The 104,595-nt window shown below is 35.3% G+C and overlaps 1 protein-coding gene and 2 long non-coding RNA genes across 6 annotated transcripts; 1 reads left to right on the top strand and 2 right to left on the bottom strand.

Moving 5' to 3' along the window:
• Window positions 1-1,004: 1,004 nt before the first annotated feature.
• LOC118681509 (uncharacterized) lies at window positions 1,005-28,367 on the bottom strand. The gene is made up of 4 exons (XR_011395285.1): window positions 24,978-28,367; window positions 20,783-21,014; window positions 16,317-16,556; window positions 1,005-1,281 (listed from the first exon to the last, which is right to left on the bottom strand). It is a non-coding gene; the product is annotated as an uncharacterized lncRNA (long non-coding RNA).
• LOC138856198 (uncharacterized) lies at window positions 23,400-46,990 on the top strand. The gene is made up of 2 exons (XR_011395289.1): window positions 23,400-23,718; window positions 46,544-46,990. It is a non-coding gene; the product is annotated as an uncharacterized lncRNA (long non-coding RNA).
• hgo (homogentisate 1,2-dioxygenase) lies at window positions 36,736-77,833 on the bottom strand. Of its 4 annotated transcripts, none has more exons than XR_004978614.2 (9): window positions 77,697-77,833; window positions 74,412-74,681; window positions 73,797-73,974; window positions 65,722-65,842; window positions 46,862-46,989; window positions 44,511-44,792; window positions 41,987-42,168; window positions 37,375-37,582; window positions 36,898-37,007 (listed from the first exon to the last, which is right to left on the bottom strand). XR_004978614.2 is itself a non-coding variant. In XM_036372655.2 (8 exons), the coding sequence occupies exons 1-8, from the start codon at window positions 77,709-77,711 to the stop codon at window positions 36,879-36,881; spliced, it is 1,305 nt and encodes a 434-aa protein (XP_036228548.1). In that variant the 5' UTR covers window positions 77,712-77,833; the 3' UTR covers window positions 36,736-36,878. The 4 variants fall into 4 exon arrangements, 2 of the variants coding, with proteins under 2 accessions (XP_036228548.1, XP_036228549.1); XR_004978613.2 differs by having other exon boundaries at window positions 37,375-37,588; XM_036372655.2 differs by lacking the exon at window positions 37,375-37,582 and having other exon boundaries at window positions 36,736-37,007.
• Between the last annotated feature and the right edge of the window lie 26,762 nt (window positions 77,834-104,595).

Genomic DNA, 104,595 nt, shown 5'->3' on the forward strand with positions numbered 1-104,595 from the left:
GTGCTGTGTTCGAATACTTTAATTAACGCTCCAATTATTTCTGAAGAAGACGTCCTACCTAATTTAAATAAGTTAAAACCATCTTTTAGTTACGGCCCAGACAGTGCCAAATATATTCACTTGCCTTGGATAAGGATATTTAATTCCTCTCTTAAACACGGTATATTTCCTTCAATATGGAAACAGTCATGTATAATTCCTTTGCATAAAAGTGGATTTAAATCCAACATTGAAAACTATCAGTTATACCGAACATTTTTGAAGCTATAATCACTGACTATATAACCTTTCGATTTCTCCGTTAATTTCCTCATCTCAGCATGGATTTTGTAAAGGGAAATCGACTCTAACAAACTTTCTTGAACTTGTAAACCATGTATCATTGGGTTTAAAGGAACATAAGCATACGGATGTTATATACACAGACCTTAGCAAAGCTTTCGATATAGTAAACCTTTCGATTTTCATACATAAACTAGATCTCGACGTTTAATTGCGAAATTTTAACGCCTGACAATAATTGCATGTTTTGTCCATCGCTCCAATAGTAACCTTTAAATCAGCCGAGTAATTGATGTCTGGTTCATAATTAAATGCAAGACTAACAAATGATCCACGTGTTACAGAGCGGTTGGTCCGATGGCTTTCTCGGCTTTGTTCTCTAAATAAATCTATGTGTTGTTGACGTGCCACCCTGATTCTCAATGCATTTTCTTGTCGCCGATTATCACGCTGTGCTCGTGATTCTCGGGCACGAATTTCAGCTGTGCGAATTCTTTGAGCTACATTTCTTTCTGCTCAAGTTTGTTTTATATGTCTTTATTGGTTTGTGATATACATATGTACTTTAAACCTATTAAGAGGACAGAGCCACGCCCTTAATACAACATTTTAATAACAGCTATAGTCAAAGGCTTTATAGTTTTTCGACTAAATGCAATTTGTAGGCGTGACAACATTCCGTAGTTGCCAAGTTTCGGCAAGTTTAAGTAAAAGAAAATAATGCTATACCAATAGTTAAGCCATAACATCGTATATTAGACACTTACACATCTATTTTTTTATTTTGAAAATTTGCCTTTTTAACTTAATTTTAAATTTAAAGCATAATTCTGGTTCAGTGGTTTCTATCATTCAAAGTTCACTTCCAACGTACAAATATCAAGAATAATTCTTAAGTCAGTCCTTTCCAGCATTCAAAATACTGCTCATCCAATTTTTGACAAGTTTTTTCTGCCCACTTTGTTATTCTCAGATTCAGCGATGATTCGAACATAAAGCCTGTAAATCAAAGAAAGATAATCAAGTCATGTTAGGTAAAACTGAATTTCGATTACATAAATTTTAGGATCAAACTTATTTCTTGAAGTAATGATTATTTTTGTATAGAAATAATATTAGTATAGTACGAGGTGTGTTCAAAGGAAAAGGGAATTTTGATTTTTCGCGGGCTGCGTACATTCGATTATCGATATTTTTGAGTGATAATCGGACACATATGTTTATCATGTGCGTGCAGTAGGAGCCAATTTCGATTAGTAGTTTGTTTTTTGACAAAAGTCACGTTTTTGTGTGCCCTTCGATTTCTGACATTTATAAGAAATGGATCAAAGAATATGTCTTAAATTTTGCGCTAAAAATGAAATAAAGTGCTCCAAGGCACTTGAAATATTGACTGTGGAATTCGGTGAGTCCACTTTGTCTTAGTGAGTCCACTAAATGTGTATAAGTGATACAAGCGCTTTACAGAAGGTCGAGAAGATGTTGATAACGCTGACGTCGACTAAGACCCAATCATCTCAATGGAAACTGCCAGATGAGAATATGTGGACCCCAGTGCCTATAATTTACTTTTTATCGAAAATATCGGTGAACATAGAACAACGCGGCAAGATCCACAAAAAAATCTAAAATGAGTATACCATTTGACTTTGCGAGAGTATAAAACGTTCAGTTACATCCGAACTTAGCCCTTCCTTACTTGTTTGATGTTACTGAGTATATAATGGTAGCTTGAAAGCAGAATGGGTTGTCTGCCCACCATCCAACAAAGTAGCAGCTATGCCTGATGATGCAACTGCTAATGCAATTCCGAACTTAGCCTTTCCTTACTTGTTTGATGTTACACATTGCATTTGGATTGTTATGAATATCTAATGGTAGCTTGAAAGCAGAATTGGCTGTCCGCCCACCATTCAACAAAGTAGCAGCTATGCCCGATGATGATGATCAGTTGATGAAAGATATCAAATATGTTTTACCGGTCCCACCTGGTGCATCTAAATAGAAAAAAACCGCCTTGTTTGACATCAACAGCCAACATGATTCGATGGCATATGTTCTTCTGCTCGTCAGTTAATAATGGTTTTTTGTTAATAACAAATGTAATTAAGTCACGATTATTCAATTTTTCTTCTCGCTGCAAATCACTATTCGCTAAGTCTGTAGCTTTGCGATTGAGGGATGGAATACCATAATGACTAAGTGATGAGTTTGAGATCATAATATTGTACATAAATCTTCAATCATTATTAATGTTTCGTTATACATATCTTGTGTGAAGTCTAAGTTTGGAGAGTGGTTTATTTGTTTGTCGGTATATTATATCTTCTGTCGTGTAGTTCTTATATTTTTCCCACAATGTAGATGACTGCGTTGGAAAACATGTCGTCAAAATAATGGCAAATAGTTGATGAATATTACTCGGCGAGGACGATAAAGCAGCATCAGCAAGTGTCAGATCCCAATGGTTGCCATCTTCCAAAAGTTGTAAAGCGTGACTCGCATCTTTATATTATACGTACTGAACACTTGGCTATTAACTGTTGGTAAAAATTGACAAGAGATAGGTCCAGGAACATTCACCAACAATAAACGCAGAAAAAAGCATTTACGTTGTTTCGGATGTACAGCATAAAGTTGACCCAGTGTCTTAGCTTAAAATATGAATGCAATTGAAGGACGTGTTTCTCCCTTTTAACGTGGTTCCCATTTTTTAGCTGACGTGTTCCATGTAAAATAGCATGGAATATCGGTGTATAATAATGTTTTTGCGAATTGACCATACACATCATTTTTGTGACAAAGAGTGAAAAATTCTGTTATTGTCTTTTTTGGTGGTTCAAATGCTCTTTGAAGGATATTTTCTGCAGTGAAATACACACGTTGTCCATTTTCAAGATGAACTGCAAGATGTTGGATAGCAGGTTCCCTATGGTGTATGGGAAAGCTAAGTATGCGCCAGATAGCTTCATTGCTGCTAATGTATCTACCCATTTGGTAGCGTGTTATTTCATCAGTTTCGTTTATATTTTGTACTCCAAATACGGCTAAATCACTGCCCTTATTATCATACACGTAAATATACTTAATGGATTTGACAGAACTGCAAAGCTCAACATTAATATTAGCCTTGTACGTTTTGGAGAGTAGTGGTGAGTATGGTACCACCCATTGATTGGCTTTAGATTTGACGTTCTCATTTTGTATGTGTCCACCATTATCAGCGTTTCTACGGCAATACAATCAGTAATGGTAACGTTTGAGAATTTCTTAAGAAAATTTTTCTTACATTTTCCATGCATGGTGATGTCATGTTAAAAGCTCCATACGGCCCATGAATCATATGACTTGTAGCAATATTTCAATAATTCTTGATCAATTACAATTTCCTCTTGAAGAATTTTATCTTCAAGCCAAATTAAAATGTGGGCATGAGGTAAGCCTGGTTTCTGACACTCAATTAAATACAGCCAACAACACATTTGGCCGAAAACTGAATTTAAAATACAATAAAATCAATCAAACATTTCAACTTTTGTTTAAACACTCGTGCAGTAATATCGTGACGATGTATTGATTGTTGACCTGGTAATAGTAAAGATAGGATTTCTTCCCAATTAGGATTACACGTAAATGTTATAAACAAATCTGGTCGACCGTAGTGACTTTTTTTTTACATTTGGTTTTACATACTCTTTTATTTGATCTTCATTTTTGTTGTTTGTTATGTCTTGCAACTTCCCCAATTGTAACATTAAAGGCGAGTCTGAGGGTAGAATCTCAGATTCTATTCTCGACTGTAAGGGATTGCGTTGGTCCTATTTAAATTGTAGATCTATTGAAATCGATCGATTTAAAGTTTATAGGGAGACACGCAATGGCTTTACCGAAATCGGTCGAGATCTTGTAACCCTCACTGAAAAATTTAGGCACAACGAAAAATTGTTCAAATCTTTTAAGTGCCTGAATGATTTTCATGAATCCTCCAAACCTGCTCCTAAGCGTGAACGTCCTTCCGATGAAGTAACACTTAGTTCTTCTGTACAGAAAAGAACTTTGTCATCAAGGTGATAAGCCGTCAACTTCCAAAGAGCTTAATTCCCCAAAAGCTCTTTCTAATAGTAATAAGTGTCTCACAATTCCAGAGGCTCTTCCTAATAACTTAGTAACATCTATTAAAAATTTGGTAGATATTCCACCTAAAAAGTCTACATTTCTTTCTAGACTTGCCAAAGATACCTTGGTGAAGGACATTAAGTCTTACATTTCGTCGCGTTTAAAAATTGATGATATCAATATCCGTAAATTTAACTTCAATGATAGAAGTATGTCATCGTTTAAAATAAACGTATCTCTTGAAGCATTCAAAAAGATCTTAGATAGTTCGTTCTGGCCACCTGGGGTTTTGTACGCGAATTTAAACCTAAACTTAGAAGTCAAACTGAGGAAAACATTGCTAAATTACCAAAAGCAACCACTGATATAAAAACTATATTTAAACAGTTCCAATTTTAATTTCCATATAACTGGATTTACAGAAACATGGTTAAAACCTCACATTTTTGATAACGAGATTTTAAACAGCGAATTTCAAATATTTAGATGTGATCGACTGAACAGAATCGGTGGAGGTGTTCTATTTGCCTGAATCATCTGAAGATGTTTTGTTCCAGGAACCGACTAATTTGAATTTAAATGTATTAGAGTATATGTTAATAGTTGCTTTATTTATTTAACCCTGTCTTATATACAACCCCATTCGGACTTATTTGTATATATGCAGCATGCTTCTTTAATAAATAGTGCTACTTCGATGGCAAATAATGCAGATTCAATAATCGTATTAGGAGATTTCAATTTACCGTGTGCTTCGTGGAAAGCTTGCGATGACTATATCGTACCGATTTGCAATCGGTCATGTTTTCATGAGTTGTTCGAAAAAATGTCCGAGTTGGGTCTGAACCAAATTAATTTGATTCCGAATAAATTTGGTAAATGCTTAGATTTAGTATACGTTGATACCTCTTCAAAGTGTTCCGTTATTCAGAGTAATCCTCTTGTTCTACCAGAGGACCCATATCATCCTGCTTTGGAAATATCTGTCGAAATCATAAGCAACGTACGTGATAATAATTAGCAAACTTCGTCCTTCCGTACTCGGTTCAACTTTGCAAAAGCTAATTTTAAAAAGTTAAATATAGAACTTTCTGCAATATCATGGCCTAATTATAATGGTGATATTGAATTGAGTGTCTCTCATTTTAATAACATTATTACGAAATTATTTAAAAAGTATGTTCCAATAGTAATTGTTAATAAAAGTAAAAGTAGAAGTCCGTGGTTTTCGAAAGAGTTACATAAATTGATAAACAAAAAAACTCGAGCCTTTAAAAAATTTTAAAAAGCCGGTTGACTTGTCGACTATTCTAAATATTCTGTATTGCGTCGACAATGTTTTGACCTAAACAAAAAATGTTATAATAATTACTTAAATAAAGTATAAAATTTTCTTATCAGCACGTGCAGTGTTCGAATACTTTAATTAACGCTCCAATTATTTCTGAAGAAGACGTCCTACCTAATTTAAATAGTTAAAACCATCTTTTAGCTACGGCCCAGACATGATACCCTCATTCTTCCTAAAAAATAGTGCCAAATATATTTACTTGCCTTTGACAAGCATATTTAATTCCTCTCTTAAACACGGTATATTTCCTTCAATATGGAAACAGTCATTTATAATTCCTTTGCATAAATGTGGATTTAGATCTAGATTTAGTTTCAGGCGTGTTCTGTTCCAGACTTATGGAACCTACGATTATGATCCGTTTGTTATTAGTTATTAATTATTATGACTATTAATTTAAATAATAACTATCATATCATATAAGTTGGACCAAATTACATGTATATGCCAACTTGCATGACTATCAGTTGACTCGTTTTTGAATTCATTCGGAACATACACACTATTTCAATAACTAATAAGTTAATTTTAACTTCACTCACCGTTAGCAAATAATAATTAAAAAGGAAAGAGAGTCGATTTAGGCGGGTGCTCAAAGAACTGATCGCTAGCGAGTCGATGCAAAAAAGGGAAGCGGGATCCTTCTTTTGGTCCCTTATATATCTGTTGATGTCTTCATGGTGGTGTGAGCGGTGTTAAGTTGTATTTGTGTGCGTGTTGGTGCATGGTGTAGTGATGTGGAATGTATGGTAAGTAGGTGTGGTGATGTGGATGTGAATTGGTGTAGTGTGACAGTGTCTTACGGTGAGGGGGATTGAGTGGTCATTTAGCCATTCCGGCCCCCCTAGGCAAATTTTTAGCCTAGTAGTCGTTGCAGCTGTTGTAACGTTTCCACAACGCTGCTCAGTCCAATGGAACGACGTGGTTGCGGTCTAGACTGTCGACGCCGTGGTGTTACATTCCGCGGGTGTACCGCACGAGTTGAGGGTCGAGGTCCTGTTGCGCGGCTTCGCATAGTAGGTGGCCGACCAACGTCGCGCCTCGAGGTGCGATGAAGTAGTGTGTGATGTGGTCTGCTGCAAATTTGGCACAGACCCGTGGACACACACTCTTGAATCCCATGCGTGTGCGATAGGCAGTTTAGACAGTGCTCGTGGGCCTGGGCAACTTGTTGTCGTTGCAACGGTCGCATACTTCTGAAAATCCCACAATGTTGCAGGCGATGTGGGTGCCGACAAATGGGACATCGTATACGATGTGCCTCTGAAGACGGCGATGATAGCGTCGATGAAGGTCGCGTGCCACCGCGAGGAACTGATGCGGACATCGGTGTCGTTGCAGGGGCAGTTGCAGCTGCAGATCGGGGCGTTGGGGTAGGCCCCATGCGTGGCACGTTGGTAGCCGACCGCACAGTTGGCGTGGGAGTAGTTGGCGTATCCACATTCATGTTAATCTGTATGAAAGAGTTGTTTAATTATGCAGACTTGTCATATAAAGGATATGGATGATCGTGCCACGTTATGTGGCATGAATGGGTCATCGTATTGATCGACCATTTTTTTATTAGTTATTTGTTATTTTTAACGGTTATTAGCGAGTTTTTCGGTTTTTTGCTTATTGATTTGATTATTTTATTGGATTGCGGTAGTATCGGTTGATTGTTTGCGATTTGCTGTGTCACAATTATCGGCGGTTGGGAGAAAGCATAGTTTCCGTCGGAGCCGTAATGTAGCTTTTCTATGCGCCCAAGACGCCATTCGGTAGGAGGTAGACAATCATCATGGATGATGACACAATCTCCAAGTTTTGGTGCTTGTTCAGGAGTCTTCCAACAGTATCGTTTATGGAGATCCCTTATGTATTCTTCTTTCCATCGACGGCTGAAATCGTGATGGGGAATTTTAATTCTTTCCCAGCGATTTAATAAGGATAGCGACTCCACGCCTGGCTCAGGTATGGCCAGAATGGGTGTTCCTTTGAGAAAGTGCCCTGGAGTTAAGGCTGTGAAATCGGAGGGATCTTGCGAAAGGATTGTAAGAGGCCGTGATTTGAGAACGGCTTCAATTCGAATTAATAATGTCGTGAATTCTTCGTAATTGAATTTGTAATTTCCAGCTACTTTTTTGAAGTGAGATTTGAAGCATTTTACAACTGATTCCCAGAAACCACCCATATGAGGAGCACTTGGGGGGATGAATTGCCAATTAATGCCTTGGGGCGCGTACTTTTGTACAATCTCAGGTGAGACTTGTTTGATAAAGTCCACAAATTGTTTTCGGTGGCTCGTTGAGAGCCGATAAATGTTTTACCATTATCGCTCATGATCTTCGATGGAAAGCCGAGTCGACCGACGAAGCGAGCAAATGCCGCAAGAAAAGCCTCCTTCGTCAGATTAGTACAAAGCTCGAGGTGCACTGCTTTTGTCGTAAAACAGACAAAGACAGCCACATAGCCTTTCATTATGGTGGGCGACCTTAGCATGGACGCCTTTATTTGAAAAGGCTCAGCAAAGTCGACACCTGTGATGGAGAAAGGCAGAGCGAAGTTGCAGCGTTCCTGGGGAAGTGCTGCCATAATCTGTGTTCTCATCTTTTCCTTGTGTGTGGTACAGATTTTGCACAAGAAAATGCACTTCTTTATTTGGGGCTTAAGTCGGGGAATGTAAAATTCCTGGCGGACCATATGTTGCATGAGGCGATGTTCGGCATGAAGCATTAATATGTGGATATAATTGATGAGTAGTGTGGCAAGTCGAGACTTTTCTGGAACAATTATGGGATAGCGTTCGTTATACGTTAGGCTTGAATTGGCAAGCCGACCATTCACACGAAGAAGACCTTTCGTGTCGAGGAATGGGTTTAGAACTAAGAGGGGACTTCTCTTGTCAATAGGTTTTGATTCTCTCAAAAGTGATATATCGCGGCTGAAGTAGCGCGCTTGCGTAGATGCGACAAGAGCGACCTTTGCTTTTTGTAAGTCTAGGTGCGTCACTGTATCGCATTGGGAGTGTAATGAAGTTACTCCCTTAAGTTTAATTTTGAGTCGCTCTATGAACTTGAGCATGTAAGCGATTACCCTGAGTGCTCGGGGATACGATGAAAATCGTTCGAGGATGTCAGTATCATCCACTGTTGTGTGAAAAGAATCGATTTTTCGACTTTCTGGGGTAATTATATCGCGCATGGGCGATTGTGGCCAAGAGTCGGGAGATTCTCTTAACCATCGGGGGCCATTCCACCAGAGGGTGGTGTTGGCAAGATGCAGGGGTTTGCATCCTCTTGTACCTAGATCAGCAGGATTGTCAGCACTGGCTACATGTCGCCAAGTGGCTGATCCTACTAGGTCAAGTATTTGAGACGTTCGGTTTGAAATATAAGTCTTCCATGCATGTGGTGGTTTTTCTAACCAGGCGAGTACGATTTCAGAATCGGACCACAGATATAGTTTGTATTTTGCCATGTTTAAATGCATTCACACCATGGATACTAGTTTGGCTAGTAGTAGCGCTCCACACAGTTCAAGTCGTGGCAGACTTATTGTTTTTAACGGAGCTACTTTTGCTTTTGCTACTAGTAGGTGGCTTGTGGTCGCAATGTCGCTTTGTGTGCGAACATATATAGTTGCGCAATATGCCTTTTCAGAAGCGTCACAGAAGCCGTGTAGTTCGACTTTGTGCTCTGGGGCATAATTTACCCATCGTGGGATTTGTATCTGTGAGATATCATTTAGATTGCTCGCAAACTGGGACCACTTTTCTAAACGAAGTGGTTTTACTTGTTCGTCCCAGTCGGTTCCATCTAACCATAATTCTTGTATTAGGATTTTGGCTTGTATCATAACTGGCGAAAGCCATCCTGCGGGGTCGAAAAGTTTCGCCACAGAGGATAGAATTTGTCGCTTTGTTATGGCGGATAACGCAGATATTGACTCTGTAGTGTATGAAAACTGGTCAGATATCGCATTCCATTGGATTCCCAGAGTTTTTGTTGTACTTTCCTTTTCGAATTTAAGGAAATTAGTATCTAACAAATTTTCATGTGGTATATTTTTTAAAATATTAGGGTGGTTCGCCGTTATCTTTTTCAACGGAAACCCTGCGGTTTTGAGGGCTTTTACCACTTGTGCTAGTGATTCGTATGCTTGTGGAAGACTGTGACTTCCAGACAGGATATCGTCTACATACGTTTGTGTTTTTAACACCTGGGTTGCCAGAGGAAATTCCGACTAGGTGTTTTCTGCCAATGCGTGCAATGTTCGAATGGCTAAATAAGGAGCACAGTTGACGCCAAAGGTAACTGTTTTTAATTTATAGTCGCGGAGTGGACTATTGGGGGATTTTCGGAAAATAATTCGCTGAAAATCCTGATCGTTTTATGTACGATTATTTGTCTATACATTTTTTCGAAGTCTCCGTTGAATACGTATTTGAATATACGCCAATTTAAAATGGGTAGCATTAAATCTGGTTGGAGCGTGGGTCCCGTAAATAGGATATCATTTAGGGAGTTCCCCGAGCTAGTAGATCTTGATGCCTTAAAAACAACTCTTACTTTAGTTGTTTTTTTGTCTGGCTTTACTACTGCGTGATGAGGCAAGTAAAATGAGTGATATTTGCCATTTGTGATTTTTTCGCATGGGCTTACTTCCTCCATGTGGTTTAAATGGAGGTATTCTTCCAACACACCATCATATACTGGTTTGAGTTCGCCTTTTTTAAGTAGGTTTTTTTCCATACTTTGAAACTGCTGTATTGCAGAGGTGCGAGAGTGACCTAAGGCGATGGCGTTGGGAAATTGTTGTTTTAGTGGTAGTCGTACGACGTACGTTTGTAAAAGTCTTCACAATACTGATCTTCAGGGGTTGTGATTGATATGGGGGGGAGTTCTTCTAACTCCCAAAATTTTTTCAATTGTGAATTGAGGTATTCGTTTGAGATTTCCCCAACCTGAGTGGTCATGGTGGTAACTGGTTCCGAAACTAGTCCACTTAGGATCCACCCAAAAATAGTATTTTGTGCCAGAAGTGTATTTGAAATTTTCTCAATACCTTCGAGTATTATCTGTGGTATGAGATCGCTGCCTAATAGAAGGTCTATTTGAGCGGGAGTGTTGCAGTTGGGATCTGCTAGCTTTAGGTGTGAAACCTTTTGCCAATGCTTGCTATTTATGTGATAGCTTGGAAGCATATTTGTAAGTTGCGGTAAGACTATAGCTTCTGCTTGTATGTGCTTATCCGCTTGGGGGGAAATTAGGGTAATGGGGAAGATTTTATTTGAGTTTTGGACTACTCTCCCGCCCATTCTCGTGATTTCAAAATTGGCTAGTTTTGTTGCCAGTTGTAGCCTAATTTGAGCCCTAGACGCTATAAAAGATCGTTGTGATCCTTGGTCTATTAAGGCCCTAAGTTTAAACAGTTCTCCTCGGTGTTCGATGGAGACGACTGCTGTGGGTAGTAGTACTCTACTTTGATTTTCGCTGTGTAGCGTTTGGGTTTTTAATGCCTTTGAGCAGCATGGTGCTTCTTGGCAATTTTCGGGATTTTCTGTTGCAACTAAACCCGTGGCTCTTTTCATATTTGCGCTGTTTGGGGGTGAGCTGGAAAATGTGCTGTAATGCAGCATTGAATGATGTCGTTTATGACAATAAACGCAATTAAATTTGCTTTCGCACTCTTTAAGTGTATGTGCCTGTGATAGGCAATTTGTACAAAGTCTTTTTGTTCTCACCAAATTGTTCCTATCCACAATATTTAATTTTTTGAATTTATCGCAAGATTTAAGTTTATGCCCTCCTGTACACAGTTCGCATGACGTTTGTTTATACTGTTCGGACGTGAACGATTGATTTTTAAAAAAAACTTCTATTTAAATGGTTGTTGCTACTGGTTTAAGGTCTATTAAAGCTTCTATTGAGGTCGTTTTGAATGTTTTTAGTTCTAACTAGTTTTTTGTCTACCCTTTCTGCTATTTCATATTGGGTAGTTAGAAATTCTTTCATTTGCTGCTACGTTGGGCATTTTTTCCGAGATGAGAGCGATTGCTCCCACAACAGCAACGATTTTTCTGGTAGTGCCGCGGTGCATATATTTACCAGAATAGGGTCCCAGCTGTCTGTGGGAATATTTTGTGTCGATAAAACCGACAAACAATTAGAAACAGTGGATTGTAGTCTAATGAATTCATCACTTGTTTCTTTCTGAATTTTAGGCAAGTTCATTAGTATCGTTACTTGCTTATCGACCAATATTCTTTCATTTTCGTATCTTGCTTTTAGAGCTTCCCAAGCCAGATTGAAATTATCGTCATTTAGTGCGAACTGTTTGCCTATGACGCCTGCTTGACCTTTTGTTTTGTATCGGAGGTGATACAATTTTTGTGCATTTGTTAATTTTGGGTGGTTTATGTAAACGGCTGTAAACATGTCCCGGAAGGACGGCCATTGTTCATAACCACCATGAAAGACTTCGGTATCACATGTGGGCACCTTGAGATGGATGCCAGAATTTGACTCTTGACATTGAATTTGTGGCAGCTCTACTCTCGGATGTGGAGCAGGTGCTATGGCTTTAATTAATTTTAATTGATCCGAAATTATTGCTTTTGTTTCTTGAAACTGGTCTAAGCAGTTTTCGTACTTGGCGTAAGCCGAGGATTTAAAATTTTCAGGTAAATCTGAGTCGTCAGATTCTACTATTGCAATTGAGATGTTTTTGATTCTTTTGAGTCTGAGCTCATTTAAAAATTGTATGAAATAAATTCAAAATTCCTCAGTGTCGACTGATGGATAATTCAGGAAATTTCTTCGTATATAGAAATGTGTGAACGAAAGCTCTTTTTAGTGAATAGAGTTTTCCACTTTGAACAAAATTAAGATTGATTTTCGTATATATGTACTATAACCGTAAAAAATTTTTTTTTGTTAATTAGCGTTCTTAATTTGAAATAAATAACTGAAATACCCGGATTCAGTTGTTATAAATACCGGTTTGTATTTATTATACTCTCGCAACCTGTTGCTACAGAGTATAATAGTTTTGTTCACCTAACGGTTGTTTGTATCACCTAAAACTAATCGAGTTAGATATAGGGTTATATATATATAAATGATCAGGATGAAGAGACGAGTGAAATCCGGGTGACTGCCTGTCCGTCCGTCCGTCCGTGCAAGCTCTAACTTGAGTAAAAATTGAGATATCTTTATGAAACTTGGTAGACATGTTTCTTGGTACCGTGAGACGGTTGGTATTGCAGATGGGCGTAATCGGACCACTGCCACGCCTACAAAACGCCATTAATCAAAAACAAATAACTTGCCATAACTAAGCTCCGCAATAAGATACAAGACTGTTATACGGTACACAGGATCACATTAGGGAGGGGCATCTGCAGTTAAAACTTATTTTTTAAAAAGTGGGCGTGGTCCCGCCTCTAATAGGTTTAATGTGCATATCTCCTAAACCGCTAATGCTATAATAACAAAATTCACTAGAAGCAAATGTTTTTAGCAGGTGTGAAAATAGTTGAAATCGGGTGGCAACTCCGCCCACTCCCCATATAACGGTACTGTGAAAAACTACTAAAAGCGCGATAAATCAAGCACTAAACACGCCAGAGACATTAAATTTTAGCTCTGAGATGGTATAAATTGGCTTTATAGGAACCGCGTTCAAAATTAGTCAGTGGGCGTGGCACAGCCCACTTTTAGGTGAAAACCCATATCTTGAGATCTGCTCAACCGATTTCAACCAAATTCGGTGCATAACGTTCTTTTCATGTTTCTATGTCATAGTGCGAAAATTGGTGAAATCGGACTACAACCACGCTTACTTCCCATGTAATACCATTTTAAATTCCATCTGATTCTTTCACTTTCCTCTATGCAAATCAGGTAACAATGATTATATCGGGGTAAAACTTTGCGTGAATAATGAAATTAAAGTACCTTGCGGCCAAAAATTGTCTAAATCGAACCAAAACTGTTCAAACCCCTAAGTACTAAATATGTGGACCCCAGTGCCTATAGTTGACCTTCTACCGAAAATATCAATCAATCCACAAAGAAATCTCAAACGAGTATACCATTTGACTTTGCGGGAGTATAAAATGTTCGGTTACATCCGAACATAGCCCTTCCTTACTTGTTTTCGTTTAACTTCGTTTATTGTATATATGTATGTATATTTATTTTGCCTTTTATGCTTTAAGTTTGACTTTTCCTTTGCTCACATATATTTCGCAATCCTGCTTACTGCTTAATTAAGCGTAAGGGGAATTGCCGGAAAAATTTGTAAGTATGGAAATACTTAAATTTGGTTTTTTTGTTTTTTGTATATTGTGTTTTAATACACGAAGATAAGCAGGTAGTCAATTATTATATATTATATACATATATATGTCTGTCGTATATATGTATGTGTATGAATGTACATATATAATACAATAAACGGTTTTTCGTTATTTTAACCCGCAATTTAAAACCGGTAAGTTAGACCAAATTGGCACCCGTTACCAAGATATTGAACGGTTTTTAATGTTTTATTACAGTTTTTTGTTCAAAATATAATCTGTAGTTCGCAATGAATATACATATGTATGTGCATAAATATAAGAAAAGGAATCGAATGGACTCACTTTGATTTCCTCCAAGGGCTTTTGGGGAATATATGTACTTGCGAGTGTGTAATTAGTTACGTGTATGTACGTCTATGTGTTCTTCTGTGTTTCTTTCCGATTCCTTTGTCCTCTGTTGTTTCTGAGTTTGTATGCTAGGTTTTGCCTTTGTGTATTTGTTTTTGTTAATTCGCGCCCGTATGTGTTGTTTGTATAAACTTGTAAGATTAAATTTCGTTTTAGGATCGCGCCCGCAATTGCTTTGTGATTATTTTCGCGCCCGTTTTGTGTTTATTGTTGTTATTTGTATGTAAATTTATATGTATTTTGACACTTTTATCTCTCTGTTTTTTATGATTTTGTCACACCACTTTTTAGACACTGTTTATTTTATGTTGTTAATATGCACATAAGGGGGTTTTTTAGTTTTGATATACATGTATAGGTATATATATATATATATTTTTTTTTTTTTTTCGGAAAACACTGTGCATATATGTATGTATAAATAACTTTTTATATAATGTGTTTAATACACTTCACCGCACTTTGGATGTTTTTGGTTTTCACTGTCCACTGCACTTTGCGTTCTGTTCAAACAATACACAATTCTATGTACATACAATATAGATATATATTTTTTTTGTTTTGTTCACTTTGTCACTGCACTTGTTTTTTGTTTAAATGCACCGGTTCTTTTTTTTGCACTGTTTGTTAATTTTTATGTTTTTTTCCACGTTATTTAAAATTTTTTTTTTTTTTTATGTTTTGTACCCCATAGTGCCGTCCACTGGGCCTCGAAGGACCATATTTCAATAACTAATAAGTTAATTTTAACTTCACTCACCGTTAGCAAATAATAATTAAAAAGGAAAGAGAGTCGATTTAGGCGGGTGTTCAAAGAACTGATCGCTAGCGAGTCGATGAAAAAAAGGGAAGCGGGATCCTTCTTTTGGTCCCTTATATATCTGTTGATGTCTTCATGGTGGTGTGATCGGTGTTAAGTTGTATTTGTGTGCGTGTTGGTGCATGGTGTAGTGATGTGGAATGTATGGTATGTAGGTGTGGAATGTATGGTAAGTAGGTGTGGTGATGTAGATGTGAATTGGTGTAGTGTGACAGTGTCTTACGGTGAGGGGGGATTGAGTGGTCATTTAGCCACACACGGACACTGAATTTTTATATATTAAGATATATAGAGGCTGATGTAAAAAACGAATTGGCGTGCAGGATCGTTGATGTATAGTGTCGCATTTTGATGTGTTTAAAGAAGCGCTTTTGTATTTGAAGGAGGTAGTTAGTGTTCTCAGGTGAGGTGTGTTTTATTAAGATGTGCCAGTTTATACCCGGCAGTGTAGTAAGTATGTGTACTGAGCGTTAGGTGGCGGCGTCTATGTAGAGTTTATATTAGATCTCCGGGCCTCTACACTTAGTGATCCGATTTCGACAATTTTCCGATGTAAGATATCTTCATTGGTGTTCGATTTACATATTGTAAAATAAAAAAAATCAAATGGAATTTAATATTGTGTTATAAAGAAATGTAAATTCTGTAGAAGTATACCTGGTTTAAATCTAATTTCGTTTTTATACCGTAAGATAAAGAGATTGAGACACAGGAATTCACTTAAAAGTGGACGCACATGGTTTGGACCATGTTTGTTTTATATGTCTTTATTGGTTTGTGATATACATATGTACCTTAAACCCATTAGGAGGACATAAGTCTTTAGCGGTTTGTGATATACATATGTACTTTAAACCTATTAGGAGAACAGAGCCAGGCCCTTAATACAACATTTTAATAACAGCTATAGTCATAGGCTTTATAGTTTTTCGACTAAAAGCAATTTGTAAGCGTGACAACATTCCGTAGTTGCCAAGTTTCGGTAAGTTGAAGTAACAGAAAATAATGCTATACCAATAGTTAAGCCATAACATCGCATATTAGACACTTACACATCTATTTTTTTATTTTGAAAATTTGCCTTTTTAACTTAATTTTAAATTTAAAGCATAATTCTGGTTCAGTGGTTTCAATAATTCAAAGTTCACTTCCAACGTACAAATATCAAGAATAAGTATTCAAATTTTTCCTCAGTCCTTTCCAGCATTCAAAATACTGCTCATCCAATTTTTGAAAAACTTTTTCTGGACACTTTGTTATTCTTAGGTTCAGCGATGATTCGAACATAAAGCCTGTAAATCAAAGAAAGATAATCAAGTCATGTTAGGTAAAACTGAATTTCGAATATATAAATATAAAGAGTAGAATTTTAGGATCAAACTTATTTCTTGATGTAATGATTATTTTTGTATAGAAATAATATTAGTATAGAACGAGGTGTGTTCAAAAGAAAAGGGGAATTTTGATTATTCGCGGATTGCGTACATTCGATTATCGATATTTTGTGAGTGATAATTGGACACATATGTTTATCATGTGCGTGCAGTAGGAGCCAATTTTGATAAGTACTTTGTTTTTGACAAGAGGTTAGTCACGGTTTTGTGTGCTTTTCGATTTCTGACTTTATCTTATGAAATAAAGTGCTCCAAGGCACTTAAAATATTGACTGTGGAATTCGGTGAGTCCACTTTGTCTTAGTGAGTCCACTAAATGTGTATAAGTGATACAAGCGCTTTACAGAAGGTCGAGAAGATGTTGATAACGCTGACGTCGACTAAGACCCAATCATCTCAATGGAAACTGCCAGATGAGAATATGTGGACCCCAGTGCCTATAATTTACTTTTTATCGAAAATATCGGTGAACATAGAACAACGCGGCGAGATCCACAAAAAAATCTAAAATGAGTATACCATTTGACTTTGCGAGAGTATAAAACGTTCAGTTACATCCGAACTTAGCCCTTCCTTACTTGTTTGATGTTACTGAGTATATAATGGTAGCTTGAAAGCAGAATGGGTTGTCTGCCCACCATCCAACAAAGTAGCAGCTATGCCTGATGATGCAACTGCTAATGCAATTTTTTGTTGTGACCGTAGTTTAGCAAGAAGGAAAGATATCAAATATGTTTTACCGGTCCCACCTGGCGCATCTAAATAGAAAAAACCGCCTTGTTTGACATCAACAGCCAATATAATTCGATGGCATATGTTCTTCTGCTCGTCAGTTAATAATGGTTCTTTGTTAATAACAAATGTATTTAAGTCAGTATTATTCAACTGTTCTTCTCGCTGCAAATCACTATGCGCTAAGTCTGTAGCTTTGCGATTAAGGGATGGAATACCATAATGACTAAGTGATGAATTTGAGATCATAATATTGTACATAAATCTTCAATCATTATTAATGTTTCGTTATACATATCTTGTGTGAAGTCTAAGATTGGAGAGTGGTTTATTTGTTTATGTCGGTATAGTATATCTGCAGTCATGTAGTTCTTATATTTTTCCCACAATGTATTTGACTGCGTTCGAAAACATGTCGTCTAAATAATGGCAAATAGTTGACGAATATTACTCGGCGAGGACGATAAAGCAGCATCAGCAAGTGTCAGATCCCAATGGTTGTCATCTTCCAAAAGTTGCAAAGCGTGACTCGCATCTTTATACGTACTGAACACTTGGCTATTAACTGTTGGTAAAAATTGAAAAGAGATAGGTCCAGGAACATTCACCAACAATAAACGCAGAAAAAAGCATTTACGTTGTATAGGATGTACAGCATAAAGTTGACCCAGTGTCTTAGCTTAAAATATGCCTACAATTGAAGAATGTGGTTCTCCCTTTTTACGTGGTTCCTATTTTTTAGCTGACGTGTTCCATGTGACAAAAAGCGAAAAATTATGTTATTATTTTTTGGATGGTTCAAATGCTCTTTGGAGGATATTTTTTGCAGTGAAATACACACGTTGTCCATTTTCAAGATGCACTGCAAGATGTTGGATAGCAGGTACCCTATGATGTATGAGAAAGCTAAGTAAAGCTGCTGCTAATGTATCTACCCATTTAGTAGCGCGTTATTTCATCATTTTCGTTTATATTTTGTACTCCAAAAACATTAAAAATCACTGCCCTTTTTAACGTACTCGCAAATATACTTGATGGATTTGACAGAACTGCAAAGCTCAACATTAATATGAGCCTTGTACGTTTTGGAGAGTAGTGGTGAGTATGGTACCATCCATTGATTGTCAATTTCTAATTGGATAAAATTTGACGTTCTCATTTTATATGAATGTCGCCCATTGTCAGCGTTTCTGCGGCAATACAATGGATAACCATCAATATCAGTAATGGTATCGTTTGTGAATTTCTTAGGAAAATTTTTCTTACATTTTCCATGCACTGTGATGTCATGTTAAAAGCTCCACACGGTCCATGAATCATATGACTTGTAGGAATCGTTAGCGTCATCAACATCTCCTCGACCTTCTGTAAAACGCTTGTATCACTTATACACATTTAGTAAACTTGTAGCAATATTTCAATAATTCTTGATCAATTACAATTTCCTCTTGTGAATTTTATCTTCAAGCCAAATTAAAATGTGACCATGAGGTAAGCCTCGTTTCTGCCACTCAATTAAATACAGCCAACAACACATTTGGCCGAAAACTGAATTTAAAATACAATAAAATCAATCAAACATTTCAACTTTTGTTTAAACACTCGTGCAATAATATCGTGACGATGTATTGATTGTTGACCTGGTAATAGTAAAGATAGGATTTCTTCCCAATTAGGATTACACGTAAATGTTATAAACAAATCTGGACGACCGTAATGTCGTACATAAGTCATTGCATCCTCTATGTATTCTTGCATGTTTCGTGGGCTACCTATGTAGCTGGAAGGTAAAATAGCAGCACTGCCGATTTCATTGGTGTTTAAATTTCCATCGAACTTTCCAACAATAGCCTAACGTAAGTGAATGAATGAAATGAAATGAAATCCTCTGATCGTAGTTTAGCTTGGTTGAATCGAATGAATCGCAAACGTTTGCTTTTAATCTTAGCAAATATATCCACAACGTATTGATGATACAATTGACGATATCGAAGGATATAGTTGTCCTAGTTATGTCTAGTCATTAATCGATACGTATATTAGTTCATTGAACTAACTTTTTTATTTAATTCATTACCATTGACTGGATCACACTGTTTAATGTTGATATGATATCCATCCTGTCCTTGCCAGAATATCAGTGGGTACTGGAGTGCATCGTACGAACGGTGTAAATATGAAATTCTACTCACTGAATTATCTCGGCGTGTAATTTTTATGAATCTGTTGTCAACTGGATCACTGACCATAATAATAGAAACTTCATCAACGGTTGATGCGTTGAATCTTCCGGCGTGTTCGCCGAAAGGTACTTTGTCCGCTTTGATGACAATTTGATAATTGTCAGTTTTTAATTGTGGTGACACTCTTTTAAACAATTGAACCAATTGATTACTGTTCTCTAAAAATAATTTTAATGATAATAATACAATTGCTCTCTCTTCTGCTTGTTCAATGAAATTATACTGGCATCGAGTTGTAACACGTTCTTCACAATTGCATATAAAATTAAGTTGGCCCAAATTACATGTATATGCCAACTTGCATGAATATCAGTTGACTCGTTTTTGAGTTCATTCGAAACATATACACGGACACTGAATTTTTATATATTAAGATATATAGAGGCCGATGTAAAAAACGAATTGTCGTGCAGGATCGTTGATGTATAGTGTCGAATTGTGATGTGTTTAAAGAAGCGCTTTTGTATTTGAAGGAGGTAGAAGCAATTTTCCAATTCCGTTTTGATAGTTGGTTATGTGTGTTATCTTGTTGAATGTGTTGTCTTCGTGCATGGTGTAATCCTGTTAGTGTTCTCAGGTGAGGTGTGTTTACCGGGCAGTGTAGTGAGTATGTGTACTGAGGCTTAGGTGGGGGCGTCTATGTAGAGTTTATATTAGATCTCCGGGCCTCTAAGCTTTGTGATACGATTTCGACAATTTTCCGATGTAAGATATCTTCATTGGTGTTCGATTTACATATTGTAAAATAAAAAAAATCAGATGGAATTTAATATTGTGTTATAAAGAAATGTAAATTCTGTAGAAGTATACCTGGTTTAAATCTAATTTCGTTTTTATACCGTAAGATAAAGAGATTGAGACACAGGAATTCACTTAAAAGTGGACGCACATTGTCCAAACAAGTTTGTTTTATATGTCTTTATCGGTTTGTGATATACATATGTACTTTAAACCTATTAGGAGGACAGAGCCACGCCCTTAATACAACATTTTAATAACAGCTATAGTCATAGGCTTTATAGTTTTTCGACTAAAGGCAATTTGTAGGCGTGACAACATTCCGTAGTTGCCAAGTTTCGGTAAGTTTAAGTAAAAGAAAATAATGCTAAACCAATAGTTAAGCAATAACATCGCATATTAGACACTTACACATCTATTTTTTTATTTTGAAAATTTGCCTTTTTAACTTAATTTTAAATTTAAAGCATAATTCTGGTTCAGTGGTTTCTATCATTCAAAGTTCACTTCCAACATACAAATAATAATAATAATTATTAAGTCAGTCCTTCCCAGCATTCAAAATACTGCTCATCCAATTTTTGACAAGTTTTTTCTGCCCACTTTGTTATCCTTAGCTTCAGCGATGATTCGAACATAAAGCCTGTAAATCAAAGAAAGATAATCAAGTCATGTTAGGTAAAACTGAATTTCGAATACATAAATTTTAGGATCAAACTTATTTCTTGATGTAATGATTATTTTTGTATAGAAATAATATTAGTATAATACGAGGTGTGTTCAAAGGAAAAGGGGAATTTTGATTTTTCGCGGGCTGCGTACATCCGATTATCGATATTTTGTGAATGATAATCGGACACATATGTATATCATGTGCGTGCAGTAGGAGCCAATTTCGATTAGTAGTTTGTTTTTGACAAAACGTTAGTCACGTTTTTGTGTGCTCTTCGATTTCTGACTTTTATAAGAAATGGATCAAAAAATATGTATTAAATTTTGCGCTAAAAATTAAATAAAGTGCTCCAAGGCACTTGAAATATTGACTGTGGAGTTCGGTGAGTCCACTTTGTCTTAGTGAGTCCACTAAATGTGTAAAAGTGATACAAGCGTTTTACAGAAGGTCGAGAAGATGGTGATGACGCTAACGTCGACTAAGTCCCAATCATCTCAATGGAAGCTGCCAGATGAGAATATGTGGACCCCAGTGCCTATAATTGACTTTTTATCGAAAATATCGGTCAACATAGAACAACGTGGCAAGATCCACAAAAAAATCTAAAACGAGTATACCATTTGACTTTGCGAGAGTATAAAACGTTCAGTTACATCCGAACATAGCCCTTCCTTACTTGTTTGATGTTACACATTGCATTTGGATTGTTATGAATATCTAATGGTAGCTTGAAAGCAGAATGGGCTGTCTGCCCACCATCCAACAAAGTAGCAGCTATGCCTGATGATGCAACTGCTAATGCAATTTTTTGTTGTGACCGTAGTTTAGCAAGAAGGAAAGATATCAAATATGTTTTACCGGTCCCACCTGGTGCATCTAAATAGAAAAAACCGCCTTGTTTGACATCAACAGACAATATAATTCGATGGCATATGTTCTTCTGCTCGTCGGTTAATTATGGTTCTTTGTTAATAACAAATGTATTTAAGTCACTATTATTCAATTGTTCTTCTCGCTGCAAATCACTATGCGCTAAGTCTGTAGCTTTGCGATTAAAGGATGGAATACCATAATGACTAAGTGATGAATTTGAGATCATAATATTGTACATAAATCTTCAATCATTATTAATGTTTCGTTATACATATCTTGTGTGAAGTCTAAGATTGGAGAGTGGTTTATTTGTTTATGTCGGTATAGTATATCTGCAGTCATGTAGTTCTTATATTTTTCCCACAATGTATTTGACTGCGTTGGAAAACATGTCGTCAAAATAATGGCAAATAGTTGACGAATATTACTCGGCGAGGACGATAAAGCAGCATCAGCAAGTGTCAGATCCCAATGGTTGTCATCTTCCAAAAGTTGTAAAGCGTGACTCGCATCTTTATACGTACTGAACACTTGGCTATTAACTGTTGGTAAAAATTGATAAGAGATAGGTCCAGGAACATTTACCAACAATAAACACAGAAAAAAGCATTTACGTTGTTTCGGATGTACAGCATAAAGTCGACCCAGTGTCTTAGCTTAAAATAGGCCTGCAATTGAAGGACGTGTTTCTCCCTTTTAACGTGGTTCCCATTTTTTAGCTGACGAGTTCCATGTAAAGTCGCATGGAATATCGGTGTATAATAATGTTTTTGCGAATTGACCATACACATCATTTTTGTGACAAAGAGTGAAAAATTCTGTTATTGTCTTTTTTGGTGGTTCAAATGCTCTTTGGAGGATATTTTCTGCAGTGAAATACACACGTTGTCCATTTTCAAGATGAACTGCAAGATGTTGCATAGCAGGTTCCCTATGGTGTATCGGAAAGCTAAGTATGCGCCAGATTGCTTCATTGCTGCTAATGTATCTACCCATTTGGTAGCATGTTATTTCATCAGTTTCATTTATATTTTGTACTCCAAATACGGCTAAATCACTGCCCTTATTATCATACACGTAAATATACTAAATGGATTTGACAGAACTGCAAAGCTCAACATTAATATTAGCCTTGTACGTTTTGGAGAGTAGTGGTGAGTATGGTACCACCCATTGATTGGCTAAAATTTGACGTTCTCATTTTGTATGTGTCCACCATTATCAGCGTTTCTACGGCAATACAATCAGTAATGGTAACGTTTGTGAATTTCTTAAAAAAATTTTTCTTACATTTTCCATGCATGGTGATGTCATGTTAAAAGCTCCATACGGTCCATGAATCATATGACTTGTAGCAATATTTCAATAATTCTTGATCAATTACAATTTCCTCTTGAAGAATTTTATCTTCAAGCCAAATTAAAATGTGGGCATGAGGTAAGCCTGGTTTCTGACACTCAATTAAATACAGCCAACAACACATTTGGCCGAAAACTGAATTTAAAATACAATAAATCAATCAAACATTTCAACTTTTGTTTAAACACTCGTGCAGTAATAACGTGACGATGTATTGATTGTTGACCTGGTAATAGTAAAGATAGGATTTCTTCCCAATTTGGATTACACGTAAATGTTATAAACAAATCTGGACGACCGTAATGACGTACATAAGTCATTGCATCCTGTATGTATTCTTTCATGTTTCGTGGGCTACCTATGTAGCTGGAAGGTAAAATAGCAGCACTGCCGATTTCATTGGTGTTTAAATTTCCGTCGACCTTTCCAACAATAGCCTAACGTAAGTGAATGAATAAAATGAAATGAAATCCTCTGATGAATCGCAAACGTTTGCTTTCAATCTTAGCAAACATATCCACAACGTATTGATGATACAATTGACGATATCGAAGGATATAGTTGTCCCAATTATGTCTAGTCATTAACCGATATGCATATTAGTTCATTGAACTAACTATTTTGTTTAATGCATTACCATTGACTGGATCACACTGTTTCATGTTGATATGATATCCGTCTTGTCCTTGCCAGAATATCAGTGGGTAATGGAGTGCATCGTACGAACGGTGTAAATATGAAATTCTACTCACTGAATTATCTCGGCGTGTAATTTTTATGGATCTGTTGTAAACTGGATCACCGAACATAATAATAGCAACTTCATCAACGGTTGATGCATTGAATCTTCCGGCGTGTTCTCCGAAACGTACTTTGTCCGCTTTGATGACAATTTCATAATTGTCACTTTTTAATTGTGGTGACACTCTTTCAAACAATTGAAGCAATTGATTACTGTTCTCAAAAACTAATTGTAATGACAATACAATTGCTCTCTCTTCTGCTTGTTCAATGAAATTATACTGGCATCGAGTTGTAACACGTTCTTCACAATTGCATATAAAATAGATCTGAAGAAATTTTGGATCTCCATTCGGGATTGGCATCAGGCCGAGTAATTGATATCTGGTTCATAATTAAATGCGAAACGAACAAATGATCCACGTGTCACAGTGCGGTTGGTCCGATGGGTTTCTCGGTTTTGTTCTCTAAATAAATCTAGGTGTTGTTGACGTGCCACCCTGATTCTCAATGCATTTTCTTGTCGCCGATTATCACGCTGTGCTCGTGGTTCTCGGGCACGAATTTCAGCTGTGCAAATTCTTTGAGCTACATTTCTTTCTTCTCTCTGTTCTATTGATTTATGACCTCTTTCAACACGTATACATCGAGTGTTTTGTTATCTTGTTGAGTTACAGGAATTCACTTAAAATTGGACGCACATTGTCCAAACAAGTTCTTTTTATATGTCTTTAGTGGTTTGTGATATACATATGTATTTTAAACCTATTAGAAAACAGAGCTACGCCCTTAATACAACATTTTAATAACAGCTATAGTCATAGGCTTTATAGTTTTTCGACTAAAGGCAATTTGTAGGCGTGACAACATTCCGTAGTTGCCAAGTTTCGGTAAGTTGAAGTAACAGAAAATAATGCTATACCAATAGTTAAGCCATAACATCCTATATTAGACACTTACACATCTATTTTTTTATTTTGAAAATTTGCCTTTTTAACTTAATTTTAAATTTAAAGCACAATTCTGGTTCAGTGGTTTCAATCATTCAAAGTTCACTTCCAACGTACAAATATCAAGAATAAGTATTCGAATTTTCCTCAGTCCTTTCCAGCATTCAAAATAATGCTCATCCAATTTTTGACAAACTTTTTCTGGACACTTTATTATTCTTAGGTTCAGCGATGATTCGAACATAAAGCCTGTAAATCAAAGAAAGATAATCAAGTCATGTAAAACTGAATTTCGAATATATAAATATATAAAGAGTAGAATTTTAGGATCAAACTTATTTCTTGAAGTAATGATTATTTTAGTATAGAAATAATATTAGTATAGTACGAGGTGTGTTCAAAAGAAAAGGGGAATTTTGATTATTCGCGGATTGCGTACATTCGATTATCGATATTTTGTGAGTAATGGTTAGTTATACATATCTTGTGTGAAGTCTAAGTTTGGACAGTGGTTTGCTTATGTCGGTATAGTATATCTTCAGTCATGTAGTTCTTATATTTTTCCCACAATGTAGATGACTGCGTTGGAAAATCTCTTCTTCCAAAAGTTGCAAAGCGTGACTCGCATCTTTATACGTACTGAACACTTGGCTATTAACTGTTGGTAAAAATTGTAAAGAGATAGGTCCAGGAACATTCACCAACAATAAACGCAGAAAAAAGCATTTACGTTGTTTCGGATGTACAGCATAAAGTTGACCCAGTGTCTTAGCTAAAAATATGCCTGCAATTGAAGGACGTGTTTCTCCCTTTTAACGTGGTTCCCATTTTTTAGCTGACGTGTTCCATGTAAAATAGCATGGAATATCGGTGTATATATGTTTTTGCGAATTGACCATACACATAATTTTTGTGACAAAGAGTGAAAAATTCTGTTATTGTCTTTTTTGGTGGTTCAAATGCTCTTTGGAAGATATTTTCTGCAGTGAAATACACACGTTGTCCATTTTCGAGATGAACTGCAAGACCCTATAGTGTATGGGAAAGCTAAGTATACGCCAGATAGCTTCATTGTTGCTACTGTATCTACCCATTTGGTAGCGTGTTATTTCATCATTTTCGTTTATATTTTGTACTTCAAATACGGCCAAATCACTGACCTTATTAAAGTTTTTTCTGATTGATTTGACAGAACTGCAAAGCTCAACATTAAAATGACCCTTGTACGTTTTGAAGAGTAGTGGTGAGTATGGTACCATTGATTGTCAATTTTAAATTGGCTAGAATTTGACGTTCTCATTTTATATGTATGTCCACCATTATCAGCGTTTCTGCGGCAATACAACGGATAACCATCAATATCAGTAATGGTATCGTTTGTGGATTGCTTAGGAAAATTTTTCTTACATTTTCCATGCATGGTGATGTCATGTTAAAAGCTCCACACGGTCCATGAATCATATGACTTGTAGCAATATTTCAATAATTCTTGATCAATTACAATTTCCTCTTGAAGAATTTTATCTTCAAGCTAAATTAAAATGTGAGCATGAGGTAAGCGTCGTTTCTGCCACTCAATTAAATACAGCCAACAACACATTTGGCCGAAAACTGAATTTAAAATACAATAAAATCAATCAGACATTTCAACTTTTGTTTAAACACTCGTGCAGTAATAACGTGACGATGTATTGATTGTTGACCTGGTAATAGTAAAGATAGGATTTCTTCCCAATTTGGATTACACATAAATGTTATAAACAAATCTGGACGACCGTAATGACGTACATAAGTCATTGCATCCTCTATGTATTCTTGCATGTTTCGTGGGCTACCTATGTAGCTGGAAGCTAAAATAACAGCACTGCCGATTTCATTGGTGTTTAAATTTCCATCGACATTTCCAGCAATAGCATAACGTAAGTGAATGAATGAAATGAAATAAAATCCTCTGATCGTAGTTTAGGTTGGTTGAACCGAATGAATCGCAAACGTTTGCTTTCAATCTTAGCAAACATATCCACAACGTATTGATGATACAATTGACGATATCGAAGGATATAGTTGTCCTAATTATGTCTAGTCATTAATCGATATGCATATTAGTTCATTGAACTAACTTTTTTATTTAATTCATTACCATTGACTGGATCACACTGTTTAATGTTGATATGATATCCGTCTTGTCCTTGCCAGAATATCAGTGGGTACTGGAGTGCATCGTACGAACGGTGTAAATATGAACTTCTACTCACTGAATTATCTCAGCGTGTAATTTTTATGGATCTGTTGTCAACTGGATCACCGACCATAATAATAGCAATTCATCAACGATGCATTGAATCTTCCGGCGTGTTCTCCGAAAGGTACTTTGTCCGCTTTGATGACAATTTCATAATTGTCAATTTATAATTGTGGTGACACTCTTTCAAACAATTGAACCAATTGATTACTAATTGTAATGACAATACAATTGCTCTTTCTTCTGCTTGTTCAATGAAATTATACTGGCATCGAGTTGTAAAACGTTCTTCACAATTGCATATAAAATAGATCTGAAGAAATTTTGGATCTCCATTAGGCATTGGCATCAGGCCGAGTAATTGATATCTGTTTTGTTCTCGGTTTCTCTGTTTTGTTCTCTAAATAAATCTATGTGTTGTTGACGTGCCACGCTGATTCTCAATGCATTTTCTTGTCGACGATTATCACGCTGTGCTCGTGATTCTCGGGCACGAATTTCAGCTGTGCGAATTCTTTGAGCTACAATTCTTTCTGCTCTCTGTTCAATTGATTTATGAGCTCTTTCAACACGTGTACATCGAGTCTTTTTGAAAAAATTTAAAAATAGTCATTGAAGTTTTCTCTGTACGGAAATTCCTTTAAGGCGTCATCTGTTCCAGACTTATGTACTACTACCTATCATTTAAGTTGGACCAAATTACATGTATATTCCAACTTGCATGAATATCAGTTGACTCGTTTTTGAGTTCGTTCGGAACATACACACGGACACTGAATTTTTATATATTAAGATATATAGAGGCTGATGTAAAAAACGAATTGTTGCACAGGATCCCTAATGTATAGTGTCGAATCGTGTTGTGTTTAAAGAAGCGGTTTTGTATTTGAAGGAGGTAGAAGCAATTTTCCAATTCCGTTTTGATAGTTGGTTATGTGTGTTGTTATCTTGTTGTGTGTGATGTCTTCGTCATTGGTGTAATCCTGTTAGTGTTCTCAGGTGAGGTGTGTTTTATTAAGGTGTGCCCGTTTTTACCGGGCAGTGTAGTGAGTATGTGTACTGAGGCTTAGGTGGGGTCGTCTATGTAGAGTTTATATTAGATCTCCGGGCCTCTAAACTTAGTGATCCGATTTCGACAATTTTCCGATGTAAGATATCTTCATTGATGTTTGATTTATATATGGTAAAATAAAAAAAATTAGATGGAATTTAAAATTGTGTTATAAAGAAATGTAAATTGTGTAGAAGTATACCTGGCTTAAATCTAAATTCGTTTTTATACCGTAAGATAAAGAGATTGAGATACAGGAATTCACTTAAAAGTGCACGCACATTGTCCAAACAAGTATGTTTTATATTTCTTTAGTGATTTGTGATATATATATGTACTTAAGCCACATATGTTTATCCTGCGCGTGCAGGAACCAATTTCGATTAGTAGTTTGTTTTTGAGAAGAGCTTAGTCACGTTTTAAAAATGAATTAAAGTGCTCCAAAGTACTTGAAATATTGACTGTGGAGTTCGGTGAGCCCACTTTGTCTTAGTGAGTCCACTAAATGTGTATAAGGATACAAACGCTTTACAGAAGGTCGAGAAGATGTTGATGACGCTGACGTCGACTAAGACCCAATCATCTCAATGGAAACTGCCAGATGAGCCAAGACCGTAAAAGGCACGCCAAGTTCGATCTAATGTGAAAGTTTTGCTCACTGTTTTCTTTGATTACATTGGTGTGGTGCGCAATGAGTTGCTGCCAAAAGGTCGTACAGTTATAAGGAATACGACAAGGCAGTTATGCAACGTTTCCAAATTGACATTTACCTCTGAGCACACGTCGTTAATTTTATTATAATATTAGGTAAAGTAAAAAGTTCGTTCTTTTTTTTATTGATTTTTCTAAAGAGGATAACTTTGTGTGCCCGATTTAAGTCAAATATGTGCCGTTTTGTTCATAAACTTGTTGCCAACGAGATGCCAACTTCATTATATCCCTCTCGTAGAAGGCTGCGTCCCTATTGGCAAAAAACTCGGAGAACAAATTTTCACAGGCCTCTCTTGAGGCTAACTTCTCACCATTAAGCGCGTTCGCCATGGACAGGAAAAGATGGTAATCACTTGGTGCCAGGTCCGGCCTATAAGGTGGGTGCATTAGGACCTCCCATCCGAGCTCCCGGAGCTTCTGACGCGTCACCAAAGACGTGTGTGACCTGGCGTTGTCCTGATGGAACACAATTCGGCCTCTGTTGATCAAAGATGGCCTCTTCTGGATGAGTGCGGCCTTCAAGCGGTCCAGCTGTTGGCAGTAGAGGGCCAAATTGAGCGTTTGGCCATAGGGGAGCAGCTCGTAGTAGATGATTCCTTGCCAATCCCACCAAACACACAGCGAAACCTTCCTGGCCGTCAATCCGGTCTTGGCCACCGTCTGGACCGCTTCCCAGAGCTGTGACCACGACCGCTTGCGCTCGATGTTGTCATAAGTGACCCATTTTTCATCGCCAGTTGCAATCCGCTTCAGAAGCGGGTCGATTTTGTTGCGATTCAGCAGCGATTCGCAGATTGGAATTCGGTCCATCATGTTTTTTTGAGTTAGTTCGTGTGGCACCCAAACATCGAGCTTCTTTTTGAATCCAAGGTTATGCAAATGGTTCCAAACGGTTTTCTGGCTTACCTTTAGTTCCTCCAATTAAATAAGTGCTCATGTGATGGTCTGTTTCCACTATTTTCATGATTTTATCGCAATCTTCGACGACAGGCCTCCCGACGTCCGGAACGGAACCTAGCAAACCACTTTTATACTACACATTCGTTTACACTATCGGGCCCATAAACTAAATTAATTTTTTCAGCCGCTTTGGCTCCTTTTTCGCCTTGATCGAAGAAAAATTGTAAAATATAGCGAATTTTCTCTTTTCTGGTGTCCATCTTTGACGAGCGCTCACAACGTACTGAGTCAATCAATCGAAAAACTGTCAAAGACAAACTTTTAGCGCGAATAAACACGTTTTCAGCGCCGTATAGTATGACATGATGCGACACGTAACACTAATACTATGGACAATAATGCCATCTCTTAGATAAAAACCGAACGAACTTTTTACTTTACCTAATATTAAAGTCATCGTCATATTAATATTTTTATAAAAATCGTCTTCATTACTGCAATTAAAATTTAAACAATTGTTTAATAGTCCTGAATGCACATATTATATATACCGTAAGGTAACAAGCTGACCAAAATTTACTACTTTATTCAACTCTGTCACCAGGGAATCCAAAACTGCGAAGCATCAGGTCACCCTAAAACTTAAAAAATATATATAATATGTATGTATCACAAACCACTAAAGATGTATTAGCAAAATTCGTTCAGCACAAGTCTTCTTGGTGTCTCCTTCGACAGTTTGAAAATGGGTGAAATTGAATGATAAGCCCGCCCACTTCCCATGTAATGGTTGTCTTGGAAGCCGCAATATTTTACTAAATAAATAAGTCAAAAGTATTAAATTTCACAGCCAGAAAATACGGAAGGGTTTTATAGGAGCCGGTATCAAATTGGATAATGGGCGTGTCACAGCTCACCTTTAGGTGAATCTCATATCTCAAGAACGGATCGACTAATTTCAACCAAATTCCATGTATAACATTGTCCTGAGATTCCTATACCACTGCGTACTAAACGGGCGAAATCGGGCCCCATCCATGCCTACTTCTAATGTAACAGGATCTGATTCTTTCAGGTTCCAGTACACAATTCAAGAATCAAGGAATACCATATAACGGGATAAAATGAAATTAATGTAATCAGTCCATGCATCGCATAGATTTTTATATAATATTGTGCAACTTCTAAAATTATATCCTCGCATTTGATCTATGCAAATTATGATAGTATAAAATCTTCGGTTACACACGAACTAAACACTATTTTACTTGTTTAATTCATCGTTTCGGTAAACAAGTTCGTGTTTCTTTATTTATTTTATTTTACTATAAAGTTAAATGCGTTTAGTTTAAAAATATACCCATTTTCTTTAAATATCTTATAACACAAAATGCAGGACATATTTCCATTAGCCGTACTAATGTATAAAAGTTATTCGATTACTGTTTCGACAACAACAACAACAATAAATATACGTTGAAGTTCAGCCAGATCGTAATATGAGAGTGGCGATAAAAAAAGTTAAATTTTTTCGAAGCCAATCCTAGACATATATTTTATGAAATGACTTAAGTCTGAAATTGTCATAATCTGTATATACTATAGTATATACATATAGTATAGTAATCAATTCAATGTTTGCCTCCGCTTATTAACAATGGAGTGGGGAGCTAAAGAAAATCGTATTACAGTGATTACTTTACATAAGCGTGGGAAAACTTAATAAATACTATAAAACGTCTACAGTTGATGTCATTTGAAGAGTGGTCGTCCTCGTGTGTGATATACTAATATATATACCGGATGAATGCCAAGTCTTATTCCAAATGATATCCACATGAAAGCTTTCTCAGTCATCTGGTCATCTTCTGACAACGTCATTGGCCATAAAAGTATTCTTTTCAGAAATGAAAAAAATACTCACTAATGAAGAAGTTTTTAATAAGCAAAACCGCAAAAACTTCCACAAACGCAAAATATGTTATTTTGTTAGCTACGGAAATAGTTTCTTTCCAAAATTTCAATATATAACTATAGATTGACTGATATTTTCAGTAAAAGTTTGCCATATGCACTGGAATCTACGTATTCGTCTGATTTCGACAATTGGAGTGGATGGAGTTATCTTTCGATTTCACCCGTTCTCGGTGGCGAAAAGGTTTGGCTTGAGCAAATTTGGTTGATAAATAGTTAGCGGCTTGTGAGATATGTACATTAAACCTATTAGATGGAGAAAACCCTCTCTTTATAACATTTTCAAAGCATCTTTGTTATGGCTTACTTCGATAAATGGCGGTTTGTTGTCGCGGCAGTGGTCCGATTCCACCAATCTGCAATACCAACACTCTGATGGTGCCAAGAAATCTGTACACAAAGTTTCATAAAAATATCTTAATTTTTACTCAAACTATCGGTTGCACGTTAACACTCTATCAGCATGTTGCGAGAGTATAAAACGGTGGTCAAAGAAGTAATTTCGTCGTCTAAAAATGTCTATTTATCGGTAACGCGACGACTTCAAATTTTGACAATATTTTCTTGACCATGTATTCATTTAAGACAAATCAATAGAAAAACCAAAACCCTCAAACAATAATATAAATAAAAAGTAAGGAAGGGCTAAGTTCGGATGTAACCGAACCGAGGATTTTATACTCTCGCAAAGTCAAATGGTATACTCGTTTGAGATTTCTTTGTGGATTGACTGATATTTTCGGTAGAAGGTCAACTTTAAACACTGGGGTCCACATATTTAGTACTTAGGGGCTTGAACAGTTTTGGTTCGATCTAGAAAATTTTTGGTAACAAGGTCGCATACTCTAAACGTATTATTCACGCAAAGTTTTACCCCGATATAATCATTGTTGCTTGATATGCATAATGGAAAGTGAAAGAATCAGATGGAATTGGAAATGGTGTTATATGGGAAATAGGCGTGGTTGTAGTCCGATTTCGCCCATTCGCGCAATGGCATAGAAATATAACAAGAACATTACACACCGAATTTGGTTAAAATCGGTTAAGCAGATCCCAAGATATGGGTTTTCACCTAAAAGTGGGTGGTGCAACGTCTAATTTTGAACGAGGTTCCTCTAAAGTTATCTCCTACCATCCCAAAGACAAAATTTAACGTCTCTGGCTTGTTTAGTGCTTGATATATCGCGCTTTTAGTACTTTTTAACAATACCGTTATATGAGGAGTGGGCAGGGTTGTTACCCGATTTCACCACACCGATAGAGATGCTAAAAACATTTCTTCCCAGTTTGCTATTATAGCTTCAGTGGTATAGGAGATCTGCACATTAAACTTATTAGGGGTCGAGACCACGCCCACTTTGAAATAAAATTTTACTGCAGATGCCCCTCCCTAATGTGATCCTGTATACCAAATAAGAGTCTTGTATCTTGTTCTGGAGCTTAGTTATGGAAATTTATTTGTTTTTGATTAATTGCGTTTTGTGGGCGTGGCAGTGGTCCGATTACCCCCATTTTCTATACTAACCGTCTTACGGTACCAAGAAACATGTGTACCAAGTTTCATAAAGATTTCTCAATTTTTACTCAAGTTACAGCTTGCACGGACGGACAGACAGTCACCCGGATTTCAACTCGTCTCTTCATCCTGATCATTTATATATATATAACCCTATATCTAACTCGATTAATTTTAGGTGATACAAACAACCGTTAAGTGAACAAAACTATTATACTCTGTAGCAACAGGTTGCGAGAGTATAAAAATAAAAGAAATATATAAAAAGAGCACAGTAATCCACTTGCTGCACCAGGGGAGTCGCATGTGAAATTTGGCTTGCATTTACTTGTATGTTTGTATACATGCTTACTTTAAAGATTTATATCACATAATAAAGACTCATTTGGGTGTTAAATTACGTTTGTTTTGTAAATTCTCTTAAAATATAATATCTTGATTTTTTCCATAAACTCGATAATTATGGAATTTTTCTAATTAGTCATTGTTCTTTACTAGAATTTGTTACAATTTAAATAATAAAAATAAAATAAATAAAAATTTGGATTTGCTTGTGTGGTTTTATTTTTATGGGTGATGAAAGTCAGTTTTGTAAACATGCACTCAATTCTGCTCGCCACTGTATATAAATGATCAGGATGAAGAGACGAGTTGAAATCCGGGTGACTGTCTGTCCGTTCGTCCGTGCAAGCTCTAATTTGAGTAAAAATTGAGATATATTTGTGAAACTTGGTAGACATGTTTCATTGTACCGTGGGACGGTTGGTATTGCAGATGGACGTAATCGCACCGCTGCCACTCCCACAAAACGCCATTATTCAAAAACAAATAATTTGCCACAACTAAACTTTACAACAAGATACAACTTATTTGGTATACAGGATCACAATAGGGAGGGGCATCTGTAGTTAACATTTTTTTAGAGTGGGCGTGGTCCCGCCCCTAATAGGTTTAATGTGCATATCTTCTATACCGCTAATGTTATAATAATTTTATCTCTGGGTGGTATGAGATGACTTTATAGGAACCGCGTTCAAAATTAGTCAGTGGGCGTAGCACCGCCCACTTTTAGGTGAAAACTCATATCTTGGGATCTGCTTAACCGATTTCAACCAAATTCGGTGCATAACGTTCTTTTCATGTTTTTTATGTTATAGTGCGACAATGGGCGATATCGGATTACAACCACATCTATTTCCCATATAACACCATTTTCAATTCCATCTGATTCTTTCACTTTCCAGTATGCATATCAAGCAACAATGATTATATCGGGGTAAAACTTTGCGTGAATAATACGTTTAAAGTATGCCACCTTGTGACCAAAAATTGTCTAAATCGAATTAAAACTGTTCAAGCCCCTAAGTACTAAATATGTGGACCCCAATGCCTATAATTGACCTTCTACCGAAAAAATCAGTCAATCCACAGAGAAATCTCAAACGAGTATACCATTTGACTTTGCGAGAGTATAAAATGTTCGGTTACATCCGAACTTAGCCCTTCCTTACTTGTTTATTCTCATGTTTTCCCCTATAGAAATAACGATAAAATAAAATGTAACAATAATATAAATTATTTTCTTAACTTACATTTCAAAAATCAGTCAGGAAAAATCCTCTTGCTTTGTTTCTGATAATAAAACCGATAAAATTGGTTTCCGTGACACCCAAAACTTCTGTTTCGAACGTCAAACCAATAATATCTGAATTGATGACACCTGCTACATTTTTTTATCGGTTTCAATTCTGATTCCGACAACTATACGATTCTATAACATACCTGATTAATATTATGTTGAAAATTCACCTAAAAATTGTTTTTATTTTCTTGCAACACTTTTAACTTATTCGGGCTCTTTAATACTGTTAAGCTATTGCTAAATTATTTCGAGTAAAATATCAAAACTCTTATTTATTTATATAACTTCTTATAATCTAACAATCAAGGGTGGTGTGAAATCGTATAGTTGTCGGAATCAGAATTGAAACCAATAAAAAAAATTTAATAGGTGTCATGAATTCAGATATAGTATTATTGGTTTGATGTTCGATACAGGGCTGAAATAGATTTTGGGGAAACCCCCAAATGCTAGAATTGAAAGTGTACGGATATTGCCTTTTAAGTTATCTATTGTGTTATTTTGAAGCTTTCAAAGGTTTCAGAACCTTTAATAAGGTCAAAACTCGGTCGAATGAGATGCTGACCCCTAATGATGAGAAATGGATAATATACCAAGTGAAGGAAAACCCAAGAATATCCGCCCCAAAAATTAACACCGAGCTTAAATTTACTTGGAAACGGAATTCAGTGATTCAAAAGTAACGAGAGTTCTTTATTAAAACAAACTTCATGAATGAACCGCTCGCTTGAATAGCTTGTTATCAGTCAAACAGGGAGGAGGATACATGATGGTATGAGGCTGTATATCAACACACGCAGTCGGTTATTTCATACCAAGTGTTGAGAAAATGTGAATTTAAGTTTTACGCGGATGTGTGCACCCTATAACTGCCCAAAAGTATTAAAAAGTGTTGTTATGAATGTTATCGAGCAACTGTGGTATCAACTTGAAAGAAAAGTGTTTTATAAAACATGCATCGATTTGATGCCAAAAAGTTCATTGTAAACTATAATAGAATTGCTACCAAATTAATTAATTTGCAAGTCTTTTCACATTAGTATACTGATTCGAATATTGGTTTTGCGTATGTTCGAAAAGAAAATCCAATCAGATTCTGTGACACCGTTGAAAATCAGAATTGGTATGCGAAAAGTCAGCCATAGAAACTGACGTCTTTATATTAGGTATCTGGGCCTCCAAAACTAGTGATCCGATTTCGACAATTTTCCGATGTAAGATATCTTCATAGGTGTTTTATTTAGATATTGTAAATAAAAAAATTAGATGGAATTTAAAATTGTGTTATAAAGAAATGTAAATTATGTGCAAGTATACATGGTTTAAGTCTAATTTCGTTTTTATACCGTAAGATAAAGATGCCAATACATTGATATGCACCAAGGTTGGTTAAAATTGGTTGAATTGTCCTTGAGACACAGAAACTCACTTAAAAGTGGACGGACATTGTCCAAACAAGTTTGTTTTAAATGTCTTTAGTCGTTTGTGAAATACATATGTACTTTAAACCTATTAGGGGAAGAGAGACAGAGCCACGCCTACTTAACAAAAAAATTTTAAACAACAGTTATATTCATAGGCTTAACAGTTTTTCGACTAAAGGCAATTTGTGGACGTGACAACATTCCGACTTCGCTCATTTCCAATAGCTACCTACCCAAAGTGCCACGCAACTCGTGTGCCAAGTTTCAGTAAGTTTAAGTAAAAGAAAATAATGCTAAAGCAATAGTTAAGCCATAACATCGTATATTAGTCAGTTAAGATCTATTTTTTTATTTTGAAATTTAGCCTTTTTAACTTAATTTTAAATTTAAAGCATAATTCTGGTTCAGTGGTTTCTATCATTCAAAGTTCACTTCCAACGTAAAAATATCAAGAATAATTATTAAAATTTTTCTTCAATCCTTTCCAGCATTCAAAATACTGCTCATCCAATTTTTGACAAGTTTTTTCTGCCCACTTTGTTATTCTTAGGTTCAGCGATGATTCGAACATAAAAGCCTGTAAATCAAAGAAAAATAATCAATTCATGTTAGATAAAACTGAATTTCGAATATATAAATATAAAGAGTAGAATTTTAGGATCAAACTTATTTCTTGTTGTAATGACTATTTTTGTATAGAAATGATATTAGTATAGTACGAGGTGTGTTCAAAGGAAAAAGGGAATTTTGATTTTTCGCGGACTGCGCACATTCAATTATCGATATTTTGTTATAATCGGACACGTATGTTTATCATGTGCGTGCAGTAGAAGCCAATTTCGATTAGTAGTTTGTTTTTGACAAGAGGTTAGTCACGATTTTGTGTGCTCTTCGATTTCTGACTTTTGAAATAATTGGATCAAAGAATATGTATTAAATTTTACGTTAGAAATGGAATAAAGTACTCCAAGGCACTCGAAATATTGTCTGCGGCATTCGGTGAGTCCACTTTGTCTAAAAAAAGTGTTTATAAGTAGTACAAGCGCTTTACAGAAGGTACAATTGTTTAATAGTCCTGAAAGCTGACCAAAATTTACTACTTTATTCAACTCTGTCACCAGCGAATCCAAAACTGCGAAACATCAGGTCAATCTGAAACTTAAAAAATATATATAATATGTATGTATCACAAACCACTAAAGATGTATTAGCAAAATTCGTCCAGCACAAGTCTTCTTGGCGTCTCCTTCGACAGTGTGAAAATGGGTAAAATTGAATGATAAGCCCGCCCACTTCCCATGTAATGGTTGTCTTGGAAGCCGCAATATTTTACTAAATAAATAAGTCAAAAGTATTAAATTTCACAGCCAGAAGATACGGAAGGGTTTTATAGGAGCCGGTATCAAATTGGATAATGGGCGTGTCACAGCTCACCTTTAGGTGAATCTCATATCTCAAGAACGGATCGACTAATTTCAACCAAATTCCATGTATAACATTGTCCTGAGATTCCTATACCACTGTGTACTAAATGGGCGAAATCGGACCCCACCCATGCCTACTTCTCATGCAACAGGATCTGATTCTTTCAGGTTCCAGTATACAGTTCAAGAATCAAAGAATACCATATAACGGGATAGAAGTGTTTACAAATAATGCCTTTAAAATATGTCATGTCAGTCAAAACTTTTTGGAAATATATCGACCCCAGTTCCTACGGCTAAATTTTTACCGAAATATTGGTTAATCTGTGAGATCTAGTATTCAAATTGGAAGATAATATTTTTATATAGCATACCTATACCTAAAATAATACACCATAGATCTAATATAAAAAATACAAAGTTCGGGTTGGTTTATACATTATATAGCGGACAACAAGTAAGATAACTTAGTAAAATTAAGAACAAGTTAATATGGGATATTCTTTAGTTTAATGCTTAAAATTCGTGAAATTGGTCGCCAGCTCCCATTTTATACCTAAAACGATTATCGTTATAAAATTGCGTGGAAACATGTTTTTGGGTATATTTTAGTAATGCCAAAAATTTATGTAATCAGTCCACGCATCGCTTAGATTTTTATATAATATTTTGCAACTTCTAAAATTATTTCCTCGCCTTTGATCTATGCAAATTATGATAGTATAAAATCTTCGGTTACACACGAACTAAACACTATTTTACTTGTTTAATTCATCGTTTCGGTAAACAAGTTCGTGTTTCTTTATTAATTTTATTTTACTATAAAGTTAAATGCGTTTAGTTTAAAAATATATTCATTTTATTTAAATATCTTATAACACAAAATGCAGGACATATTTCCATTAGCCGTACTAATGTATAAAAATTATTCGATTACTGTTTCGACAACAACAACAACAATAAATATACGTTGAAGTTCAGCCATATCGTAATATGAGAGTGGCGATAAAAAAAGTTAAATTTTTTCGAAGCCAATCCTAGACATATATTTTATGAAATGACTTAAGTCTGAAATTGTCATAATCTGTATATACTATAGTATATATTGTACATATAGTATAATAATCAATTCTTATATACATATAGTATAGTAATCAATTCAATGTTTGCCTCCGCTTATTAACAATGGAGTGGGGAGCTAAAGAAAATCGTATTACAGTGATTACCTTACATAAGCGTGGGAAAACTTAATAAATATTATAAAACGTCTACAGTTGATGTCATTTGAAGAGTGGTCGTCCTCGAGTGGTTCGAACCAATTCAGAAATCCCTTAGAAAACAGAAATTTATGTAGAGTTAAATAGATATACTAATATATATACCGGATCAATGCCAAGTCTTATTCCAAATGATCTCCACATGAAAGCTTTCTCAGTCATCTGGTCATCTTCTGACAACGTCATTGGCCATAAAATATTCTTTTCAGAAATGAAAAAAATACTCACTAATGAAGAAGTTTTTAATAAGCAAAACCGCAAAAACTTCAACAAACGCAAAATATGTTATTCTGTTAGCTACGGAAATAGTTTCTTTCCAAAATTTCAATATATAACTATAGATTGACTGATATTTTCAGTAAAAGTTTGCCATATGCACTGGAATCTACGTATTCGTCTGATTTCGACAATTGGAGTGGATGGAGTTATCTTTCTATTTCACCCGTTCTCGGTGGCGAAAAGGTTTGGCTTGAGCAAATTTGGTTGATAAATAGTTAGCGGATTGTGAGATATGTACATTAAACCTATTAGATGGAGAAAACCGCCTCTTTATAACATTTTCAAAGCATCTTTGTTATGGCTTGTTTCGATAAATGGCGGTTTGTTGTCGCGGCAGTGGTCCGATTCCACCAATCTGCAATACCAACACTCTGATGGTGCCAAGAAACCTGTACACAAAGTTTCATAAAAATATCTTAATTTTTACTCAAATTATCGGTTGCACGTTAACACTCTATCAGCATGTTGCGAGAGTATAAAACAGTGGTCAAAGAAGTAATTTCGTCGTCTAAAAATGTCTATTTATCGGTAACGCGCCGACTTCTTTTTGACAATATTTTCTTGACCATGTATTCATTTAAGACAAAAGAATAGAAAAACCAAAACCCCCAAACAATAATATAAATAAAAACAAATACTCAGTAAAAAATAATACGCCAAGTAATAAAAGCCGAAGTTCAGTTGCTTAAGCCCACTGTTCGAGTTTTAATAACATGAATACTAGTAAGGCGAAAATTTACAAGTTATTGTAAAATACCTAATGAAATAAATTTGTTCCTAAAGTCACATAACATTTACAAATGGTTAATTTATGAAACTCACTTTACCAAAAACTCATAACTACGTAACGGTATGATGTATTTATAGCCGCAATGTACCTACTTCCAAAGTACTATAAAACATTCCCCCAAAGTCTTGGTAAGCACCTTTTTGCTGATGGGGACTATTACGTTAGGTATCCTCGGTGAGGATCTAGACTAACTAACCCAAAAGGAATTTAGCTATTTAAATGTTGAACAAAGTTCAATTATTCAACTATCTCTCCTGGGAGAACTATATACTGACGGAGTGACCCTCGAAAAATACCTTACTTGCTAAATTTTATCGAGCCTTAAGGTCTGGCGATAGAATTGGTTCAGAAGAGAAAAATTTAAAAATAATATCCATGAAGTGGGGTTGTTTACTTCACATTTAACCGCAAATCAAGACAAAAATTTTTTTCTGTTCCTGTGTTTAGTTTAATTTAGTTTAATCTCTCTATGTCAATAAGTATGTGTTTAGCAGCTCTCGCGAAAATTTTGTCATTTTGCTTCAATGAAGGTAGTGAAGTCATCGAAACCTTGCCTCATGCGAGTCGTCCATCTCTGTTAATGACGATAACATCGTAACGTTAAAAAGACAGTGCTTATTCGTATTGGCATCAGATCGATAGAAAATTACCTCAACACCTTTTATGACGATATACTATCGGATCAAATTTGATTCGATGTGGACTGGACGATTTAAACTTTTCGTGCAAACCAAATCAATAACAAGTTGGGAAGGTGTGTAATTGAACATTTTATACTCTCGCTACTTGCAAGGGTCAAAGCCAGGGAAATACCTTCAGATGTTGGACAAACTCTATGTTGGAAAATACTGTGAAAGAGTTCAGCTTTCGTTATTCGACGAAATCGTGAATGGATTAAGATAACTTTTTTTTAAGTTATATTATTGGTCACACAAACACTTAGTTTTATTGCTATATTTTCCTTCGCGTCAGTTTTAAAATCAACAGAATAGCCTAAATTTAATATATTGAGTTGATGTCGGAAGCGTCATCCAGAGAATCGGAAATCGGGAAATCCGTGGTTTAGATTAACTCCATTTATATTCAGCGTTAAACCATTATTATAAGTTTATAATTTCATTAAAATATTACACATTTTGACAAACCTAAACGGTGGCTTTAGACTGGAATCTATACTATATTGGGTATATTGGGACAGATAAAGGTATGAAATTCTTGCATTACATTTTGATATTCTCTAGCTTTCCGTATCATCTCGTCTGTAAACTTTAATGATTCTGATCCATTAATTTAGTGAGTTATGGTCTTTTTTGTAGTTTCTAACATAACCGCTATGTTGAGTGGGTGAGTTCAGCCATTTTAAAACCATCGGCGGAAGTGGCGGAAAGATTTGCCTTGAGCAAATTTGGTTGATATAATTTTATTGGTTTGGGAGATGTATGTATACTAAACCTATTAGTGTGCCATGCCCACTTTTCAAAAAATTTTTAAACCACAGAGGGACTGACAGACACCCGGATTTCAACTCGTCCTGTTATCCTGATCATTTATATCTGCATACCAGTTTATCTAACTCGATTAGTTGTAGGTGAAACAAACAACCGTAAGGTGAACAGAACTAGTAACAAATCGAATTATACTTTGGACAAAATACAAATGATTATGTATGCTTCCTGGGATCCCAATTTCATACAAAATTCAGACTCGATAAGTCAACAGTCCTTTAGCAGTATTGAAAAAGGACTAGAAAATTACTCACACGCGTTACCATTTAGTATCATATTACCTGTGTGTTTTCAGCAACCCTTTCAGGTGCTAACTCTGCACGAGATGCATTCTCGAAGCATTGATAATCTGGACCATGTGGTGTCATAATGGAATGAAGAGTAGCTCCTCCAGGCAAAAAACCGTTATCCTTTGCTTCGTATTTACCAATAATTAACCCCATAAATTCTGACATGCAGTTTCCTAAAAGTATAAATAAAATTGTATGTTCTAAAAAATAGAATAACTTCATCCGATTTAAATTCAATTCTTAACAAGTCATAATAATTTTTAAGTTGTAATTTTGCAATTCGGGGAAAAATATTTATATTAAAATATTTTGTTCAAAATGTGATTGAATTACAATTATATTTGGTATTTACTTATAATATAGGTCAAGAACTCACTCAGCTTTAAAACACATTTGTGTGAATTTTTATTCCGAGAACTTCATTAATTTAAATTAAGTATTGTTAATTGAAATAATCTGATAGTATTTAATGTGGTGTTATATGAGAGATAGGAGTGGTTGAAGCCGTATAAATTTTGTGTGGATGCGAAATTCGGACATAGCGGCATAGAGACAGCTCCTTTTCGTGCTGTCGATCTTCTTTTCACAGGTATTTTCCAAGATGGTGAATATCCTGTGAATAGTAGACTTTTCAGGTCTAAAACCACACTGTTTCTTTCGTTAATTGCCTTCAAATGCGTCTGGCTCCCGTCTTCAACTTTCGGTATCTATCCCACTCCGCTCGTGTTGTGCTCGATCGCAACATTGCGGGGTAGACTATCTGTCTGTTTTTTCTGTCTTTTTGAAAACTAATAGTTTCATTTGCTGTCCTACAGTTCCTTTATACCGAGTTGCTGATGTGTGCTCTCAGAGAGCAGGAGTGCAAGTTGAGTAGAAAACCGTCCGGCTATCGGTTGGGATTGCAGCTTGTTGACGTCGAACCATCCTTGAGTTTGTAGATAAATGGGTGCATATCTCTGCTGCTTCAAGACTGTTGGCCGAGTCAAAGCGGTCGCACATCAAAAATACATGAGACATATAGTCCATCTATCATAACATGATCGATCTAGTTTTGAGGTTTTCGATCCGAAAACAATAGTACTACAGACGACCTCATTTCGGACCTCAGCGTAGTCGATCAGCTTGAACCCATTTGGAGATGTTTCGTCATGGAGGCTGAATTTACCAACGTTGTGCCGAAGATCCCGTCCTTGCCTTTCCTGGCGTTAAAGCACAATTTTGATATCGTAGATTATCAGCTCCCAAACAAACAACAAAGCGGAGTTATTAATATTATGTTGAAATTTAACCTAAGGATTGTTTTTTTCTTGCAACTCTTTTGACTTACTAGGGCTCTTTAATACAGTAAAGCTTTTGCAAAATTATCTCGAATATCATTACTCTTATTTGTTTATCTTACTTCGTATTATCTAACAATCAAGCGTGGTGTGAAATCGTATAGTTGTCGGAATCAGAATTGAAACCAATAAACAAAGTTTAATAGGTGTCATGAATTCAGATATAGTATTATTGGTTTGATGTTCCATATAGGGTGTCAATTTTATGGGTTTTGTTATCAGAAACAAGACAAGAAAATAGTTGCTGACATATGTTAAAAAAGGTGGTCTTCCTGTTTTGCTTAAACCTAGAGGGCGTCACTTAAAATCTTACAGTGGAATATTTAAAATAGATTTTGGGGAAACCCCCAAATTCTAGAATTGAAAGTGTACAGATTTTGCCTTTTAAGTTATGTACTGTGTTATTTTGAAGCTTTCAAAGGTGTCAGAACATTTAATAAAGTCAAAACCCGGTCGAATAGGAAGCTGACCCCTAATGATGAGAAATGGATAATACACAAAGTGAAGGAAAACCCAAGAATATCCGCCCCAAAAATCAACACCGAGCTTAAAATTTACTTGGAAACGGAATTCAGTGATTCAAAAGTAACAAGAGTTCTTTGTAAAAACAAACTTCATGAATGAACCGCTCGCTTGAATAGCTTGTTATCAGTCAAACAGGGAGAAGGATACGTAAAGGTATGGGGCTGTATATCAACAGACCCAGTCGGTAATTTGGTTTTTACCACAAAATACGAACCAGTATGGCCACATAGATATTCTCAAAGAAAATTTCATACCAAGTGTTGAGAAAATGTGAATTTAAGTTTTACGCGAACAACGACCCTAAATACTGTGTATTTAATGCACGGTCATGTGCACCCTATAATTGCCCAAAAGTATTAAAAAGTGTTGTTATGAATGTTATCGAGCATCTGTGGTAACAACTTGAAAGAAAAATTCTAAAGTGTTTTAAAAAGATAGTCGATTTGATGGCAAAAACTATTAATACTTTTAGATTTTTGTTCTTATTTTCCAATTTGTTCCAATAAAACATCCTGTACGATTTTAAGCGACAAGCAAATTTGGCTTGCAATTCTGACAAGTAAGCAAATCTGTTTTGGACTCCACAACAACGCTGAATATCTCTTTTGTCATTACATTACTTTTACGTACTGCAAAATTTGAAACTAACTTACTGTGATAATATGGCGGCCGGAAAGTATGCTCTTGTACAGCCCATCTTGGTGGAAATATTACAAAGTCCGCAATAGCAGTGCCTGGGCTAAAGCTTGGGCAAGTGAGAACCGTAAAGATGCTTGGATCGCAATGGTCATAGCTGACAGAATTTATGACCATAAATTTTGATAAATCATACTTGAAAGGGACATAATTTCCATGCCATGCTACAACATCAAATGGTGAATGAGATTGTTTAGCAGAAAAAAGCTGTCCTTGGTACTTGCAGATAACCTGGAAATCTAAAAAAATTGTCATGCATTTTTTTTAGTGTTGGAATTTATTAGTATGTAATATACTTAAGATTGCGTTTGAAATGTCTCGCGAAGATGAAATATTTTATTATTAAAATTATCAGTACCTCGAAAAACATCTCAGAAGTATTTTATTTGAACTGTTCAATATTTTTTATAACTTTTAATTTATTTAGAAAGGTTATGAAAATATTAATTTTTTAAAGTTGCTACATTTAAAAATTGTTAGTGTAAAGTCATTTCTACAATTTGGTTCGGAAATCATTATAAAAGGGCATTGTGGTTTAAAAATCTTGTACACTTCAGTTCATTAAAACATCACATATGTTAACCCACATAAACGTTTTAAAGTCGGGTGTAGGAAGGTCAGGACTCAATTTATAAATGTTTAGCATTGCTAAGGTATATTCGAGGACATGTTTTCCCGCAATTTTGTGAAAATAATTCACACATTCATAGAGCATTAAGGCATAAAGTCTGCTAGACTAACGAAAATCATTATATTTACTATATAGGCTAGGGAGTAATTCGCGGACTTATTTCACTCATTTTCGGCATTAAAGTATAGTATATCAAGTGATATACATACTTGTACATTCACTTAATTTTGCTAAGATATCTTACATATTGACCGATACATGCGGAATAGAGCCAACATGAAAAAATTCTTATATAGGGTATATGGGGGTAGAGAATATATTGATTATATTTTACCCCGTTCTTGTAATACGAAATATCATTATCAAAAGAAAATACTCTCTGAGTTTCATTAAGATACCTACCAGATTAACCATTATATATAAGGTAAAAAGATAAAAGAGTAGGTTTTCGATTAAGCTCGTTTTTGGGCGTGTCAAGCAGCACGTGTTTCATCAAAAAATCTCAATTTATTCTGAAGTAATCGCTTGCACAGACGAACGGACTGACGGACACCCTGGTTTCAACTCATTCTGATCATTCAATATCTCGATTAGTTTTTGGTGTTACAAACAACTGGATAGCTAATCCAGGAGCCGTGGTTAAGCAGCAGCGGCATCTATGGAATACGGACAAGGTTCCACAGACTCTTGTCGGCCAGTAATACAGGTAGAACGAGACCTTGTTTTTTTGGCCAGAAATAAACTTACTGTGTTCTTTTACCTTACTCTGCCTTGTCCTTGCATCCCTGAAAACTTTGACCACTGCGTCTTACAGGCTACTCCTGGTGACTTTTTCCCTGCTCACGTATGGGTCAAAGCTAGAAGGGTGATTGGGGAAGGGTCTTCTGTAAGGAGCTTTCTGTCATGCTTAAATTTAAGTAACTGGATTGTTGAAGTTTCTTCAGACAGAAGTTTTCGCTATTAGGGTACGAGTAGTACGTACTGCCCCAAAGTACAGCTTCTTTCATTTTCTCCTACAACTCCTTATCTTCCCGCAATAAATTTACTCGAGCTCAAAGGTGACAAACCTTCACAAAACAGACTACCGTTTTTTAATATTTTTCATAGCTCTCAGGAAACAAGTATTCAGAAATTTTTAGAGATAATTTTATGATAAAACTTGTTATTAAAATCAAAACTAAATTTTCATGTTTTTCTCCTATGCAAGGTATTAATTGGCAAACTATGTCTGAGGGAGCGCTCTAAGTGCAACTAGGAGAGAATATTTCGATTAGCAATATGTGATTCAGTTATAAAAATTAATGATTTCAATATATACTTTGCTATATGTATCGTGTTATAACTATACACTTATTTCAGCATTGATATTTCTGAAAACAGAAGAGGAATATAATTCAGATCTTGAATGCTACAAGCAAAGTCAGTATCAATCACAAATGGCGCTGCTAGAAGATATTATGTTCTATATATGATAAAGATGACGCTATATAAGAAAGTGTGTGATATAATGTAACTGATTAATTATAAAAAATATATATACATATGTATTAATAATTAGTTATAAAATTGAAGATGTTTCTAAATTCAAGTTCAACTTGCAAATCATAACAAAAGAACATGTAACTTATTTCAAAAAATATATGAATTCAAGCTGTAAGTACATATTTTCGTACAAACCTTCATCGTTATCTTCAAACAACGCAACAGGAGTTTGAAAATCGCGCGAATTAGCCAATCCATTTGCTCCTATTGGTCCTAGTTCCGGGAGTTGGAAGTGATTGTTATAAACCTCAAGAATGTATCCCCTTAAAACAGCGGTATAAAAAATATGAATTATTTATTTTATTATTATATTTTTATAATGTTTCACGATTTGAGGGTAAATTTAATAAATACGATGACTTAAAATATATTTTATATCCATAAATAATTCGTCAATTATATTTTAATAAATTAAAGAAGTGTTGCTGTGCCCAGGTATAAATTACGATATATTTATACTCTCGCAACTTGTTGCTACAGAGTATAATAGTTTTGTTCACCTAACGGTTGTTTGTATCACCTAAAGCTAATCGAGTTAGATATAGGGTTATGTATATATAAATTCAGGATGAAGAGACGAGTTGAAATTCCGGTGACTGTCTGTCCGTCCGTCCGCGCAAGCTGTAACTTGAGTAAAAATTGAGATATCTTTATGAAACTTGGTACACATGTTTCTTGGTACCGTAATACGATATTGAAAATGGGGGTAATCGGACCACTGCCACGCCCACAAAACGTCATTAATCAAAAACAAATAAATTGCTATAACTAAGCTCCACAACAAGATACAAGACTCTTATCTCCTATACCACTGAAGCTATAATAACAAACTGGGAACAAATGTTTTTAGCATCTCTATCGACGGTGTGGTGAAATCGGGTGACAACCCTGCCCACTCCCCATATAATGGTACTGTTAAAAAGTACCATATAAGATGATTTTATAGGAACCACGTTCAAAATTTTGTAGTGGGCGTGGCACCGCCCACTTTTAGGTGAAAATCCATATCTTGGGATCTGCTTAACCGATTTCAACCAAATTCGGTACATAATATTCGGGCGAAATCGGATTACAACCACGCCTATTTCCCATATAACATCATTTTAAATTTTATCTGATTTTTTCAGTTTCCAGTATCCAAATCAAGCAACAATGATTATATCGGCGTAAAACTTTGCGTGAATAATAAGTTTAAATTATGCCACCTTGTGGCCGAAAATTATCGAAATTGAACCAAAACTGTTCAAGCCCCTAAGTACTGAATATGTGGACCCCGTGCCTATAGTTGACTTTTTACCGAAAGTATCGGTCAACATAGAACAAGGCGGCTAGATTCACAAAGAAATCTATAACAAGTATCCCTTTTGACTTTGCGAGAGTATAAAATGTTCGGTTACATCCGAACTTAGCCCTTCCGTACTTGTTTAATATACTATTCAATGTAGAAAAATTTTATTTATGGATAACGAAAACTTTATAGGAGATTTAAAAATGCACAGGGATTATACTTTGAACATTCCTTCAACATTTGAAAGCGATTGCTACAATTTTCTTTTAGTTGATATTAAGCCCAAATAAACATAATATAAGTAGATATTAGGGAAAGCGTGCGCAGTGGTGAAGTGTGTGCACCCTGTTTATCTCCAAAAGGCAAAGGGGAAAGTCGTGAATACGTTAGAAATGGAACAATAACCAATATCTAATTTATATACATGATTGCGACATTGTGTTGTCCACTTCTTTTTAAATAAAAATATATAAAATTCTAACTCATCTCATCTGAACAAAAATTTTCATATTGCTGTGAAGTTATGTTCACACCACGGCAAACTAAGTTTTTTATAATAAAATATAAGAAAAGTTCCATGGGTATCTATCAAAAAGCTCGGTCAAGTGTGCGCTAGTGAATGTGCGCATTCGCTCAGATACAATATAAAGATCCTCAGAAGAATGAATACAATATATCAAATACATGAATTCGTGGAATGAACAAAGTGCCTCAAGGAAGAAATTTTGAAAGTGTTTGTTGTCACAAATATTCTTCATCAAATTAACAACTAATTTTAAAGTTTCTTTTAAAGATCTTACTTTTTTTTTTAGTTCAATTTAGTTATCGGATTTTATGTGGTTTTATAGTGATAAGTCGGTCCCTCATTACTGAATTATGTAGCCTTTTAGATTATTCTTTATTAAAAATGTATAATTATTAAAAAACAATGCTCACTCTTACCCGCAAACCGATTAGTGATTTACATAAAGTTACGTGAAAATACATCAGAACACCTAGCAACAACGTTGTATCTGGAAATTAATTTCGTTAACATCTTCATTGTGGCCGATTACTGCGCCAATTATGATCTAAGTAATTAATTTTTATTTCCGGAATAATACTCAATTAATACATATTTTGCTTCATGAACAGCAGTTTAATGCATGGCGTATTTTGTTGCATTTCTATTCTATTATTCACAATATCTAGCAATTGCTCGGAATATATTTGTACTGATAATCAATTTGCAATTTTACTCACATATCATCGATCGACTCGCGGCCGTCACGGGCACTTTGATCCGTCCGGCGGTCAATTAAGTGTCCAGACCTTTGGTTGTTGTTGTGGGCTGTACCCAGTGCTTGGGTCGTCGCTGCTATAGAGCGGGTCTGCGCTAGAGACACCTTTTCCAGCGCGTTCAGTTGCACGAACCTGGCGAGCAGTTGTTTCGGCATTTGTTCAAACAAACACCTGCGTCAGTGATAAGTTCGGCGGATCAGCCTACCAAAGGGTGTCCGAAGGCAAAAATGCCTCCACCACGGAAGAGGAGGGTTAAGTCCCTCGCTCGGGGCTACCGGAAAGGTCCCCGACACGGCGGAAGGCGCGTTTGGGGTCGCCGGGAAAAACTTGCGGTGAAGAGGGTTCGAGCGGGTGCGGTAGTGTACGCGGCAAAGGTGACACCGCTGAAAAAGCGGCTGTTCGCCCCGCAAAGTCGGGATAGGGTGAAAAGAGTTTTGCGAGCGTTGATGTGGGCGCTAAGGAATCGAGCGCTAACAAGGCGAGTTCGAGCAAGGGTGGCGCGAGCAACCGACAAGCTCCTAAGAGGGTATCGTTGTCGAGGACGGTACGGTTAGCTATGTTGCGGCCGTAAAGCGTATGACGTATTACTAAGTGGCTTAGTTTTCGGGGGGATAGTTTTGCGATAGGGACCGCAAAGGGCCTGAAGCTTGCTTCGAAATATGAAGCACTCGTAATGACGGCAATTACCGAGAATGCCCATCTTCCCGGCCGGGTTGATGCCCTGAGAGGAAGCTGTGGGAGACACCCCTCGCCGCCGGGCAGGTCAATGCCGGCTCCATCGGCACCGATGCCTGCGCTCCAGCCCTTGTACTGGAGGCGATTGCACCGGTGACGTCGAGGCCTGTTGAGACCTGTTGTGGTCAGGAGTAAGGGGCCTGCAACTTCCTCTAAGGAAGTTATTAAGAAAGTCGTGTAGGAGATGGGACCTTCCCTCGGTTGGAAGATCCACGAGGTTAAGCCGATTAAGAGCGGTGGGGCGGTTAACCAAACTCCCTCATAATGGGCCTAGGGGCGTGGGTGACATTGACGTATCGCTTATGAATCAGGCAGCAGCTAGGGCCTTTGTAGCTAAATGGGAGGTTATGGGAGGGTGGGGATTGAATGATCATAATTTGATACAAATTATGGTTATAGTATCTGCTTGGGTCTCTTCTATGTTGTCAACGTGGAGAGAGTGTGCGGGGGCTCCATTATAGGGAAGTTGGGGTACACGTGGTCTAAACAGTCCCCAGGTTTTGATGGTTTGAACGGAGAGATGTGGAAGTTCATTCCGGAATACTTGGAGGCCATTTATGATAAGTGAGTGTGGGCGGGTTATTTTCGAGGCGAGTGGAAAATTTCTAGGGGTGTTCCTCTCCTGAAGTCCCCTGATAAGATCAGAACCAATCTTCGTCCTTATCGGGACATCAGACTTCTTCCAGTACTTTAAAAAGTGCTGGAAAGAGTTATGATGGAACGGCTTCAGGAGCAATCGCGTGTATGTGGTCGAATAGGCAGTATGGGTTCAGGAAAGGACGCAGCTTAGAGGATGCTTGGTTCTACGTTCAGAGTGTTGTTAGAGAGAATATTAACAAATATGTCCTTGGCATATGTGGAGATCGGAGTGGCTCGTGGCTGCCTCAGGGCAGATTGTAGCCGGTTCGTCCACTTGGCGAATCTGAAGAAGCAACTGCAGGCAATCGTAGGTAAAGTGTGATGCATCTTGAGGAGCGATTGGGGCCTTGGACGCCGTGCTGTTTGCACCATATATCGTAGTTTATTTGTGGCTTATGCCACTTAAGGAGCCGCAATATGGTGGGAATCAGCGATAACGTTCTTGGGTCGCCGAAAACTGCTCTCGGTGCACCGTGAGCTTGCATGTTTGCTCGTATGTCACACCGTTTCTACGGATGTGCTGCAGGTTTTATTAGGTGCACCCCCTCTAGAACTGATTGTCATACAGCGAGCTGTTGCATTCTGGTTAAGAAGGGGCTTGAGTGTGTCATTGCTGCGGAATGACTGGATTTCCGATGGTGAGGTGGAGAAGGAGGAATATCTTGGGAATAAGAAACTTCTAGATGATAGGATCAGGAGTAGGTGGCAAGACCGTTGGGACTATTGTCGGCGTTTAACTGGGAATTAGGGTCAGCTTCTTGCTTGAAAGGTGTGTGGGTGCAATATGCGTATGGGGTCCAACACTGGTAACTAGTCCAGAGCAGTATAGAAGCTCAACTGGTAGTTGGCTACGAGGTCTGACCGGAGGCTTAATTCTGGTAGCATGGGGAAAAGGTCCCTTTGAGTTTGCTCCAACCTGCTCATGCGGACTGACCCTTCGGGAGTATCGTGGTGGTTGTGGTTGATACCTTAATGCGGGAAGAACTGAAGTTTTGTCAGTTGAATGTGGAGTTGCATTGCAACCGGGTGCCGGACCCAAAGTACGGAAGAGGTTTTAGATAGGCCTCTAACCCAACCAAGGGGGTTAGTGTGTCCATTCCACACTACCAATCGGTACTGAAAAATGCCTGGAATTTTGGAGGCGCTGAATAACGCATTGATTTGATCCGCTGTGCTTTTGAGCACCGTGGGATAAGGCTGTCGAGAGCAGGTACCCACGTTAAACACACCGGACGTTGTACTCACATACAAGGTGCGTTCCAAAGTGAACAGGACTTTAAAAAAAAAAGACAGAAAAAATGGTTTTCTCGGCAAAATCAATTACTTTATTCAAAAAAGTCTCCTTATGCTTTAATACAGCTTTTTGCACGGTCCAAAAGCATGTCGAACGAGTGTTTTAGCTCGTTGTCCGGTATGGCCGCCAGTATGCCGGTCTAAGCCTTTTGAATAGCCTCCACGTCTGCTCAACGCTTTCCTTTCATCGGCAAATGTATTCTTCCGAAAAGGTAGAAGTCGCACGGTGTCATATAGATTGAATACGGGGAGTGGTTGATTGTTAAAATGTGATTTTTGGTCAAATAATCGGCCACAAGCGTCGATCGATGACGCATTATCGTGCAACAAACGCCAACTTCCATCTTCGCGATATTCGGGCCGAACACGTCGAATACGGCGCACCAAACTCTTTAAAACTCCAAGGTAGAATACCGCATTAACGTTTTGGCCGGGTGGAAAAAATTCTTTGTGGACAATACCCTTGGAATCATAAAAATAAATCAGCATTATCTTCACTTTTGACTTCTCTAGGCGCGATTGTTTTGGTTTAGACTCATTTTTCATTTATGTCCTCACGACCACTTTAAAAACGTTGAAACCACTTGTGCACTGCAACGTTTCGGTAAAAGTTTTACCAATTTTATAACAAAATTTAATGTTGGCTCTTTGTTCGAAGCTCATTTTCGCACCGATGACAAAAACGTACTGACACTTAAAACGCAATAACTTCACTGCCAATAGATGAAATGTCATGAAATGTTTACTGGAAGTCGATAAAGGATAGCAGATTCTAACGGACGACATATAGATGGCGCCACTAGAGTTTACTTTTTTACTGTTTACTTAGGAACGCACCTTGTATATGTATATAGTCAATCGAAATGTTTCAACACTTCACCTTCTCCATAAGAACGATTGTTTAAAAATTCTTTATTCTTACTGGCTAAAGTATAGCGAAGATTGAGCAGTCTGGTGGAAATCACCAGACAGTAGTAAGACAACCATGCTTATAGAATATTTGTGAGTCATTATGCACTCAATACAAATTGTGAATGAATACTCCAGCTATTTTGCTATTTTTTATGTCTAATTTTTTTTTATGGAAGCCTTTGCGTTGTTTGCCCATCATCTAGCAAAGTAGTCGCAGTGTCCTATGTCCGTCTCCTGGTTTTAAGCCCAATAAGTTCAGCCGTTCTTGGGCTATAAATAGAGTAATAAATGTCTTTATACTGATACTATTTATCAAAGTTTAGGCACTTCAATTAGTAGGTTTTGAATTTCAAAGGTTTCTTCCGCGTTCCGCTCAACGCTTTTATTTAGATATGCCAGCTAGTTGCCGAAAACATGTAAAAAACTTTACTGTGTACTCTATTAATTCTATTGGTAAAATCTGCTTTCGAAGTCTGAAATTAATAATTGTAAGTTGCTCAGGCAATACTTGAAGAAATGAACATTCACAACACCTCTTCTTTTTTTAGAATCAAGTGTAATGTCTGAAATTCTCTATATAGTTGAATCGGAGTCAACGACCCTCCGTTGGCTAAGTTGATCTGCACCGTCTGGCTCGACCCTACTCGAAACAAACGGGGAAGGTAATAATGGGTAAGTGCAAAGGCGCTAATAATTTTTATCATTGCTTTGTTGTGAGTTCTTAAGTAAAATTGTCATAACTAAAAATATATAGTTTCGGGTCAATGTATTTTTTCTCACTCTGAGAACTATTATTGTTATAATAATTTCTTAATTTATTGATCATCATCTTGTAGATTACTTTTTGATAGTTGTTTTATTTAATAATATCTTTGCCTGCTTGATTTATTACGTACTTTTAATGTTGAATGGTTTTTAAAGATAGTTGGTTTTCCGCCTATTAAATTAGTTTCTGTTTAAACCTTGTAATAAAATAAAATATGAACGAAATTGGTCTAGACAGTGGTCTAAACGCCTTATTCCCATTATATTGATATCACTTTCACTGTCTTCATATACACAACATATTAACTTTAGGCTCTATGGTTGAGTTTATATCACATGTACCTCATTTGAGTTAACTAGGTTGAGTTTAATACCAATAGCACGGATATGAAGCAAAGTATATTAATGAGGCTAATACCTCTATTCTGTGCACTTGACAAATTGATAAAAATCCTCAAGTTTTTTATCAAGGAAAACATTTTTTGGTATTTCGTGGCAATCTTGATAAAATATAAAGCTTCAGAATCCAGAGCTTTTCCCGTACACGTGTGGTGTACAAAATACAAGGTGCGTTCCAAAGTAAAAAAGTAACAAAATAAACTCTAGTGGCGCCATCTATATGTCGACTAGTGCTATCCTTTATCGACTTCCAGTAAAAATTTCATGACATTTCATTTATTGTATTCACGTTTTAAGTGTCAATACGTTTTTGTCATCGGTTCGGAAATGAGTTTCGAACAAAGAGCCAACATTAAATTTTGTTTTAAAATTGGTAAAACTTTTACCGAAACGTTTCAATTGATGAAACAAGTTTATGGCGATGATTTCCTATCCCGTAGCAGAGTGCACGAGTGGTTTCAACGTTTTCAAAGTGGTCGTGAGGACATAAATGAAAAATGAGTCTAAACCAAAACAATCGCGCCTGGAGAAGTCAAAAGTGAAGATAATGCTGATTTATTTTTATGATTCCAAGGGTATTGTCCACAAAGAATTTTTTCCACCCGGCCAAAACGTTAATGCGGTATTCTCCCTTGGAGTTTTAAAGAGTTTGGTGCGCCGTATTCGACGTGTTCGGCCCGAATATCGCGAAGATGGAAGTTGGCGTTTGTTGCACGATAATGCGCCGTCTTATCGATCGACGCTTGTGGCCGATTATTTGACCAAAAATCACATTTTAACAATCAACCACTCCCCGTATTCAATCTATATGACACCGTGCGACTTCTACCTTTTCGGAAGAATACATTTGCCGATGAAAGGAAAGCGTTGAGCAGACGTGGAGGCTATTCAAAAGGCTTAGACCGGCATACTGGCGGCCATACCGGACAACGAGCTAAAACACTCGTTCGACATGCTTTTGGACCGTGCAAAAAGCTGTATTAAAGCATAAGGAGACTATTTTGAATAAAATTAATTGATTTTGCCGATAAAATCATTTTTTCTGTCTTTTTTTTATAGTCCTGTTTACTTTGGAACGCACCTTGTAATGTAAACAGAAACAGCTGGTTTCTGAAATTATATTATTGTATATCGTGGGGAAATGGATACATCTATATCTTAAGTATTCACATATATTTCAGTATTTAATTTTAAATAATTTTTAATTTAACTTTAATTTCATGGTAAGTCGAAGCATGCGCGAGCTACTTATGAGCAGCTAGAGGCATGTTTTCAGGCCCACCCAGAAATGGGAACGGGGAAAAATTCCCCAAAGGCGCCTCAACAACACCACCAAAGGCGTTCAACATTATTTGATATAATAGGAATATGCGTGCAGATAATTGCTCCTATTGTGCTCTTTATTCCGAATTTTCAAAAAAATCTGGAATACCTTTCAAATCAGCTTTAATCTACGCATTTTTGGTATAATTTTTGGATAAATTAGCACGATGTTGAATTTGTCAAGTGCACAGAATAGGGGTGTAAGTAAGTCTACGACCAATAATTATAATAACTTAAAAAGATACCGAACATTTTTAATTATAAAGTTTTGTTAACAGAAGAAAATATTTCGGTTACACTCGAGCCGTGCACCCGCTTACTTGTTTTTATTTACTTGTATGTTATGTGCTCTTCAGAAAAATATTTTTAAGTTACTGCCAAAAGTATCAAATTAAAAAAAAATTGTCAAACAGTAGTGTTTTTAAATACTTTTCAATCCTTGTCAAGTGAAATTTTTAATGCCACCTTGATATTTGGTACCTTATAGACCGTAAGCTATAATATAATTTTTCCCGTTTTGTCTTCACTTTTAGATCTCACGTGATTCTCTATCTACGCTTGCAGTTTCTCCGTATTGGTCAGACCAACTCTTCACAAATATATAATTCGTATTTAAATACTTTGCAATTTTGTTTAATAGTCCATTTAGGGCCTTTAGGATAATTCGTTAGAAATGTTAAAACGTTTATTGTATTGAGCACTCGTTTTTCTTATATCACGACACGACGTGACACATGAAGAAGATCGAAAATAACTGACCCAATTGTACAAGTCAGTGATTGCAAATGAACATGTGTTAATTTATACCAAAAAAAAAATAGTTGCGCGAATTGGTTGCGCAAATGAAAAACGTTATTGATTTAACACACTCCTCGTCTTTTTTTATTTTATTATTAATAACCCTTTCATCTTATAAAGCATGTATATATGTATCTCTCTATATATTTATTCTTTTTATATTGTTTTTTTTTTTTGTTTTACAATACCAGTTTTAAGTTTAACTTCACTTACTTAACCGAAAGCCGAAGATAAAGTAGGCACAGGCAATGTTTTGCTGCGAAGAATAATTACTAACTTTTTATACTCTCGCAACCTGTTGCTACAAAGTATAATAGTTTTGTTCACCTAACGGTTGTTTGTATCACCTAAAACTAATCGAGTTAGATATAGGGTTATATATATATAAATGATCAGGATGAAGAGACAAGTTGAAATCCGGGTGACTGTCTGTCCGTCCGTCCGTCCGTCCGTCCGTCCGTGCAAGCTCTAACTTGAGTAAAAATTGAGATATCTTTATGAAACTTGGTATACATGTTTCCTGGTACCGTGAGACAGTTGGTATTGCAGATGGGCGTAATCGGACCACTGCCACGCCCACAAAACGCCATTAATCAAAAACAAATAACTTGCCATAACTAAGCTCCGCAATAAGATACAAGAATGTTATTTGGTACACAGGATCACATTAGGGAAGGGCATCTGCAGCTAAACCTTTTTTTTTAAAAGTAGGCGTGGTCCCGCCTCTAAGAGGTTTAATGTGCATATCTCCTAAACCGCTAATGCTATAATAACAAAATGTTTTTAGTACTTCTATTGACGGTGTGAAAATAGTTGAAATCGGGTGGCAACTCCGCCCACTCCCCATATAACGGTACTGTTAAAAACTACTAAAAGCGCGATAAATCAAGCACTAAACACGCCAGAGACATTAAATTTTATCTCTGGGATGGTGTAAGATGACATTATAGGAACCGCGTTCAAAATTAGACAGTGGGCGTGGCACAGCCCACTTTTAGGTGAAAACCCATATCTTGGGATCTGCTAAACCGATTTCAACCAAATTCGGTGCATAACGTTCCTTTCATATTTCTATGTTATATTCCGAAAATGGGCGAAATCGGACTACAACCACGCCTATTTCCCATATAACACCATTTTCAATTCCATCTGATTCTTTCACTTTCCACTATGCATATCAAGCAACAATGATTATATCGGGGTAAAACCTTGCGTAAATAATACGTTTAAAGTATGCCACCTTGTGACCAAAAATTGTCTAAATCGATCCAAAACTGTTCAAGCCCCTAAGTACTAAATATGTGGACCCCAGTGCCTATAGTTGACCTTCTACCGAAAATATCAGCCAATCCATCAGCCAAAGAAATCCTAAACGAGTATACCATTTAACTTTGCGAAAGTATAAAATGTTCGGTTACATCCGAACTTAGCCCTTCCTTACTTGTTACATGATTATTTGTTCAAGGCGGTTTTAAACGACGTCAAGCTGCTGGAACTGCTGCACGAATATTTACTGATGTTATTAATTTTTACAAAAGGCCCAGAAGGAGAGTTATCCCGATGAAAATTATATAACAGTAAATGAAACTGAAATTAATCTCAAACTTCAAGGTCTGTTAGATCACAAAGCATTGCGCCTTTGCTTATATTTATAGAAAATCATCAATGAATTATCTTAATATTGTCAATCTACTTGTGTAATTAACTGCAAAGTGTTTTATTAAACTCAAGCAAACCACTCAGGTATATTACAAAGTTTTGGAAGTTTGGAAGGTTTCTTCGAGCTCCTATTGCATTCATCGTATAAGATACCAATAAAAAAAGTGGCAGGAGCGATCAAAATAAATTCAAAGACAAAATTCAAATTCAGTAGCCAAAGTCTCCTACACTTCATAAATTTTTAATGAGGGGTGGCACAATAATCACCTATTTCATTTTATCAATGGGAGAAGTATCTGAGAAAGCAGCTGAGGCAAGAAATAAATAGTTTCAAAGATATCACCTTGATTTTAACAGAAAATTTCCTACAGTAGAGTGTAACAGACCTAAGTTGACATTTATTAACATCTTAAAGTAGAGGCCGAAGAAGGAGGATTGTGGCTGATATCCGTCAACATATTGCACGAGAATGAGGTGGAAACCCCTTCCATGCTGCTAAGATAGGCCCTAGAGAAGGTGTGGCAAAAAAAAACAAGTGTCATCATTACTGCAAAAAATACGATCTGAAGAAGCTTGGATACAAACCAAAGAGTCCAGTCACTTTTCGAATTCATTGCTTAGATGCAGCGCGTCCTTTTAAGAAAATCTATTGGAACTTTAGAATAACGAACTTGGACCTATACTCTGAGCAGTCAGGACACCCTTAACCTACTCCTAGACGCTCACTTTCCCAGCAATCCCGCCCCTAAGATAATACCTCTCGGAGTGCCTGAGACGGACTGCGCATGGGCGATCAAATCATTTAACCATTCAAATCCCTTGTCGTAGCTGCAGCGAGCTCTCATGCTTTCATGCAATCTGCTGATACATGTCTATGCGAACTGCATTAGAATGGGATATATTTCTGGGGCTTGACGGCAGGTTAGGTTTGCGATCATCCCGAAGGCCGGTAAGTAATCTCATGTCACGGCCAAGGATTTAAGACCAATCAGTCTCTCTTATTGAAAATAATAGAGATATTGATTGATCTGCCCTTAAGGGGTAGTTTTCTAAGGAGTATTCGACTTTCAAGGGCATAGCATGTCTATTACCATGGTAGGTCAGAGGACACTGGCTTGAGTACCCTTGTCTCCGGGCCCGAGAGGACCAAACGGAAGAAGAAGTTTACAGTGGACATCTTTCTCGGATTTCTGAATACCATGTATGATCTAACTCAGGGGTACCTTAGCATCGTAAGAAAAGCTGCTGAAAACGGCCTCTCCATAATTTCTATCAAGACCGAACTGGTTTTATTTACTAGGAAGTAGCAAATCCCGGAGGCGCATGTACCCTTCTCACAGGGCGCGAGAGGGACTCGCTGGAGGAGAAGTGCGGTGAGCTTTTTATCCGTATTTTGTTTGGTTGGATCAAAGCTTGCGGGGAGGTTTGGTAGAGAAGTACACTGTCGGGAACTTTCCATCAATTCCAGTTTTAAGCTTCCTGACCACTGCAGCGTCTTTCAAGTGGATGTGACTGTCATAAAGGTAGTAGTAGATCTACTGTTCCGGAGGCAATATCTTTCAGAGTGGTAACTATCCACTCCAATAGTAGAGCAGCTATATTAGCCTTGAGTTCCCTGGCTGTACGCTCAAGACTAGTAAACGGATGGTGTTGAGGTAGCTCAAAACCAAGGGACGGACTTGGGATAATTGTTATCCCGTTCCGGTGTTCAGTTTAATCTAACATAAAAGATAGGTTGGTTTATATCTTAATTATATTAAAAGTCAATTCAATCAGGTGTAACCGAATATTTTATACTTTCGCAAGAACCAAAGAAAAGAAGCACCTTCAGGTGTTCGCAAAACTTTTTATAAAAAAAATTTTACGAAGGAATTCAACATTCATTATTTGACGAAATCCTGAAAGAATTACAATCATATTTGGTATCTTATTAATTTATATGCATATATTATAGGTCGATGAGTCACTTAGTTTTATTATTTAGATAAATATATTAAAATCAACTTTATTAACTCCAGTGATATACATATATGTTATACAAACTCAACCAAAGAGGCTAAATTTTATATTTTGGGTGAATTAAGAAAAAATCAACCAAATAATCGGAAGTCATTATATTCGGGATATAAGTTTTAAACTAAAGTCTGGACTTTCATTCATATTCATTGCTAAACAACGTTATGGTTAAAAAATTCATTTAATTACATTAAAGTATTATTTACACAAAACCAAAAAAGTACCATAACCTCACTCCCCAAAGAGATAGAAATTAGGCACAACGAATAGCAGTGGGAAGGTCATGTGTGGTTTAGAAACTATCAAAAAGTGAGCGTGGTCCCGGCCCCTATGAGATTTAATATACATATCTCCCAAACCACTTAAGCTAAATTAACCGAATTTGGTCAGAACGAATTTCTTTGTTATACCCTCCGTCAGTGTAAAATAAGAGAAATCGGATTATAACGCCGCCTGCTCCCTATATAACGGTTATGTTGAAAACTCCTTAAAGTTCTTTACCTCAATAAGTAAATGCGTCATAGAAATTAAATTTTACACCCTAGATCGTACGAAAGGGCTTCATTGAAGCCGATGTCAAAAATGGACATTATCCGTGACACCACCCCTTTTTACGTGAAGTCCTATATTTAAGAAACTAATTGACCACTTTCTACCAGATGGCGCACAACATCATTCGTATGTTACCTTGCGAAAATGGGCGTAATCGATTTACATTACTATTTCTCTTATATAACAATTTTATATCCAATGTGATTTTTTCACGTTGTAGTATACAAATTAAGCACTAATAAAGATTTCTGGATGAAACTTCGCACAAGAAGTCCTTTTGAAGTATGCCATCTTTACCAAGAAATTGTCTAAATTGGATCATAACTTTTAAATATATATCTGATATTTTACTGATATGTAGGTATATGTTTGAAGGTCTTTATCTGAAGATATCATGCCCTTGTGACAAAAAGAATTAGGACAACGCTTACGCAAGCCCTCGAACACCTCACATACAGACTTTCGAACTTCGAGTTGATTATATAACTACTTTATCTATATGAGTTATCTTAATGAAATTCAGAGACAATCTCTTGCTAACATCAGTGTATCATTTTTCCTACAATGGATAAATTGGTTGAATACTCCTTCTAGCCCCCATATACCTAATGTAAAGTTGTTCAAACATTCAGTTGACTTTATATCTTATATATTGGTTAATATATTAGGAATTTTATACACAGTAAGCGAACATCTTTTTATGGCAATAGTATGTGGTGATTCAAAAAATCAATAAAAGTAGGTCAATACTACCCTAACACCCATACACGAGTATCCAATTTAAGAATTTCAAACTTGTCGTTGACGTTATACTGTATACATCGATCAATATGTATATATAAAATTAAGTGAGGGTATAATATTGCGACTTTAAACTTTATGCCGAACATGTCGGTCAGTGTGTGAAATGTATTCATAAAACTGTATGGAAACATATTTCTCCGTATACTTGAGTGATGTCAGAAGTTCAAATTCACCTGATATAAGGATTTATCACTGTCTAGATGAGTTACGCCTCCCCTCAACGCCAACACATCACATCAACATATTCCACTTATGAAGACACCACACAAAAACATGCACCACCCATTCAAACATCGCACAGACAGTCCACACACACATACACACCACATTACACCACAACTCTGCCCGGAATGGGACTGCCCAAAAGGTGACGGTGTCTGTTCAAATATTAGTGACTAAGATTTCTGTGCGGACCAATGGTCGTAGTAGCAAACTGTTAACGGAACGATTCGGTGCAGCACTACATCGGTTGACATAAGATCATTACGGGGACATTGCTCCGTCCGGCGGCCAATAGAGTAACCTTTTCCAGTCATTTTGCTGGAGTTGTGGGTTGTGCCCCTGGGATACCGCTTTAATCGACCGCTTGGCTGGTTGTTGCTTCCAACCTGCCTGCGCGCGAGTCGTATCCTTCAGTGCATTCAGACACACGCACCCAGAGAGCACCTGCTCCGAACGAAGTGGTGTGTGCTACTGAATTTGGTCGGTCCAGCTGGGCGATTGGTCGCGGATAGCCAAACGCCCTGTAGTAGCAGGTCAGCTGCGAAATAAGATAAAACGAACGAAGCAATCCCCGACCATGAGCAGCAGGAGTGAGGATGCGGTATAAAAGCTAGCAGATCCGCTGAAGCTCCTGTGACTCTGGCGAATAAACACCGCCCACGATGAGCAGTAGGAGTGGAGGATGCAGTATAAAAGCAGGGTGAATAATATTTCATACACCAAATTTATTTCCGTGAGTGACAGCCTGTACTAGCTACTCATCTTCGCCGATTCAGGACATTTCTGTCAATTGAATTTGAAATAAAAGAAGTGAAGAGTTTATCAAACTTTAATAAACTGTTTCAAATTGTTTGTCGGTTTTATCGACAGAGAATATTACCACAGACAGCTGGGACCCTATACTGGTAAACATATGCACCGCCGCATAACCAGAAAATTCATTACTTCTATGGGAGCAATCGCTCTCATCACGAAGACAATGCCCTACGTGGGCATAAACTACCCAGTAAAAAATCGCAGAAAGGGTAGGCAAAAAAATAGTTAGAACGAGAAGCGTTCAACACGACCTAAATATAGGCTTCCACAGGCCCCAAGCCAGTAGCAACAACAATTTAAATAAAAGCTTGTTCAAAAATCAAACGTTCAGTACAAAGAAACCTCATGCGAACTATGTAAATCGGGGCATAAGGTCAAATATTGCGGGAAATTCCAAACAATGAATAATACCTATCGAAACAATTTTGTAAGAACGAAAAGACTTTGTACAAACTGTTTGTCATATGCGCATACACATAAAGAGTGCGAAAGCAAGTTTAATTGCGCTTACTGTCATAAACGACATCATTCTATGTGTGTGTCCAAAGGTGCGAAATCCCGAAAATTGCCAAGAAGCCATGCCATGCTGCTCAAAGGCATTAAAAACCCAAACGCTACACAGCGAAAGTCAAAGTAGAGTACTACTACCCACAGCAGTCGTCTCCATCGAATACCGAGGAGAACTGTTTAAGCTTAGGGCCTTAATAGACCAAGGATCACAATGATCATTTATAGCGTCTTAAGCACAAAGAATAAGCGCATTTAAGGAGAAGCTATTTTCTTACCGCAACTAACAAATATGATTCCAAGCTATCAGATAAATAGCAAGCACTGGTAAAGCTTTCACACTTAAAGCTGGCAGAGCCCAACTGCAACACCCCTGCTCGAATATTCCTTCTATTAGGCAGCGATCTCATACCACAGAAAATACTCGAAGTATTAAGGCAATTTCAAACACATTTCTGCCTCAAAATACTATTTTTGGTTGGATCCTAAGTGGAAATCTCAAATGAATACATCAATTCACAATTAAAGAAATTTTGGGAGTTAGAAAAACTTTCCTCCTTATAATCACAACCCCAGAAGATCAGTATTGTGAAGACTTTTACAAAGCCGCAACTACTTGATCAGATAAAGGTCGGTACGTCGTAAGACCACCACTAAAACAAAAATTTCCTAACACGCTCACCTTAGATCACTTACTTAAAAAAGGTGAGCTTAGAAGAATACCTCCATTTAGATCACATGGAAGAAGTAAATTCAGCCGAAAAAATCATAAACGGCATATACTACTTATTTTACTTGCCACATCACGCAATAGTAAAGCCAGCTCTTCATATTAAATTCAAATACGAATTTAACGGGGATGTTGAAAAAATTATCGACAAATAGTCGTATATAAAGACGACCAAAATTTTCAGCGAATCACCCAAATATACCAAAAGAAAATTTGAAAAGGACAGTATAACAAAAAACTGTGGAGATGCTATGGAAGGCAAGTGTTCATACACTGCAGAGTCAATAGCAGCATTATCCGCGACAAATTTTATCCGTTGAAGCAAACCTTTTCGACCCCTACTTCGGTTTGAAAAGTAGTCCCAATTCGCGGGTAATCTGAATGATATTTCACAGATACAAGCCCCACAATTGGTAAATTATGCCCCAGAGAACCAAGTCGAACTCCACGGTTTCTGTGACGCCTCTGAAAAGGCATATTGCGCCACTATATATGTTCGCACACAAAGCGACACTGCGACCACAAGCCACTTACTAGTAGCAAAAGCCAAAACGGCTCCTTTAAAAACAATAAGCCTACCCTGACTTGAACTATGTGGAGCGCTCCTACTAGCCAAACCAGTGTCCATCGTACAAACGCATTTAAACAAAGCTCAATATAAATTATATCTATGGTCCGATGCATGGAAGACGTATATTTCCAATGGATCTAGTAGGATCCACCCCTTTTGGACACGTAGCCAGTGCTGACAATCCTTCCGATCTAGGTACAAGAAGGAGCAAGCCGCTGCAATTTACCACCACCACCCTCTGGTTGGATCTCTCTGGTGGAATCTACCGATTCTTTGCCATATTCGCCCATGCGCAATATAATTGCCCCAGAAAGTCGAAAAATCTACTTCATTCACAACACATTGGATGATACCGACATCCTTGAGTGATTTTCATCGTTCCCCCAGAATACTCCCTGAAGCACCCCTGCTCTTGTGGTACCAGAATTAAGCCTCCGGTCAGACCTCGTAGCCGAAGCTACTACCAGTTGAGCTCGCATACTGCTCCGGACTGGTAACCAGGAGTTTGGACCCCATACGCACATTACACGCACATACTTTTCACAAAAAAGTCCAACCTTAATTCCAGTTAAACGCCTTCGCCGCCTAACCAACTCACTAGCAAACGAGCCTAACTGTTCGGCATTCCAACAAGTGAAGATCACACCGCTAACATTTAAACGTCCGTCAGTCCAGCTTATCCCCATACCCCCGAGATCCCTATATATATACATACATATGCGCAGATGTTCTTTGGTATGCGCATGAACAAAATTTAAAGTAATAAAAAGGGAAATAATTGACTTATATATATATAAAAAATTATGTATATAAAAATATTTGATAAGATTTGAACTTAGGCAAAACATTTCACTTTGCAATAAAGAAGCGTGCTACAAAAGCAGCAAAAATATTTATATGTCTATATGTAAATGTTCTTGAAATTGCCTTCCTTCATTCGCATGTCCAAATATATTTGCATATATGTACACATATGTACATGTAAAATTGAATTTGAATGGTTTCAGTAAAACGAGAAAAATATCAATTTTACAATTTGACCACAGCAAATCCTACCATCCCCCTGCGTTTGCATGTTGCCCACAAGCTGCTTCCCCACGGCAGTTCTAAAAATGGAATATTCGTTGTGTCTATTTATAGCATTTCGCATATTCTGTGGTGTATTTTTCTTTTTCGAAGTTATATTTTTCGATGTTCCCTCATCTGGAATTACAAATTAGTACACAAAAAGATTTGATTTAACATTTGCGGCTTCTCTATTCATTAACATTCTCTGGTGTCACTAAGCTCTGCTATGCCGAGTAATTGGACTAATTTGATTCTGAATTACAGAAATGGCGGCCACATTTGGCGGAAAAAAGAGCTCTCCCACCGTGACAACGCATCCGCTGACGTCACCGTCGTCATATCGTCAAATTGGTCAAACTAAGCTACGAACTGCTGCCGCATCCATAAAATTGGCTCAATATGATATCTATTTTTCAGACGGTTTAAAGAAGTTGGAGAATCGCTGGGTCAAGTGAATCGAAATATAGGAGACTATGTTAACAAATAAAGTATTCAATATTTTTGTACCGCTTTCTTCAAATATTACCAGATGAACAAAATTGTTATGATATGAATGATACAATTTCCAGATTTAAATAGATATATGGTATACTCACAATTTTAATGGGGTTACATACCTTGATGGTTCCATTACTTTAACTGAATAGCGAATACCTTGTGGTATGACGCATATTTCATTTGGCCTTAGAACTAATTTACCATATTCAGTAGTTACTTCCAAACTTCCCTTCTGAGGCACTAAAAAATAAGAAAACATAATAGCAACAGTAGAAAAGCATAGTAGGACGAAACTCTTTCGATATCACATATAATATAACATAAATGATAGAAAAAAATAATTTACGGTCGGCCTGAGGTGGGTAAGAGGAAGAGGAGAGGCGTGATTGAATTTTAAAAACTATTTATCTCGATTTCTGGCAAAACATCTACTTACATCTTTTGTATTAAAACATTTTTCGCATTACCTCCAAATTTTTGTGAAACATCCAATTTACCGGTTTTTGATTTTTTATACTCTTGCCACATATTGCTACAGAGTATAATACTTTTGTTAACTTAACGGTTGTTTGTAACAACTAAAACTAAAAATATGAAATAACAGAAATGATAGAAAAAATAATTTACGGCCGGTCTGAATTGAAATCCTGTTGATCCATTGTCTGTCCATATGTCCGTCTGTCCATGCGAAATGTAACTTAAACAAAAATTACGATATCTGGTTGAAACTTGGGACCATCAGCATCTTGTTTTTTATAATATATTAATATGTTCTTGTGCCAAAAATGAATGAAATCGGGTTATATCGGCCAATATGTAAAATATTTTCGCAATCAAATTATATACATACATACATACGAAATAGGATGAAATCGATCCACAAATCCCCAGCCCTCAAGTACTAAATTCTAGTGGATTTTATGTTGAATATACCAGTCATTGTGTGAGTTAAATTAATCAAATAGGTGGAGAAATGGAGAGACTTTAGGTTAATGGCAGACGGAAATGGATTTTCCGGTAAGCTTAATAACAATAATATTGGTCAATATATGTATTAAAGATTTTTATGATATTAAATAAATATGTTTAAAGCGGTCTAGGCGTTTCGTTCAACCCCAAGATTAAAGATTTCCGTTTGACTTGTACCGCATTACCATATATACTACATACTTCACACATTTATTTTTGTTCAGTTGATGTAGTATATACCATATCTTGGAGATGTCTCAATTAAATTAAGTAAGAATATTTCGATAAACTTCACACAGCTTTATTTGTGTTGGTTACGGTGATTGTAAATCTCGAAAATTAAACAAAATGTACAATCGGAACTATTTGAGTATCTGACACCTATAATATATATTAATATGTATGATATGATTTTAATCCATTCACGGTCATATCAAATTACGAGTCGTGAACTCAGGTTCAGTAAATATTTAAATTAGTATACTCTTACGAAAGTAATATATCCTGCACCAATTATCTTAATTTGCATTCAATATAAAAATATACTTATTTCACTATAGATATTATTGGTTAGCTTGAAGCAGCGAACGTCATATATAACATGTAAGGAAGGGCTAAGTTCGGATATAACCGAACATTTTATATTCTCGCAAAGTCAAATAGTATACTCGTTTGAGATTTCTTTGTGGATTGACTGATATTTTCGGTAGAAGGTCAACTATAGGCACTGGGGTCCACATATTTAGTACTTACTGGCTTGAACAGTTTTTGTTCGATTTAGACAATTTTTGGTCACAAGGTGGCATACCTTAAACGCATTATTCACGCAAAGCTTTACCCCTATACAATCATTGGTGCTTGATTTGCATACTGGAAAGTGAAAGAATCAACTAGAATTTAAAATGGTGTTATATAGGAAATAGGTGGTTGTAATCCGATTTCGCCCATTTTCGCACTATAACATAGAGATATGAGAAGAATGTTATGTACCGAATTTGGTTCAAATTAGTTAAGCAGATCTCAAGATATGGGTTTTCACCTAAAAGTGGGCTGTGCCACGCCCACTGTCTAATTTTGAACGCGATTCTTATAAAGTCATCTAATACCACCTCAGAGATAAAATTTAATGTCCTTGGCGTGTTTAGTGCTTGATTTATCGCGCTTTTAGCAGTTTTGAACAGTACCGTTATATGGGATGAGCGGAGTTGCCACCCGATTTCAACTATTTTCACACTGTAGGTAAAGGTTCTAAAAATATTTGCTTCCAGTGAATTTTGTTATTATAGCATTAGCGGTTTAGGAGAAATGCACATTAAACCTATTAGGGGCGGGACCACGCCCACTTTAAATAAAAAGTTTTAACTGCAGATGCCCCTCCCTAATTTGATCCTGTGTACCAAATAACAGTCTTGTATCTTATTGCGCAGCTTAGTTATGGCAATTTATTTGTTTTTGATTAATGGCGTTTTGTGGGCGTGGCAGTGGTCCGATTACGCCCCTCTGCAATACCAACTGTCTCACGGTACCAAGAAACATGTCTACCAAGTTTCATAAAGATATCTCAATTTTTACTCAAGTTAGAGCTTGCACGGACGGACGGACGGACTGACAGTCACCCGGATTTCAACTCGTCTCTTCATCCTGATCATTTATATATATATAACGCTATATCTAACTGGATTAGTTTTAGGTGATACAAACAACCGTTAGGTGAACAAAACTATTATACTCTGTAGCAACAGGTTGCGAGAGTATAAAAAAGGTTCGAATGCGAAGTGGCGCGCGTTGTGTAAACAACTGTCAAATGCTTTGAGCGTATGTTAGCAGAGCTTTAAAACAGTCCGACAGCTTAAATTTGGGGTTTCACACGTTAACTTAAAACTTTTTAAGTGAGAGACGACCATGGTCCATTTTTAATTGCAACTTAAGCTTTCCCTTATTTTTCATGCTTGAAAAAATAGTCTTATAACTTTCGCTTAGCTTTCTGTTAATCGTTAGAATCTCAGATACCATTGCCACATTTTCTGTGTGCCTGAATTTTATTGTTAGAAACATTTCCACGAAGTCACTATATATTGCCTTTACTGCAACCCATTTCCCTAATTTCTTTTGCATTTTTGAATTGCACACCTGGTTTATAATGATTTGGAAAGCAATTTACCAAGTTGTATACCAAGTAAGAGTTTTGCACTGTACTCATCGTTCTAATTTTTGATTTCGCGTAACAGTAGCGCATCACTTATATCTGGCGCCAGCTCCGATGGAAGGTCTTAGTATATCAGCTATCTAAACACAACATTGAACATCTTCAAAGTGCGGAGTTCTTGTTCGTAGTGGCATGTCGGTCGTCTGTCAGCATACGTGAAAACGAGACAAGGTAATTTAACAATAAAGTTTAGCACCGTTTTAAAGGATGAATGTACTGCATCGGCAGTACCTCTCAAATTTTTTACCTGTCTGTTTAACAAAAAACATTTATTTTTAATGAAGTTGAACATATCTACAGTAAGTACTTGGTAGTGGAATTTGATCCTATAATATACCTTAATACCTAAACCCTGGCGAAATTTTTTGAGTCTAAAGTAGTATCGTAATTTTCACAAAGATTGATAGCGACCCTTGTTTTATTTTCACTTCATATTAATGCTCTTCAATTCATTTGGTTTTAATTAAGTCTGAAGGGATATCTTTGTATTCTTTATTTAAACTTCCTTCACTATTATTTCTCTAGTTATATTTTTGCAACATGATGCACAGAGTATAATAGTTTTCATCTACTAACCGTTGTTAGTTTTATAGGAAATGAAGTCGAAGTTGGACAACGGACGTGACATTGTCAAAAACCAAATCTCACTTCAACCAATTCGTTATGCTACATTTTCTTTACTTTATTTATAACATGAACAGTGCTTTTAAGGTATGCCATCTTAAGTTTAAAAATTGTCAAAATCAGTCCACTACTGTTCAAACTCCCAGATACTGAATATGAGGAGTCCTGCGTCTATTGCTAACTGTTTACCGAAAATATCTGTAAACCTGTGAGAAGTTCGGAGATAGTGTTTTTCTGATAATAGTATGCCGGCATGTCAACAATGGGCTCAATCGGAACAATACTTCCAATAGCCACCAAATACCTAATATAAAGATTTTCGAACTTCCGATTGACTTTATATCAATATGTGAGATGTCTTAATGAAATTTAAATAGTTCCTCTATCTAATAATAGTGTATCCTTATACCTAAAATTACTAAAATCTTTAAACTGTGTTTGGGATATCGGTCAATTTGTAATAATATATTACCCAAACTAAGTGAATGTATAATATATATAATATAATGATTTTCGCTATTTCACCAGACTTTATGACGGATAGTCAGTCAGTGTATGTTCTCTTCATAAATTGCATGAAATATGTTCCCGAATGTACTTGATATATGATATTTTCAAGTTTTATAGTTTAGCGCTGAATATGAATGAAATTGGTGTAGTCCGTGATCTAATTCTCTAATCCCCATTATAATGATTTCAGTTTCACTAGTTGATTTTGTCCTCATATACCCAATATATTAAATTTAGCTTCTTTGGTTGAGTTTACACCACATATATCTCATTTGAGTTAACTTGGTTGATTTAATACTAATAATAACGGATATGAAGTCAAATATACTAGAATGAGAAGTGGGTATACGACCTTTCTCCTTTCCTTTCACCCTTTGGCGAATAATGAATGTTTGATTCTTTCGCAACCTTTTATAGGCAATATAAAGTTTTGTCAACACCTGAAAGTATTTCCCCGGCTATGATCCTTGTTGTATAAAATGTTCTGTTACGCCAGAACTTAGCCCTTCCATACTAGTCCAGTCATTATATTATAGTAAGTTCACCTCGGAATTCAGATACCCAGCTGTAAGTCTGTAAATACTTGCATATTGACATCCTAAAAGTTGTCTCAGAACCTACATATGGTAGGGTGTACGCAACTATTAAATTTCAAGGTCAAAGGTCACAAAAATCGGGTTTTTGCGTTTTTTTTGTAAATATCTCATTTCCTATGGGTTTTTTGCTATTGGTATTTATTATCTATATTGTAGAATACAAAATTCTCTACAAATTTTGTTTAAAAATTTTTTTCATACGGTGAACCGTTTTCGAGATAGAGGGCTTAGAGCGCGCGGTGACAGCATCACTTCAGGTCAACCGGTGCCTCCGATCAAAAACGCGCCATATATAGTTGATGAATTATCGATAAATCAATGATTATAAATATTTGTCAATTTTTATTAACTATTATATTATATTTTATCCTTTTTTCCTAACCTATCCACTTTTTATTCAGTATTAATTTATTTAACAACACTTACCTGCCCATGAAATTGCAGAATTGTTAATGAAAATATAGGAATTATATTTGAATTTAAACCTTATTAATATTAATAACTTCTTACATGATAAAAACAGAAATATAAAAAATATATTAAAAAATATCATTCAATACATTTATTTTTATTAAAAGTAAAAAAATGGAATAAAGGGTACAAAAACTACAATTTATAATTTCAATCATCTTCTTCCTCTTCATCTTCTTCCATCTTCCGGCTGCTGGTAAATTTCAAACTGGTCTTCATTATCGTCTTCAACGACATTTGTTTCAAGTTCATCCATGATTTCGGGGTCAAAAGTTCCATCTTCGTTAATGTCGCTCTGATATGGTAGAGCATTGAGACAAGCTTGCCCATTACATTGGCAACAAGCTAAAGAGCATTGCAAGCCCGCTTTCCTGCATCCGCATCGCGAACCACAACCACTCTTGCAGTTGCAGAAAATTGTATTACGCAAATGTTCTGGAGCAGGTGGTAAAATTGTCATGATAGGCTCCAGAAAATCGTTTCGCATTGCCCAACCCCATACCTGGGGTTCCAAATCATGCCCTAACCAAGTTTGAACTTGATAATATACACGTTCGAAATGTTGATGAGCAGCTGCACTTGTTGGTGGAATATTTGAAAGCTGCACGGTTTATTAAGTTTTGTAGACTTGACGTAATGCATATAACGAAGATGATCGAGACTTTTCACAGATTTCGAAGCATTATAGACTGCCAATAAAGTTTGAGTTCCACTCTCTAATAATCTCTGGGCCGAACAATTTTCTTCCTCAAATGCTGCAGCTAGTTCATCCAAATTGGTCAGTTTCTCAAAAACTTTTAAAAATGTTTTTTTTTCCTTTTAAAAGCGCAGAAGTTGTGTCACATCCACTTAATGCGTGCAGAAATAAAATATGTGTTTTGGATTGAGGATAATTATCAAAACTTTTAGTCGAGTATATCTCCGTTTTTACATTGCCTTTCCCAACTTTTTTAAAGAAAATTTCTTGTTCGTAAGACAGTGTACGCCCAATTAAAATGATGAGTAAATCAATATCTTGTCCTATTATTTACAAATTTACAGATTTTAAAGAAGATGCACTTAATTATTTTCTAATTAAAATGTCATTAGTGTTAATGGGAATATAATTATAGTAAGATTTAAGTTTTTCCCTTCATTATTTTTTAATTTTAGGAAACGGTGATCAGTATTATTGAATAGATAAAGATTTAAGGCATGAAGAAAATGATAAAATATAATATAATAGTTAATAAAAATTGACAAATATTTATAATCATTGATTTATCGATAGTTCATCAACTATATATGGCGCGTTTTTGATCGGAGGCACCGGTTGACCTGAAGTGATGCTGTGACCGCGCGCTCTAAGCCCTCTATCTCGAAAACGGTTCACCGTATGAAAAAAATTTTTAAACAAAATTTGTAGAGAATTTTGTATTCTACAATATTGATAATAAATACCAAAAGCAAAAAACCCATAGGAAATGAGATATTTACAAAAAAAACGCAAAAAAACGATTTTTGTGACCTTTGACCTTGAAATTTAATAGTTGCGTACACCCTACCATATGTAGGTTTTGGGACAACTTTTAGGGTGTCAATATACAAGTATTTACAGACTTATAGCTGGGTATCTGAATTCCGAGATTCTTACCTAATTTAAGCTTAAATGACTGGACTATACTTGATTATTTTATAAATCTTTCGGATAAATACTTACAAATATGAGGCTACAGTTACCCGATTTAGAACGTGGCTTCAAGTTGATCACACAAACTACAATGCTTGTCAAAATTTATGTAAATTGACAGCCGTTACATAGGCTGAAAGCAATATGCAATCGTCATGAAAACCGATTAAAGTCCGTAAAAGTTTTGCACGAAATTAATAATATATTATAATGTAAAAATGTGAAAAGTTTTTATCACATTGCGCTCTCATAAGATAGGTTTGTCTGCTGATACGGTATACGTTGCTTGGGTCGTTCACTAATCGAAGCACACCAAAGTACCTATAATATACAATCTGAATTAAGGATATTTGGTAGATTTGATTTGTATTGCAGTTAAGAAGTTTTTTCTTGTTATGTGTGGAATAAAATCTTCGTGCATAATCAACTTATACAAATTTTGCTAAATTGATTCCGAAGCGGACAGCTTTTATACAGTATTTAAAATTTAGAGACCGATTTGAAGGGTAATTGTTTGATTCAAATGAAATAAGCGCTTTAACAGTTACAGATCAAAACTTAAAATTAATACATCCGCCATCAGAGTCGACTGAATTGGAACCATTATCATTCACATATAACCACTTAATTTGTTTTAAATTCTTAACATGCCTTAAACAGTTTATTGATAGGGGAGATAACGTCGTATGCAAAACTTCAGATGGATAGCTCAAAGACTGAAGGACTAATTCGCGTATATATAGATAGACGGTCAGGGCTAAATCGCGCTGAGGACATATATGTGAATATTTGTATTTTATAAGGTCTCCGACGTTTCCTTCAAGGTCTCAAAAACTTCGTGACAAACTTAATATACCCTATCCAGGGTTTAATTATCGCTACAGCGACGCACACGTACTAAACATATGATATTGTATTCAACGTAATGATAAGATTTTCGTTACACATCTGTATATAAAACACGGAAATTTTCACGAAAAACTTTAGATGCATATATGATATCTCCTGGCCCATACTTTCTGTTATTTGGTAATTTGATTGTTATTCATACAAAGCCTATTAAAAATGGATATTGATACATATCGTCAATGTAATATCTTCCGAAGTACATAATTAACGGCAGGCATTCACTGACAAAATTCTACTTACCAATCAAAAAATCACCATCGCTATTATAAAAAGCGATTTTCTCCATGGAAGTAGTGCAGCTGTAGATATGTATTGCAATGCCATGATGGCTATGTACATTCCCTGAACCACATATCGTGTGTAAACCTTCGACAAAATTTACGTCATTCAACGGTATATCAAAAGGTTTCCAACGCATCTGGAATACGTACATACTTTTTAATAATCAAATTCCTGAGTTACTTAGACTCAAGATCCTCAAAACTACTTTCTTTGATAAGTCCATCATATAAATTTCTAATAACTTGAAAATGTACTATTAAAATATATGCCTTACATTACAGAACCTAGTATAAAATTTTTATAAGTAACTAAAACGAATCATGATTTAATTGACTTCAAATGACTTCAAAAATCTTTTTAAAGCGGGTGGCCGGATTTCGAGATATCAGATATTCTTATGATGAACCTTTATTCTCCCTAATCAAAAACTATTTTCTAATAGAACGGCACTTCTAAATCGAGGTCGATAAATGAGCACTTTGGTTCTAGATTTTTTTTGTAATCTAACCTGTGTAATTTCAAACTAATGAAACGTGAATACTTTAAACAGTTTATTGTTGTAAGTTTTCTTACTTGATTAGGATTTGGATGTTGTTCATTCCAATTGTTATTTAATCCCGTGTTACCGCTAAAAGGCTTAAACGGCTCGTGCAATACACTAGGACGTATTCTGTACAACCACGATCTTAAATTTTCTTTACGGGGAGCTGTAAAAGCTGTTCCTGATATTTGTTCCGCATATAAACCATAAGGACAGTTCTGTGGAGAGTTTTGATTTGACGGTAGGGAGCCAGGGCATCTTTTATCTTCTGACGAAAAGTAAGATCCAAAGCCAGTCATGTACTAGAAAAAAAAATCTTCGAAATATGAAAATACGGTTTAAAATAAATTCATATAGTCTTTGTACTTTAATAATATGTTGAACATGTTACTACAATATACAAGGTGTGTTCCAAAATAAACAGGACTTAAAAAAAAAAGACAGAACAAATAGTTTTATCGGCAAAATCAATTAATTTTATTCAAAATAGTCTCCTTCTGCTTTAATACCAAAAGCATGTCAAACGAGTGTTTAGCTTGTTGCCCGCTATTGCCGCCAGTATGCCGGTGCAAGCCTTTTGAATGGCCTCCACGTCTGCATAACGCTTTCCTTTCATCGGCAAATGCATTTTTCCGAAAAGGTAGAAGTCGCACGGTGCCATATCAGGTGAATACGGGGAGTGGTTGATTGTTAAAATGAAAATTACAAATTCTTTGTAGACAATACCCTTGAATCATAAAAACAAATCAGCATTGTCTTCACTTTTGACTTCTCCAGACGCGATTTTTTTTGGTTTCGGCTCATTTCTCATTTATGTCCTCACGACTACTTTGAAAACGTTGAAACCACTCGTGCACTCTGCTACGGGATAGGCAATTGCCATAAACTTCTTTCATCAATTGAAACGTTTCGGTAAAAGTTTTACCAATTTTAAAACAAAATTTAATGTTGGCGCGATAACTTCATTTCCAATGGATGAAATGTAATGAAATTTTAACTTGAAGTCGATGAAGTCGCCATATAGATGGCGGAACCAGAGTTTACTTTTTTACTGTTTACTTTGGAACGCCCCTTGTAATTCGCTCTAAAGGCAATAATTAATTGCCTCGCCTCATTACACATACATAAGTTTAGCTAGGGCAACTAAATATATGCATAAAAGATATGTCCAAAAATTCAAAAACATACAAGAAACAAATAAGGGGAAGGAACTCGTTTGTAACCGAACATATTTTTAACCCTCGTAATTTTTAAAGAACAAAGGCGGTTAAATATCTTCGGTGTTGACAAAATCTTTTTTAATAAATATGTTGCGTACAATTCAATAAACATTATGCGACGAAAACGTCAATGGATTACAATTAGATTTGGTTCCTTATGCATATACTTGTATATTTAATTTAGGTTATCGACACACTCAGAGTCATTGCTATATTTTTCTTCGTGTTCGAAATATTTTTATAAAAATTCTTAAAATAATGAGAAACATCTGATATAAACTCAAGCCAAGTCAAGGGGCTGTTCTTTATATAGAGTATATGCCAAGAAAATGTCAATCCGAGAATCTCAAATCATAGTACGATTTCACTCAAATTCCGCGTTAAATGACTTTATAACGTATTTATGAAGGCAGGCCCACTTAATTTCATTAAAATATGACACATTTTGACCAATCCAAAAGTTTAAAATTTTATAAGGGCTGGGAGAAAATTTGGATGATTGCATATATTTGAAATTACTCAAGTATACTCAAGAACATGTTTCCAAGCAAGTTCAGGAAAAAAGCACACAGAGACCGATATACGCTTGATCTTCTCTTTAAACGGGTTTTCGGGAGAAGAAATGTCGTTTAAAGAAAAGATACGATTTTATAAAAGAAAACCGCATAAAATAAAATTATTATATACTAGTTTAAAAAATTTGGGGGTTTCATTTGTAATAACATAAAATGATTATTGGAATTATGTATATTCGTTTCTGGTGCGAAGAAAATCCACGAATTATTCATGAACAATCCTTAGGTTCACTTATATTAACAGTTTGTTGTGGTTTTTGGTCTGGTGGAATCATTGGCCACCGTTACTGTCAATGGAGATCGGTATAGATCGATGATTACCAACTTTTTATGGCCTTAATTAGAGGAAGTTGATCTTGACAACATCTGGTTCCAACAAGACAGTGCAACGTGCCACACAGCACGTGCAACAACCGAATTGTGTCATTGAATAATCTCCAATAAGTTGTGATTTAACATCATAAGACTACTTCTGATGGAGTTATTGGAAGTCATTTGTCTTTAACAATAAACCAGACTCTCTTCAAGCTTCTGAAGTCAATATTGAACGTGCTATTCGGGACATACGACTTGATTTAGTGCAAAAGTACTCGTAAATTGGGTTCATCGAATTCGTTCCTGCAGAAGAAGTCGTGTAGGCCATTTGAATGCCGTTATATTAAGAACTTAATTGTATCGATTGCACTTCACATTAAATAAAAAACATTTGAACTTCCTCAACAATTAGCGTGTTTTTTTTTTTAAATCATACCATTTATTTGTTTGGCATATTTTAGACCAGTTTTACTAATGTTATTCAAATGACAAATGAAAAACCAATTTTTTTTCTTTGCATTTTTAAAACTTAAGACTTAAAATCAAAGCAGATTTTGTGTTTAGTTAGTTGATTTTTCTTTTCATAAGTAAAATTTTATTTTCTAATACTTAACTTGTTAGTTTTAATTTTGAAGGAAATATAAAACTTTATATCATTAACAAAAGTATCCTCCTACTCGCTTTCAAGCAGTGGGCTCAGATACAGACAGCTTTGCAATGGTTTGACTACAGGTCTTAATGAAATTAAGTTAGGCATACACATTTGTTGTGCAAAAGTTTTTACAATAAGGTTTTGCAGACACTTAGAAATATTCTCACTTCTTTAGTTTCATCAATGCGTAATAATATTCTACTGCACTTGAACCATGTTCCTTCTTCCTTTATTGCAATTTATTCGGCACATATACCATACACACATATAGAGGAAATTTCAACATACTCTAAAGTATCAGTAGTATTGAGAAGTTGGTAATCTCTTTTTTTTTATTAAAAAAAAGAGGAATTAATTGATGTGGTCTGCAAGGTTCTCAATGGTCCATAAGACCATTTTTCCACGATGGAGTTAATATACATAATCCTAGCTGCTAGCTCCAAAGGGTCAATCTCAATAAAAAATAAATTAAACCGCGTACACACTTGATACAAAATCTAAACATTCATAACATTTTATTACCCAAATTATTGTTTACACAGATTTCGTACTCACTTCATAATCATTCATTTTTATTATATATCCGTTAGAAACTAAAATATAGTGACAAAGTTTAAAACTAATATAGCTATCACGAAAATGACACCTACTTATAACTAAATAATACTATTCACTCTCTAATAATATTATCAACTCGAAAAACCGGTAAATAACACATACACTCGGCAGAAAAAGTCTTCGTACACACTTATGACTAATTTTCTCATTAAGTGCTTAATTACTAGTCTTTTGCATAATCCCATAAAATATAAAGCAAAGAAATTGTCAATTCGCAGCACAGAAAAAGTCTGCGTACAAGTTGTAAAATGGGAATTCCTCGCGTAAAAACCAAGAGTAAAAGTGTCGGAAAGTTATAGTTTTACTTGTTTTCGTATAAGTAGCAATTTTAACGATTTTTGCTTAGTTCAGTTTGTTATTAAATTTAGAACATCGAATATCACCTAAAAGAAAACAAAGGAATCCTCTGAAAGGGAAATAAAAATTAAATTTTTGGAAGAAGGAAAAACATACAGGGAAATCGGGCGAGTTGTTGGAAGAACACATTCTTCCATTAAAAGGATAATAAAAATTTACAAAAATACCGGCTTTTTCATATCTCGGCCCGTCCAGGGCGACCAAAACTACTAGCATAGCGTGCAACACGTAACCATGTCACAGAAAATATAAACAATTTTAATTTACTTTTATTTTTAAAAAATTTTAGGAAATCTTTTAGAAATCGCTTTGCACTGACACGATTCGCAAAATTAAAAAAAAAAGAGCAGGGTTTAATGGTCAAGTCGCACACAGGAAGAGATTCATATCGTCAATCAATAGACAAGTGCATAATGCTTTCGCGAAAGAGCACTTAAACAAGCACCGGGAGTTTTGGCAGAAGGTTATTTTGTCCGATGAAAACAAGTTTTGGGTCTTTAAAATCAAAGGCCGAAAGATATTATGGCGAAAAATGAGCAAGGCACTCGATAAGGAAATCTTGATGCATACTGTGAAGAACGGTGGTGAAGAAGTAATGATATGGGGGTGCATAGCCAGTAATGGTGTGGATCGAATGGAAGAGTGCTTCATGGACAAATATTCATACCTTAATATCTTAAAAATAAAGAGCGGAAGAATTGTGTTTACAAATTGTGATGCATAAACATAGTTAAGCTTTGGTTTCTCTACAACGTTCCCAAGGAGCCTCAAACACCACCAGAATTACCAGATTCGAATCCTAAAACACACCTATAGGATTCACTGGAACGTAAAATCCACCAACGCATAATTACCTTAAAGGATATGCTGAAGGATGTGCTGAACGAGAAATTGGCTCACATCCCTTCAAAAAAAGCCTTTGAGCTTAGCTATTACATGCCAAAACCTTTAGCGGAAGTTTTAAAACGTTGGAGATATCTGACTTTCTATTAAATTTTAAGAATTTGGTGGAAGAATACCTTTGCTTGCTCCTTTTTCTAATGGAATTTTTATTCGTCGACATTTGCTTTGTTTATTTTTATGTTATTGTCGGAAATTAAATCACTTTTATTTTCATAAAACAACATATTTAATGTCCTTAAATGAACATCAAATAAATTGGTTCTTATAAAAAGTACATTAAATTATTTTTTCCAATGATTTATTTTTGTTGGTACCTTGTACACAGACTTTTTCTGCCTAGTGTATGTATGTATACCAATTAAGTTCGACATTAGTTCTGGTTTTTGCTTTCTCGCTGCTTGGAAAAGTTTTCAATAACAGTAAAATCAGGCTGACTAACCAATCAAAAGTCCCGCAGTCACAGTTAAGGGTATTTATTATTAAACTGGCCCGTATTCACTATGTTACAGATATCTTAATGAAATTGAGTGCAATTATTTCATGAGCATACCCTAGGTCGGTGCCAAAAATATTTTAAATCAGTTAATTCGTTAATCTAGCCCCATACACCAAATATAGATTTTCGTCATTTCGGCTAACTTTTTATTATACATACTCGTATGTTCATATGATATATCTTAATGAAACTTTATAGAGGTATTTTCAAGTTCATAAAAATAACAAAGCAAATAATCGCGAATTTCACTTCATGAACTGAATGTAAATGAAAAAATTAACTGATAAAATAAATAACACTTACATATAAATATAACTACTGATTTTTGATATTCTCTGCATTAGTGTCGTCGGTTCCAAAAATTAATAACGGATCTGGTTGCTCTTGTGGGCAAGCGCTTTCGAACTTTTTCTATTTTGGGTTTATGCTGTCATTCATTTTATTTACGAAGACAAATTTTTTAAATTTTTAAAAGCTCGAGTTTTTTTGTTTTTCAACTTATGTAACTCTTTCGAAAACCACGGACTTCTACTTTTACTTTTATTAACAATTACTATTGGAACATACTTTTCAAATAATTTCGTAATAATGTTATTAAAATGAGAGACACTCAATTCAATATCAGCATTATAACTAGGCCATGATATTGTAGAAAGTTCTATATTTAACTTTTTAAAATTAGCTTTTGCAAAGTTGAACCGAGTACGGAAGCACGAAGTTTGATAATTATTATCACGTACATTGCTTATGATTTTGACAGATATTTCCAAAGCAGGATGATATGAGTCCTCTGGTAGAACAAGATAATTACTCTGAATAACGGAACACTTTGAAGAGGTATCAACGTATACTAAATCTAAGCATTTACCAAATTTATTCGGAATTAAATTAATTTGATTCAGACCCAACTCGGCCATTTTTTCGAACAACTCATGAAAACATGACCGATTGCAAATCGGTACGATATAGTCATCGAAAGCTTTCCACGAAGCACACGGTAAATTGAAATCTCCTAATACGATTATTGAATCTGCATTATTTGCAATCGAAGTAGCACTATTTATTAAAGAAGCATGCTGCATATATACAGATAAGTCCAAATGTGGTGGTATATAAGACAGGGTTAAATAAATAAAGCAACTATTAACATAGACTGTAATACATTTAAATTCAAATGAGTCGGTTCCTGGAACAAAACATCTTCAGATGATTCAGGCAAATAGAACACCTCCACCGAATCTGTTCAGTCGATCACATCTACATTTTTTTCTTCCATATCTTTATTATGAGTTTTTGTTTTTTTGGATTAAACGTTTTTATATTTATTTAACTAATAATAACTTCACCAAGAAGAAAAAAAAATGCAACGCATTTGACAGCTGATAATCTCCTTTGGCAATGTAAATTTTCATAAAATTACAAAATTTCTCTTAATAAAAAGATTTATTTGATATAGTCTTTATAACTTTAACAGAAATCGCTAATAGCGCTGTTGGGAAGTTCATCGGTGATTTAATAAATTGCTTTGCTTTGGTCGCCTCAAAATCATCCTTTCATTATTAGCTTGGTTGCGCGCCGTGGTTTCAAATTCATAAGCACGGACAATTTTTAAAAAAATGTACAAATAAAAAAATAAAAATTTAACAATTTTATACACTTTAATTAGGTGTTGGATGTGTTAGAAGGAATTTTGCGGAAATATTTACAATTAGGTAAGAATTTCTAATGTTCTGAAATGCCAATAAAACTTGTAAAGAAACCTTGATTTTATTAAGTACGCCTAATTTTTGAGAATAAAATTATAAATCGTCTACCTTGTAACTTACTCTTGAGTTCAGTCACTGGATTGTTAAATAAAAGTCCTAATTTAATGGCTATACACTTGTCTTTAATTTTAATCCAAACAATTTAACGCCTTATACTTTGTTCGCACCGACAAAAAATTCGTGTTTTCATAGACAAAAGAGGTTTTCACGCGAAAACTTGTGTTTTCATCCATATAAAATCTGTCAAACGAAAACACAGTTTTCGCTGAAAACCACTTGAAATCTTTCACTCATTATAATCGGTGCCTGCTCTTGTTTAATCGATATTATTAGAAGACATATTTTGCCAGTCCTAAATGTCAGTTGACAATTTGTTTACATTCCATAATTGGCTTAAACGTACGCTACAAGAAACTGCTGATGGGTTCACCAATATACTCACATTTGATATGTCAGTACTGTTAATTTACGTTTGCATTTTTAAATTTAGAACTATCCACTGATTGGAGAAAGACGTACGCAGAGCGAGGAGGAGATGGCATCAAGTGAAAATTTATTTTTATATTTTCATATTTTATTATATTTTTTGTTGCATTCCTTTATATATTTAAGTATATTATATTTTCATATTTTATTCTATTTTTTGTTGCATTCCTTTATATATTTAAGTATATTATTATAACTAATTTTGATTAAAAGTTTGAAATTTATTAAAGAAATAAAAATTATACAAGTATTATCTACTGCGCAAAAGAATTTTTCACTTCTAATAGCGTTTCAGTCATAACTGACAATTTTCAGCTATGACGGATTTATGGTCAGCAATGACTCCGCAAAAACAAAACAAACAAACAAAAAGAAAAAAGGATCTTAAGAAAATCATAGAAACTTTGTTCTGCGCGCTGACAAAATTTTTTTAGCTATGACTGTCATATTACCCATCAGATGACCGTCACTGTTCTTGTAGGGTACATAACAAATGTAAACAAATAGATGTGTGAACTGTCAATGAAAACTCATCGAAAACCCACAATGTCGGTCAGAAGGACTTTGGTTCCACAATCCACAAATTGTGTTTTCAAGAGGATTTCAATTCGGTGCGAACATAGTATTACTACTCATTATCCGAATTTACAACTTCTTATACTACGTTCGCAGCGACAAAAAATTCGTGTTTTCATAGACAAAAGAGGTTTTCACACGAAAACTTGTGTTTTCATCCATACAAAATCTGTCAAACGAAAACACAGTTTTCGCTGAAAACCCCTTGAAAACTTACCTCCACTTATTCCATTCGTTATGATGAGGTTCACTTTATTACTCTTTACACGGCAGCACTCTGTTCGCGACAATATTATGTGAACATTGTGTTGTGATCGAATTTCGCAATACCTAAAGAAATTAGTCTGCCTACGGTGCATATAAACGAATATCACTCTTATTAATTTTAATTTTACAGAGTCGGAGAGATTGTTTAGCCAGACTGGATTGCTAATATCAAATAAGAAAAAATCGCTAAAGGATAAAAACGCAAACTACTATTTTTAAACAAAAACAAGTGGATTATTGAGGAATAAAGTACTCTACCAAAATGTATTTTAAGTATAAATTTCTTGAACTCATTACACATTAGTAAATGTGTTAAAAAAATTTTTATTACTGGTCAGCTTTCAGAACAGTTTATATACAAGTGGTAACATGATCGATTTTATGTATATGAAACTTTATTAATTTTTATGTGTTTTCCGTTATTGTATGTATTGTTTAATAAATAAATTTAGAGATTATCTTATATGAATAAAGTGTACAAAGCCAAGGTCTCTGAATTTGAACCAGCGAAAAGTAAGTAGATTTCAATGAGAAAACCTATAGATAGTATAAGTTGTAAACTCGAACAACGAGTAATGAGTGTTAAGTTGTTGGAATTAGAAATAAAGATAAGTATATAGCCATTAAATTGGGACTTTTATTTAACAATCAACTGGACAGCGAAATTCGTAGGGCTGCCGGAACAGCAGAGGCAGTTCTAGTTAGAGTGTTGCTGTGTATAAAGCAATTGAGATATACTTGTAAGTAAGAAGTTGTAAGCTCTTATAATGCGTAATAAAGCGTTAAGTTGTTGGAATTAGAAACAAAGATAAGTATATACAAAGTAGACGACTTATCGAGAAATCTGTTACAATGCCCTTCGATATGAAAACAGTTATTTATCCCTTCAATAGAAGTGCATTTAGGTCATACATTGAAAACTATAGGGGTATTGCAAAACTATTAGTCATACGTTTTTAAGCTATCATCGCAGATCAAATAACTTCTTCGATTTCTTCATTAATTTCTTATTCTCACCATGGATTTCGTAAAAGGAGATCTACCCTAACAAATTTAACTGAATTTGTAAACCATGTATCATTTCCTTTAAGGGAACATAATATGCATGTTATAAACACTAACTTTAGCAAAGCTTTCGAGAAAGTAAATATTTCGAATCTCGTACAAAAACTTGATCTTCTTGGCTTTCAGGCAAGATTTCTTCAATGGGTATCTTTTTACTTGTATCTTTATAATAGAACACAGCTAGTGATATTTAATGATAATTCTTCAGATCCAATTAATGTCTCTTCAGGTATTTCGCAACGTAGTCAACTTGGCCCGATTCGGTTTTTGTTATTTATTAACGATATCTCTTCTGTAATAAAATACCCAAAAATTTAATTTTATGCCGATGATGTTAAGCTTTTTAAAACCTATCATCACTGATGAAAGGTGTCTGTTGCAAACATACTTGAACAATTTCGTAGCTTGAGAGTTTTTTAAGTGTTGAGATCTAAAACTGCTCAGCTACGGAAACAAAAATTTCAACAGCTAAGATTTATAGTTACGATATAATAAATTGTTACATTTTCATTTATTTAGAGAAAACAATAGTCTTTTTGATCTTTAAAAGTGAGTCAGATAAGTCAAATGTGCTGGAATGAGAATTAAAATCATGACATATACGCCGGAATGGCTCCTTTAGTTCAAAATTTGATATACAGGATTTTAACAGTAGAGGTCTAAACTACCTCGAAAAGCTAACCGGGATATTAAATTTAATTTCAGACAGGAGAAAATAGCTGCAAACTCTTCCATTTAAGATTTTAACTAAGAATATTATGCCAAGCATTTCCCTTCGGACTAAAAAGTATAGATAGATTTATAAGTTTTAAGCGACTACTGTATGGAGGTAGACTTACCCTAGAATCCCTTCGGAAATGCTCTAAGACAAAAAGTAAAAATTGTTTTTGAACAGACTCTAACTTGTCAGAATGGATTTGGTTGCTAAAGTTCCATACAACAGCGCCATATTCCAATATAGGTCTAATCAAATTTGTAAAGTGTTTTAGTGATATACGGATCTCTTAATTCTTTAGACCAACGTTTAACAAAACTGAGGACAGCTTTTGCTTTCAAGACGATGCTATCAATATGAAGACTAAAATTAAGCTTAGGGTCCATATTAACTCTCAAATCAAAATAGTAAAAAACTTGCTCTAGACTATGATGTTTTTTGCTGAAAGCCCAGCAGATCAAGATTATGTATGAGAATCGAGAGATTTACTTTATCAAAAGCTTTGCTAAAGTCTGTGAATATAACATCCAAGCATACGGATGTTCCCTAAAATCCAAGTTCAGAATGATTTACAAATTTAAGCAAGTTTTTAGAGTCATTTCCCTTTACGAAATCCATGCTGAGATGAGGAAATTAACGGAGACATTAAAGAGGATATATGGGCAGCGATGATAGCTTCAAAAAGTTTAGGTATAACTGATAGTTTTGCGATATCTCTCTAATTTTCAATGTTAGACCTTAATCCAATTTTAAGCAAAGGGATCATAAATGACTGTTTCCATATTGATGGAAATATACCGTGTTTCAGAGAGGATTTAAATATCCTTGTCAACGGCAAGTAAATATATTTGGCACTATTTTTTAGGAAGCGTGAGGGTATCATGTCTGGGCCGTAACTAAAAGATGGTTTTAACTTATTTAATTTAAGTAGGACGTCTTCTTCAGAAATAATTGGGGCGTTAATTAAAGTATTCGAACACAGCACGTGCTGATAATAAAAAGTTTTGGAAGAATTATTACAGTAGTTTGACTTGAAAAATTCTGCAACCATATTGGATTGTCAGTTGAAATGATAGATTTCTATTTCATCGCGGACGGAAATTTGGAAATCCTGCGTTTGGAGTTGATGAAGTCATAAAACGATTCTGGATTACTTACAACATTATTTTTTACTTTATTTAAGTAATTATTATAACATTTTTTGTTTAGGTCAAAATATTGTCGACGCAATACAGAATATTTAGAATAGTCGACAAGTGAACCGGTTTTTTTAAAATGTTTAAAGGCTCGAGGTTTTCTGTTTTTCAATTTATATAACTTTTTCGAAGACCACGGACTTCTACTTTTACTTTTATTAACAATTACTATTGGAACATACTTTTCAAATAATTTCGTAATAATGTTATTAAAATGAGAGACACTCAATTCAATATCACCATTATAATTAGGCCATGATATTAGAGAGATAGAATATAGAAAGTTCTGTATTTAACTTTTTAAAATTAGCTTTTGCAAAGTTGAACCGAGTACGGAAACAAGAAGTTTGATAATTATTATCGCTCATGATTTCGAGAGATATTTCCAAAGCAGGATGATACGAATCCTCTGGTAGCACAAGAGGATTACTCTGAATAGCGGAACACTTTGAAGAGGTATAACGTATACTAAATCTAAACATTTACCAAATTTATTCGGAATCAAATTAATTTGGTTCAGACCCAACTCATACATTTTTTCGAAAAACTTATTAACACATGACCGATTGCAAATCGGTACCATTAGTCATCGAAAGCTTTCCACGATGCACACGGTAAATTGAAATCTCATAAAACGATTATTGAATCTGCATTATTTGCCATCGAGGTAGCACTATTTATTAAATAAGTATGCTGCATAACGTAGACTCTAATACTTTTAAATTCAAATGAGTCAGTTCCTGGAACGAGAACATCTTCAGATGGGATAGAGAAATGCACGGCAAATAGAACACCTTCTCCGATTCTGTTCAGTCGATCACATCAAAATATTTGAAATTTGCTGTTTAAAATCTCATTATCAAAAGTGTGAGGTTTGAACCACGTTTCTGTAAATCCAATTATATGGAAATTAAAATTGGGATTGCTTAAGTACAAGTCAGTTAATTTGCTATTAAGACCTCCAATATTTTGACAATAAATGCTTAGTGAATGTCTACCAATTAGTTTTTTATACCGGTGGTTGCTTTTGGTAATTTATCAATGCTTTCTTCAGTATGATTTCTAAGTTTAGGGTTAAATTTATGTACAAAGGCCCCAGATAACCAGAATGAGCTATCTAAGATCTTTTTGAATGTTTCATCGTCTATTTTAAACGATGATACACTTATATCATAATTGAAGTTAAATTTACGGATATCCACCAAGGTATCTTTGGCACGTCTAGAAATAAATATAGATTTTTTAGATGGAATAACTGCCAAATTTTTAACAGATGATACTAAGTCATTAAGGGGAGCCTCTGGAATTGTGAGAACTTATAACTATTAGGTAGAGCTTTTGGGGAATTGAGCGCTTTGGGAGTTGACGGCATCACCTTGAGGGCAAAGAGAAAAGAGATTTATTAGGTCATTTGAAGGAGACGTGTTAAGTGTTACTTCATCGGAAGGCCGTTTACGCTTAGGAGCAGGTTTAGAGGATTCATGAGAATCATTCAGGCACTTTAAAGATTTGAACAATTTTTCGTAGTGCCTAAATTTTTCAGTGAGGGTGACAAGATCTCGACCGATTTCGGTAAAGCCATTGCGTGTCTCCCTATTAACTTTAAATCGATCGATTTCAATAGATCTACAATTTAAACAGTACCACCGCAATCCCTTAAAGTCGAGAATAGAATTTAAGATTCTACCCTCAGACTCGCCTTTAATGTTACAATTGGGGAAGTTACAAGACATAACAAACAACAAAAATGAAGACCAAATAAAAGAGTATGTAAAACAAAATGTAAAAAAAAACGTCATTACGGTCGTCCAGATTTGTTTATAACATTTACGTGTAATCCAAATTGGGAAGAAATCCTATCTTTACTACTACCAGGTCAACAATCAATACGTCGTCACGATATTACTGTACGAGTGTTTAAACAAAAATTGAAATGTTTGATTGATTTTATTGTATTTTAAATTCAGTTTTCGGCCAAATGTGTTGTTGGCTGTATTTAATTGAGTGGCAGAAACGAGGCTTACCTCATGCTCACATTTTAATTTGGCTTGAAGATAAAATTCTTCAAGAGGAAATTGTAATTGATCAAGAATTATTGAAATATTGCTACAAGTCATATGATTCATGGACCGTGTGCAGCTTTTAACATGTTATCACCATGCATGGAAAATGTAAGAAAAATTTTCCCAAGAAATTCACAAACGATACCATTACTAATATTGATGGTCATCCATTGTATTGCCGCAGAAACGCTGATAATGGGCGACATACATATATAGGAGAGAACGTCAAATTTTAGCCAATTAGAAATTGACAATCAATGGATGGTACCATACTCACCACTACTCTCCAAAACGTACACGGCTCATATTAATGTTGAGCTTTGCAGTTCTGTCAAATCCATCAATTATATTTGCGAGTACGTTAAAAAGGGCAGTGATTTGGCCGTATTTGGAATACAAAATATAGACGAAAATGATGTAATAACACGCTACCAAATGGGTAGATATATTGGCAGCAGCTTTAGGGAACCTGCTATTCAACATCTTGCAGTGCATCTTGAAAATGGACAACGTGTGTATTTCACCGAAGAAAATATCCTCCAAAGAGCATTTGACCCACCAAAAAAGAGAATAACAGAATTTTTCACTCTTTGTCACAAATATGATGTGTATGGTCAATTCGCAAAAACATTATTATACACCGATATTCCAATCTATTTTACATGGAACACGTCAGCTAAAAAATGGGAACCACGTAAAAAAGGAGAACCACATCCTTCAATTGCAGGCATATTTTTAGCTAAGACACTGGGTCAACTTTATGATGTACATCCGAAACAACGTAAATGCTTTTTTCTGCGTTCAATGTTGGTGAATGTTCCAGGACCTATCTTTTTTCAATTTTTACGAACAGTTAATAGCCAAGCTTTGAAATTTTTGGAAGATGACAACCATTGGGTTCTGACACTTGCGGATGCTGCTTTATCGTCCTCGCCGAGTAATAATTCGTCAACTATTTGCCATTATTTTGACGACATGTTTTCCAACGCAGTCATCTACATTGTGGGAAAAATATAAGAACTTCATGACTGACATAAACAAATGAACCACTCTCCAAACTTAGACTTCTTACAAGATTTGTATAACGAAACATTAATATGATTGAAGATTTATGTACAATATTATGATCTCAAATTCATCACTTAGTCATTATGGTATTTCCATCCCTTAATCGCAAAGCTACAGACTTAGCGAATAGTAATTTGCAGCGAGAAGAACAATTGAATAATCGTGACTTAAATACATTTGTTCAATTATCTTAATCCGGTCTGTTTTTTTTAGAGGTATAGAACATTAAATTACAATAAAACAACGATGGATCATTCGATTGACATGAATTTTATTTATCCGAAAGATAATCTTGTGGCGTTACATTTTAAATATGATTTCTGGCATATGACCGCCACGGCTGGCTCGGATGTAGTTCAATCTGGACGTCCAATTTTCGATGACTTTTTCCAACATTTGTGGCTGTACATCGGCAATAACACGGCGAATATTGTCTTCCAAGTTGTTAAGCGTTTTTGGCTTATGCGCATAGACCAATGACTTTACATAACCTCACAGAAAGTAGTCTAGCAGTGTTAAATCACAAGATCTTGGAGGCCAATTCACAGGTCCTAAACGTGATATTAGGCGGTCACCAAACGTGTCTTTCAATAAATCGGTTGTGGCACAAGCTGTGTGACTTGTTGCGCCGTCTTGTTGGAACCACAGCTTCTGGACATCATGGTTCTTCAATTCGGGAATGAAAAAGGTAGTATTCATGGCTCTATACCGATCACTATTGACTGTAACGTTCTGGCCATCATCGTTTTTGAAGAAGTTCGGACCAATGATTCCACCTGCCCATAAAACGCACCAAATAGTCAGTTTTTCTGGATGTAACGGCGTTTCGACATACACTTGAGGATTAGCTTCACTCCAAAGGCGGCCGTTGTGTTTGTTGACGTAGCCATTCAACCAGAAGTGCGCTTCATCGCATCATACGATACGTCGGTTCCAAAAATTAATAACGGATCTGGTTGCTCTTGTGGGCAAGCGCTTTCGAACTTTTTCTATTTTGGGTTTATGCTGTCATTCATTTTATTTACGAAGACAAATTTTTTAAATTTTTAAAAGCTCGAGTTTTTTTGTTTTTCAACTTATGTAACTCTTTCGAAAACCACGGACTTCTACTTTTACTTTTATTAACAATTACTATTGGAACATACTTTTCAAATAATTTCGTAATAATGTTATTAAAATGAGAGACACTCAATTCAATATCAGCATTATAACTAGGCCATGATATTGTAGAAAGTTCTATATTTAACTTTTTAAAATTAGCTTTTGCAAAGTTGAACCGAGTACGGAAGCACGAAGTTTGATAATTATTATCACGTACATTGCTTATGATTTTGACAGATATTTCCAAAGCAGGATGATATGAGTCCTCTGGTAGAACAAGATAATTACTCTGAATAACGGAACACTTTGAAGAGGTATCAACGTATACTAAATCTAAGCATTTACCAAATTTATTCGGAATTAAATTAATTTGATTCAGACCCAACTCGGCCATTTTTTCGAACAACTCATGAAAACATGACCGATTGCAAATCGGTACGATATAGTCATCGAAAGCTTTCCACGAAGCACACGGTAAATTGAAATCTCCTAATACGATTATTGAATCTGCATTATTTGCAATCGAAGTAGCACTATTTATTAAAGAAGCATGCTGCATATATACAGATAAGTCCAAATGTGGTGGTATATAAGACAGGGTTAAATAAATAAAGCAACTATTAACATAGACTGTAATACATTTAAATTCAAATGAGTCGGTTCCTGGAACAAAACATCTTCAGATGATTCAGGCAAATAGAACACCTCCACCGAATCTGTTCAGTCGATCACATCTACATTTTTTTCTTCCATATCTTTATTATGAGTTTTTGTTTTTTTGGATTAAACGTTTTTATATTTATTTAACTAATAATAACTTCACCAAGAAGAAAAAAAAATGCAACGCATTTGACAGCTGATAATCTCCTTTGGCAATGTAAATTTTCATAAAATTACAAAATTTCTCTTAATAAAAAGATTTATTTGATATAGTCTTTATAACTTTAACAGAAATCGCTAATAGCGCTGTTGGGAAGTTCATCGGTGATTTAATAAATTGCTTTGCTTTGGTCGCCTCAAAATCATCCTTTCATTATTAGCTTGGTTGCGCGCCGTGGTTTCAAATTCATAAGCACGGACAATTTTTAAAAAAATGTACAAATAAAAAAATAAAAATTTAACAATTTTATACACTTTAATTAGGTGTTGGATGTGTTAGAAGGAATTTTGCGGAAATATTTACAATTAGGTAAGAATTTCTAATGTTCTGAAATGCCAATAAAACTTGTAAAGAAACCTTGATTTTATTAAGTACGCCTAATTTTTGAGAATAAAATTATAAATCGTCTACCTTGTAACTTACTCTTGAGTTCAGTCACTGGATTGTTAAATAAAAGTCCTAATTTAATGGCTATACACTTGTCTTTAATTTTAATCCAAACAATTTAACGCCTTATACTTTGTTCGCACCGACAAAAAATTCGTGTTTTCATAGACAAAAGAGGTTTTCACGCGAAAACTTGTGTTTTCATCCATATAAAATCTGTCAAACGAAAACACAGTTTTCGCTGAAAACCACTTGAAATCTTTCACTTATTATAATCGGTGCCTGCTCTTGTTTAATCGATATTATTAGAAGACATATTTTGCCAGTCCTAAATGTCAGTTGACAATTTGTTTACATTCCATAATTGGCTTAAACGTACGCTACAAGAAACTGCTGATGGGTTCACCAATATACTCACATTTGATATGTCAGTACTGTTAATTTACGTTTGCATTTTTAAATTTAGAACTATCCACTGATTGGAGAAAGACGTACGCAGAGCGAGGAGGAGATGGCATCAAGTGAAAATTTATTTTTATATTTTCATATTTTATTATATTTTTTGTTGCATTCCTTTATATATTTAAGTATATTATATTTTCATATTTTATTCTATTTTTTGTTGCATTCCTTTATATATTTAAGTATATTATTATAACTAATTTTGATTAAAAGTTTGAAATTTATTAAAGAAATAAAAATTATACAAGTATTATCTACTGCGCAAAAGAATTTTTCACTTCTAATAGCGTTTCAGTCATAACTGACAATTTTCAGCTATGACGGATTTATGGTCAGCAATGACTCCGCAAAAACAAAACAAACAAACAAAAAGAAAAAAGGATCTTAAGAAAATCATAGAAACTTTGTTCTGCGCGCTGACAAAATTTTTTTAGCTATGACTGTCATATTACCCATCAGATGACCGTCACTGTTCTTGTAGGGTACATAACAAATGTAAACAAATAGATGTGTGAACTGTCAATGAAAACTCATCGAAAACCCACAATGTCGGTCAGAAGGACTTTGGTTCCACAATCCACAAATTGTGTTTTCAAGAGGATTTCAATTCGGTGCGAACATAGTATTACTACTCATTATCCGAATTTACAACTTCTTATACTACGTTCGCAGCGACAAAAAATTCGTGTTTTCATAGACAAAAGAGGTTTTCACACGAAAACTTGTGTTTTCATCCATACAAAATCTGTCAAACGAAAACACAGTTTTCGCTGAAAACCCCTTGAAAACTTACCTCCACTTATTCCATTCGTTATGATGAGGTTCACTTTATTACTCTTTACACGGCAGCACTCTGTTCGCGACAATATTATGTGAACATTGTGTTGTGATCGAATTTCGCAATACCTAAAGAAATTAGTCTGCCTACGGTGCATATAAACGAATATCACTCTTATTAATTTTAATTTTACAGAGTCGGAGAGATTGTTTAGCCAGACTGGATTGCTAATATCAAATAAGAAAAAATCGCTAAAGGATAAAAACGCAAACTACTATTTTTAAACAAAAACAAGTGGATTATTGAGGAATAAAGTACTCTACCAAAATGTATTTTAAGTATAAATTTCTTGAACTCATTACACATTAGTAAATGTGTTAAAAAAATTTTTATTACTGGTCAGCTTTCAGAACAGTTTATATACAAGTGGTAACATGATCGATTTTATGTATATGAAACTTTATTAATTTTTATGTGTTTTCCGTTATTGTATGTATTGTTTAATAAATAAATTTAGAGATTATCTTATATGAATAAAGTGTACAAAGCCAAGGTCTCTGAATTTGAACCAGCGAAAAGTAAGTAGATTTCAATGAGAAAACCTATAGATAGTATAAGTTGTAAACTCGAACAACGAGTAATGAGTGTTAAGTTGTTGGAATTAGAAATAAAGATAAGTATATAGCCATTAAATTGGGACTTTTATTTAACAATCAACTGGACAGCGAAATTCGTAGGGCTGCCGGAACAGCAGAGGCAGTTCTAGTTAGAGTGTTGCTGTGTATAAAGCAATTGAGATATACTTGTAAGTAAGAAGTTGTAAGCTCTTATAATGCGTAATAAAGCGTTAAGTTGTTGGAATTAGAAACAAAGATAAGTATATACAAAGTAGACGACTTATCGAGAAATCTGTTACAATGCCCTTCGATATGAAAACAGTTATTTATCCCTTCAATAGAAGTGCATTTAGGTCATACATTGAAAACTATAGGGGTATTGCAAAACTATTAGTCATACGTTTTTAAGCTATCATCGCAGATCAAATAACTTCTTCGATTTCTTCATTAATTTCTTATTCTCACCATGGATTTCGTAAAAGGAGATCTACCCTAACAAATTTAACTGAATTTGTAAACCATGTATCATTTCCTTTAAGGGAACATAATATGCATGTTATAAACACTAACTTTAGCAAAGCTTTCGAGAAAGTAAATATTTCGAATCTCGTACAAAAACTTGATCTTCTTGGCTTTCAGGCAAGATTTCTTCAATGGGTATCTTTTTACTTGTATCTTTATAATAGAACACAGCTAGTGATATTTAATGATAATTCTTCAGATCCAATTAATGTCTCTTCAGGTATTTCGCAACGTAGTCAACTTGGCCCGATTCGGTTTTTGTTATTTATTAACGATATCTCTTCTGTAATAAAATACCCAAAAATTTAATTTTATGCCGATGATGTTAAGCTTTTTAAAACCTATCATCACTGATGAAAGGTGTCTGTTGCAAACATACTTGAACAATTTCGTAGCTTGAGAGTTTTTTAAGTGTTGAGATCTAAAACTGCTCAGCTACGGAAACAAAAATTTCAACAGCTAAGATTTATAGTTACGATATAATAAATTGTTACATTTTCATTTATTAAGAGAAAACAATAGTCTTTTTGATCTTTAAAAGTGAGTCAGATAAGTCAAATGTGCTGGAATGAGAATTAAAATCATGACATATACGCCGGAATGGCTCCTTTAGTTCAAAATTTGATATACAGGATTTTAACAGTAGAGGTCTAAACTACCTCGAAAAGCTAACCGGGATATTAAATTTAATTTCAGACAGGAGAAAATAGCTGCAAACTCTTCCATTTAAGATTTTAACTAAGAATATTATGCCAAGCATTTCCCTTCGGACTAAAAAGTATAGATAGATTTATAAGTTTTAAGCGACTACTGTATGGAGGTAGACTTACCCTAGAATCCCTTCGGAAATGCTCTAAGACAAAAAGTAAAAATTGTTTTTGAACAGACTCTAACTTGTCAGAATGGATTTGGTTGCTAAAGTTCCATACAACAGCGCCATATTCCAATATAGGTCTAATCAAATTTGTAAAGTGTTTTAGTGATATACGGATCTCTTAATTCTTTAGACCAACGTTTAACAAAACTGAGGACAGCTTTTGCTTTCAAGACGATGCTATCAATATGAAGACTAAAATTAAGCTTAGGGTCCATATTAACTCTCAAATCAAAATAGTAAAAAACTTGCTCTAGACTATGATGTTTTTTGCTGAAAGCCCAGCAGATCAAGATTATGTATGAGAATCGAGAGATTTACTTTATCAAAAGCTTTGCTAAAGTCTGTGAATATAACATCCAAGCATACGGATGTTCCCTAAAATCCAAGTTCAGAATGATTTACAAATTTAAGCAAGTTTTTAGAGTCATTTCCCTTTACGAAATCCATGCTGAGATGAGGAAATTAACGGAGACATTAAAGAGGATATATGGGCAGCGATGATAGCTTCAAAAAGTTTAGGTATAACTGATAGTTTTGCGATATCTCTCTAATTTTCAATGTTAGACCTTAATCCAATTTTAAGCAAAGGGATCATAAATGACTGTTTCCATATTGATGGAAATATACCGTGTTTCAGAGAGGATTTAAATATCCTTGTCAACGGCAAGTAAATATATTTGGCACTATTTTTTAGGAAGCGTGAGGGTATCATGTCTGGGCCGTAACTAAAAGATGGTTTTAACTTATTTAATTTAAGTAGGACGTCTTCTTCAGAAATAATTGGGGCGTTAATTAAAGTATTCGAACACAGCACGTGCTGATAATAAAAAGTTTTGGAAGAATTATTACAGTAGTTTGACTTGAAAAATTCTGCAACCATATTGGATTGTCAGTTGAAATGATAGATTTCTATTTCATCGCGGACGGAAATTTGGAAATCCTGCGTTTGGAGTTGATGAAGTCATAAAACGATTCTGGATTACTTACAACATTATTTTTTACTTTATTTAAGTAATTATTATAACATTTTTTGTTTAGGTCAAAATATTGTCGACGCAATACAGAATATTTAGAATAGTCGACAAGTGAACCGGTTTTTTTAAAATGTTTAAAGGCTCGAGGTTTTCTGTTTTTCAATTTATATAACTTTTTCGAAGACCACGGACTTCTACTTTTACTTTTATTAACAATTACTATTGGAACATACTTTTCAAATAATTTCGTAATAATGTTATTAAAATGAGAGACACTCAATTCAATATCACCATTATAATTAGGCCATGATATTAGAGAGATAGAATATAGAAAGTTCTGTATTTAACTTTTTAAAATTAGCTTTTGCAAAGTTGAACCGAGTACGGAAACAAGAAGTTTGATAATTATTATCGCTCATGATTTCGAGAGATATTTCCAAAGCAGGATGATACGAATCCTCTGGTAGCACAAGAGGATTACTCTGAATAGCGGAACACTTTGAAGAGGTATAACGTATACTAAATCTAAACATTTACCAAATTTATTCGGAATCAAATTAATTTGGTTCAGACCCAACTCATACATTTTTTCGAAAAACTTATTAACACATGACCGATTGCAAATCGGTACCATTAGTCATCGAAAGCTTTCCACGATGCACACGGTAAATTGAAATCTCATAAAACGATTATTGAATCTGCATTATTTGCCATCGAGGTAGCACTATTTATTAAATAAGTATGCTGCATAACGTAGACTCTAATACTTTTAAATTCAAATGAGTCAGTTCCTGGAACGAGAACATCTTCAGATGGGATAGAGAAATGCACGGCAAATAGAACACCTTCTCCGATTCTGTTCAGTCGATCACATCAAAATATTTGAAATTTGCTGTTTAAAATCTCATTATCAAAAGTGTGAGGTTTGAACCACGTTTCTGTAAATCCAATTATATGGAAATTAAAATTGGGATTGCTTAAGTACAAGTCAGTTAATTTGCTATTAAGACCTCCAATATTTTGACAATAAATGCTTAGTGAATGTCTACCAATTAGTTTTTTATACCGGTGGTTGCTTTTGGTAATTTATCAATGCTTTCTTCAGTATGATTTCTAAGTTTAGGGTTAAATTTATGTACAAAGGCCCCAGATAACCAGAATGAGCTATCTAAGATCTTTTTGAATGTTTCATCGTCTATTTTAAACGATGATACACTTATATCATAATTGAAGTTAAATTTACGGATATCCACCAAGGTATCTTTGGCACGTCTAGAAATAAATATAGATTTTTTAGATGGAATAACTGCCAAATTTTTAACAGATGATACTAAGTCATTAAGGGGAGCCTCTGGAATTGTGAGAACTTATAACTATTAGGTAGAGCTTTTGGGGAATTGAGCGCTTTGGGAGTTGACGGCATCACCTTGAGGGCAAAGAGAAAAGAGATTTATTAGGTCATTTGAAGGAGACGTGTTAAGTGTTACTTCATCGGAAGGCCGTTTACGCTTAGGAGCAGGTTTAGAGGATTCATGAGAATCATTCAGGCACTTTAAAGATTTGAACAATTTTTCGTAGTGCCTAAATTTTTCAGTGAGGGTGACAAGATCTCGACCGATTTCGGTAAAGCCATTGCGTGTCTCCCTATTAACTTTAAATCGATCGATTTCAATAGATCTACAATTTAAACAGTACCACCGCAATCCCTTAAAGTCGAGAATAGAATTTAAGATTCTACCCTCAGACTCGCCTTTAATGTTACAATTGGGGAAGTTACAAGACATAACAAACAACAAAAATGAAGACCAAATAAAAGAGTATGTAAAACAAAATGTAAAAAAAAACGTCATTACGGTCGTCCAGATTTGTTTATAACATTTACGTGTAATCCAAATTGGGAAGAAATCCTATCTTTACTACTACCAGGTCAACAATCAATACGTCGTCACGATATTACTGTACGAGTGTTTAAACAAAAATTGAAATGTTTGATTGATTTTATTGTATTTTAAATTCAGTTTTCGGCCAAATGTGTTGTTGGCTGTATTTAATTGAGTGGCAGAAACGAGGCTTACCTCATGCTCACATTTTAATTTGGCTTGAAGATAAAATTCTTCAAGAGGAAATTGTAATTGATCAAGAATTATTGAAATATTGCTACAAGTCATATGATTCATGGACCGTGTGCAGCTTTTAACATGTTATCACCATGCATGGAAAATGTAAGAAAAATTTTCCCAAGAAATTCACAAACGATACCATTACTAATATTGATGGTCATCCATTGTATTGCCGCAGAAACGCTGATAATGGGCGACATACATATATAGGAGAGAACGTCAAATTTTAGCCAATTAGAAATTGACAATCAATGGATGGTACCATACTCACCACTACTCTCCAAAACGTACACGGCTCATATTAATGTTGAGCTTTGCAGTTCTGTCAAATCCATCAATTATATTTGCGAGTACGTTAAAAAGGGCAGTGATTTGGCCGTATTTGGAATACAAAATATAGACGAAAATGATGTAATAACACGCTACCAAATGGGTAGATATATTGGCAGCAGCTTTAGGGAACCTGCTATTCAACATCTTGCAGTGCATCTTGAAAATGGACAACGTGTGTATTTCACCGAAGAAAATATCCTCCAAAGAGCATTTGACCCACCAAAAAAGAGAATAACAGAATTTTTCACTCTTTGTCACAAATATGATGTGTATGGTCAATTCGCAAAAACATTATTATACACCGATATTCCAATCTATTTTACATGGAACACGTCAGCTAAAAAATGGGAACCACGTAAAAAAGGAGAACCACATCCTTCAATTGCAGGCATATTTTTAGCTAAGACACTGGGTCAACTTTATGATGTACATCCGAAACAACGTAAATGCTTTTTTCTGCGTTCAATGTTGGTGAATGTTCCAGGACCTATCTTTTTTCAATTTTTACGAACAGTTAATAGCCAAGCTTTGAAATTTTTGGAAGATGACAACCATTGGGTTCTGACACTTGCGGATGCTGCTTTATCGTCCTCGCCGAGTAATAATTCGTCAACTATTTGCCATTATTTTGACGACATGTTTTCCAACGCAGTCATCTACATTGTGGGAAAAATATAAGAACTTCATGACTGACATAAACAAATGAACCACTCTCCAAACTTAGACTTCTTACAAGATTTGTATAACGAAACATTAATATGATTGAAGATTTATGTACAATATTATGATCTCAAATTCATCACTTAGTCATTATGGTATTTCCATCCCTTAATCGCAAAGCTACAGACTTAGCGAATAGTAATTTGCAGCGAGAAGAACAATTGAATAATCGTGACTTAAATACATTTGTTCAATTATCTTAATCCGGTCTGTTTTTTTTAGAGGTATAGAACATTAAATTACAATAAAACAACGATGGATCATTCGATTGACATGAATTTTATTTATCCGAAAGATAATCTTGTGGCGTTACATTTTAAATATGATTTCTGGCATATGACCGCCACGGCTGGCTCGGATGTAGTTCAATCTGGACGTCCAATTTTCGATGACTTTTTCCAACATTTGTGGCTGTACATCGGCAATAACACGGCGAATATTGTCTTCCAAGTTGTTAAGCGTTTTTGGCTTATGCGCATAGACCAATGACTTTACATAACCTCACAGAAAGTAGTCTAGCAGTGTTAAATCACAAGATCTTGGAGGCCAATTCACAGGTCCTAAACGTGATATTAGGCGGTCACCAAACGTGTCTTTCAATAAATCGGTTGTGGCACAAGCTGTGTGACTTGTTGCGCCGTCTTGTTGGAACCACAGCTTCTGGACATCATGGTTCTTCAATTCGGGAATGAAAAAGGTAGTATTCATGGCTCTATACCGATCACTATTGACTGTAACGTTCTGGCCATCATCGTTTTTGAAGAAGTTCGGACCAATGATTCCACCTGCCCATAAAACGCACCAAATAGTCAGTTTTTCTGGATGTAACGGCGTTTCGACATACACTTGAGGATTAGCTTCACTCCAAAGGCGGCCGTTGTGTTTGTTGACGTAGCCATTCAACCAGAAGTGCGCTTCATCGCATCATACGATAAAATGAACGTAGTGCGCGATACGTATTCCGCACAGAACCAATATTTTCGAAATGAAATCGCACTATTTACTAGCGTTGTTAAGAAGTGAGTCTATTCATGATGAATTGCCAAACCAAACTGAGAATAAATCACCTTACAGCTGGTAAATCGGTCGCCATTTTGAACAGTAATGCCAACTTAAAAGTTCTATGCCTCGAAAAAAAGCCCGATACTTCAATATGTTTAAACAAATGTCATAAATATACACGACGCAGATGTCAACAAAACTGTGTTATAAAAACAAAAGCATATCAGCAGTAAAAAAACAATCATTGAAAACTAAAAGTTCAAAAATAGTTTTTAAAAAAATTTTCCGATCGCCACCAAATTTCACAGGATCACTCGCTGCGCCATCCTAAAGATTTCATTCTAATCGGTGCAGCTGTTTCGGAGTTCATAATAACAATATCATTAGCCAAAGTCAAAGTATTAAAGCCCGCGATATTTCACATGGATGAAATTAAAGATATTTTGTTTAAACTCAATAAATAATCTTATACTCTTACTGCTGGTAGGGTAAAATAAAGATCTATATTGAGCTAAAAATATATAACAAATCAATGTATTAATAATACTTACGTCCATATGTACAAGCATTAAACATCGCGCGCCAAGAAATTTTTCAGAAAAGTTACAATTTCTTCGTTTTCTGCAGCCAACTTTACTTCTTACCCGTTGTCAAATCAACTTTCTTCTTTTTTTGAATTTTTCAACGCTTAGCGTTATCGAAGCGTTTATTCAGCTATGCGCTACAAAATCTATGGGCATGAGGAATTTTTGAAAGTAATTTACAGCTGCCGCTTTTATTTAGATAAGGCAGTTAGTCGTTCAAATTGGGGAATGCCAATTTATTTTCGACAACGCCAACAGGAATGCCACATAGCCGTTCTTATTTTGTTTTAAAACGAGAATAGGGCCGATTAGCTCAACCTGATGGGAAAATTATCATTCCAAAAGGAATAATACTGTGCAACAATACTTATCACAACGTAAAAAACTGTAAAGTAGAATTAAACGATATCTATTGTAAAGCAAACCAAAAACTTAGCTGTTTCGTCAATTATACATATATATCAGGTTTGTATTGTGACAATAAATAATTATAACATTAATCGTTAAAAAAAGTCTATCCTATGAAAATCCAGAAAGAAATATTCATATATACTTAGTAAATCATCGTTTTGATGGCTATAAATAATATAATTAATTACAAAGTATACATATATACCCAGAAAGCCAATCTGTATGTAGGGGGGAGTTAACGGCAGCCTCCTTACTGTAATTCAATAGTAAATGTAAAAAAATTGTACCTAGTAGATTCATAATGCATCTCAACTTACTTAACATCGATGCAGAATATTTTTCCAACGCTTCTAATTGAAAATTTCGAAAATTCCTTCTTATCATACGAAAGCTAAATATGAAACCTAACGCATTGGCAATTCATCATTATGATGAAAGAAATACAGAAGAAGAAGTAAGAGCTATACTATACATACATACGTAAATTTGTTATAATACCACCCTAATTAATAATACTGCCATAATTACATACACATGTACATTATACAGCAACCCTTTTTTATATTATTATATTTAATGTCTAATTAGCAACAATCTGTCAGCTAAATTGTAGGAGTCTTGGTTGAGTTAACCAGAGTTGAACTGACAGATGGTAGCTGATCAGACATTGAGAAAACAGCCCTAAGTAATAAAATAAAGCTACGTTCTAAGTTATTTTTAAATAATTGACGTTTACGCCTTTGGTAAATTTAACTCAAAAGTCCAATAATGCCGAAAATACATGTGCGAATTTCTGCACACATCTGATTTGACAGATGTTGATCTGCATCTTAATGCAGATCTGCATGGCATGTGAAATTTAATTTTTTCTGCAGAATCAATGCTGACAACATGAAAACAATATTTCTGTGAGCTAAGTCTGGCACCACTATTAGCCGTTCTTTGAAATTCCTCAAAAATGGAAGAAAAAAGAATACAATTCGTCACCGAAAACAAATTATGTTTTAGTTGTCCGACCTTAGCAGATTTATTGAAAATAATTCCTCTATGCGAACCTCATTGCTAAATTCTTTATCAAACTCAAGAGGTCTTTTAATCATCCAAAAAGCACAAAACAAAAGGCACAACTTATTCATTTGTTTGAAGGGCAGAGCAAAAAATGTTTATCCAACTATGAGTAAATATTCTGGTTTCAAACATAACTTAGAAGGGGATTGTTCGAGTTGCAATCTCAATAGGTAGCAACTTTGGAAAAGTATCGCGTTCTAGCTGTCAAAAATTTGGCAATTGTTACGCGCGAAATCAAATAAATCGGCATCAAGAATTTGTTGTTTGCATCACTGCTATGGAAGACGAAAAGTGCATTATAATATAAAAAAAGTAATTTATAATATACATAAAATTTGGAACATACCAAAGTAAACAGGACTTTTAAAAAAAGGCAGAACAAATAGTTTTATCGGCAAAATCAATTTATTTTATTCAAAATAGTCTCCTTATGCTTTAATACAGCTTTTTGCACGGTCCAAAAGCATATCGAACGAGTGTTTTAGCTCGTTGCCCGGTATGGCCGCCAGTATGCCGGTGCAAGCCTTTTGAATACCCTCCACGTGTGCATAACACTTTTCTTTCATCGGCAAATGCACTTTTCCGAAAAGGTAGAAGTCGCACGGTGCCATATCAGGTGAATACGGGGAGTGGTTGATTGTTAAAATGTGGTTTTTGGTCAAATAATCGGCCACAAGCGTCGATCGATGAGACGGCGCATTTTCGTGCAACAAACGCCAACACGTCGAATACGGCGCACCAAGCTCTTCAAATTTCCAAGGTAGAATACCGCATTAACGTTTTGGCCGAGTGGAACAAATTTTTTGTGGACAATACCCTTGGAATCATAAAAACAAATCAGCATTGTCTTCACTTTTGACTTTTCCAGGCGCGATTTTTTGGGTTTCGGCTCATTTCTCATTTATGTCCTCACGACCACTTTGAAAACGTTGAAACCACTCGTGCACTCTAATACGGGATAGGCAGTCATCGCCATAAACTTGTTTCATCAATTGAAACGTTTTGGTAAAAGTTTTACCAATGTTAAAACAAAATTTAATGTTGGCTCTTTGTTCGAAGCTCATTTTCGCACCGATGACAAAAACATACTGACACTTAAAATGGAATAACTTCACTTCTAATAGATGAAATGTCATGAAATTTTTACTGGAAGTCGATAAAGGATAGCAGATTCTAATGCACTAGTCGACATATAGATGGCGCTACTAGAGTTTACTTTGTGACTTTTGTACTGTTTACTTTGGAATGCACCTTGTATGTACATTCATATATCTAATTATATTTCTGTTTATTTTCTATTTCAGCGAAAAAATTGGTGGCAACACTTCAACCTGTAAAGCTGTAATTTTTTGCTGTGAACTATTGTATTTAATTTTGCAAAATTCTTAAGCTTGAATTGATTTTTTAGTGATTTATTCAATATTTAGTGATTTAACTCTGAGTTGCAAGCAAAGTATTAAATGTTCTTAAGTTTTGTGCATTATTAAAAAGTTTAAATTTTCGAATTTTTGGTGCCGAGTCAGCTTTTTGTTTCATTTTGTTTTATTTTATTCTATTTTCTCTCTTTATTTATCTCATTTACTTTTTTATTCACAGCTGTGTTACGTGTAGCTTTTTATTTCTTCCAGTGCATCTAAAACTCTTAATTGAATTTATTATTATTAATATTTTATTTACACACTAATTTATTCTACATTCATTAAATTTTGTTTTACTTAAATTTTTTATTTGATCTTCATTTTTGTTGTTTATTATGTTTTGTAACTTCCCCAATTGTAACATTAAAGGCGAGTCTGAGGGTAGAATCTTAGATTCTATTCTCGACTTTAAGGGATTGCGGTGGTACTGTTTAAATTGTAGATCTATTGAAATTGACCGATTTAAAGTTTATAGGGAGACACGCAATGGCTTTACCGAAATCGGTCGAGATCTTGTAACCCTCACTGAAAAATTTAGACACTACGAAAAATTGTTCAAATCTTTAAAGTGCCTGAATGATTCTCATGAATCCTTCAAATCTGCTCCTAAGCGTAAACGTCCTACCGATGAAGTAACACTTAGTTCTTTTGTACAGAAAAGAACGTCTCCTTGTCATCAAGGTGATAAGCCGTCAACTTCCAAAGAGCTCAATTCCCCAAAAGCTCTTTCTAATAGTAATAAGTGTCTCACAATTCCAGAGGCTCTTCCTAATAACTTAGTAACATCTATTAAAAATTTGGTAGTTATTCCACCTAAAAAGTCTACATTTATTTCTGACTTGCCAAAGATACCTTGGTGAAGGACATTAAGTCTTACATTTCGTCGCGTTTAAAAATTGATGATATCAATATCCGTAAATTTAACTTCAATGATAGAAGTATGTCATCGTTTAAAATAAACGTATCTCTTGAAGCATTCAAAAAGATCTTAGATAGTTCGTTCTGGCCACCTGGGGTTTTGTACGCGAATTTAAACCTAAACTTAGAAGTCAAACTGAGGAAAACATTGCTAAATTACCAAAAGCAACCACTGATATAAAAACTATATTTAAACAGTTCCAATTTTAATTTCCATATAACTGGATTTGCAGAAACATGGTTAAAACCTCACATTTTTGATAACGAGATTTTAAACAGCGAATTTCAAATATTTAGATGTGATCGACTGAACAGAATCGGTGGAGGTGTTCTCTTTGCCTGAATCATCTGAAGATGTTTTGTTCCAGGAACCGACTAATTTGAATTTAAATGTATTAGAGTATATGTTAATAGTTGCTTTATTTATTTAACCCTGTCTTATATACCACCCCATTCGGACTTATTTGTATATATGCAGCATGCTTCTTTAATAAATAGTGCTACTTCGATGGCAAATAATGCAGATTCAATAATCGTATTAGGAGATTTCAATTTACCGTGTGCTTCGTGGAAAGCTTGCGATGACTATATCGTTCCGATTTGCAATCGGTCATGTTTTCATGAGTTGTTCGAAAAAATGTCCGAGTTGGGTCTGAACCAAATTAATTTGATTCCGAATAAATTTGGTAAATGCTTAGATTTAGTA

Source organism: Bactrocera oleae, chromosome 3, assembly GCF_042242935.1.
Source record: "Bactrocera oleae isolate idBacOlea1 chromosome 3, idBacOlea1, whole genome shotgun sequence".
NCBI lineage: Eukaryota > Metazoa > Arthropoda > Insecta > Diptera > Tephritidae > Bactrocera > Bactrocera oleae.

Coding starts and splice junctions, on each gene's coding strand:
- hgo (XM_036372655.2), bottom strand. Junction 46,990..65,721: donor AAAGTAATGGAACCATCAAG/GTATGTAACCCC, acceptor CGCTGTTTTAAG/GGGATACATTCTTGAGGTTT. Junction 44,793..46,861: donor GTTTGAAGATAACGATGAAG/GTTTGTACGAAA, acceptor CAATTTTTTTAG/ATTTCCAGGTTATCTGCAAG.